Raw genomic sequence first — 121891 nt, 5'->3', positions numbered from 1 at the left:
AAACTCGAGATGCATGTGACAATTTGTGAATCTGGCTTTACATGGGTACTGGGGAATCAAACCCTGGTCCTTAGGCTTTGTAGGCAAGCACCTTAACCTCTGAGCCTTCTCTCTAGCTCCAAAATTAAAAAAAAAAAACAAAAACAAAAACAAAAAAAGTAACTAATTCCAAGCCAGGTGTGGTGGCGCATTCCTTTAATCCCAGCAAGCAGTTGGAGGCAGTGTAGGAGGATCATCATGAGTTCAAGGCCACCCTGAGACTACATAGTGAGTTCCAGGTCAGCCTGGGTTAGAGTGAGACCCCACCTCAAAAACCAAAACAAACAAAAATTAATTCAAGAGCCAGGAGTGGTGGTAGTACAGACCTATAATATCAGCAGTTGGGAGGAGGCAGGAGGATCTGAGTGTGGGGACAGCTGGGACTGCACAGTGAGACCTGTCTGAGGTGGCAGCATAGCACAGAGGTCATTTTCCAGCACTGATTATCCTGGCCGCACCAAGTGCCAGCAGGGTAAATCGGAAAACTTTCAATTTCTCTGTGCTTCTGTTTCCTTCTTTCTCAACAGAGCACAATTAATACTTATGAAGGCTTTAACAAGTGCCTGGCAACTAGTAAGTTCAGTATATGTTATCTCTTTTCCTCACTACCTGGGTCTGGGAGCCATGATGTATTTATACTACTCAATGAGGGCTGTCTTTTGCAAGCTCTGTAGCGCCTCCATGTGTTAGTTAATGAACTCTCCATGTGCTTAGGAAGCTTAAGTGCTAAGGAAAGTCATGGATGTGAGGGTGGCTGGGAAGGGAGTTGCTCATCAGGCCTAAAAAAAGGATGGTTAAAGAAGCCTAGAGGGCTGGAGAGATGGCTTAGTGGTTAAGCGCTTGCTTGTGAAGCCTAAGGACCCACGTTAGCCAGATGCACAAGGGGGCGCACGTCTGGAGCTCGTTTGCAGTGGCTGGAGGCCCTGGCACCCCCATTCTCTCTCTCTGCCTCTTTGTCTCTCTGTTACTTTCAAATAAATGAAAATAAACAAAAAAATTTAAAAAAAAAGAAGCCTAGAGGGGACAATTCCTTCCCTGAAGCTTCTCTTCTCATGCACACTGCACTGAACATGGCTGCTACTGAGTCCTTTAGACATGCCATTTTCGTTTGTTTGGAGACAGCTGAATGACTATATCATGATGTGCACTGCCACCCAGGAAAGAGCCTAACTTCTACCCTGTCATCAATGCCACAAGTAGGGACAGATGCATGGCTCACATGATATGTGATCATTTCTGTCAGCAAGGGAAGGGTTTGGAAGAGCCAAAACCAGCTGGGTGTGGTGGCACACACCTTTAATTCTGGCACTGTGGAGACAGATGGGGATTATTGTCATGAGTTCAAGGCCACCCTGAGACTACATAGTGAATTTCCAGGTCAGCCTGGACTACAGTGAGGCAGTGAGACTCTATCTAAAAAAAGGCTGTCTAGAGTGAGATCCTGCTTGAAAAAAAAAAAAAAAAAGGCAGAAGGGATTGCTTAGTGGTTAAGGCATTGGCCTACCAAGCCAAAGGACACAGGTCTGATTCCCCAGGACCCATGTTAGTCAGATGCACAAGGGGGTGCACACATCTGGAGCTCATTTGCAGTGGCTGAGGCTCTGGCATGCCCATTCTCTCACTCACTCTCTCTCTTTTTCTGTCAAATAAATAAATACGTGGGCTGGAAAGATGGCTCAGTGGTGAAAGGTGCCTGATTGAAAAGCCTGCTAGCCTGGATTCAATTCCCCAGTATCCATGTAAAGTCACATGCAAAATGTGGGACAAGCATCTGACATTTGTTTGCAGTAGCAAGAGACTCTGGTGCATTGACACACACATATGCATGCAATAATAAAAATAACAATTAGCCAGGCGTGGTGGCACAGGCCTGTAATCCCAGCACTCGGGAGGCAGAGGTAGGAGGATTGCTCTGAGTTTGAGGCCACCCTGAGAATACAGAGTGAATTCCAGGTCAGCCTGGGCTATAGTGAGACCCTACCTTGAAAAACAAAAAACAAAAGTTATGTTATTCCCTCTTCATTTCCCCACCAGTTTGGTGACATTTTCCCATTAGCACACCACTTGGTGGCAACTCTTACTAGTATGATCAATAGGAACTAGACACAAACCTATCCCATTTGTCACAACATTTAGTTAGGGTTACTGTTGACAGGACATGGACAGCAGGCTAAGGCCAGCTTGCACTACTGATCTCATCATGCCATCTAGGGTCCCAGGTTAGCAAACACATAAAGCACCAGACTTAGAGAGCCAGTTGGCTTTGTTCTTCAGTCACCATGGGCTGCTCCACTTGGCTTGAAGCATCAATCCAGGCACAACAGGCTATATTAGTAAAGAATGTATTTACCCTCAAAGAAGTCCAGGGAGATTCTATCAACCAACCACAACCCGAACTCAGTGAATGACCCCTTGGGAAAACCCTGTTGTTTCCTATCTCTCTGTAAGGCTGCATGGAATAACACTCATTCATAGAACCATCTAGAGGACAGAAGTTCTAAGAATAGCAATCAATCACAAACCCATCTAATAGAGAACAGTAGACACAGAAATCAGATAAATTCAATACAGGAAAGGTGAAGCAGGAGGTTTTCCTTAGTGATGAAGGCTCTAGCAAGAAGGGATTGAAGAGACCACCATCACTAATGTCTTAACCGCCCACAAATCCCCTCAAGTCCTAAGGGGTCTCTTTCCCATATGACAAGATGGTTCTCCCTCTCTCAAAAAATTCATGTATTACTGTCTTTTCCATATCTGTGTCCTTTTTAAAATTTATTTGAGAAGGGGAGAGTCAGATAGAGAAAGAGAATGGAAGCACCAGGGCCCTCAACCACAGCAAATGAACTCTGGATGCAGGCGCCACCTTGTGCATCTGGCTTTCCCCTTCCACTTTTCCCAGGACCCATGTAAGCCAGATGCATAAGGTGGCACATGCATGTGGAATTGATTTGCAGTGTTCTCTCTCAAATAAAGTAAAATAAATTTTTTAAAAAATTAAAAAGTTTAAAAGTTGGGCATGGTGGCACACACCTTTAATCCCAGCAATTGGGAGGGAGAGGTAGGGGGATCGCCGTGAGTTCAGAGCCACCCTGAGACTACATAGTGAACCCCAGGTCAGCCTGGGCTAGAGTGAGACCCTACCTTGAAAAAAAAAATAAAACAACAACAACAACAAAAAGTCATGACCAGTGAAAGAAAGTTGGCTATGAGATTGAGAGTTCATTTGTAGTCCTCTCTCTCTCTCTCTCTGCCTCTTTCTCCCTCTCTTAAATAAAATAAAATAAACTTTAAAAAATTTAAAAAGTTATGACCAGTGAAATGAAGTTGGGGGTGAAATTGAGGGGTTGGGACATCTAGTCCTAACTTCTTTTTTCATTCATTCTTTCTTTCCCCTCTCCTCCCCACCCCTCTCCTTTCCTTTCCTCTCATTTTTTTGTTTTTTTTTCCAAGGTAGGGTATTGCTGCTGCCCAGGCTGACCTGGAGTTCACTTTTTAGTCTCAGGGGCCCCTCAACTCACAGTGATACTCTTACCTTGGTCTCTCATCATGTGCTGGGATTAAAGATGTGCACAACCATGCCCAGCCCCTAGCTTTTCAAACACTGCCTAGGTTTACAGCCTGGCAACACTGATGCTTACATATATCTGGGGATGCCTGTCTGTCCCATCTGACTTTTCTTTTTCTTTTTCGGGGTAGGGTCTCTGTCTGGCTCAGGTTGACCTGGAATGTACTCTCGGTGGCCTTGAACTCACGACGATCCTCATACCTCTGCCTCTGGCGACTGCTGGAATTAAAGAGATGCGCCACCACGCCCTGCTCCATCTGACTTTTTTCAACATAATTAGATGAAAAGATTCATATGGAAAAAGAACATAGAAGAGAAAGAAATCATGAAGGTCAGTGTTCAAGGAGCATTGGTAATGTAATTTGCAATCCACCTAAGTCACAAGTATATGTCACACTAGAACTGCGCATGCCAAACATAGAGCTCTTCAGCTTTGGAGGGCTTAAACTACAAAACATGTCTGCTTAGGGCAGGCTCTGCATCAGGCCTAGTGTGTGTGTGTGTGGGGGGGGGGGAGGTGCTGGACAGAGGATGTGCAGCAGGGGGAGGAGTCATGAAAGAGGCTACTTAAGCCTGCCCCGTCCGAGTGCACTGAGGCCCGAGGCGGCTGCAAGCGCTCGCCCCGCAGCGTTAGTTGTTCTTCCTTCGGTTAGGGCCGGACCCACTGCCCCGCCTGCCTCTCACTCCACCTGCGCGGGAAGGAAACCAGGGCACGTGTAGATCTCTCAGACCAAGTGGTCCCTTCCATCCGTGACACGTCCTAGTCCAGCGACAAGAGCGGCATTACCATGGAGACGCCAGTCTTAAGTGCTCTTTCTTTCTTCTTCTTCTTTTTGTGTGTGTGTGGGGGGGGTTCGAGTCTCTCGCTAGCTCAGACTGACCTGGAATTCACTATGTAGTCTCAGGGTGGCCTGGAACTCACGGTGATCCTCCTACCTCTGCCTCCTGAATGCTGGGATTAAAGCAGTGCGCCACCACGCCGGGCTTTGGTCTACCTTGTTCTGACAGAAGCTCGTCCAGGACAGGGTTAAGTGTGCTGCGGACACGCCCCACTCCGGGCAGGGCGAAGTCTAAACATCACTTCCGCCCTCACCCCCTCCTGCCCGTACACGAGCGGTGAAGGCGCAGGGGGTTGTGCGTCACTTCCGGTGAGCCCTGCGGGTGACAACGGCAACATGGCCCTGAATGGCGCTGGTGAGGATTTGACTATCCCAGCCCCTGACCGCGGGACGTGGGAAGCATTTCTTTCCTACAAGACTCTGGTCCCTTGTGCCTTTCTTCCGCAGAGGTCGACGATTTCTCCTGGGAGCCCCCGACTGAAGCGGAGACGAAGGTGCTGCAGGCGCGACGGGAGCGCCAGGATCGCATCTCCCGGCTCATGGGCGACTACCTGCTCCGCGGGTACCGCATGCTGGGCGATACGTGCGCAGACTGCGGGGTGAGGAGGGACCCGGGATGCAACTACGGGCCTGGACGCACGGCCCCTCCGTAATTCTCCCCTTTTGGACCCAACTTCCCCGGTATCTCACCAGTGTTCCTTGTGCTTTCGGGTTCCCAGACGATCCTTCTCCAAGACAAACAGAGGAAAATCTACTGCGTGGCTTGTCAGGAGCTCGACTCAGACGTGGATAAAGATAATCCGGGTGAGAGGCCGGGTGTGCTCGGTGGGGAAACAACTTGATAGTAATTCTCCAGGAACAGGAGGCCTTGGAATTTGTGCCTGCTGTGGATTTAAGATAATTTCTCCTTTTAGCCCTAGAGAGAACCCTTCATTCTGGAAGAGCAGCAATCTCCCCCCTCCCATCAGGGTCCCATCCCAACCCAGGTTTACCTCCTGCACTAGCCTCCAGAGCGCAGAGTTTAAAGGCGTGTACCATCACGCCCACTGTTTAGCATTTTTTGTTTCCGACACTGGGATTGAGCCTGAACTAAATCAGGTGCCACCGCCCTCCACACTCACAGAGGAGATGCAACCTAGGGCCTCATGCGTGTCAGACAAGCGCTTTTCCGCTGAGCTACATCTTCAGCCCTTGGGCACAATCTTAAAAAAAATAGGGCTGGAGAGATGGCTTAGCGGTTAAGCTCTTGCCTCTGAAGCCTAAGGACCCCAGTTCGAGGCTCGGTTCCCCAGGGACCCACGTTAGCCAGATGCACAAAGGGGTGCATGCGTCTGGAGTTCATTTGCAGTGGCTGGAGGCCTTGGCGCGCCCATTCTCTCCCTCTCTTTCCCCCTCCCTCCCTCCCTCCCTCCCTCCCTCTCTCTCTCTCTCTCTCTCTCTCTCTATTTGCCTTTCTCTCTGTGTTTGTCGCTCTCAAATAAATACATTAAATAAAAAACAACAATATGTATATATGTATACATATATAAACATATATATATGTATGTGTATATATATATATTTTTTATTTGAATGTGAGTGTATGGACACACCAGGACCCCCTGCCGCTGCAAACAAACTCCAGACACATATGCTGTTTTATGAGTCTGGCTTTATGTGGGTACTCAAACCCAAGCCATCAGGCTTTGCAAATAAGCATACTTTTAAATATATTTATTTATTTTATTAGAAAGAGAGAGAAAATTGGTGCACCAAGGCCTTCAGCCTCTGCAAATGAACTCCAGACACCAGCACTACCTTGTGCATCTGGCTTATGTGGGTACTGGGTAATCAAATCTGGGTCCTTTGGATTTGCCGGCAAGCGCCTTAACAAGCTCTTTGACAATCTCTCTGAGCAATCTCTTTAGCCCCTCCTCGCTTCCACCATTTTTTGTTTTTGAGGCAGAGTCTTACTAGCCCAGGCTAACATGGAACTCAGCCATCCTCATACCTCAGCCTCTCGAGTGCTTCCATTAAAGGTGAATGCCACCACATCCAGCTTTCAGGCACTGTCTTGTTGGATCATGAAGTTACAGTGTGAATCACTGTCTTGAGACCGGTGTGGGGGTGTAAGCCCAGTGATACAGTGCTTGTCTAATGTGTGAGGAAAAGGAAGAGTAGGAAATGGATGAACTGTCATAGGACAGGGAAAACCATAGCACAGAAAGCAGAGTAGAAAAGAGCAAGTGGATCATGTATCTGACCTTTCCATCCACTTTCTTCTTGTAGCTCTGAATGCCCAGGCTGCCCTTTCCCAAGCTCGGGAACACCAGCTCGCCTCTGCCACAGAGATCCCCTCAGGCTCTCGACCCACCTCTCAGCCCCCAGTACCCCGTCCAGAACACTGTGAAGGAGCTGCTGCAGGGCTCAAGGCGGCAGCCCAGGGGCCACCCCCTCCCGCTGTGCCTCCAAATGCAGATGTGGTGTCTTGCACACAGACAGCCCTCCTGCAGAAGCTGACATGGGCCTCAGCTGAGCTGGGCTCCAGCACCTCACTGGAGACTAGTATCCAGCTGTGTGGCCTTATCCGGGCTTGTGCTGACGCCCTGTGCACCTTGAAGCAGCTGCAGCATTGAACCCCCCACCCCCCACCCCCGATCCCTTGAGAAAAACAGCTGTTCCCCTTTGTGGTTTATTTTAAATATATTATTATTTTAAATATTTCTATTTATTTGAAAGAGAGTGAGAGTTTGGGCATGCCAGGGCCTCCAGTCACTGCAAAGGAACTCCAGATGCATGTGCCACTTTGTGCATCTAGCTTTATGAACCTGAGCTGTTAGGCTTAGCAAGCAATTGCTCCAGCCCTATTCCTTAATTGATTCTGAATATGCATGCCAATCCCAGTTCTACTTAGTTGTTACTTTTGGCTTCTCATCGATCCATGGTCTTATTGTCCCTAAAAGATGAAATGAGTTTCTGCATTCAGGAAGAGGTAGATACCCTATTCCAAGGATGCCCTTAGCCTCTTCAGAGACAGGAACAAAAAAGGGCTGGGCCTTGTCTTTTGGTGGCACCTCTCCGCCCAACTTCCTGAGTCTGTCTTACACCTATGCTCAACTACCATGTATTAGCGGACACTGAAAGGTTGTGCCAACGCTAGTGTTGCTTTTTTAAGAGCCAGGCATGGACTTGCCCGTCTCTTGCCCTCCACTTTTAGATCCTTTCCCTATGATTTCTCGGCCTTTTAGTTATGATCAGGTGTAGATACTTTTCCATGAGAGGGTAGTTGAGCACGGTAGGAGTGGGTCAGCAGAAAGGGCTGCCTGTCCCCGCCCTCCCCCCCCCCCCGTGGGCCTTTCCTCATTTCCAGCGGGCCCCAGTCGTGGCCGTTTTAAGGGAGGCCCCGCCTTTGCGTAGGGGGTGGGGCATGGGCGGAGCCCAAGGAGTCTGGGAAGGAACAAAGCGCGGCCTGCGGGCGGCGGCTGAACTCGGGCGGCGGGGCCGCTGCATGCGGTACCCCGCGGACCCCGGCCCGGGTGGCATTGACGTCTGCGCAGGGCTGGGCCATGAACGGACTGCCCTCGGCTGAGGCGCCGGGCGGCGCGGGCTGTGCTCTGGCCGGGCTCCCGCCGCTGCCGCGCGGCCTCAGCGGCCTCCTCAACGCGAGCGGCGGCTCGTGGCGGGAGCTGGAGCGCGTCTACAGCCAACGCAGTCGCATCCATGACGAGCTGAGCCGCGCCGCCCGGGTCCCGGACGGTCCTCGCCACGCTGCTGGCGCCGCCAACTCGGGCCCTGCCACTGGTCAGCGCCGTCCGGTCAACCTGGACTCGGCACTAGCTGCGCTGCGCAAGGAGATGGTAAGTGGGTGGGAACCCGGCCAGTAGGAGGAGGGTGCGCCTTGGGGGTGGGACTCCTAGTGGGTGGCGTCCGGCCAGGCCAGTGCGGGGACTTGTCCTGAGGATCCCGCACGGGGCAGAGTGCAGGACAGGACTGGGTCTCTGACGTCCTGCAGACGGCATTTGAGTCACAGAACAGGGATTGGTAACAGTAGCCATGTGTTCATTTAAAAATATGTTTTCTTCACATGATCTAACCAACCCTACTGGTTACCTCAGCCAGTGACTTGCCAGCAAGTTTCACAGCTTGCATGTGCCATCTCCTGTCCCCAGAACTTTCACTTACCTGAAGAAAGCTTGGCTAGGGTTGTGGCCTGGGCTGGGAACCTGGGATCTCAGGAGGCGGGGGCTAGGGGTAGCCTGGATCCCCAACTCCAGCCCACTGTTAGTTGTCTGCAGGTGGGGCTGCGGCAGCTGGATATGTCTCTCCTGTGCCAGCTGTGGGGCCTGTACGAGTCGATCCAGGACTACAAGCATCTGTGCCAAGACCTGAGCTTATGCCAGGACCTGTCGTCGTCCTTGCACTCGGACAGCTCCTACCCACCTGATGCCGGCCTCTCTGATGATGAAGAGCCTCCTGATGCCAGCCTTCCCCCTGATCCCCCACCCCTAACTGTGCCCCAGACGCACAATGCCCGTGACCAGTGGCTGCAGGACGCCTTCCACATCAGCCTTTGAAGTGCTGGGGTGGGTGGGATTGCGCCAGAACAAAAGGCTCAAAACTTGCCCTTCAGCAAGTCCTCAGTCAATAGTGCCTGCTCTTCTACCGGTACCACCTCACTTCACGAGGGCCAAGGCATATGCCTTTGAGGCAAAATTGCCAAGCCCCCACCTGATTAGCTACTGGGCACCTAGGTTGCAGCCTTTGCCTATTGCACTGGGCCTTCACATATGTGCACCCCAGCTTGGCCAACCCTCAGCCTGGCTGTGGAGTCCAAAGCGTCTTGCACTCCCCTTGGCATCTCTGGGATTGGGACCTTTTTCATCTTTTGCTGCCACTAGCAGCTCCTGGCTCAGGGGCATCCTACCTGTTGTTATGGGGTTTCACTGCCCTGGACAAGGTCTCCAAGACCCATCCCTGAAACCACCCGTGGACAGGAAGGCTAAGGTTCCCTTGCTGGATATTTAAATTTAGAGGACAATTCCTGGGCGTGTAGATAATAAATATTCTTAGCGACTGCATTCTGGCTGGCTCACAAGGAATACAGCGGTTTCTGGCAAGTGTGGTCCCGCGCTCTACCAGCAGGTGGCGGCAGAGGACCCCCTCCCGTGAAAGGTTTAGCTGGGGCTGGGTGCGAATTCTCCATGGACAGGGTTGGGCGCTGTCCAAACTGGCAGAGCCTGGCTCCGCAGCTGTGTGTGTGCGGTCAAGTCACTTCCCGAGGCCTTGGAACCTTTCTCCCCTCTCCACTCGCTTTGGGCGGGGAAGGAAGAAGGAGCCGCCCGCCGGTCTTGAGGAGTGAAACTTTCCACCTCGAGTGGGGGCGGAGTTGGGGCGGCACAGGAAATGGGTGGGTCGGAGTCAGCGGGCTGGACCGAGGGGCCCCAGGGCTGGAGAGGGAAAGTTCCTCCAGGAAGGACGTGGGAGCTGGTGTTCCAGGGTGTGTGGAAGAGCTGTGGAAGCTGAGGCAGCGAGGTTGCGGCCTCCAGAGGCCAGACCAGCCCTGGGGAGGAGGTGGGAACGGGTCCAGCGCTTTAGGCACCCCCGTTGCAATTTCACAGCGACCACCCAGCTCTCCACTCCAACACCGGGGACCTTTAGAACTTCCTCCTGTAGAGGAAGCCCACCGGAAGCGGCCTGCGCATTTGTGAAACTGCACTCCTTAGGCACCTTATCCCTACTCATAGCAGACACGTACGAGTTGCAACCCACCTAGTATCCTGACGACCACATGTCCAGTTAAACGGAGTCCACCAAGCACCAAACGTCGGCCTTGACCAACCTCGCCGAGCGCTGGCGGGTAGAGCAAGCTGATGTGTTGCCTTAGGCTAGCTCTCTGAAGTGGCAAAGACACCTGCAAAAGCTCATTACCGTTCTGGGCGGGTAGATAGGCGATAAGGACTATAATCTAGGCGTTAACGCTGCAGCTAACACCCCAGCTGACTTCTCAGAAGCCAGTAAACATGCATACATTTTCTCCAGCTCTGATAACGGATTGCAGTTAGTGAGAGCTGGGAGAATCAGGCAGGCTCTGTCCTTTCCCAGGTTTCATCCTTTCAATGACCAAACGATGGGACTGTATCCCCATTTAACAGACGTCAAGACTGAGGATCAGAGTGTTATTGCTTTGCCCAACATCGCACACTTGAGAGTCATAATTTGAGCTCCAGCTGCTGTCACTGTCTTCCCTCTTGAGAGTTTAGTACTTTTTTTTTTTTTTTTAAGGTAGCTCGCTCTAGCCCAGGCTGATCTGGAATTCACTATAGAGTTTCAGGTGGCTTCGAACTGACGGCTACCTCTGCCTCCAGAGAGCTGAGAATAAAGACGTGTGCCACCATACCCGGCTATTAGGACAGGTTTTGAAAGACTAGGGGATGGGTGTTGCCCACAAATACATATATTTGCAAGGAGAGGTCTCTTATCTGACTCGCTCATAAATAAATATTTTAAAAAGCAAGGAGAGAGAATGGGAGCACCAGGGCCTAGACCGCCGCTGCAGAGTAACTCCAGATACATGTGCCATTTGGTGCATGTGGTTTTACGTGGGTACTGGGTAATTGAACCCGGGCTGTTAGGCTTTGGAGGCAAGCGCATTAACCGGTAAGCCAAATTTCCATAAGCCATATTTCGGCTTCCCACCTCTGCCTCCTAAGTGCTGGTTAAAGGCGTGCGGCACCACGCCCGTCCCCTCACTGCTTCTTCCTACTCTGGTTAAAACTTGGGTGGCTGACTTCCGCTGGCACCCCAGGGCTAAGGGCAGCTGGCTCTGGCCCAGATTCTCAAGACCCTAAGCAGGGCCCTTCCCTTTTCTGGGTCTCTGTTATACTAGTCTGGGAAATGGGGTACCAGTAAGGAAGGGAGGTGGCCCGGGCTGCTCTACGGAGGGCGGCACCAAGCTGCGGGTTTTCCCTCCGAGCGCTCCTGCACCCATCAAGGCAGCACTGTGGTCGGGCGTCGCCCCCATTCCCCCTCGTGTCCCGATCGCGACGCGGGACCCCGGAAGCCGGGTCGCCCCGCCCCCCCTCCCCGGCGCTCGGGTTCCCGCCCCGCGCTGGGCCCCGCCCGCTTGCCTTCGGACGGGGGGTGCGGCTCCAGGAAACAGCGCGCTCTCTCCTCTGCGCTCGGGCCAGCAGCTCGCGCCCGGGCCGTAGATCCAGACCACCCGGTGGAGTCCTGGCGGTAGCAGCGGAAAGCACTGCCCTGGGTACAAGCCTCGGACATCTCTGCCCAGACGGGGCGGACCGGATAGGCGACGCAGCAAGGAACTCCGGAGGAGGCCATGGGGAGCCGGGCAGGGTCAGTGGTGGGGGGTCAGCGGAAGACTTGGATCTGAAAAGCGGGCAATAGGAGCAGCGGGGACCATGACCTCGGTGTGGAAGCGCCTACAGCGAGTGGGCAAGAGGGCCGCCAAATTCCAGTTTGTGGCCTGTTACCACGAGCTGGTGTTGGAGTGCACCAAGAAATGGTGAGTGGAAGGGAACCTGAGGAACACCTCCCATGCCCCCCAACATCGACGTGGGACCCCATGGGTTTAGTCCATTTGAGTTGGAGGAAGCCCTCCCTGTCCCGCAGCTCAGGGTCCAAACTTGCTCCCATCCCAGGATGGGCTCTGATGTTCCAGGCACAGAGATTCAGAAGTGACTTGCAGTGTGGGGGATCCCAAGAGTTGAGGGACGTGGGGAGAGCCTTGGGAGGCATAACTCATCCGTCTGAAATGCCTACATTTTCTTTAGCTGTGGTCAGAATTGGGGGAGGGGGCATGGGAAAAAGCAAACAAGTTTTTGAGGTCTACAGGTGGCCAGGGCTGTGATGGAAACTTCATGGACCTTATAGTGCAGCTCAAAATGACGATCTGGCCTCCTTTTCCCTTGCCCTCCTGTGGAGCTAAAAGACACCCCTCCTTCAGCCAGAGTGGGCACTGGGAGGCTGGAAATGCCTCCACAATGTCCTTAAAAGGGGAAACTGAGCATGCAGGGATGAAGAAGGAGGCGGGGAACAGTTTAAAAGGGCCTGAGGGCCTAGGAGATGGTAGGTCCGGGAGGAAAGGATCTGCGCAGGGCAAGATAGTGAGGTGAGAGGCCTAGGCTGCCAAAGGGTGCTGGGGCATCTGGCTCACTTGCCCCACTCGCAGCTGCCCAGGCCCCTGCGTCACACCCTAAATATATGTGCTCACTGGTGTCAGCTTCCTTGGCTGGATTAGGGCACAGCTGTGGGGGCCTCACATGCCAGATAGTGCTAAATTTAGACTCTCAAGAGGAAGAGCTGGGGTACAAAGGGACCATGGGGTCCAAAGGGAGGGGGATGAGTAGAGAGGCTGGGGTCCTTGAGGACCAATCATTTGATCTTAACCAAAAGGCCCAGAAGCAATAACAGCCACCCATCAATCATATCTCTGGTCTTGCTCACACTGGGCCAGCTGCTGGCAGTCCCTTTATTTTACTTTTTAACTTTTAAAATTTATTTATTTGAGAAATAGGCAGATAGAGAGAGAGGGAGAGAAAATGGGTTTGCCAGGGCCTCCAGCCCCTGCAAACAAACTCCAGACACCTGTGCCACCTTGTGCATCTATCTGGTTTACATGGGTCCCAGAAAATCACACCTTAGTCCTGTGGTTTTGCAGGCAAGTGCCTTAACTGCTAAGCCATCTCTCCAGCCCAGGCAGTCCCTTTACTTGGCTGAGTCCAAGAGAGAACAGGAGCAGGTTGCAGTAACACAGCAGAACTGGCTCTTGAACTCTGATCTCTGGCCCCTGCCCCACCACCCTGGGTGAGGCTAGAGGGATGCTGGGCATGGCCACAGTGAGCAGGCCGAAGGTGCAGACAGTATCAACGAGCTGAGTCACAGACAACTGAGTCGCTAGCTAGGGCCTCCTGGGCTTCTTAGCCTAGAGCCTGGGACAGGAAGCTGCCTCTGCCCAGGTCATGGTTTCCCAGGAGGGTGTGCCTGGCCTGAGTCAAGCTGCCCAGCCAGGCCCCGCCTTCCCCAAGTCTTCCCCTTTCTGGGAAGGCCACCCTTGTTGGGCCATTGCCTACTGCCTGCTGGTTGGGGCTGAAGAAAGATGCTTAGCTCTGGGTCAGAGTGCAGGCTCAGCTATGTGACCTTACCTGACTCACCTCTCAGGGCCTCCATATCCATAAGGTTTAATGGTGGCAAGTCACTTATCTTGGCTAGTGAGTTGGTCAAACCTGAGCATCCTGGCATGGGGCTGGGTACAGGTAGTGGAGGCTCTTTTGCTGCCTTCATTTGATCCTTTCCTCAGCCAACCCCACCCTCCTGGACAGAGGTTAGACACAAATCCAAAGGGACCCTCTCCCTTGGGCCCAGCCATGTGGCAGCTCCTTGGCTGTTGTAGTGACACAGCAGAACTGGCTCTTGAACTCTGATCTCTGGCTCCTTGGCTGGCACTAGCCCTGTGCAGTTATTTCTGCCCTTGCTTGTCTCTGCCCCCGTACATGTCTGCCTGTCCTGAGTCTGCAAGGACTATGCTTGCTGTTCAGTTTAGATGTCACTGTTTGGAAGTCTTCCCTGACTTTCCTTAGGTTCCATTGTCATATGTCTGAGGAAATAGCAGTTCTACCTGACCCTCCTTGGGGTCACCAAGCCCAGCAAAGGACTGGCCATGGCAGGTCCATCCTCAATGTGATATCTTAACAAGCTAACCCTGGACCTCTCTGGCTTTACTCCCCACATTTGCCTCTTCCATTCCCCCAACCTCAGACTCTGCACTTGCCAGTCCCTCAACATGGAGCCCTCCTGCAGGTCCAGATTCACCCATGCCTATAAGGTGCCTCCTCCCATCTCGCCTCTCTCAGACACCCAATCTCAAGGAAACCCCAGCAGGTTCTTTTGTGCCCTGCTGAAGATAGCTTACTAATTTATTTTCTTTCTTGTCCTGCACTTTTCCTTCAACTCCCTTACCCTCAGAGGGTCTTCCCTTGTCTTTGCTCTGTTCCTAAAGCAGGGCTGGGTTTATAGGGAGCACCTATAGACCTTGTACACATATTTGAGAGTTGATGAACTTTTTTTTTTTTTTTTTTCCGAGGTAGGGTCTCACTCTAGCTCAGGCTGACCTGGAATTCACTGTGTAGTCTCAGGGTGGCCTTGCACTCACAGTGATCCTCCTACCTGTGCCTCCACGGTGCTGAGATTAAAGGCATGTGCCACCAGGCCCAGCTTTTTATTTTTGTTGTTCATTTTTCTTTATTTATTTGAGAGTGACAGAGAGAGAAAGAGGCAGACAGAGGGAGAGAATGGGTACGCCAGTGCTTCCAACCTCTGCCTACCAACACCAACGCGTGTGCCCCCTTCTGCATCTGGCTAACGTGGGTCCTGGGAAATCGAGCCTCAAACCAGGGTCCTTAGGCTTCACAGGCAAGCGCTTAACCGCTAAGCCATTTCTCCAGCCGCCCCCCCCCCTTTTTTTTTTAAATGAAACAGATAGAGAGAGAGAGGGAAGGAGAAAATTGGCATGCTAAGACCTCCAGCCACTACAATAGAACTCCAGATGCATGTGCCACCCTGTGCACTTGTGTCACCTGTGTCTCTGGTTTACATGGGTCCTGAAGAGTGGAACATGGGTCCTTAGGCCTTGCAGGCAAGCGCCTTAACCACTAATACATCTCTCCAGCCCTGATGAATTTCTTTCTGTCTGTGTGTGTGTGTACTCATGTCTGTCGGTTTGCCCATCTTTCTTCATCAGTTCTGCTGGCCCATGCAGTCCAGGCCTCTGCCCTTGTGCCTTGGCCCCACCCTGCCTAAGTGGCTCCTCCCTGCACCTGTAGCCTTAGATTAAAAAAGGCCATCCAAGTTCTCTCCAGTGGGGAGAGAGACTAGGGAAGAACCTTAGGGAGCTGGGGAAGAGAAGAAAAGGAGATGAGGAGCCTGGGGTGGCCTTAAGCTGCCCTCCCCTTCCTTCCAGGCAACCTGATAAACTGGTGGTGTTATGGACCCGGCGAAACCGGCGCATCTGTTCCAAGGTGAGGGACAATGGCAACTGGAGGTCCAATTTGGGGATGGAGCCAAACAGGGACCAAGGAAAAGGCTTAGTGAGAGAGATAGTGAGAGGGGGGTAGGGAAAGGCTGGTGGGGGCTGATGAGGGATGGAGTCAGGTTCAGGTTCATATCAGAATCTATGGAAGGAAAGGAAGATAAGGGCATGGGGGTGAAGGGAGAAGACTTAGGGGAGACTCAATCTGTCCCTGCAGCCTCACAGCTGGCAGCCTGGCATCCAGAATCCATACCGTGGCACCGTGGTGTGGATGGTCCCTGAGAACGTGGACATCTCTGTGACACTGTACAGGGTGAGTCTCCAGCCCTTAGACATAGACAGGAATGGGCAGGAGAAAGCAATGCTGGGTGGCCACAGGGCTAAATAGGAAAGAAGTGAGTGGTGGGACCAAGCATTTTGGGGAGAAGGGCAGCTCAGTACCAGTGCCTTAAGAGGTCTTCTTGGGAGCCGGGTGTGGTGGCGCATGCCTTTAATCCCAGCACTTGGGAGGCAGAGGTAGGAGGATTGCCGTGAGTTCAAGGCCACCCTGAGACTACATAGTTAATTCCAGGTCAGCCTGGACCAGAGTGAGACCCTACCTCAAAAAAAAAAAAAAAAAGAGGTCTTCTTGGAGGGAGCAGCATTTACCAACCTGTACAGGCCCTTATCACTGTACCACCCTCCCTAAAGCCCAGTACTCATCAGTGCTCCCCTCCTCAGGACCCTCATCTGGACCGGTACGAGGCCAAAGAATGGACACTTATTATTGAGAATGTGAGTGTCCTGCTGGGCTGGGGTCTGGGGTCTCAGTTGGCCTTAGGGCAGCACTGATGCTCCTTTTCCTGTTCCTCTACTCCTCACACCCACAGGAGTCCAAGGGGCAGCGGAAGGTGCTGGCCACCGCTGATGTGGACCTGGCCCGCCATGCAGGGCCTGTGCCTGCTCAGGTTCCGCTACGGCTACGGCTGAAGCCCAAGTCGGTGAAGGTGGTGCATGCAGAGCTGAGCCTCACCCTCTCTGGGGTGCTGCTGCGTGAGGGACGTGCCACGTGAGTATCTGCTTGCCCTCTTTGGCCCTGGCCTGTGTTCTGTGAATGCAGCCCTTATGTCTGACCTCCGACCCCCAGGGATGATGACATGCAGAGTCTGGCCAGCCTCATGAGTGTGAAGCCTAGTGATGTGGGCAACTTGGACGACTTTGCTGAGAGTGACGAGGATGAAGCTAATGGCCCTGTAGCCTCTGAGGCCCGGGCTCGAGGCTCCCAGCCAGGTGAGCTTATAGCCTCCTATGAGGTTGAGACTGCCGAGGCCCAGGACAGATGTGCGGTGCCCAGCCACAAGCACTGGTTATGCTGGGTAAGGCCAGCTTGTGCACACTCAGTAATGCAGGTTGGGTTGGGTTCTCAAAGCTTCCCCATGGCCCTTTCACCCGTGGGTAGATGCCAGTCTGGTCCCCACCTGACCTGAGAAACTGGTCATATGCAGAATGGGCCCTTACCTCCCTCTTCTTCCTCCCCTTGGTTCCTTTCAAGCTTTTGTGCTTCATCCTTATGCTTCTTTTTCTCTTACTCTTTCTCTGTGCATCTGTGGGCCTTTCTCTACTGGAAGGCAGGGGCAGTGCCCTGAGGCCAGGGCGTTTCCCAGGTAGGCCCTACACTCTAGTAGGGATGTGGAGGGGGAGGTCCAACCTTCAGGGTCCTGCTCTGGGCTGACTACTCCTCCAATGGCCTCCCTTCCAGATCCCTCTAGGGAGCTGAAGACACTCTGTGAGGAAGAGGATGAGAGCCAAGTACGGCCCCAGCAGGCAGGTAAAACCTGGGCTGGGGTTGAGGTAGAGGACTGGATCCTATGCCACATACCCATGCCTTAGTGTCCCCTCCCTTTCCCCCAGCTGCCAGCCCTTCTAGTGCTGAAGATACCAGCCCTGCCCCTGTGAGTGCCCCTGCGCCCCCAGCCAGGGCCTCCCGAGGCCAGGGGTCAGAACCAGCCGCTGTAGCCGGGGGCCAGGTGGGGCCTAAGGCCCCAAGGCCCCCAGGATCCCCACGGGAGACAAGGTGAGGAAACAGCTCCACCGCTGCTAGAGCCCCACCTCCACACCTATCCAGTGCTGTAGCCTTCTGAGGGGTGGAATAGGGCTAAAGTGGGGCCCACAGGAGTTCCCAACACTACCATTTCTTCTCTCTTCTCAGGTCCTCCAAGCAACCAAGCCAGGACATGGCGCCCACCCCAGCCCCTCGACTCCGGAAAGGCTCAGATGTCCCCCAGTCCCCAGATCCCCACAGGGGAGATGAGGTCCTTAGCACCTCAGAGGTTCCTCCAGCAAGAGTGGGTTCTTCTGGGGAGACCCAGGCTTGGCCCAGCCCACAGGATGGAACAGAGGAAACCAAGCCAGGCCCAGACATTGAGGATAGAGGCACCAGAGACACCTTGAGAGGGCAAAGAGCCAAGGTTGAAGAGGAGGGGGTGACTGGGGACAGTTCAGAGGCTAGTGGGGTGGACAATGAGCAAGGGTCAAGAGTCCAAGAGAACATTAAGAGGTCAGGCATCACAGCTGGGGAGGCTGAAGAGAGTTCAGAATGTAGTCAACAGGATGCTGAGCAGGGGTCAGAAGAAGCCAAGGAGAGACCCAAGGCAAGACTCAGGGCGACTCCAGAGGCTCCTCCTAGGAGCTCACAAGGAAGGATGGGGGTCAGGGCTCAGGAAGAGGCTACCACAGATCTGAGCTCACCTCTGGCTGAGCCTGCAGGGCATCCAGTGCACCTTGGTGTTGCCAGGGCTGCTGAAGGACAGGAGGGAGAGAGCACAGAGGTGAGCGGCACAGCCCCTGGAATTGGGAGGTCAGTTTTGGAGCAGGGCCCCTTGGCTAGAGCAGCAAGCACTGGGCACCACATGAGCAGGTTCCAGGAAGTGGTATCTGGGGATCTAAGGGCCCCGCAGGCAGAGGCAGAAGCTGAGGAGTCAAAGCTCCTGGGAACAGAGACTGAGCTGACATCACAGGAGGTATTAGGGACCCAGAAGACAGATGCTTGGGAACCAAGGTCCTCAGAAATAGAGACTGGGACAGCAGAAGCTGAAATATTGGGGTCCCAAGAGACAGAGGCAGCAAGATCAGAGGTCCTGGAGTCAGAGGCTGCTGGGACAGCAAAGTCTGAGGTACTGGTCCTGGGGACCCAGAAGGAAGAGGTGGGAGGTCCAGGGTTGCTGGGGATAGAGGCCAGGGTATCAGAGTCTGAGGATTTTGGGACCCAGGAAATACAGGCTGGGGGTTCTGAGATATTAGAGACTCAGGAGATTGCAGTGGGGAGGCCTAGGGTATGGAAGATGGAGGCTGAGATACTCAGGGCTCAGGAGACAGAGGCACAAATTTTGGAGACACAAAAGTTAGCAGCTGAAGGATCAGGGGTTCTAGGGACAGAAACAAAGATGGCAGAATCTGAGATATTGGTGGCCCAGAAGATAGAGGAGAGCAATGGGGGGATCCCAGGGACAGAAACTGAAACAGCAGAAGCTGAGATATTGGATACCCAGGAGATAGCATCTGGGGGTTCAGAGCCCCTAGGTATACAATCTGAGATAATAGAGGCCCAGGAGACAGAGGCAGGGGGTTCAGAAATTTCAGTAATAGAACCTGAGACGGCAGAAGCTGATATACTGGGGACCCAGGAGATAGCACAGGGTTCTGGAGTGCTTAGGATAGAAACAAAGATACCAGAATCTGAGATTATGGGGACCCTGCAGACAGAGGTAGGGGGCTCAGGGGCTCTGGATGTAGAACCTGGGGCAAGAGAAGCTAAGATATTGGGGACCCAGGAGATAAGAACTGGGGGTCCAGGAGTCCCAGGGGTAGGAGATGAGAGAGGAGAGATTGAGATATTAGAGATCCAAGAAATATCTGAGGGTTTGGGGCTTTTGAGGATAGAAGCTGAGAAATCAGAATCTAAGGTATTAGGGGTCCAGAAGACTGAGGTAGAAGGTTCTAGACTACAAGAGACAAAGGCTGAAATATTAGGGAGGCAGAAGGTGGCAGCTGAGGATTCAGGTGTTCCAAGGACGGAGACTGAAATAGCAGAGTCTGAGATATTAGGGGCTCAAAACAGAGAGGCTGGGGCTTGGAGGGTGCCAGGGATAGCTTCTGAAATAGCAGAAACTGAGATTTTGGGGACCCAGGAGTCAGAAACAGGGCATTCAGAGATTCTAGCAACAGAAGCTAAGACAGCAAAGTCTGAGATATCAGGAGCCCAGGAGACAGAGGTAGAGGATTTAGGAATCCTAGCGATAGAGAGTAAGATAGCTGAAGCTGGGCTGTTGGGGATCCAGAGGAAAGCAGCTAGGGGCTCAGGGACCTGTAGGATAGAAGCTGAAATAGCAGGGTCCTGGGAGGCAGAGGCCAGGGATTCTGAGGTCTTGGGGCCAGAGGCTAGAATGGCAGAAGCTGAGGCACTGAGGGCCCAGCGGACAGAAACTATAGTTTCAGAGAATGAAGAGGCAAAGACTGAGACTTTGGGGGTCCACGATCCTGGAGCCTGGAGAATTCTCAAATATGAGGCTTTAAACACCCCAGTCACTAAGCAAAGCATTTCAGGACCCCAGAAAGTAGAGGCAGAGGTTTTAGGTGTACAAACAGCAGAAATTAAAGTTTTAAGGTTCCAGGGGACAGAGACTAGAGTTTTGGGAACATCAGAGTCCAAATCTGGAGTTTGGGGGCCCCAGAAAGAAGAGGTGATGGGTTTAGAGTCCCCAGAGAATAAATCTGGTGTTTTTGAGGCCCAGGAAGCAGAGACTGGGGTCTTGGGAACCAAGAAGGGCAAAGAAGCCAAGGAGAGCCTTCCAGAGGCTAGCCTGATCGAGACACATGTGGCCAGTGGGTCAGGGGCTGGGGTGCCCAGGTCCTCAGGGGCCTCTTCCCCAGAGGAGCCGGAAGAGGACAGGAGGCTGCTGAGCAGCCAGGTAGGGATGGGGACCACCAAGGGCCCAGTCGGCTGCTTTCCACTAACCTGGGGCTGAATGAATGACAGCTCTGCATGGACCCACCAGGTGTACTGAGATGGGTGTGTTGTGGGGCTCAGCTTCAAGAAAGCCCCTTATCCCTCCCTCAGGATGCCCTGGCTCTTCTACCCTGCTGGGCTACCACCGCATGAAACTGGATACCCCTAAGCTGATTTTATGGGCTGATTTTGAATTGCAGCTGCTGGTGACTTCTGATTTTACCTGAGGGCAATTGACCTTTTAGGTGACCTTGGCAGATGACCCTCTTCCCCTAGCTGGAAACCCTTTTGCCTGGCTTGCGGCTATGACCAGAGGTCTCTGGTGATCCTTGCAAACTCAGCTGGGGCTGTTTCATGCCAATTCTGAGCTGCTCCCAAGGGGCAGAGAGCACAGCTCCCTAGAACACATTCCCTAAGTCCTCCCCTGTGTCCTCTTCAGGCACCACCTGCCCTGGTCAGCTCCAGCCAGTCCCTGCTTGAATGGTGCCAAGAGGTCACCACTGGCTACCGTGGTGTCTGTATCACCAACTTTACCACATCCTGGCGCAACGGCCTGGCTTTTTGCGCTATTTTACATCGATTCCACCCGGATAAGATGTGAGCAACCAGGGGGTGGGTGAGGATGAATGGGGACGCCTACAGGGATATCAGTGCCATCTACTTCTGACCAGCTCGCTCGCTCTCTCCTCCCTCCCTCTCTCTCTCTCTGCAGAGACTATGCCTCCCTGGACCCGCATAACATAAAACAGAACAACAAGCAGGTGAGATAGGGAAGGAACTAGGGCTGGAGAGGGTCGAAGATTCAGACTGCCTGCCTAACAATTGGAAAGTTTGTATTACCTTGACCCCAGCCTGGCTTTTAGAGACCTTTTACGTTTTCGGACATTAAATTGTTGCTTTCCTTAGTTTTGATTTTGGTGTGTTGAGTTTTAAATTTTTAAAGTATATTTTTTCTAGATTCCCTCTCCCCACCCCCACTCCCACCCTTTGGCAACGGAGGTGTGTGATGTGTAGTTGCTAGGTAACACAAGGGTGGGCCTTGTTGCTAGGTTTCCCTTCCCAGGACCGCAAAGGCATTGCTAAGCAAATCCCGGCTCCGGGCTCCGGAGTCACAGGGACTCCCGGCCCGTCTGGCGTGTTGCTGGGTGACATGAGTCGCCACAGTCACCGTTGCTGACCTGGAGCGCACTCTCCCTAGGCTTTCGATGGCTTCGCGGCCCTGGGCGTGTCACGACTGCTGGAGCCAGCTGACATGGTACTCCTGTCGGTGCCCGACAAGCTCATCGTCATGACCTACTTGTGCCAGATCCGCGCCTTCTGCACGGGGCAGGAGCTGCAGCTGGTGCAGCTGGAGGGCGGCGGCGGCGCGGGCACTTACCGCGTGGGGAGCGCCCAGCAGAGCCCGCCCGACGACCTGGACGCCGGCGGCCTGGCGCAGCGGCTGCGCGAGCGCGGGGCCGAAGCGCCCAGGGAGGTGGTGAACCGTGGGGCTGGGGCGGTGCCCAAGGCGGCCTCCAGAGACGTGGACCCGGGCTTCACCTCCAAGGACGGCGAAGCCGAGGCGTCCGCCGACGGCCTCGGAGCCCGGACGTCCTCGTACTCCGTGGCCCCCGCGGAGGGACTGGTGAACGGGGCGGCGGCGCCGGGCGGAGTGAAGTTGAGGCGGCCGTCGGTCAACGGAGAGGCGGGGCCGGTGCCCCCACCCCGGGCGCACGGCTCCTTCTCCCACGTGCGGGACGCCGACCTGCTGAAGAAGAGGCGCTCGCGGCTGCGGAACAGCAACTCCTTCTCTGTGGACGACGCAGACTCGGGGACGGGACCTGCGGGAGCTGGGTCTGCGGTGAGTATCCCCTCACCCTGCTGCAGCTCAGGACGGTGGGGAACCATCGGAGAGTGGCTCAGGGTGGACCCCCAAGACAGCCGCTAAGGGCGGCCGCTCCAGAGAGGCAACTTAGCTGCATGCTGCTAAGCACTTTTCTGACCGAGGGGAGACCCTTTGGCTGGCATGGTACTGAGCTCTCTCTCTATCAGAAGACATAGCCTAGGCAAAGCCCACTAGTTCCAGAACAGACGTGGACTGTGAGGCAAGACTGACATCTATACTAATGGCTTCCAACACTTGGTGGTACCCAGTTTGGGGAACCATGGACTGTAGAAGGAAGTTCCAGAAGGCTCCATGCTATCAGCACTCAGAGCTTTGTGGGCTCTAAAGTGAGTTTGGGTCTTTTTTTTTTTTTCTCTGTGAGTGGCCCTGGGGCCACCTAGCCTTTACCTTGACCCATTAGCTTGTGGCAAGGTTTCTGTTCTGCAAGGTACCTTTTTAATTGCCTTCACAATCTCTGACTTGGATACTTAATCCCAAAGACCAGTTTTCTCTCTCTCTTTTTTTAAAAATTCTTTTTTGTTTATTTGAGAGCGAAAGACGGAGAGAGAGGTTGAGAGAGAGAGAAAGAATGGGCGTGCCAGGGCCTCCAGCCACTGCAAACGAACTCCAGATGCATGTGCCCCCTTGTGCAGCTGGTTTACGTGGGTCCTGGGGAACCGAACCGAGGTCCTTTGGTTTTGCAGGCAAGAGCCTTCACCGCTAAGTCATCTCTCAAAAAAAAAAAAAAAAAAAAAAAGTTTTCTTTTTTCCTATGATAGAAGCGTGTGGACTTGGGACTCCCTTCAGGGGTAGTGTCTCCATCCCCATGCTTTGGAGGTCTCAGGCCAGCCTTCACTTGGGTGTCATGGCAGTGTGTTGAAGTAGAGATGGTCTTGTAGGGAGCAGGCACTCACTCAAGAACTCACAACTAGCCAGGTGTGGTGGTGCACACCTTTAATCCCATCACTCATGAGGCAGAGGTAGGAGGATTGCCATGAGTTTAAGGCCACCCTGAGACTATATAGTGAATTCCAGGTCAACCTGAGGCTAGAGTGAGACCCTACCTTGAAAAACCAAACGAAAACAACAACAACAAAAAAAACCCTCATAACTGATAAAGTCCAGGGCTGGGTGTTGTGGTGCACACCTTTAATCCCAGCACTCAGGAGGCAGAGGTAGGAAGACCCCTCTAAATTTGAGGCCAGCCTCAGACTACATAGTGAATTCCAGGTCAGTGTGGGTTAGAGCCTACCTCTGAAAAACCAAGAAAAGAACAACTGATGAAGTCCAGCCACAGGCTTTCAAACTGGGGGTGACACTGGGGGGGGGGGCGCCAGCTCCATCAGGACACTGCAAACCTTTCTGTATACAGCTGCCCAGCCATAGTTACCTTGAGTTCAGAGGGAATCGATTGGGAAAAGCTTTTCAGAGGAAGTACCTAGCCCTTGAGCTGGTTGATAAGATGCGCTGTTTTTCCCAGGTGCAAGATGGAAGGCTAGGGAATAGCTCAGTGGTGGAGTGTTTGGTTAGCATTCCAGCTCTGGATTCAACCGATACTACCCCCCCAAAAAAAAACCAAAATGCTGGGCATAGTGCCTATAATCTCAGTACTTGAAAGGTTAGAAACAGGATGATTAGGTGATTGAGGGAGAGAAGGAGGGAAGAAAGAAAAAAAGAAAGAAAGGAAGGAAGGAAGGGAGGAAGAAAGGAAGGGAGAAAAAAATGAAAAGAAAATTGGGGGCTTGTGGAGATGGATTAGTGGTTAAAGGTGCTTGCTTGCAAGGCTCCTGCCCTGAGTTTGAGTGCCCAATACCCACAGAAAACTAGATGCATGAAGTTGTATGTACATCTGGAGTTCCTTTACTGTGGCAAAAGGCCCTTATATGTGCCCATACACACTCTCTGTCCTTAATCAGAAATAAATACATAAAAATACTTAAAAAAAGAAAAGAAAAGAAAAGTGAGCCGGCCATGGTGGCGCACGCCTTTAATCCCAACACTTGGGAGGCAGAGGTAGGAGGATCGCCGTGAGTTCAAGGCCACCCTGAGATTCCATAGTGAATTCCAGGTCAGCCTGGGCCAGAGTGAGACCCTACCTCGAAAAACCAAAAAAAAAAAAAAAAAGAAACAAACAAAGAAAGAAAGAAAAGTGCAAGCCAGGTATAGTAGTGCACAGCTTTAATTCCAGCACTTGGGAGGCAGAGGTTGGAGGATCGCCATGAGTACGAGGCCACCCTGAGACTTCATATTGAATTCCAGGTCAGGACCTGAGTTAGAGTGAGGTACTACCTTGAAAAAAAAAAAAAAAACACCACCAAACAAACAAACAACAACAACAAAAAAAGTGGGTTGGGCATGGTGGCACAATGCCTTTAATCCCAGTATTTGGGAGACAGAGGTAGGAGAATCTCCAAGAGTTCTGAGAGTTTGAGGCCACCCTGAGACTACATAATAAATTCCAGGACAGCCTGAGGTAGATTGAGACCTTACCTTGAAAAAACCATAAAACAACAACCAAAAACTGGGAGTGGCTGATTCCCAAGTGGAGGGCCCCACACAAGCAAAACGGCAGCAGCAGGGACATACATTCAGGGCTTATTTAGGGAACTGCCAGTCATCTTCCTGGAAGTCCCCAGATGGCAGTGAGGCCAGTCTGAGAGCAGGAGCCCCGAGTGGAGACACATGACCTGGTAAGAGACAGAGGGTCCCTAAAGGTGTCTCTTAGGCAGTGTCAGTATGAGACAGCCACCTAATTTGCATCGGTGGCACTTTATTGTGAAGTGGAAGCTCCAATTTACACCCTTCTGGGCCTATGTCCCAGGGTCTGGTCTGGCCATCCTCTAGCCCTTGCCCCACTGGAGATATTTGACCTACGAAGCTAGAGGAGGCTCCTCATTGGCTGTCTCCATCCCCCATTTCCCAAGAGTGTTGTGGGAGGCTGTTCAGCCTGGCTCCACCCTTAGGAGCTCCCAGAGGCTTGGAGTAGGATGAGGTTAGACACCTTGAGGCTGGGGTGGAAAGGAAGTACTTTTTGAGGCAGCCCTGAAATGCTTCCTGGAGGAGGGGCCAAGCAAGGGTATAGAAAGAGGAATTTGGGTCAGACGTGAGGAAGAAGCTTTGGAATTCCCATCAGCGCTGCTGGTGTGAGTAAGCACAAGTGAGCCCAAGAGCTGCTGAGTTTGCCTTCTGCCTGCCTTCGCTGAGTGACTGGCCTACCCACACAACCCCCTTGGCTCCTCACACTGCCCCTTTCAGGAAGGAATAGCTCCCCACTCCCACCCTGTTTACAGGTGGTAACACTGAAGTTCAGGACAAAGGGTCTTGAGGGCTGCCATGAACCCAAGTTATGAGCCCTAGATCTTAAATAGTACCCTCTGCTTGTCTGCTGTTCCCTGGGCAAGCCCCTGCTTTTTCCCTGACGGCAAGAAGCAAAGATATAAAAGCCCTTTGCAAAGTGGAATGCAGGCACACTGCAGGGTGTGTCAAAAGGGGCAGCTGTATGTTTCTCCAGGTGCTTTAAATTTTTTTTTTGTTTATTATTTATTTATTTATTTGAGAGTGACAGACAGTGAGAGAAAGAGGCAGATAGAGAGAGACAGATTGGGTGCGTCCGGATGCCTTTTGGAGCCCTGCAGCATGTAGGTCACCCAGCTGGGATTGCTTCCATTTTGCATGCAAGGACACAAACAAGGCCAGTGGGAGTCTGAGCTTGGGAACAAATTTTGGGTTAGCCCTGGCCCTAGGACAGGCCATGTGAGTTTTGTATCTATCCAGCTTTCAGTTTCCTTCTTGGTAAAGTAGGGGTAGCTCCTGCCTTATGGGGTTGTTGGGAAATAAATATCAGTGAAATGTTTCACTGTGCTTGTGACATTTTTGCTTAGGAAACAGTAATTATTATTATTATTATTATTATTATTATTATTGAGAGAAAGAGGCATAGAGAGAAAGAAAGAATGGGTGTGTCAGGGCCTCCAGCTGTTGTAGAGGAACTCCAGATGCCAGCACCACTTTGTGCATCTGGCTTACGTGGGTCCTGGGGAATGGAACCTGGGTCCTTTGGTTTTGCAAGCAAGCACCTTAACTGCTAAGCTATCTCTCCAGCCCAGCAGACAGTAGTTCTTGTCATTAATCATTGTGCCCTGTGTGCTGGACCCTGGCCTATCTGAAGGGGCCACCTCCAGTCAAGGAGACTGCAATAATCAGTAGCATATTGAAGTAGGTGGGGCATGAGCCATTGTGAGGAGGCTGTGCCCTACCTGGGGATCAGGACAGGCTTTCAGAGGTCAGAAGATCAGGGAGGGAGGCAAAGGGAGGTGTGGAAGCCTGAGGAGCTCCTGCAAGAGGGGGGCTGAGCTGAGCCTGGGAAGGTTGAGTTGTTTGGGGCAGCTAAAGATGGAGGCTGATTCCAGGCTGAAGAAGCTTTTTAGGGAACTGAAAGTCCCTTGTGACTACAGGCTGACCCCGTGGTGAGGCTGAAGTTGTCCACAGGCCTCAGTGGCAAGGCTGAAAATGGGGTCTGAGGAGAGTTATACCAAGTGGTTTTGGGAAGACTTCTTAGCTGTGGCAAGAAGGTTGAATTGAAAGCAAGAACATGGTGACTAGTGAGTAGGCTACCACTGACCCAAGCCAGAGAGGATGGCACCTGAACCAGGGCTGCCTCTCAGACAGGTGCAAGTTGAGATGAACAGTTGGGTGGTTCAACTCCTGTGTCAGGACCCACCTGTGACCACGAAGGGTAGCCAGCAGTATTTGTCAAGGGAGCAGTCAAAAGTTGGGCCCCCGGGCTGGAGAGATGGCTTAGCGGTTAAGCGCTTGCCTGTGAAGCCTAAGGACCCCGGTTCGAGGCTCGGTTCCCCAGGTCCCACGTTAGCCAGATGCACAAGGGGGCGCACACATCTGGAGTTCGTTTGCACAGGCTGGAAGCCCTGGCGTGCCCATTCTCTCTCTCTCCCTCTATCTGTCTTTCTCTCTGTGTCTGTCGCTCTCAAATAAATTTTTTAAAAAAAATTTAAAAAAAGTTGGGCCCCCAGGAATGGGGAGTGGGACACCTTGGAGGGCAGCTGTGGCCCTTCCAGGTAACATTCTCAGGTTCCGCCTGCCGGTCTGGTTCTACGTGGTTTGTGACTAGCACAGCTGGCTCTAGGTGTGGGAACTGCTTAAGTGGGATGGCGCCCCCTTCTGGTCAGTAGGTGGAGGCACTGGCTCGGGATGGCCTACCTTGAGATGGGGTTTAACTGGGCTCCAGGTCACCTCCAGAGGTCCTAGCCGCCAAGTGACCTGAGGGGCTCACTGGAGGAAAGGGGGGCGGGAGTGCTTTCTGTTGAGCTCTCCTCAGCCTTTCAAAACTGTCAACCCTAGGCTTAGGAGGGAGGACTTGGGAATTCAGAGGTGGGTCAGTGAGACCAGGACTATAGGCTGGAGGCGAATGCCTAGTTTTTGTTTTGTTTTGTTTTTCCTAAGTAGGGTCTCACTCTAGCCCAGGCTGACCTGGAATTCACTATGTAGTCTCACGATGGCCTGAAACTCATGGTAACCTTCCTACCTCTGCCTCTCAAGTGCTGGGATTAAAGTTGTATGCCACCATGCCTGGCTTTAAATCCCTAGTTTTTGCTTGAGGAGGCCCTTACAGGACTGGAGAAGCAGCTGGGCAGGCAGGGTCTGGAACTGAAGATCCCACCTCCCCTACGTGTGAGAGGCTCTGGCTTATCTTGGTGTGGGGTATTCAGAAACCCTCCCAGCACTCATCAGCTGTTTCGCCCACAGGAAGGCTCTAACCCTGACACCAACCCTGACCCTGGACCACCCACAGCCACAGCCCTGCAGCAGCACCCTCCTGGTGAGTAGTTTTGGAGGGGTTGGGTGACCTAGCTCAGCTAGGCTGCTCACAGATCTTTTCTGTGGACTTCGGGGATCACATGCCGGCTGGGAGCACCTAAACTGGTCTCTGTCTGCAGGTGGGAGTCCTCCACCTGAGGAACCACCCCCAGGTCCAGGGGAAGAGCCTGGACTGGTAAGGAGGGCCTGGTGGGAGGAGCTGTTGTGGGCATTTCCTAGGTAGGGCCTGGGATGAGCTCACTTGTCTCTCGCCCCCTTTTCTGCCCCTAGCAACGGTTCCAGGACACAAGTCAGTATGTGTGTGCCGAGCTGCAGGCCCTGGAACAGGAGCAGAGACAGATAGATGGGAGGGCAGCTGAGGTGGAGACACAGCTGAGGAGCCTCATGGAATCAGGTATGGCGGACATTTGGAGTCTTCTCCTCAACGTCCATCCGCAGAGCTGCCCAGTCCAGCAGCAACTCCTGGTCTTGGGAGGAGACACGGCTGGAGTCTCGTCCCTTTTACAGCAGGGCATGCTGGAGGCACATAGCTCTGGCCACAGGAAGCAAGCCCTCTCCCCCAACCCTCAGCTGCTCTAACTAGGACCAGAGGCAGGTAGGTCTGCTGATTGTCTTGGCCTGATTCAGGTGCCAACAAACTGCAGGAGGAGATGCTGATCCAGGAGTGGTTCACCCTAGTTAACAAGAAAAACGCTCTCATCCGGAGGCAAGACCAGCTGCAGTTACTGTGAGTCTAGCTTTAGCCGCCTAGGCCCCGCCCCTCCCCCCGTCCAGCCCCGGCCAGGTCCTGCCCCTGACGCGTGGCAGCAGCTCAGATGAAATGAACGTTAGCCATGCTTCCTTTCTTTTTTTTCATCCTTCCTTTTTTTTTTTTTTTTTTCCCAGGGTAGGGTCTCACTCTAGCCCAGGCTGACCTGGAATTCACTATGTAGTTTCAGGGTGGCCTTGAACTCACAGCGATCTTCCTACTTCAGCCTCCCAAGTGCTGGGATTAAAGGTGTGTGCCACCACGCCCGGCCTCCATTTAAAAAAAAAAGAAAAATTTTTTTATATTTATTTGCGTGAGAAAGAGAGGAGGGCAGCAGATAGAGACTGTGTGCACCAGAGCCTTCAACTGCCGCAAACGAACTCCATCCAGATGCATGTGTCACTTTGTGCATCTGGCTTTCTTGGGTCTTGTAGAATCGAACCTGGGTCGTTTGGCTTTGCAGGCAAGCACTTTAACCGCTAAGCCATCCCTCCAGCCTCCTCCCGCCCCTTTTCTTTTGAGGTAGGATCTCGCTTCAGCACAGTCTGGCCTTGAATTCAGCGATTCTCTTACCTCTGCCTCCCAAGTGCTAGGATTAAAGGCGTGTACCACCACGCCCGGCTACCTTTGCATTTTGGAGTATTTTTTTTTTTTTAAATTTATTTGAGAGCGAAAGAGAGAAAGGCAGATAGAGGGAGAGAGAGAATGGGCGCGCCAGGGCTTCCAGCCTGTGCAAACGAACTCCCCTTGTGCATCTGGCTAACGTGGGACCTGGGGAACCGAGCCTCGAACCGGGGTCCTTAGGCTTCACAGGCAAGCGCTTAACCACTAAGCCATCTCTCCAGCCCCGCATTTTGGAGTATTTTTCAGAAAAACTTAGACCACTATTTCCATCCAAATAATCCTGGGTTACTTATTTGAAAAGAGGAAGGAGGGCCTGGCGGGGGCAACAAAAATACTTTGTAATTGAAGACTAGTTGGAAGGCCAGTGAACGTAAAGGCAACTGGGCCGTATTGCTGAGGTCCTGCCAGCCTTCTGTGGAAACGGAGGATCGAGGCTTTGGAGTGCTCACAGCCCAGGGCACTCCCGCCTCCTCTCTTCTCTGACTTGGCACCCCTGCCACTCAGCATTGAGGAGCAGGACTTGGAGCGGAGGTTCGAACTGCTGAGCCGGGAGCTGCGGGCCATACTGGCCATTGAAGGTGGGAGACGCGGCCCGAGGGGCTTGGAGGTAGGGTGGGCCCGGGGCGAGCACCTTCTCACGCCCGCCCTTCGGTTCCCAGAATGGCGGAAAACGGTCGCGCAGCAACACCGGGAACAGCTCCTCCTGGAGGAGCTGGTGTCCCTGGTGAACCAGAGGGACGAGCTGGTCCGGGACCTGGACCACAGGGAGCGGATGTGAGTCGGGGCGGGGAAGCAGGAGGGCGCTGGCAGCTGGGGAGGCCCCGGGGCGCACTGCCAGGAAGGCAGAGACGCTGGGGCTGACTTGCACCCTTCCTCCCAGCGCCCTGGAGGAGGACGAGCGCCTGGAACGCGGCCTGGAGCAGCGACGCCGCAAGCTGAGCCGGCAGCTGAGCCGGCGCGAGCGCTGCACGCTGAGCTGAGCGAGCTCCGGCGGCTCTGCGTGCCCCGCCCTCGGCTCTCACCGCCCCGGGCCTGCGCCCCGGAGGACCCTGCCTTCCCGACGGCTGCCCGCCAGCCGTCCCAGACGCCCCGTCAGCGGGCAGAGCAGGGCGGACCCCCGGACCGCATCTGCGAGACTGCGTCCCGGGCCAGACAGTATTTATTTGCTCGTCTTGAGTGTGCGTGCGTGCGTGCGTGTGTTCACGGTGGCGGGCTGTGCAGCATGCCTCCTTGGCCTGGCTGGAGAGCGTCGGCCTGGGGACTGCTGCCTCCTCTTCCCCTGCTTGTGACTCCTGAGCAATAAAATTGGACTGGGACACACCAGCGAAGGCCCTTTCTCAGAAGGACCCGAGCTTCAATAGGAGGAAGAGGATGGGGTTTGGGACGATAATGTTGTCCGTGGGACTCTAACCAGGACCAGGCCAGCTTGGGGGCTCCCAGATGCCCGCTGGGACTGGACCTTGGCCTTTCAAGGATGGTGCCCCGAGGGAAGACCCACTTGGAAAGAAAACACAGCGGAAACGTCAGTGTGTGACGAAGCATGCCTATAATCCCAGCACTTGAGATGTGGACGTAGGAGAATCAAGAGTTAAACCTGAGCTATATGAGAACTTGTCTTGAAAAATTAAAACACACACAGTGGAACTGTTTCCTATTTTATTTTATATATATTGTAGTGCTGAAAATTGAGCCCAACACCTCCTCTTGCATGCTAGGCAACCCATTTTATTTTATTTATCTTTGGTTTTTTTGAGGTGGGGTCTTGTCTAGCCCAGGCTGACCTGGAATTTACTGTGTAGTCTCAGGGTGGTCTCGAACTCACAGTGATCCTTCTCTTATGCCTCACGAGTACTGGGATTAAAGACATGTACCATCATGCCCAGCCCATTTTCATTTTTAAAATTTTTTTAATTTTTATTTATTTGACAGAGAAAGAGGGGGGGAGAGAAAGAACGGGCATGCCAAGGCCTCCAGCCACTGCAAATGAACTCCAGACATGTGTGCCCCCTTGTGCATCTGGCTAATGTGGGTCTTGAGGAATAGAGCCTGGGTCCTTTGACTTTGCAAGCAAATGCCTTAACTGCTAAGCCATCCCTCCAGCCCCTCATTTTTTTTTTTTTAATGAGCACATTTATTCCTTGACATACTCACACCCCTCCATCATGTCCAGACAGTTCACCAAGCATTTCTGATGGTCTCCTCAGGGTCCTCTAACTGAAGAGCTAAATAAAGTCTTGTCACTGACTCCTGTCAGCAAGCAGGGGTCTGTTCTGATGATGGATTAACCTGCTCTGGGACTGAGGCCTCAGGAGGCAAACTGCTCAGAGCCAGCTCATCCTGGTTTAGGATGCCATCCTGGTCCTCGGCTGTCAGAGGGCCACTGGACCCAAAGAATTTCACCATGGCATGGACCTGTGGCAGCTCCGAAAAGGTTTCCACAGTTACCAGCATGGCCAGGAGCCCTAGGAGCAAGTAACCTGGCAAGGAGAGGATAGGACAGCTGTTAGGGCACTCGTGACACTCCCTACCCACTTCCCACCCTGGCACCACTCCTCTCTCTCTTCCTCTCTCTTTCTCTCTCTCTCTCTCTCTCTCTCTCTCTCTCTCTTTTTTTTTGGAGGTAGGTTCTCATTCTATCTCAGGCTGACCTGGAATTCACTATGCAGTCTCAGGGTGGCCTCAAACTCATGGTGATCCTTCTACCTCTTGTCTCCTGAGTGCTGGACTTAAAAGCGTGTGCTACCACGCCCCAGCCACCACTCATATCTCAACATTGCCACCAGGGCTTTTTTTGTTTGTTTGTTTTTCGAGGTAGGGTTTCACTTGAGCCCAAGCTGACCTAGAAGTCACTATGTGATCCTACCTCAGCCTCCCTAGTGCTGGGGATTAAAGGCATGTACCACAATGCCCTGCCCACCAGGGTTCTTTTTCTTTTTGTTTTTTTTCAAGGTAGGATCTCACTCTAGTCCAGGGTGACCTGGAATTCACCATGTAGTCTCAGGCTGGCCTTGAACTCACGGTGATCCTCCTACTTCTGCCTCCCAAGTGCTGGGAATAAAGGCGTGTGCCACCATGCCCGATCCACCAGGGTTCTTTAGACTACAATGCCCACACCATGCTCTAGGAGAGTAGGCTCCCTCCACCAGTGCCAGCCTCCAGTCTCTGAGAGTTGCAGTCCAGGCTCCCTTACTCTTCTTGCTGGACTCACCAAGAAGTGCAAGTTGGCCAAGATGGTAAATCACTGGATGCAGGCCATGGCCACGACTGGGCAACAAGTCCCCCAAGCCAATAGTGCTGAGTGAGCCAAAGCAGAAGTAGATGGCCTCCAGCAGGCTGTAGTCACCTTGCAGACCCCACAGTACCAGTGCCGGAAGTAGCACAAAGATGCTGACCACCAGCAAGCCCAGTCCTGCTGCCTGTAGCACAGCACCTTGGGCTGGTGACAGCTGCCAGCGAACAGCTACCCAGGCAGTTGGACAGCTGAGCGTAGGCAACAGGCATCGGCGCAGGGTAGCCACAAGTGTTAGGGAGGCTGGCAGCCCGAGGGCTGCATAGACCACACAGAAGATCTTTCCACCTGCTGATAGTGGGGCCATATGGCCATAACCTGTAGAAGGGAGAGAGATGTCAGTTCTTGAGTGGGTTGTCTCCTAGGGTCCTCATTTTACTTCTCACAGAATGCTGCCCTCTGGTGGCCAAAATTACACAAACGCTTCAGGCTCCTATCTCACTGGGGAATCCTGGGCAAGTGTCTTAACCTCACTGGGCCAATTTTGCCTTTTCTGGGAAATGAACTGACTAAAGATAGTCCCTCAGAATAGATGGGCACTCCAGGGCCTCTAGCAACTGTAAACTTCAGATGCATGTGCCACCTTGTACATCTGGCTTTATGTGGGTACCAGAGAATCAAACTGGGGTCCTTAGGCTTTGCAGGCAATTGCCTTAACCACTGAGGAATCTCTCTGGTCCTCTCAGGACTTCTGTAGTTGCAGAAATTTAAGAATTGTTTTTCCCTTGAGAGATCTTATCTGGCTCCTATATCCCTTCCTTTATTTCCTGGTGCTAGGGATGGAACCCTCATGCATTTTAGGCAAGTGTTCTACCATTCAATTATAGCCCCAGCCTGATACTGGTGTTCTGAGAGCTACCTCAGCTCTTCTTCTTTTTCTTCTTCTTTTTTTTTGGGGGGGGGATAGGGTCTCACTCTAGCTCAGACTAACCTAGCATTCACTAAGTAGTCTCAGGGTGGCCTCAAACTCACAGCAATCCTCCTACCTCTGCCTCCCAAGTGCTGGGATTAAAGGCATGTGTGTCACCATGCCCAGATCTCAGCTCTTCTTTTTGAGACACACAGAGAGAGATGGAGACTGCGAATGGGCACACCAGGGCTTCTAGCCACTGCAAACAAACTCTAGCCACATGTGCCACCTTGGGCATCTGGCTTAGGACCTGGAGAATTGAACCTGGGTCCTTAGGCTTCGCAGGTGAGCACTTTAACCACTAAGCCATTTCTCCAGCCCTCAGCTCTATTCTTTTTTTTTTTTTTTTTTTTCCCCTTGGTTTTTCAAGGTAGGGTCTCACTCTAGCCCAGACTGACCTGGAATTCACTATGGAGTCTCAGGGTGGCCTCGAACTCACGGCAATCCTTCTACCTCTGCCTCCTGAGTGCTGGGATTAAAGGTGTGCGCCACCACACCTGGCTTCAGCTCTATCCTTAACCAATATTTCCAAGTCCACAGCTGGTGGAATGTCACCCACTCTCAGCCCCCAGTTGTGCATCACCTCTTCCTGTGTTGTCTGCTGGATGGAATCTGAGTCTGGCCAGGACGTGACTTACAGTGTAGGAGGCAGGCAGGGAGACATGAAGGACTGAAAAGGGAGGCCATTTAAGGCTAGAGAAGCAGGAACAAGGCGAGGAGAGAAAGGAGAGTGGGGAATTCTGGGAGAACAGCTGGTCCAGAGGTTGCAAACTCCAGTGCTGTCATGAGCCTGATGTGAGATAGAGTGATTGGGGCTGGGGTGGGCTGGAGAGCAAGTGTTCAGTCCAAAGTCAGACCCCCGCTGGACATGGTGGTGCACACCTTTAATCCCAACACTCTGCATGCAGAGGTAGGAGGATTGCCTTGAGTTCAAGGCCACCCTGAGACTACATAGTGAATTCCAGGTCTGCCTGGGCTAGAGTAAGAGCCTGCCTTGAAAAAAAACAAACAAAATAAAATAAAGTCAGGCTCCATACTGCCCAAGCCAATTGGAAGTACAAATTTTAAGAAGGAAGCTAGAGGCTGGGGAGTTGGCTCAGCGGGTAAAAGTGCTTGCTGTGCAAGTCTGATGATCTGAGTTAGGCTCCTGAGAACTGCATAAAGCCTGACACACTGGTGAGTGTCTGTAATCCTAGCTTTCCTACAGCAAGATGAGTGTTAGACCAGAGAGCCAGCTGGCCTGGTAGACAAAGCTGTGAACAAGAGGCTGCCTCAAACAAGGCAGGAGGTGAAAACCAACACCCAGAGCTGTCCTCTTGACTTTCACTTCTTCTTTGCCTGCACTCATGCAAACGCGTGCATGCATGCACGTGCACACATACACAGACAGAAAAAAATTGAGCTGGGCGTGGTGGTGCACGCCTTTAGTCCCAGCACTCAGAGGCAGAGGTAGGAAGATCACTGACTTCCAGGCCAGTCTGGGCTAGAGTGAGACCCTATCTCAGGGGAAAAAAAAAAAGAAGTTGGAAATACAGTTAGGAGTCTGGGAGTGGTGGCACACTCCTTTGATCATAGCTGTGGGAGGCAGAGGTAGGAGGATCTCTGTGAGTTCGAGGCCACTATGAGACTACATAGTAAATTCCAGGTCAGCTTTGGCTACAGTGAGAGCCAATCTCCCTACAAAAAAAAAAAAAAAAAAAGTTGGAAATACATATTTTGTTTGTTTGTTTTGTTTTTCGAGGTAGGGTCTCACTGTAGCCCAAGCTGACCTGGAATTCAGTATGTAGTCTCAGGGTGGCCTTGAAATCACAGTGATTCTCCTACCTCTGCCTCCTGAGTGCTGGGATTAAAGGTGTGTACCACCACACCCGGCTCAATTTTTTTCTTTGTGCGTGTGTACATCTCTTGCTACTGCAAAAGAACATAAGACACTGGCTAGCCTTTTTGTGTCCAGCTTTACACGGATGACTGGGGAATTGAACTTGGGCCAGCAAGCTTTGCAAACAAGTACTTTTAACCACTGAGCCATTCCCCACCCCTGCATTTTAGTCCAGGCTGACCTGGAACTCACTATGTAGTCTCAGGGTGGCCTTGAACTCAAGGTGATCCTCTTACCTTTGCCTCCCAAGTGCTGGGATTAAAGGCATAAGCCACCACGCCCAGCAGAAATAGATCTCAATTAGAAATATTTAGACTATTTGAGGGCTGGGGAGGTGGCTCAGAGGTTAAAGGCACTTGCTTGCAAAACCTGCTGACATAGAGTTTAATTCCCCAGTACCCACATGAAGCCAGATACACAAAGTGGCACATGCATCTGGAATTCATTTTCAATGGCAAGAGGCTCTGACATGCCAATTCTTTCTCTCCCTTTGCAAAATAAATAAATACAAAGTATTTCTTAAAATAAAAATATTTAGGCTGTTTGCAAGGCAACAAAACACTAGGGCTTTATTTTTCTTCACCTAAGCGCATGCCAGAAATTCCTTCCACCCATCTGTGCACCCTGCAATCTTGGTTCACAGCTCAACAGCACTTTCTCTCTCCAGTCTCCCTTAAATGAATGGTCCTAAGTTGTCCTTCCTCCAACATCCATCGAAGAATCCACCCCAGTGTGTTGCATTCCCTGCTTGCCTCAAGCCTATGGGATTTGGACACCTCTCTTGGATTTCAAAGAGTGCCTAGGGGTGGGGCTGGGGAGGCCACACCTGTCCTGGCAGCTGAAGTGGAGGCACCAGTTGGGGTGTGTTGTGTGGGGAGCCTCAGTTGTGATGTCAGGCCTGATAGAGCCTAGGCTTTGTCTGTGCTTTGGGCTGGGAAGGGCTGCACCCCCAGGGAGCCATGGCCTCAGAAGCCTTCTCCGACTAGGTTGCCTGGTGGTGGTGGAGGCGGCCTACCAGTGGTGGTGAGGATGCTGGCAGTGAAGAGCAGGGCTGAGGGCAGATCCCAGTTGCTCTCTTCTGAGTTGTTGCCAAAGCCGGAGATCCCGTGGGCCTGTGCTCTCCAAGCCACCCCCAGCAGCTCCTCCAGTGCCCCAGGTGGGAGGCAGGCTTTGTGCTCTGCCTGGAAGGTCGCCAGCTCAGCTTGGAGCTGGGTCTGGAGCTGAAGGGCTGGAGGGCCTTCCAGGGCCTGGAGCACCATAGCTCCAAGTCCCATGGCCAGCAGGTGGGCCACAACCAGGAGCAGGTATCCGACCCAGGGCCTCAGACCCCTCATGGCTGTGGCACCACTCTGAGACACTGTGGGAGTCCCAGACAGTCTGGCTGCTCTACCAGACACCTGGGAGGGGCTGGGCAGGGTGGGGCTGGGAGGAGGGGCTGCGTGGGTGGGTGGCTGGGGCAAGTGAATGGAGGTGAGCTGGAGCACTCCTCCCAGTTTCGGGGGCAAGATATGGCAGCTGGGGTGGTTAGGTGGGTGGAGGAAGGTGCTGTAGGAACAGTGAGGACATGGTGAGGAAGCAGATGCCTGGAGAGGGTTTCACATTTATACAGTCATGTTCACCTAGTTATAATCTTGCAGTTTACACTTTTATTTTTTTTATGGGGGGGGGGGTTAGGCAGATGGAGAGAATGGGCATGCCAGGGCTTCCAGCCACTGTGAACGAACTCCAGATGCATGCACCACCTTGTGCAACTGGCTTACGTGGGTCCTGGGGAATTGAACCTTGGTCCTTAGGCTTTGCAGGCAAATGCCTTAACTATTAAGTCATCCCCTTAGCCCCACCTCACTCAGTTGGACATTAGATAAGACTCAGGTCCCTTCTTGTCCAGTGCTCACACAAAAAAACCTGTAAGCAAAGAATTTTTTTTTTTTTTCTGAGGTAGGGTCTCACTCTGGCTCAGGCTGACCTGGAATTAACTATGTAGTCTCAGGGTGGCCTCGAACTCATGGCGATCCTCCTATCTCTGCCTCCAGAGTGCTGGGATTAAAGGTGTGCTGTGCCACCACGCCCGGCATGAGATCAGTTCTTATTAAGTTCTGTGGAGGAATTAAGTGCCCAAAAGGCAGTATTCTGGGGAGGCTAGCTCCCTGGAAAAGTGAAGTGACTCAAAGGACGTGACATTTGGCTAGAGAATGAGAAGCTAGTCATCATAGGCAAAAACCTGGGGTATGAGAGGAGCAGGGGGCTTGCATGGGAAGAGGACTAAGGACACAGTTTGGAGGACAAGTAGGCCCAGGGAGACCTGTAGGGGAATACTGGGGCATCCTGGGTAGAATGATTGTGGCCTCGGCAGAGAGGAATGTTGGGATTCGGGATGGAAGTGAGAGGCCTGAGGGAAGCCCAGAGCATTCTGGACAGATGATACTCTCGTCTTCCATCTCAGCTCTTCCCAAGGACCTCCTCCTGCTTCTCTGCCCCACTGGATTGCAGACCAGGCCTGGCTCCCATCAGCACTGGGGTAAACACACTTATAAGCCATGGAAGGACCCCAGCCCAGGGCACTGGGTGGGTGTGAGAGCACAGAATCCCAGGATAGGTAACCAGGCTAGCAGGTGGGTGGATTTATTCTGTACATGTCCAGTCCATGGGCTGGAGACAAACCCAGGGCAAACCCTCAAGATGCTGTCCATAGGCTACTGGGTGGAGATCCACCCAGGGTGGGGCAGCATGGTCAGGCAAGGCCTACCAGCAACAGTAGTTACTCAAATGGTAGAAATGACTTAAGCAAAGTGGAGTGACAGGGATGGAAGGGATGAGGAGGTCAATGAAGCCAGTGGTTTCAGTGTCAAGAGGGCTGAGGAGTTCTGAATGACTGACCCAGACTTGGGGGAGGAGCTTAGTACCAGAAGGGTGTGTTGCAAGGCATTCTGGCCCAGGCTATCAGTCAATGGACTGACTGAGCTAAGGGCATAAGGTCACTGTTACCTCCAAGAAGGGTGACAGGTTACATTTGGGGAGACAGCTTCCGAGTTTATTTGGCTTCATTGGATCTCCAGTCCAGGGTCCCAACCCTGGCTGGGGCAGCAGAAAGGCACCCAGAAATCCCTGACCCCTGACGACCCCCAGGGCAGGGGCTCAGGAACTAAGTCTTGGGGCAGGGGGCACAGTAACAGGACTTGAACAAAAGTGCTGGTGACAGCTAAGGCTAGCCCTTCCCCCCTGCACTTCCCCTCCTCCCTGTGCCACCTCTGGGGGCAATTCCCTGAGACAAGCTCTGGTCCTCCCAACCAGCTGGGTACAGTGTCAGGCCCCAGTGGGGCAGGTATGTCAGAAGGACCTACAAGTTGCAGGTGTGGGGGGTACAGCCCCCCCATCCAGTGTGAAGGCATCCTGTGCAGTGTAGTGTTCCTGATCCCCAAGGGGGGGGGAGAGTGGGATCCCTGGGGGAAACCAGGACAGCTACAGAGGACTGCCTGGCTCCCATTCCAGTGTACGCTGTAGTTCCTCTAAGGCAGCTGGAGCATGAGGGCATGGCCTGCGCCAGCCCATTCAAGGCCCTGCCTCTGGGGCCCATGGGGCCTGGGCACCCATGTCTTTGGTCTGTGCCCTGCAGTCCTGGGGGCCTGTCCGGAAAGGGTTGGCAGTTGGAGAGTCCCAGAACGGATCTGAGTCTGGGAACAAGGTCCAGGGTGCCCGACGGGGCGCAGGCTGTGGCGAGGGCAGGGGTGAAGGCCGTGGCCCAGCTGACACGAAGCTCCAGGGGTCTATGCGGCTGCGAAGGGGTGAGGGCCGAGGTCGGCTGATGAGGCCCAAAGGTGGTGAGCGAGGGGTGCCAGGGGTGCCAGGAGCAGAGCGTGATATTCCTGGTGGGGGTGAGACAGTTCTTCCTATGAGAATGCAGGAGGGGCACATAGTTAGGAGGCCATCAGTTCCTAGGTGTCAGTAGGAGGCACTGCTCTGGCTCTAGTCTTCAATTCCTATTTACCCGGGGAGCTCGACTTGACTCATTTCCAAGGCCCTTTATGTTCCACGATGCATCTGTACAATACGAAGTGGTTAAGAGCCAGGCTGTCCCAGATGGGTCTGGGCTTGACCACTCACTAGTTGTGGGAGCTTGAAGTCCCTGAGTCTATGAACTCTGTGTGCCTTAAATTTCCTCATCTAGCCTGGTGTGGTGGTACATGCCTATCATCTCAGCACTTGAGAGGCCAATGCAAGAAGACCAGGAATTGAAGCCAGTCTGAGTTATATAGATAGGCTACCTCAAAAAAAAAAAAAAAAAAAAAAAAAAAAGCAAGCCAGGCGTGGTAGCACACGCCTTTAATCCCAGCACTTGGGAGGCAGAGGTAGGAGGGTCGCCATGACTTTGAGGCCACCCTGAGACTACATAGTGAATTCAGCCTGAGCCAGAGTGAGACCCTACCTCAAAAAGAAAAACCAATGGGCTGGAGAGATGGCTTAGTGGTTAAGCGCTTGCCTGTGAAGCCTAAGGACCCCGGTTCGAGGCTCGGTTCCCCAGGTCCCACGTTAGCCAGATACACAAGGGGGCGCACGCGTCTGGAGTTCGTTTGCAGAGGTTGGAAGCCCTGGCACGCCCATTCTCTCTCTCTCCCTCTGTCTTTTTCTCTGTGTCTGTCACTCTCAAATAAATAAATTAAAAAAAGAAAAACCAAAAACAAAATAATAATAAAATAGAATAAAAATAATTAAATATGGCTGGAGAGATGGTTTAGTGGTTAAGGCACTTGCCTGGGAAGCCTAAGGACCCATGTTTGACTCACCAGGTCCCACATAAGCCAGACACGCAAGGTGATGCAAGCACACAAAGTAGCACACGTGGCTGGAGTTCAATTACGGTGGCTAGAGGCCCTGGCATGCCAATTCTCTCTCATAAAAAATAAGTAAATAAATACATCTTCATAGGTTATGGTAATTCAAGTGAGATAATCTCTACAGAACTGTTGCAGTACCTGGCCCAACTAGCCAATAGTTGTCTCCAGTAGCATTTCAAGCTAAACTTAGAACTCAGCTCTCTACAAAGCCCCAGTGCCCTGAGGACCCGGTTTTGGTACACAGCAGTTGTCTGCGGACCTATGAGTCCCGAGATGCCCATCCCTCACTGATGACCTCCATCTTCCCGCTTGCCCTAGGGATACTCACCACGTGTCTCCTCCCGCCGAGGGCTCTTGGCTGATGGTTGGCCGGAGGGTACACTCAGGTCCAGTAATAGGGGTGCAGGGGTGGGTGGACTACGGGCATCAGGTGTTGTGGGAGACAGTCGGATGAGTGGGGTGGAGGGTGGCTCCGTGGGGCTTGGCATGGACATTGGCATAGGGGGCGCTGGTGGGGGCTCCCCTCGCTCGCGGGCCAGACCTCCGGGCAGCTGTAGGTCCCGGCCAAGGCCCAGAGAGGCTAGCAGAGCAGTGCCACGCAGCAGTGCACGCTGGATCAGCTTGGGTGTCCCAGAACTGCTGCCGCGCTCTGCAGGGCTCGGCTTCCGTGGTTCCTCTGGCTCTGGGCTCGGCCGTGGGGGGTTACCTGCAAGCAGTGATACAGACGTTAGATTGAGGCTGCTAAGTCTTCCAGATGAGGGTGCCAGGGACCCCTCAGTGGCTCTGAAGAAGGACTGAGTTCTGTTTCCCACCATCTTCCTTGGCTTCCCTGTAGTCACACTTGTCCCCACCCATGAGAACGTTTCCATCACCCATGTTCTATCAGAAGGGTTTGCAGAAGGCTGAACCAGCAGGAGCAAAACCTGAGCTGCCCATAGCCCAGAGATGGCAGGGCAAGGACTCAAGAAGGGGCAGGTTGAGGTCAGTGGGCTCAAGGGCAACCTGTTACAAGGGCTGGCTCTGTGGACTGAGACCAGTGCCCCGTGGCCATTCCACTTATGGTTGGGTAGCCCTGACCCTCTGCGCATCTGCCTCCACCCCAGCAGTCACTTGCATGGAACATACAAGAGCTCTCCAATGTATGTAGCACACACCACTGTCCCCATCCCAGAATGAGGAAACTGAGAAGGGTCAGTGCCTGAGATGACAGCTGGTTTATACACCATGTGTTTGTGCCATGGCTGGGTTGGGTGATTCAAGGGAAGTATGTTGTCTGACTCTTATGTGCCAGACTTACAGGTCCAGAAGGGTCAAGGGCTTGCAGAAGGCTGCACGACCCATGTGCATGGGTGTATGTGACCCCAATCTAGCAGGGGCAGCAGAGCTTTTAGACCCCTACCAGACTCTACACTAGATGTGAATACATTAGTATCTTCCTGTCTTTGGGCTCAGGGCTGGCTTGATTCTGCTCTAGACTACCTGGAATGCACTGAGGAGTCCATCACTAAGGGGTATGAGATATCTAGCATGGCTGCCAAAAGTCTTTTACTTCCATTGTCACCAGAAGGCTTGACTTGTCAAAGTCTTCGCCTGCCTTGTCCCTTTTGCTCTTTTTCTTTGGCCAAGCGTGGAACTGGCCTACCTAGAATAGAGAGCTTAAGCTGGGCTGTCCAGAGGAAGAAATGTGACATTAGGAAGTGTGAGCTTCTCCTTAGTTTGGGCTTTTTTTGTTCCCCCTTAATTTTTTATTTTTTTGAGGTGGGGTCTCATTCTAGCTCGGTTTGAGATTAAAGGTGTGCACCACCACATCTGGCTGGTTTGGGGTTCTTGTTCACAGCCACATCCTTACCCAGTCTTTGTACCTCTTGCTTCCCACTATCCACTTTTAGTCACTGATACTCAAGGGCCCAGAGAGTCCTCAGCACCCCACTTTGGTGCTAGGCAAATGCTCTACCACTAAGCTGTAAGACCTTTTTCTCTTTGGTGCTTTTTTCTGTGCTTTAAAAAAAAATTTATTTATTTATTTGAAAAGAGAGAGCGTGCACCAGGGCATCCAGCAACTGCAAACGAACTCCAGATGCATGTGCCTCCTTGTGCATCTGGCCTATGTGGGTTCTGGGGTAACAAAACTGAGTCCTTTGGCTTTGCAAGCAAGTGCCTTGACTACTAGGCCATCTCTCCAGCCCTTTGGTGCTTAAAACATATATATGTATGTATGTATTTATTTAAGGACAGAAAGAGGCAGACATAGAAAGAGTGAGTATGGGCATGCCAGGGCCTCCTACCACTACAAACAAACTCCAGATGAACGTGCCACTTTGTGCAACTGGCTTTATGTGGATACTGGGGAATCAAACCCAGGCCATCAGGGCAAGTGCTGTTAACTGCAGAGCCATCTTTCCAGCTCCCTTTTGGTGCTTTTGAGACAGATTCTCTCTATGTGGCCCATGCTTAATCTTGAACTGGATGTGATTCTCCTGCTTCAGCATTCTGAGTGCTAGGATTACAAGCATGCACCACTGCACCCACTCTGTCAGCCCTTTGAAAAGTATTGAGTCAATCTTGCTCAGTTACTCAGGCTGGCTTTGAATTCACAATCCTCCTGGCATTTTCTACTAAAACATGAACATGCCAAATAAAATTCTCTTCTTTAAAAGTCCCCACCTGAGTCAGATGTGAGGGTATAGTACTATAATTCTAGCACTTGAGAGTAGAAGGGGAGGATCAGGAAGAATCCAAGATCATCCTTGCCTACACAGTGAGTCTAAGGCAGCTGGGCTGCATGAGACCCTGACTCAAAACAAACAACACAACAAAACAACAAGGGGATGAAGAGATGGCTCAGCAGTTAAGGTGCTTGCCTGCAAAGCCTAAGGACCCAGGTTCGATTCCACAGTACCCACGTATATCCAGATGCACAACGTGATGCATCAACTGGAGTTTGTTTGCAGTGACTGGAAGTCCTGTGTGTCCATTCTCTCTGTCTTTCTGTCTCCTATCTCTCTCTGCTTGCAAACAAACAAATAAAGACATTTTAAAAACGGACTGGGGCACACACTCCTGCTGCTGTTGTCCACCTGATGTTGGCCAGGAGATGATATCCGCCCTCTGCTCCCTGCCATCATGGAGCTTCCCCTTGAGTCTGTTCTCTGAAAATCTCCTAACCCACTGAAGATAGAATGCTTGTTGGATGAGCTTATGTGCCATCTTGGCTCCTGGTTACTCCTGGGTTATCAGTTCTTGCCTCTACATCTGCCCTTCTATGTCTCCCATCACCTCAGGTCCTGTGGTTTGGTAACTTGGACATCATTCAGGGCTGCTTTCCTTTAAAAAAAAAAGGGGGGGGGGCTGGAGAGATGGTGCTTGCCTGCAAAAGCCCAATGACCTGGGTTCAATTCTCCAGTACTCACGTAAAGCCAGCTGCACAAGGTAGCACATGCATCTGGAATTCATTTCTAGTAGCTAGCTAGAGGCCCTAGCCCACCCATTCTCTCTCTTCATCTGTCTCTTTCTCTCTTACAAATAAATAATATACTTAAAAACAAAACAAAATCAGGTGTGGTGGGGCATGCCTTTAATCCCAGCATTCTGGAGGCAGAGAGGTAGGAGGATCATCATGAGTTTAAGGCCAGCCTGAGACTACATAGTGAATTCCAGATCAGCGTGTGCTAAAAAAAAGAATAAAAGAATTCATTTTTGCTGGGTGGGGAGATGACTCTCTCTGGTTGAAGTTGCTTGCTTGCTGGACTGAGTTTGATTCCTCAGTACCCACATGAGGCCAGACACAAAGTGGCCCATGAGTTTGGAATTTGTTTACAGTGGCAAGAGGCCTTGGCACACCCATACTCACTCTCTTTTTTCTAATAAATAAAAAACAGAATATATCTTTAAAAAGATTTTTTTTTTTTTGAGGTAGTTTCTTGCTCTAGCCCAGGCTGACCTGGAATTTACTAGGTAGTCTCAGGGTAGCCTCAAACTCATAGCAATCTCCCAAGAATTCTTTTATATAATACTTGCATCAACCACATGGTTCCTAGAATTTAGTGACTTGTGTAATTCAGCTATGACTTTAATTTACCTTTAAGCTTCCTGGCAGTCAGAGCTGGTTTAGGAGAGAGCAGAGTGCCTCTCCTTGGCCAAGGGATGAAGGTAAAATTCTTTCCATGGGGACTTGGGGTGGTTAGTGACTCTAGGCAATAAGTTCCAGGCAGCTTCTGTCAGTGTAGGCTGACCATAGACTGCCAAAGTGCAACTCACTATAACCAGATCCCCAAGGCCAGAATATCCAGCTGGGGACAAGTGAGTGGTGTGGAGATCCCCAATAATGGTCTATGCACCAATACTCTGAGTGTGGAACCTGTATGAGGCCCAGTCTTTGATTCAGCTTCTGATTCTTTTGGTGGTTGGGAGGGTAAGGTCAGGGTTTTTTTTTTTTTTTTTTTAAGATTTATTTATTATTTATTAGAATCAGAGAGAAAGAATGGGTGCACTAGGGCCTCTAGCCATTATAAATGAATTCCAGATGCATGTGCCACTTTGTGCATCTGGCTTACATGGGTCCTGGAGAATCAAACCTGGATCCTTAGGCTTCACAGGCAAGCGCCTTAACTACTAAGACTCTCTCCAGCCTGTTGTTTTTTGAGGTAGAGTCTCACTCTAGCCCAGGCTGACTTAGAACTCTGTAGTCTCAGGCTGGCCTTGAACTCACAGTGATCCTCCTCCCTCTGCCTCCTAAATGCTGAGATCCAAGGCATGTACCACCATACCAGGCCTTCATATACTTTTCTTATAAGCCCAGGTGGAGACAGGAGTGTAGGACTGGGCTAGGAAACCATGTGCTTAGTCAGCAATAAGGCTTGACCAGTGGTGTCTTCTCTGGTAGAGCAGCCAGCTGGAGGGCATGGGATCCAGGCCTGTCTTGTGTCCCCTGGGAACTCAGGGGTGGTATGGTCAGGAAGCCTGGTAGAGCATGGTCAAAGTGCAACCCACACCTGGATTTACAGGATCTCAAATTCTCCCTTGGCTTCCCTGGCCTGGCATGCTCTAGAAGAGGTGAATCCAATCTCCCTAGCCTAGTTTACAGTTCAGTCTCCGCAGCAGAACGATGTAGCAGATGGAAGTTTAAGGGCCTGTCTCTGATGCCAGGCAGACCTTGGTTCAAATTCCTCTTTTATAGGATGCCCTATAACAACCACTTAACCTCCCTGTGCCTGTTTCCATCTCAGTAAAACACAGCCAATAATCATGTCTATCTGGCACATAAGAGACTGTCAATAAATATTAACTATTTTGGGCTGGTGGGATGGCTTAGTGGTTTAAGCCATTTGCCTGCAAAGCCAAAGGACCCAGGTTTGATTCCCCAGGATCCATGTTAACCAGCTGCACAAGGGGGCGCACGTGTCTGCAGTTTGTTTGCAGTGGCTGGAGGCCCTGACATACCCATTCTCTCTCTCTCCCCCTCTTTCTCTGTCAAATAAATAAATAAAATAAAATACTTAAAAAATATATCTTATAAGGGCCAGACAGGTGGCTTAGTAGTTAAGCACTTGCCTGTGAAGCCTAAGGACCCCGGTTTGAGGCTCAATTCCCCGGGACACACGTTAGCCAGATGCACAAGGGGTGCATGTGTCTGGAGTTCGTTTGCAGTGGCTGGAGACCCCTGGCACACCCATTCTTTCTCTCTCTCTCTTCCTCTTTGTCTGCCATTCTCAAATAAATAAATAAAAACAAAAAAAAAGAAACAAGGAAAAAGCTCTAATTAAAAGAGTCTTACAAAAAACATTAGCTATTTTATTTACTTATTGTTTTTGAGACAGGGTCTTTCTATGCATCTCTGGCTGATTTGGAACTCCCTATGTAGATCATGCTGGACTTGAACTTGTGAAAATCCTCCTGTGTCAGCCTCCTGACTGCTGGGATTATAGGCATACACTACACCACACCCAACTGCATTGTATAGCGTCTGGGGATGGTATAGGTGGCAACTAGGTAGATATGGATGGTGGGTGAAAGGGGCTATCTGTTGCTAACAGAAGACAGGGCTGGGGCTCTGGTGGACCTGGAATTCACAATGTAGTCTCAGAGTGGCCTCCAACTCATAGCAATCCTTCTACCTCTGCCTCCCAAGTGCTGGGATTAAAGATGTGTGCCACCATGCCTGGCTCCTTTTTTTTTTTCCCCCTCCTGAGGTAGGGTCTTGTTTTAGCCCAGGCTGACTTAGAATTCACTAAACAGTCTTAGGGTGTCTTCGAGCTCATAGAGATCCTCCTACCTCTGCCTCTGGAATGCTGGGACTAAAGGTGTGCACCAACATGGCCAGCAGAGGCCACACCTTTCTAGCCCCTGTAAAGCCTGAGCAGTGTTAAGCTGAGCCCTTGTGCTTCTGATGCTGGAGTCTTGTTGGAGCAGTAAGAAAGCTTCCCAGGAAGTTGGCTGTGAGTATGGGAGCCAGAGTCACTCTTGGCTTTACTTTTTAGCTGGGGATTTTAGGTAGGTTACCTCTCTTCTTGGTTATCTCTAAAATGGGAACTATAACAGCACCTTCCCTGCAGGATTGGACAGGATGCCTCCCACTTAGTAGGTGTTGTTATCTTTATTTAAGAAAAGCCATGAACTTTCCTGGAGGCAGGGACAATGGGCCCTACCTGTTCAGCCTTCTTTTCTTTTTCTATACCCACATGCTCCCCAGAAAGCACTCTGAAAAGCACAGAAAAGCATAGAAACCCCTTGTCTGGCTCCACCTCATATGGGCAGTTCCCTTCTGTTTCTATTTTTTTAAATTTTTTTTGTTTTATGTTTATTTATTTATTTGAAAGTGACAGACAGAGAAAGAGGCAGAGAGAGAGTGAAAGAGAATGGGCACGCCAGGGCCTCCAGCCACTGCAAATGAGCTCCAGATGCATGTGCCCCCTTGTGCATCTGGCTAGTGTGGGTCCTGGGGAATCGAGCCTTGAACAGGGGTCCTTAGGCTTCACAGGCAAGCGCTTAACCGCTAAGCCATCTCTCCAGTCCCCTTCTGTTTCTTTAGCACCAAATTCTGTACCATTCTCCCCTGAGTCTACTAAGGGTGCACTCTGCTGTAGGACCAAGAAAGAGCCCAAAGTGGGGGACTAGTCTCTAGGTTCCCTGAGGCCTGGGCAGTGTCGGCTTGCTGTAGTTCTGGAGGTCAGACTAGGGCTCTAGGACAGGCTGTGTTGTCTCAGCCTTGGTTTCCTGGTCTCTAGAGTGAGAGTTGTCAGGGCAGGATTCCAGCTCCGCTTCTCAAGGTCTACCTCAGTGTCCACAGGAAGGACTCAGTAAGATCCCGTTAGGGAGACAAGCCCACTCACCATTGAGTGTTGGGGGTGTGGAAGGAGATCCTAAGGGGGAGGAGTCATCTGAATCCAGGTACCACGTTGCTTCGTCCATGCGGGACCTTCTCCTAGAGGAGGGGCAAAAGTGGTGTGCTCTGTGTTTCAGGACTGAGAGGAGTACAACGCTGGGGTTTGGGGACACTCAGCCACTTACCTCCCATTCTGGGCTTCTCCAGGCTTGGGGGAACTAGGACCCCAGGCCCAGCATGCTCGCCGCTCTCCATTGCTTGAATCTTCCAGACGGCGCGGGGACTGGCGGCCCCAGGCTTGGCTGGGCTCTACAGGTTCCACTGTAAAAGCACATGAGGGGCCCGAGCTGATCCTTGTCTTCCACCATCCTGACAGCCAGGATAGGGGCAGTCTAGCCTTTGGTAGTATAGGTGGGTCTGGGCCCTGGGGTAGGTATAAGGTGGGGCATCTCCATTCATCTTTCAGCCGACATTCGCTGCTTAAAAGTGCAGTGGCTCCAGCTGCTTTGAGGGTGACTTTTGGCTCTGCCACTTACTAGGTTATGTGGCAAAATGCTTTTCTCATTTTCCTCATCTACATAATTTAGTGAGTGAGGATATCGACCTAATAAGATTGACTGAGTTAATATTGGCACAGCGTCCAGGAAAATAAAGAACACATAGTGTCACACAATTACTTCACTGAACGAAAAAAAAAAATTTCTTGGGGAACTCGGGCTAAGTACAGATGGAGAGGAGAGGGGGGCGTGGAAGTGGAGGCAGGAGTTAGTGGGTGGGGTCCACCTCCAGGGATAAGGTTTAAGAACACAGGGGTTAGAGGGAAGGTAAGACAGACCAAATTTCTTACACTGGATAGCTCGGAACCGAGGGAATGTGGGTGAGTCCCCAGCCCCAACCTCGAAGACGTTTCTCCTCCGATCAAGGCCAGGTGAAGCCTGCACGGTGATGCGGTGCTTGAAATCTGGGGTTAGGGGAGGGGGGGCAGGTGCAGGTTTGTGAAGAAGGGGCCGGCTCCCAGGCTACGTAGACACTGGCAAAGGTGGCTAAATGAGCAGCCCCATTGCCTTCCTGAGCTGTCAATAAGGAAAACTGAATGGCAGGACTGCACCATCCCACAAGCCGGTTGAAAAGGGAAGTTAGCTGGCGCCGGCCTGCCCCGCCCCTGGGCCTTCCCAGAACTTTCAAGAGCATCACTTTCAGTCCACTCCCAGTCGCAGCCACTCCTGAGCAGACCAGCGACTGTTTCCGCCAGAACCCGCCCACAGACACAAACAACCCTGGGGGGCGGGGGAAGGATCCACCCTTTCTAGCCTTCAATTCGGGGATCAACCCACTAAAAGCTCCCACCAATCTCAGTGAGGCTAGCAGACGGGATCCGCCCCCTGGCGCCCGTGGCCAATGGCGGAGAGCCGTCCCGGGGCACGCCTCTTACCCAGGGGCATGCTGATGCGCTCGCCGCCGTCGCGCGCCCGGAGCTTGCTGCGCTTGAAGGTGCCGCGGCGGCGGCGCACGTGCGGCCGTTCGCGGTCCACCTGCTGCAGCAGCAGCGTGAGCTCGCGCTCGAACACCTCCAGCTCCCACTGCGCCAGCAGGTGCTCGCGCCGTCGCAGCTGCTCGGCCTGAGACCGCTGCTCGCGGGCCGCGCGCGTCAGCTCCTCCTCGCGGCTCAGCAGTTCCTGCGCCCGCCCGCGACAGGGAAGGAAGGCGTCGTCGTCAGTCCAGCGCTCACCACAGACCCCACCCTATTCTCTACCCAATCTTGGGTCCCCCGACTCCTCGCACCTTTTCCTTGGCCCGCAGCTCGTCGAAGAGGCCCTGGATCTCGCGTTTCCAGCCTTCCTGCATAGAATGGAAGGAGTCCCGCGGCATTTCCCGCAGGACCTGCGCCTCTAGCGCCTCCAACTGTTGCAGGATGGAGGCAAAGTCGGGTCTGCGGTGGGGGTCCTGTGCCCAACAATCTAGGGGCACAGCAAGGAAGGGAGACACAAAAAGGGAGTCTGTGGGTGGCTAAGTCCAAGTCCAGGGAGTTCACCCCCTTCAGTCTGCCCAGTCCATCCGCTTACCGGCCATGAGCTGTGCGAAGGGTTCCGGGCAGGTGGATGGGATGGGCAATGTGAGCTTGTTAACAGCTACACCATAGGCCACAGCAAGGCAGTCGATACCACGGTAGGGCACCTCTCCAGTCAGCAGTTCCCACAGCAGTACCCCAAAGCTGTGGACAAGACAAAGGATTTATGTGACCTTTGTGTGTGTGAGACCCCTTCTGACCACTTTACAGCAAGAAGGAATTAAGTGGTTTAGTTCCGTTCTCCTGTGTTCAGACTGCCGGCCCACCCCTGTATTAGGCAACCACTTCTGCCCTTTACAGTCCGCACCTCCAGACATCGCTGCCCTTAGAGAAGGTAGAGGCTTTGATAACCTCTGGAGCCATCCAGGCGTAGGTGCCTGCAGCACTCATTTGTGTGGTTTTGTGCCACTCTCGGGCCAGGCCAAAGTCAGTAATCTTCAGGGTCTTATGCTCCATGTCATCACCCTCAATGGGCTGCAGCAGAAGAACTGGGGAAGAAGTGGAACAGAATTATGGGTGTTCTAGGATGAGGTGATGGGGCTAGGGGAAGAAGTGGGAGCAAACTCAATTGACAGGTACTGGGTGCTGAGAATTGACTGGTCTAGATCTTGCCCTGGAAAGCTCACAGCTGGGAATGGATGGAAAAGCAAAAAGTAACAATTATGACACACATTTGCCCAGGGTCCTTTTAGAAGCAAGATTTTAAAACTTAATTCTAGCTCTCAAAATCAGGCTAGAGAGATGGCTTAATAGGTTAAGGTGCTTGCCCACAAAGCCAAAGGACCCAGGTTCTATTCCCCAGGACCCATGTAAGCCAGATGCACTAGGTAGCTCATGTGTCTGGAGTTTGTTTGCAGTGGCTGAAGGCCCTGGCATGCCCATTCTCTATCTGCCTCTCGAAGATATAAGTGCTTGCTATGGTAAAATTGGAATAATACAGAGGAGATTAGCATGGCCCTGCAGAAGAATAACATGTAAGTTCATGAAGCATTCCATATATATATATATAGATAGATAGATAGATAGATAGATATTTAATTTTTCGAGGTAGGGTCTCACTCTAGCCCAGGCTGACCTGGAATTCACTATGGAGTCTCAGGGTGGCCTAGAACTCACGGCAATCCTCCTACCTCTGCCTCCCGAGTACTGGGATTAAAAGAGAATAAAAAAAGAAAAAGAAAATGAACAGGTATTATTAATTCTGCTTTACAGATGAGGAAATAGCAGGGAAACATACAAGATCATTTAAAAAACTAGGCAGCCAACAAACAAACAAAAAAATGCAAAACAAACCAAAAAAAAAAGAAAAAGAAAGAAAAAAGGGTTGAGCATGGTGGTGCATGCCTTTAATCCCAGCACTCCAGGAGGGCGAGGTAGGGGGACTGCAGTAAATTCAAGGCCACCCTGAGACTACATAGCGAATTCCAGGTCAGCCTGAGCTAGAGTGGGACCCTACTTTGGAAAACAAAACAAAACAAAATAAGGAAATTAGGCAGAAGTCAGGCATGGTGATGCATGCCTTTAATCCCAGCACTCGGGAGGCTGAGGTAGGAGAACCACTGTGAATTTCAGGCCAGCCTGGGCTAGAGTGAGATCCTACCTCGAAAAAACAAAGAAAGAAAATAAGGCAAAAATTTCATCTGATCTTGGCTCCAAAAATAATACTTTTTTTCCCCCCTAATGCATGAAATGAAAACTGCAGGAGGCTAGGTTCTTTCTTTCTTTCTTTCTTTTTTTTTTTGGTGTGGTCTCACTCTAGTGCAGGCTGACATGTAATCAATGTGTAGTCTCAGGGTGGCCTCGAATTTATGGCAATCCTCCTACTTCTGCCTCCTTAGTGCTGGGATTAAAGGTGTACACCACCATGCCCAGCTACATATATTGACACTTTGTGCATTTAGGTTTATGTGAATACTGGGGAATCAGACTCTGGTAGTTAGGCTCTGAAGGCAAGTTGCTTAACTGCTGAACCATCTCTCCAGCCCTCTTAGGTTAGGTTCTCTTTCAATAGAAATCTGTCTTATTTTGCTGAGGGAAGAATATGAACCACAACTCTAGAGTTGGGAAGCAGGAGGAAAGCAAGGAAGGCACCACAGGCCCCAGTGCCCAAGGCACAACATGGCTGGCACAGCCACAGCGGAAAGCCTCCAAAACATATCTACTGAGGGAGTTGGGTGTGAAGGGAAAAGGAGGGGTGATGACTCTTGGCCACAAAGGAGGAGCTTGCAGCAGTTGTAGGAGTGCATGGTTAGATTTGGCAGGGGCTCTGGCTTTGACCTAAACGGGGTCATCATACTCCGTACAGGGAGGAGAAACAGCAGCTTGCAGATCTCTTGCCAGGACAAAAACAGCTCAAATGAAAGAAGTTTTAGAAAAATAAAAGAGGACAAATGGGGCTGGGGAGATGGCTCATTGGTTAAAGGCACCTGCTTACGTGGCATGCCTGACTTCAATTCCCTAGTACCCATACTGTACAACAGTTGCACAAAATGGTGCATGTATTTAGAGTTCATTTGCAGTGGCAAGAGACCCTCCCTCTCAAAAAGAGGACCAAGTTACAGAGTCATTAGAGGTCTGAAGGGTCCACCAGTGGCTCAGCAGTGGTATCTGTTCCGCATAGGGTGTCAAGCTGTGATGGGGCAGCGTAGGTACTGGGGACAGGCAGACCAGGTGTTCATCTCTGAGGACCCGAACCCCTGACTTTACAGCTGTCCATGCACTAAGGCCTTGTGGGAGATTTGACGTTGCTGTCCAACTCCTCTTGGCCCTGTTTTCTTGGGGGCCTAATCCACTTTCAATTGCTTTAATTCTGGTGCTTCTGAGAGCCCAGTCTCTCCTTGGCCTCTGCACATTGTTGTCTCTTCCAGGTGCTAGCTACCACCCTGGCTGTCATCTTTCACACCAGACAGCAGTAACCTGCTCTGCCTGGCATCTGTGTACTCTACATAGCCTTTATTATGCCTCTAAGCATGGCAAACTTTCCTGTATTTTCAGAGAGAATGGTTTTGAAATCTCCACTCCTTTGAGCTGGACTGGTGGGGGGGAGTTGTGCTGAGAAGGACAACCAAACACCCTTCAGAGGAGTGTCTAATTAGAGTAGCTCACCCTGCTAAAGCCTTTACCTAGGCCCGACATCTGGCAGGAAGGCTCTCAATAGCAGCTGCCTTAGTGATTCTGCACTCACTTTGTTGGGCCACTCTCCACTCTCAGTCACTCCTAACTTCGATCCTCATGGCCTCTGACTGCTGAAGGCAGTATGGGAACAGTTGCTAGGCTTGTGCAAGCTCATCTGAGGATGAACCACAGCAGGCTGGGCAGGAGGGGGAAGAGGGCAGATTTTCTCTCTGGAGCCAGATTTCTCTGAAGACTAGCATGTACTGCTCTAGCCTGGGCTAAGCACTTTATGCACCAGTATCTCCGGCAGGGTAGCCAGTCTCCCCCACTTTTCAGTTGGGTCCCCCACTTTTCAGTTGGGGAATGTGAGGCCCAGAAAGGGACAGCAACTCACAGGACTTCTTGTGATCTTTCTGCCACTTTCCCTCTCTTTCCTCTGGCACCTGGCAAGCCTCCACTTCTCTATATCCTCTGCTTTTCCTCCAAGCTTTTTTGCTGCCTACCTGGGCCTTGAATTTGTTCCAACCTAAGTTACTGTTCTGAAGACTGACAGGGACTTCAGGCCCGGGAGATCAAAGACCACCCAGAGAACGGCTAGAGAGCTGGGGCAAACCTCATAGCTACTCCTTTACAGCTCCCTTGTCGCTGAAAGGGGACCTGGCCACCAGTACCACCTCCAGCTGGGCACTGTAAGAGGCTCTGGAGTAGCTTGGGTAGCTAACACCTCTTCCGCTTCCCTCCCATGGTCCCTACTTCTCCTTTCTGGGAGGCCTGGGTCAGGTCTCCAATTGGGAGGGGGGTCCTTTGGGAGCGAATTGGGGGAGGTCAGGCCCAGGCTGGGCTGGTAGGTCAGTCCTGTGACTCGTGGGCCTGGAGAATTCCCCCTTCTCTCCCAGCCAGGCTTCCTCACAAGGACCCCATTGTCCAGGAAAATCACGCCATTGTTTCCTGCCTGCCCCCCCCCCAGCCCAGGGACTCCCCCCACTCCAATCCCGCAGACAGCAACTCGGGCCTAGGACTGGGTCCATGAGGTTGGATGCCAGGCTCAGAGGCTGAGGGCACCTTGCCTGCCCTTCACCACCATAGCCCAGACTCTCATAGGGAAGCAGGGGAACTGGAGGGGAGGGGAATGGGGGAGCAATCCCTGGCTCCTTCCTCTCCAGCAACCCCTCCACCCCCAGCTCTTTCCTCCCCTGCAGGCAGCTGGGCTGGGGAGGGAGCAGGGGCTGGAGCAGGGGCAGGAAGCCAGCCCAGGGGCAGCAGGAAACACAGGAAGCCGTAGGGAGGGTGGGGAGCAGGGGCCCGGGCTATTGTTCCATTTTTTCTGGAAAGAGAAGGGAGGAAAAACAGAAGACAGGAGCCCCCACCCCCCCAGGCCTTCGGGGAATCCCCCTTAGAATAAGGGAGTGTGGGGTCCCTAGATGGTTAGGCTCAGAAGTAAGGCTGGGAGGTGCAAACTGCCCTCTCCTATGGATTGGGAGGGGCTCTCCTGCTCCCTCCAAGTCTGCTAAGAACTTGGATATTACTGGGTCCTGGTGCTAGGCCCCTCGTCCGTGGCTGCTAAGGCCAGGAGGCTTAAAATACCCGTGCTGATTCTTGTGCTTCTCCTCTCCAGTGATCCTGTTAGGCACTCTCCACCTGCATTTCTAATTGTGTGCCCTGGGCTCCAGCAGGCTCAGCCCCTGGTGTCCCCAGTGGAGCTGAGTTATGCCTCTGAACCTTGCCTCTGGTCAGACTTTGCCTGAACACCCTAACAAGTGCCTTACTAAATGTTGCCTGCCTTGAACTTGCTTAAAACTTGCCTACTTTAGGAAGCCCTCTGAACCTGTCACTAACCTGTCTTTGGCCCATGATAGGTAGCCACGTGGGAGCTGAGAGGGGGGAGATACAGTCTTCCACAGCCAGGCACTCCCACCCCAAACGCTGTTTCTTAAACTGGGCCTTCTGGGCAATCCTGCCCTGAAATGTCCACATCTGCCTGGTGGGTATTGTGCTCCAGGGCCTGCCCAGGACATTAAGCCATTTTGGCCTCCTGATCACTCCCTTTTTATGGAGGATGAAACTGGGTCTCTGAGTTGAAATAACCAGGTGGAGGTCATGCAGCCAGGGAAGGGTGGGGTGGACCAGCCTTATCTCCATGAGAGAGGAATTTTTTCCCCCCTGGGACCTGTCCTAGAGGAGATGCTCACCATGAGAAAAGAGGAGTGAGGGGAGGAAGAGGAAAGCACAGCAACATCATGAACATGGATTTCAGGGACGGGGAAGGCTAGAAGTACCAACATCCAAGGGTCTTCCCTGAGGTGTTGACTATGGTTTGGCACAATGTTGCTGGCCCACCTGAGACCTCAGTTTCTTAACTTGTACACACTGCAGCTGCAAGCTTGGGTCAGGGGCTCTTAGGTCAGAGGCAGGATGATTCTGCCAGGTGTCTGGGATTCTTGTTTTTGGGCCAGTGAGAGACCATGGGTACTCCTAGTCATCTGGAACTCCCCTTAGAAGGTGTGTGCACCTGGGCCAGGCCCTTCACCTCTCTGGGTCTCCCCCCATTTATGTCCATAGAAACTCACTGTTGTTGGACTTCAGGTCCCGGTGGATGACAGGCACCAAGGCTTCACAGTGCAAGTAGTGCATCCCACGAGCAATCTGCACTGCCCAGTTGACCAGTACGTGGGGGGGCACACGCCGTCCAGCCAGTGCACGACTGAGGGGCCCACCTGCTGCATACTCCATCACTAGGCATAGGTTTGGCTCTTCCAGGCACACAGCTTTGAGGGCAATGATGTTGGGATGTGCCAGCATGGCGAAAAGCCGGGCCTCCTGGCGAACACTCTCAGCTGTCACACTGATGTCCTCATCGGGGTCCTGGCGAGCTGCCTTCACAGCCACCAGCTCCCCTCTCCAGCTGCCACGGTAGACCTTGCCGAAGCCACCAATGCCAATCACCTCCTCCAGTCGCAGCTCCTGGAAGCTGGCTACCTCACAGGGGGGCGGGCCACTACCCCGAGACACATAGTTGGATGGAAAGATGCCTACCTGGCCGCCCACCTGGCCCGCCCACCAGCCCTCATCTCCTGAGATGGCTGCATCCCGGGACAGCACCTCCACACGGTCGCCCTTCCGCAGCGCCAACTCGTCCTGCCCATTGGGCTCATAGTCGAATAGGGCTGTCCACACAGGGTTGGCATAAGCTGCTGCCTTCGGGGTCCCCTCAGGCCGGCCTCCACCACCACTCCCACTGCCCCCACTGCTGTTCCATGACCCCAGAGGGCTCTTGAGGAAGAGGTTCTTCAAGGGCTCCATGGCCGGCAGCCGGCTCAGGAATGTGTGGGGAACCTTCTCCCGATGCCTGTGGTCTCCACCCCCGCTAGGTGTTGAGGCCCTAGTTCTGGCACCTGGGCATCCGGGCCCTGGTCCTCAGCCCCAGACCCACGCCTCTCTGGGGAGCCAGGAGTGCAGCCTCCCGGCCCCCCGCATCTCGGGCTTCGGGAGGAGGGCACCCAGGGCAGTGTGGTCAAGCTGGAGGGGTGGGGCCCTCGGGCCTCCGGCACCTCACCATGGCTGTCTTAGAGGGGTGGAACGTCCCCTGGTCCCGAAGTAGTCCTAGGAGCCGGGTTCCGACGCCCGCCAAGTATAAGGTGGGGCCTGCTAGGGGCAACGCCTGGACTCCGGTTGGGTCTTTAAGTACCGGGGGTGAAAGAAGTGTCCCCAGTTGGGTCGAAGCTGCCTCTTCCCGGCTCTTAATGCCTTTGGCCCCGACGGCTCCGACCCCGTTCCCTTCTTCCTCCTCCCTTTGTACTTTGGCCCCGGGGGCGGGAGGCAGAGGTGGAGGGTGGAGTTTCACTTTTTTCCGCTCTTCTCCGTCCTGCAGGAAACAGCATCAGATGACGCGGGCTGGTTGCACCGCTCCCCTCCCGGAGGCTCGGGGCGGCTAGGCTGGGGAGTTCCCGGGAAGGCTGGCCAAGAGAGGCAGAAGGCAGGCTAAGTAGCCTTAAACCTACATCACAGCAGGCTTTGGGATCCAAGAAGAAAAACCCCAGGTTAAGTGCACCGCTGCTCAGAGTCGAAGTTGATATCTTCACTGACGGGCCATCTTCTCTGCTGTGTGTGTCTGAATACACATGAGCAAGATGGGTTATAGAACCGCGCCTGGGAGTCCCGGAAGCTTGACTCTGGTTTTGTCTACGAAGCAGAATTCTCTGTTCGAGCTTCATTCTTTTCGCATATGAATTAGGGACCAGAAGCCCTGCTTTGCAGAACTAGTGGGATGGGGATAGGGAAGACTGGACCTTCGGAACTGGCTGTAAACTCGAATCCTGGAACCAGCTCAGGTTCCCCTTCCCCTCACCTGGATGACTATCTGCTTCTTTGTATCTCTTCCTCAATAGATGGAGACCTGAGACTGTGGTCCAAAACTTGCCCAGGATTGCATTCAAAATAGTCCTCACAATCTCTGGATAAGGTTGACTTCATTTACCTGTGCCTATCACTTTAAGAAAGAGGACGCTATCCTACTCGACTATTCAGGCCTGTTCTGGAAGACTGCGCTCTACACTCTAGGTCTGCGCTCTGACCCGGAAGTAGAGGAATCGTGAAGCGTGACGTAGGAGGTCTAAAAATCTAGGGGGCGGCACAAGGTGGGGGCGTGATCCGTTAACACCGAACTCCTAGAAGAAGCCCTGAGGCATCCACGCCTCCAGCTTTTCTCCGCCTCCTGTAGCTCACTGGAGGAACTTTGCGCCAATTAGTCTGCCGTTACCCAATGGCTGGTCACCTATCCCTTGGCTTCCACTCAATGGTCTCCTTCAGATTGCCCCCCCCCCCGCCTGAATGTGTGCGCATGCTCTGAAACGCTTCTACGGATTGCGCTTTAGAGATGGACTCTGCGCACGCCCAAAGGACACCTTTGCGTCCCGTCACTCCGCCACTTCCTTGCGCTTGCGCACTCATGCCGTTAGTTTTTTTTTCTTTCCCTTTCCGGGTCCCAACTGGGTCTACCGGGGCGCATGCGCCACTGCAGGCTGGCGGCTCGAGGATCCTTCTTCCGGCCTCCCCTTCGGGCCAACACGGGCAGGAGCGGGGTGGACGCAGAGCCCCAAGCGAGTGATCTGAGACCCCGGAAGTGTACCTTCAGGGTCCCTGTGGTTCCACCAGTCTGGAGTCCACGGAACCGGCGCCAGCACTCCAAGAGTACCCACCCCACGCCCACCTCTGGATGCCGCCGACGGGTGCCTGGCCTGTGCCCCGCGCCTGCCTACTGGCTCGGCCCTTCGGGGCAGTTCTTGGCCTCCGGTGGGGGCTCAGGCCCCGCCCCTGATGCAGCCCCACCCCCGTACCCGAGCCTCACACCGCTGACTGTCCCGGCCGGCCCCGCCCCCTACCCGCGCCTTTGCTCCGCCGATCCCCTCCCCCGCTGGGGGAGGCCATGGCGTGAGAGCTAGGCCGGGCCCCGGGGCCCTCGGGCGCCAGGCGGGGCATGGGCCGGGGGCCGCCCCCATGAGGGTCCCGGGAGGAGGGCGCGCGCAGCAGCGGCGGGGCCATGGGGTCTCAGGTGTTGCAGATCCTGCGCCAGGGGGTGTGGGCCTCGCTCACTGGCGGTTGGTTCTTCGACCCGCATCAGAGCACCTTCTCCAACTGCTTCCATCTCTATGTCTGGATCTTCCTGCTCACCTTTCCCTTTTTGCTGTACATGGTGAGATGCTGACGCCACCTGTAACTCCTGTCGAGAAAGGGAGGGCAGCTTGGGGGGAGGTCAGGCAGCCTGCAGGGATTGGGGAGGCACATCTTGACCTCTGGAGTACAGAGTGAGAGAAGTCACAGTACAGCTTGGATGTGTATGTAGAAAGGAAACTAAATTCCTCCTTTCTTGGGTTCAGTGACCTTGGATCCCTCATTTAATCTCTCTCCAGTTAAGCAGAAGGTTGAGCTTCCAGCAAGATCTTTGTTACTGGGTTGTATGGAGGGGTTGATGAAGTCATGTGAATTCCTGGCAGGTGCACCCCAAGGGAGTATGGCTATGTGATAAGATACCTGACTTATTGCCACCTCCAGGTCCTGCCCCCCAGTTTGATGGTGGCTGGTGTGTATTGCCTCGTGGTGGCTGTCATCTTCGCTACCATCAAGACTGTGAACTATCGGCTGCATGCCATGTTCGACCAGGGCGAGATTGTGGAGAAGCGCAACTCTACCATGGGGGAGCAAGAAGAAGAGGCTGCCCAGGGGGACAGCAGTCTCCCCAGGTGGGTGGGACAGCTGCTGTGTTGGAGATTGATAAGTTTCTGGGTCTGGGTCTGAGTCTGAGTGTTGGAAGGTGAGAGCTGAGGGAACATTGAACTGATGTAGTAGTGTCCTGCAGTCAGCACTAGAATTGTAGAAGGAAGCCTTGAAGAGGTAGGATTGGTGAGGATGACCAGAAATAGTTAAGAGGGAGACAGGCTCAAAACTGCTGCCCTTTCTGTTGCCAGGGATCCTGGAGTGGAGATGACAGTGTTCCGGAAAGTGAGTTCCACACCCCCTGTTCGCTGCAGTTCTCAGCATTCTGTGTTTGGCTTCAACCAGGTTTCGGTGAGTGGTCCCAGCCCTGGACTTCTCCCACTGCTGTCCTGAGAACCAGTCCCTGTTGTGGGCATGTTCCAAGCCTGCTTCTTGCCCTGTTTGTTCCTTTGTACCCCTCTCTGTCTGCTTAGGAATTGCTACCCCGGATGGAGGATTCTGGGCCCCTGAGAGGTAGGTGGGTGCTGCTTAGAGCTGGAATGTGGTGGTGTGAAATAGAATGGTATGAGGCTACCCAAGTACCCTGCTTTATAACTTTGGTGCTGCAATTACAGACATCAAGGAACTGGTACGGGAACAGGGCAGCAACAATGTGATTGTGACGTCTGCTGACCGGGAGATGCTGAAGCTGAGCTTACAAGAAAAACTGAGTAAGTGGTCACTGCAGGCAGGGGTCTGCTGGGAAGATATGCTTTCCTGTTCTTGCATATTCCCTACTTTGGCTACATTCTGGGATTCCCTCTGTACACCTGGATGGGACCTCAGTGTTCCAACCCTGTGCTGTCATGGAAAGTAGAGGTTATGAGACCCCTCTTACAGGAAAAAAAAAAATCTTTTTTTTTTGTTTATTTCTTGTTTTTTTGAGGTAGAGTCTCATTTCTAGCTCAGGCTGACCTGGAATTCACTATGTAGTCTCAGGGTGGCCTTGAACTCACAGTGATCCTCTCACTTCTGTCTTCCAAGTGCTAGGATTAAAGGCATGTGCCACCCTAGCTGTGAGACCCCTTTTAACCACTAGTTCTGTTGCAAGATTCTCTTCTCATCCTGTCTTTTTTTTTTTTTCCTGGCAGTGAGAGACCTCCCCCAGACACCCCCAGGGGCTGTCCCAGACCCCTCTCTTCCCAGCACAGACTCATCTGAGCCTTCTCCCCTGGCTGGAGATGGAGTTCCTTGGGGTGGAAGCAGTGTGGCTGACACTCCCATGAGCCCCTTATTGAAGGGGAGCCTCAGCCAGGAGCTGAGCAAGAGCTTCTTGACTCTGACCCGGCCTGACCGGACCTTAGTAAGGACGAGTAGTCGACGGGAACAACATCGGGGAGCTGGAGGCTATCAGCCCCTGGACCGGCGGGGCTCGGGTGAGCCCACACCCCAGAAAGCTGGCTCCTCGGATTCCTGTTTCAGTGGCACTGATAGGGAGACGCTGAGCAGCTTCAAAAGTGAGAAGACCAACTCCACGCACCTTGACAGCCCCCCTGGCGGGCATGCCCCTGAGGGCAGTGACACAGACCCCCCTTCTGAGGCTGAGCTGCCTGCCTCCCCAGATGCTGGGGTCCCCTCAGATGACACACTGCGTTCCTTTGACACAGTCATTGGATCAGGGACGCCACCAGGCCCGGCTGAGCCGCTCCTGGTTGTGCGGCCCAAGGACTTAGCTCTGCTGCGGCCTAGCAAACAGCGGCCACCTATGCGAAGACACTCCCCACCTGGTCGCACCCCAGGGCGGCCCCTGCTTGAGGGTGGGGGCTTCTTTGAGGATGAAGACACCAGCGAGGGCAGTGAGCTGAGCCCAGCCTCCAGTCTCCGATCACAGCGTCGCTATAGTACCGACAGTTCCTCATCTACTTCTTGCTACTCTCCTGAAAGCTCCCGGGGTGCAGCAGGTGGGGCTCGGAAACGGCGGGCCCCTCATGGAGCTGAAGAGGGGACTGCTGTACCTCCTAAACGGCCCTATGGGACCCAGCGGACACCCAGTACTGCCAGTGCCAAAACACATGCACGAGTGCTGAGCATGGATGGGGCAGGGGGCGATGTCTTAAGAGCTCCCCTGGCTGGGTCCAAGGCTGAGCTAGAGGCCCAGCCAGGAGCCGAGCTGGCTGCTGGGGAGCCTTCTGTGCTACCTGCTGAGGCCTGTAGGGGACTTGCTGCCAACCAGCCTGGCTGGAGGGGGGAGCTGCAAGAAGAAGGTGCCGTGGGAGGAGGTGAGTGTTGGTCCCATGGTGAGGGTTGTGGAGGGGAGCTGGAGCATTGGTTTGGGCCAGGAGCAGGCTGCAGCAGACCTGGTCAGCGTCAGCTCAGCCTGTCTCAGGCAGCAGATGGATGTGGATTCAGTGGTTAAGTGATGTGGGCCACTCCTCTTGAGTCAGCAGGGCCCAGCTGCCTGGCTCCAGGTCCTGTGGTTAGCCCCTGAGCCTCTGTTCCCTGAGGACTGTCATCGTCCACGTTCGTCCTCCTGGTCATCAGTGGGGCAGGGCAGATCACTATCATCCTTATTTCCAAATGAGGAAACCGAGGCATGAATGGCTAGATGCCCTGGCTGGCCTCCTGAGCCAGAGTGATGCTGCACTAGGTCTGATCTTTAGCTCCATGCTGGAGTACCTGTCCCCATCATCCCTCCCCCAAACCCCTCCCGCTTTGTCCAAACCTGTCACTTATGCCTGGGACCTCTCTCTGGGCAGCGCCCGAAGAGACAGGCCAGCGTGACCGTGCAAGCAGTGTGAGACGGACCCAGGCAATCCGGAGGCGACACAATGCAGGCAGCAACCCTACCCCTCCAGCCTCTGTCATGGGCTCACCACCTAGGTGAGCATCTGCCCCTAGGTTGCAGCACAGAGGGCCAGGTAGTTGGCTGAACCTCGTGCTAACCCAGGCGCTAACCCCTCTCCAGCAGCTTGCAGGAAGCTCAGCGGGGTCGGGCTGCTTCCCACTCTCGGGCACTGACTCTGCCCTCTGCCCTGCACTTCGCCTCTTCATTGCTGCTCACCCGAGCTGGCGCCAACGTGCATGAGGCCTGCACCTTTGATGACACCTCTGAGGGTGCTGTGCACTATTTCTACGACGAGAGTGGTGAGCCCTTCCTCAGCCCGCCTGGCATCTCCTCTTTGCCTCTGTCAGGTGGCTTCCACCCAATAGTTTGGTGATTGCTTGTTTTTATCTCAGCCCCGTAGCCGGTACTTTGCCCATGCTGCCTGATGTTATCCTTGCAGCATCTCTGGGATACAGTGTCCTCATCATCCCCACTCTACTGATGAGGACATTGAGGCCCACCTGAAGTCACAGGCTGAGCTAGCAGTAGAACAGAGAGCTATACACAGGGCAGACTGACTTCAGGGTCCAGGCTCTTGACCTGCAGATCCCTTCAAGTGCTTGGTCCCTAGGGGCTGGGCTGTCATGTCAGGGGACACATCACAGGTTCCTCAGTTGTTGGCGCTGATGCCTACTGAGATCAGGCCTTTGTGCTCACTGTCCTTGACGGTGCTGTTTCACGTGAACTCCCATACTTCTGGCCTAGGTGTGCGGCGTTCCTACACCTTTGGCCTGGCTGGAGGTGGCTACGAGAACCCTGTGAGTCAGCAAGGGGAGCAGGCAGCTAACGGAGCCTGGTGAGTCTTTAGACTGGGCCTTTCGTAGACTGTACTTCAGGGGAGCATCCTGAGCCTGACATTTACTCCTCTTTTGCTATGTAGTAGCAGCTCAGGCCCAGGAGGACAGGAAGATATATGGCTGTGCCATGCAGTCTTGGAGAGCCCCCTCCTACTTCCAAGAAACTGAGGGCTGGCTTTTCAGGGAGAGCAAGTAAGGGAGCATAGCTTGTACACGTGAGCTAGGACCTTCAAGGGAGGCACTTTTGCCACCTGTCTCCTCCTTACTCCAGTGCTCCTGGTTCCCCAGTCATGGGGTAAGGCAGCCCCACCTACCTGGTCTTAGCCTGGCCCACCCTCATGGATGCTGTACCCACAGGGACCGTCACTCACATTCCTCCAGCTTCCACTCAGCTGATGTCCCTGAGACAACTGGAGGCCTGAACCTGCTGCAGCCGAGGCCAGTGGTTCTTCAGGGCATGCAGGTGCGCCGGGTGCCCTTGGAGATCCCTGAGGTGAGGAGCAGCTTCAAAAGGGTTGCCTAGAAGGAAGAGACCAGGTGTGTGTGCACGTGCACACATCCTAGGAGGGTTAGGCTGCCTTGAGGAGGGAGCACTTGAGGTCATAACTTTACGATTGGTAGAATACATAGGCCTGAGCTGAGTTGCTAAGGAAGTCACAAATTTGCTTATCATGTAAATGCGTCTGGAGTACCTTACTAATACTAGAGGTTTAGAGGTGAAGATAGTGGGTGTTGAGTGGTAATACCACTAGAAGTTGTTCAGTTTGCCCTGTGCTTGGCACTACACAGGTGTGACTGCATGGATTCTGTTAATACTCATTGTCTCAGGATAGCTGTTGGTAGTGTCCTTTTCTCTTCCCAAGATGCCTCCATTTGGGCAGTAACTTACACAGTCATTCCATTAGTAACAGAAATACCATAAATGCATAAAAGATTACCTCAAGGCAGGCGTGGTGGCGCATGCCTTTAATCCCAGCACTGGAAGGCTGAGGTGGGAGGCTTGCTGTGAGTTCAAGGCCACCCAGTGAATTCCAGGTCAGCCTGGGCTACAGTGAGACCCTAACTGAAAACAACAACAACAAAAGATTACCTCAGCTATAGTCCCAATCACTCCAAAAGCAGGAATTGGAGACCAGCCTTGCAAGACTAAAATATACCAGAAAAGCCAGGCATGGTGGCTCAGGACTATAGTCTCAGAACTTGGAGGCTGAGGAGGTGGATCCCAGTGAGTTCGAGGTCAACTTGGGCTACAAAGCAAGTTCTAGGTCACGCTGGGCTAGAGGTTAGACCCTATTTTAAGAAAACAAAGGAGGCTGGGTGTGGTGGCGCACACCTTTAATCCCAGTGTTGGCAAGGCCTAAGTAGGAGGATCAATGTGAACTCAAGGCCAGCCTGATGTTAATGCCAGGTCATCCTGGGCTAGAGCAAGACCCTACCTTGAAAAACCAAAAGAAAAATAAAAGGGGGCGGGGGGAGAAAACATGCCCTCTGCAATCCAAATACATTCTCAGAGTTCACAGAAAATCCTAAAAGGAGGGTTCCTATGCAGCTAACACCTAAAGCTACAACATCATGAAGACCTTGAGCAGTGCTAGAATTCTCCATATGTGGGTGTTTTTAGTTTTCCAAGGGAGGTGCTCACTCTAGCCTAGGCTGACCTGGAATTTACTCTCTACTCTCAGGGTAGCCTCAAACTCACAACAATCCTCTTACTTCTGCCTCCCGAGAGCTGGGATTAAAGGTGTGCACCATCATGTCCAGCTGTATTTTTATGACCATTTATTTATTTATTTGCATAGCTGTGTATGTGTTTAGTGTATATGGGTACACCAGGACATGAAGGCTGCTTGCCACTGCAAATGAACATCAGATACTTGCGGCACTTTTTGCATCTGGTTTAAATGGGGGCTTGGGACACGGACCCTGGGCTGGCAGGCTTGGTGAGCAAGTGCTTTCAACTCCTGAGTCATCTCCCTAGCCCCCTCCATATACCCTTTTTCTCTTTTATTTTTTTGAGGGGTTAGGGGGTCTAGGGAAGGTTTTGTCCTAGCCCAGACTGACAGGGAATCAGCTATTTAGTCTCAGGCTGGCCTTGAACTCATGGTGATCCTTCTACCTTTGCCGCCCCGAGTGCTAGGATTAACAGCATGCACCACCATGCCCAGCTTTTCTAAAATATGTTATTTATTTATTTATTTTATTTATTTGAGAGCGAGAGAATGGCACAACAGGGCCTGTAGCCACTGCAAACAACCTCCAGACAAATACATTACCTTGTGCATCTAGTTTGTGTATGTACTGGAGAAATCGACCCTGGGTCCTTTGGCTTCACAGGCAAGCACCTTAACCACTTAACCATTTCTCCAGCCCTCTTTTCTTTCTTTCTTTCTTTTTTTGAAATAGAGTCTTTTGCAGCTCAGGCTGGTCTCAACATTAACTGTATAGCTGAGGATGGTCTTGAAGTCCTGATTCTCCTGCCTCCCCTTCCTAAGTATTAGGATTGTAGGAATGCAGTACGCGTGTGTGTGTGTGTGTGTGTGTGTGTGTCTTGATTGAACCTAAGGTTTCCTGCAAGTGCAAGCACTGTCACTAACTACACCCTCAATCCTGTTACTTTTTTATTTTGAGATAGGGTGTTACTAAGTAAACTAGGCAGTCTTTGAATTTGTGAACCTCCTGCTTCAGCTTTTCAAGTAGCTGGGATTACTGGCCTGGTTGTCATTTTTTTCTCTTTCTTTCTTTTGAGAGAGAAGAAAGAGACAGACAGACAGACAGAATGGGCATGCTGGAGCCTGTAGCCACTGCAAATAAACTCTAGATGCATGCGCCACTCTGTGCATCTAGCTTTACATGAATACTGGGGAATCAAACCTGGATCGTTAGACTTTGTAGGCAAGCACCTTAACATCTGAGCTGTTTCCTCAGTCCTTGTTTTTTGTGTGTGTGGGGTGGGGGTAAGGGTGGAGGAGCTGAGGTATGGTCTCTCTCTAGCTGAGGCTGATTTGGAATTCACTATTGAGTCTCAGGCTGGTCTTGGACTCAAGGCAACCCTTCTACCTCTGCTTGCTGAGTGCGAGGATTAAAGGTGTGTGCCACCACTCCTGGATCCTTGTTTTTTGTTTTTGTTTTTATTATTTATTTATTTAATTTTATTTTTTTGAGGTAGGGTTTCACTCTAGTCCAGGCTGACCTGGAATTCACTATGTAGTCTCAGGGTGGCCTCAAACTTACGGTGATCCTCTTGCCTCTGCCTCCTAATTGCTGGGATTGAAGGTGTGCACCATCATGCCTGGCTTCATTTTTATTTATGTATTTGAGAGAGGGAAAGAGGCTGAGAGAGAGAATGGGCATGCCAGAGCTTCCAGCCACTGCAAAAGAACTCCAGATGCGTGCACCGCCTTGTGCATCTGGCTTATGTGGGTCCTGGGGAATCAAACCAAGGTCCTTTGGCTTTGCAGGCAAGTGCCTTAATTGCTAAGCCATCTGTCCAGCCCTGTTATTTATTTATTTGTTTATTTATTTATTTATTTATTTTTGAGACAAGACTCTAACCCTGACTTACTAGCCTGGATCTCACTCTCTAACTCGTGCTTGCCTCAAACTCCATCCAATCTTCCTACCTCAGCCCTCTGAGTGCTGGGACTACAAGTATGTGCCATGATGCTCAGCTTTCATTTCTTCTTTTTAAAATTTTTTTCAAGGTAGGGTCTTGTCCTAGCCCAGGATGACCCCTAGCTGAAAGCAGTCCTCCTACCTCAGCCTCCTGAGTGCTGGGATTAAAGATGTGTGCCACCATGCCCAGCTTATTTATTTATTTTAAATGATTTTTATTTTATTTATTTGAGAGAGAAAGAGGGGAAAAAGAGGCAGGTAAGAGAGAATTGACACGCCAGGGCCTCTAGCCACTGCACATGAACTCCAGAGGCATGTGCCACCTTGTGCATCTGGTTTACGTGGGTACTGGGGAATTGAACCTGGGTCATTAGGCTTTGCAGGCAAGCACCTTAACCACTAAGCCATCTCTCCAGCCCTCCATTCTTTTAAACCATGACCTCTACAGTATCATATTCGTGTTTAGCTAATAGCTATCTGTAGAAGTAAGGCTATGCATCTCAGGCCCTCCACTGCATTCTCAGAGCCAGTATAGGCATGGCAGAGCCATTGAGTGCTTTTTGAACAAAGAACACAACAAGGCCAAAGAGATTGAGTACTTTGTGTAGGGACTCACAGCACTAGCCTTTCCTCAGGGCTGAATATTCTACTCCTTGATTGGATGGTCATGTGGCAGTGACCTTGGAGGGGACAGTATTTATGCTATGTCCTGAAGGACAAGGTAGACTTTGCAGAGGGTTCTGCCTTGAAGGGAAGATGGACATAGCATTTGGTGACTCTGGCACCTGGCAGCCCCCAGTATCCATCAAGACATGTCTTGAAAACTTGGGAAAAGGAGCAAGCCCTTGTGATGGAGAATCAAGGAAGGCCACAGGGCCACTAGATGGTGGGGACTTGGTGTTCTGAAGCAAATGGTAAACCAGGCCAGTGTGCTGGGGAAGGGGTGGTGATAGGCCATGGGGGTGGCGGGGCTGATAGCCGCGGCTGTGGGGACTGCAGTTTGACCTGCTGGACCAGGACTCCCTGCACGAATCCCAGGAGCAGACACTGATGGAGGAGGCGCCACCCCGTGCCCAGCACAGCTACAAGTACTGGCTTCTTCCTGGCCGCTGGACCTCTGTGCGATATGAGCGGCTTGCCCTGCTGGCCCTGCTAGACAGGTGAGTGCCCAAGGCCTTGGTTTCCAGTCTCCTGAAAGTACTAGGAATCTGGAATCCCATACTTCCTGACTCTGGTCCTGTGGAGACAGTTGTGGCATATGAGAACATGAATTGGATGGCTGGAGACTGTAGTTGGTTTCTTTCTTCCAATTTTTATTTATTTATTTTTGGGTTTTTCAAGGTAGGGTCTTGCTCTAGCTCAGGGTATCCTGGAGTTCACTATATAGACTCAGGGTGCCCTTGAGCTCACGGTGAGATCCTTCTGCCTCTTCTGAGTTCTGGGATTAAAGGCATGTACCACCATGCCCAGCTGTCTATTTTTTTTTTTTTTTTTTAATTTTGTTCATTTTTATTTAGTTGAGAGCAACAGAGAGAGAAAGAGGCAGATAGACAGAGAGAACGGGTGCGTCAGGTCTTCCAGCCACTGCAAACGAACTCCAGACACATGCGCCCACTTCTGCATCTGGCTAACATGGGTCCTGGGGAATCAAGCCTCGAACTGGGGTCTTTAGGCTTTACAGGCAAGAGTTTAACCGCTAAGCCATCTCTCCAGCCCTGTCTCTCTATTTTTGAGACAGGGTCTCATAGCCCATTGTGGCTTTGAATTCGTTTTGTAGCTGTGGCTAGCCTTAAACTCCTGATCTTGTTTCCATTTCTAGAGTGCTAAGATTATAGCTGTATACCACCACACCTAGATCTATTTTTTGTTTTTGTTTTTTTGAGGAAGGGTCTCACTCCAGCTCAGGCTGACCTGGAACTCATTCTGTAGTTTCAGGCTGGCCTTGAACTCACAGTGATCCTCTTACCTTTGTCTCCCAAGGGATAGGATTAAAGGGGTGCATCCCCATGCTAGATTTTTTTTTTTTTCTTCTTTGAGACAGAATTTCACTATATCCCAGATTGGCCTGGAACTGTGTAGTCCAGGCTTGTCTTGAACTTGTAGTGATCTTCCTACTTTAGCCTCCTCTGTGCTGGGATTATAGGTATGAGCCACCATGCCTGGCTGCAGTGGGTTCCTCAGGGGTGAAAAGGAAAGGTGAAATGGGAGTGCAGTGCCAATCCTTCTCCCAGAGCCTTGCCAACAGATGATTCCTGTGCATGGTTTCTTTCCTTCTGTGTGTCACATGATTTGAAAATTGAGTGCTGTAATCTAAATAAGTTGACACACTATTTTTCTCACCTTTCCTATTTCTTTTTCTTTTTTTTTTTTTTTTTCGAGGTAGGGTCTCACTCTAGCTCAGGCTGACCTGGAATTCACTATGTAGTCTTAGCATGACCTCAAACTCATGGTGATCCTCCTACTTCTGCCTCCCGAGTGCTGTGATTACGGGATTAAAGGCGTGTGTCACCATGCCTGGCTAACCTTTCCTATTTCTTTAGAGGAGAAATGGAGGCCTGGAAAGTCAGAAAAGAAGCCAGAAGAAGTTTGCTATAGTGGATTTGGGCCTCAGTCCCACATCTTACCTTCTTGTGTTGTCTGTCAGCCTTTCTCCTAGCACTGTGACCAGGTGCTAATGGCATACTACCCATGTGCACATCTTAGCACTTCAGATGTGGGCACACGTGAGCCACACGGGGCTAGAAGTGTGCAAGCCCAGGAATGATGGCCTCTTTACATTTAGATGTGGCAAAGATTGGAGTGCAGGGTAGCAATAGAATGGCTTTTCAGAGCAGTGTAACTTAACTTCTCCCCTGTGAGGTGATAGGTTTGTATCTTCAGAGGCTTGGAGAGGATTTTAGGACAGAATCCTGTCTCTCACTTCCTAGAAGATGGGGCAGGGGCTGGAGGGATGGCTTAGCAGTTAAGTCGCTGGCCTACAAAGCCTAAGGACCCAGGTTCAATTCCCCAGGACCCATGTAAGCCAAGTACACAAAGTGGTACATGCTTCTGGAGTTTGTTTGCAGTGGCTGGAGGCCCTAGTGTGTCCATTCTCTCTGTTTACAAATAAATATTTTTTTTTAAAGAAGATGGCCACACCCTGACTCACTTGTCTCCATAGGACACGGGGCGTTGTGGAGAATGTCTTCGGCGTTGGGCTGAGCAGCCTGGTTGCCTTCCTGGGGTACCTGTTGTTGCTCAAAGGCTTCTTCACCGACATCTGGGTCTTCCAGTTCTGCCTGGTCATTGCCTCCTGCCAGTATTCCTTGCTCAAGGTCAGGTCTGGCTCCCTGTATCTCCTTTTCCCGACTTCCTGGGCTGTAGGTCTGAGGGCTGAGAATTAGGAAGTAGGTAAGAGGCATAAGGTTCTCTGTAGACAGATAGCATATGACAAGTGAGGATGCCAGGGCTCAGGACAGTGCAAAGTCCTGCCCTGGTCACTCACTACTGCCCAGTGGTAGAGCTGAGCAGGTCTCAGGGTCTTTCCCTTTTGTGAGCACTGACTCTTGTTGCCAACATAGCCCTGTCTTTTCTAGAGTGTACAGCCTGATGCAGCATCTCCCATGCATGTGAGTATCTGTGGGGCAGTGCCCTGGCCAGGAGGCTGTGGGAGGGCCTGAGATACCGTATGGGAGGTTATGTTGGGAAAGGGGCAGGACTCCATCCTCACTACCATCATTGTCTGTACCCCGCCCAGCTCTCTATCTTTAGACTCACAGCTAGGTCTAGAGCATGTTCAAAATGTGTATTCATGCCTATGGGATGGTCAGTAAGGAATGCCTAACTCCTCACTGGCTCACTTTCCAGGGCCACAACTGGGTGATCGCATACAGCCGGCCTGTCTACTTCTGCATCTGCTGTCTACTCATCTGGCTGCTGGATGCGCTGGGCTCAGCTCAGCCCTTCCCACCTGTCTCGCTCTACGGCCTCACACTCTTCTCTGCCTCTTTCTTCTTCTGTGCCCGAGATGTGGCCACTGGTGAGGCAGGGCTGCAGAGGAGTGGCCCAAGGGAGCTAGACCTAGAGGGTGGGCCAAGGGGAGGCTGGCAGTCTGACGGGCTGAAATGAATGAAAATTCCCTCTTCTTGCCAGTGTTCACCCTTTGCTTCCCGTTTGTCTTCCTCCTGGGCCTCCTGCCCCAGGTCAACACCTGCCTCATGTACCTGCTGGAACAGATAGATATGCACGGCTTTGGGGGCACAGGTAGGATGCGTACAGGTAGCTCAGGACCTAGGGTTGGGGACTTGTGTAGCCTTTTCCTGCATCTGTTCTAAGGACACAAGGGCCTGTCACTTCCTTTCTCTCCCCATCGTTTGCCTCCCCTCCTTTCCCCAAGCATGTGGTTTCATCCCAGAATACTAGAAGCTCTAAAGACCCTTGGAGGAAGATGGTATTCTAGGAGTTTGGCTTGTGGAAGTTGAACAGTTAGGCAGGGTGAGGTGAGATGCCAGTAGGTAAGAGCTGGGCTTTACCTACCTCTTGCTGCTCACAGCTGCCACCAGCCCACTCACTGCAGTCTTCAGCCTCACCCGAAGCCTGCTGGCCGCCGCCCTGCTTTATGGGTTCTGCCTTGGGGCCATCAAGGTAGGAGTATCTGGGGGGTTTGGGGACAGGGCTGTGAATTAGGCTCACTACATGAGGGCAACTCTTGTGACCCACATTTACCCTCACATGACTGCTAACCAGCATGGGGTTTTTTCTCTAGACTCCTTGGCCGGAGCAGCATGTCCCTGTCCTCTTCTCAGTCTTCTGCGGTCTCCTGGTGGCTCTCTCCTACCACCTGAGCCGGCAGAGCAGTGACCCCACTGTGCTCTGGTGGGTACTTCATGTGTCTCTGTGTGTGTGTGCATACTAGGGGCTTTGGGGGGTCTGTGGGTCAGTTCAGGTGTCCAAGAGTATTGGACCCTTTATTGGCTTCTGACTTCCTTCTTCTAGGTCTTTAGTCCGGAGCAAGCTCTTCCCTGAGCTAGAGGAACGGAGTCTGGAGACAGCCCGGGCTGAGCCCCCAGATCCACTGCCAGAGAAGATGCGCCAGTCAGTGGTGAGGGGATGGGAATGTAGGGCCCTGGCAGGAAGGAGGTGACAGGACTGGGCCTGGGAGGAGTATGTGTCTCCAGGCAGCAAGCAGCAAGGTTGTCTCTCCCAATCCTGTAGCGTGAAGTCCTGCACTCAGACCTGGTGATGTGTGTGGTGATTGCTGTTCTCACCTTTGCCATCAGCGCCAGCACGGTCTTCATTGCCCTGAAGGTTTGTGCACCACCCTTGTTTCAGACAGAGCCTGCTGGACCTGGGAGCGCTCCATAACCCCTATTCAGCCTGGTGGGCTGAGCCATGGGTTGAGCATCTGGCTTCTCTCCCCTGTAGTCGGTGCTGGGTTTCGTGTTGTATGCACTGGCGGGGGCCGTGGGCTTCTTCACACACTACCTGCTGCCGCAGCTCCGCAAACAGCTTCCCTGGTTCTGCCTCTCCCAGCCTGTGCTGAAACCATTGGAGTACAGCCAGTATGAAGTGCGTGGTGAGTTCTGCCAGTCTCCTATCCCCACTGCCTGGTCTGGGTGTCTGTCAGGTTAGACTAGAGCACAGCCTGGTAGGAGGTATGTTCCTCTTGACTCTGGGTACCAGCAGGGGGCAGCCGCTGCCCATGCTCTCCTCTGAGTCCACTTTTCGTACTGTTCTGACTCAGGCACTACTCTACTTACTGTCCTTTTCCTGCCTTCCTGTTGTCTTTGGTAGAAGATGCAGAATTCCAAGGCTTTAGACATGGGTCTGTTGAAGCCAGGCATGGTGGCTCATGCCTTTAATCCCAGCACTCAGGAGGCAGAGAGGTAGGAGGATCACCGAGAGTTCGAAGCCAGCCTGAAACTACATAGTGAATTCCAGGTCAGCCTGGGCTAGAGTGAGACCCTACTCTGAAAACCCAAATAAAAGGGGTCTCTTGCATGAGTTCAAGGCCACCCTGAGATTACATAGTGAATTCCAGGTCAAACTGAGCTAGAGTGAGACCCTACCTTGAAAAACAAACAAACAAACAAAAAAAACAAAACCAAAAAAAAAAAAAAAAACCAGGAAAAAGAAAATAAAGGGTCTCTTGCCTGGTATGGTGGGGCACGCCTTTAATCCCAGCACTCTGGAGGCAGAGTAGGAGGATCACTGTGAGTTTGAGGCCAGCCTGAGACTACATACATAGTGAATTCCACATCAGCCTGAGCTAGAATGAGAGCTTTCCTTGCAATATTAAAAAAAAAAAGGGGGGGGGGAGAACAAAAAACAAAATAAAGGAAGAAAGAAGAAAGGAAGAGGGGGTCTCTTGTTCTGAACTGCCACCAGAAGATAATAGCCACCTTGGGCTTGTCGGTGGGCAATCTAAAAATATTCTCTAAAGGAAGGGAGGAGGGTACTTAATAGGTTGATATTGTATATATGTAAGTACAATGATTGAGATGGGGAGGTAATATGATGGAGAATGGAATTTCAAAGGGGAAAGTGTCAGGGGGGAGGGAGGGAATTACCATGGGATATTTTTTTATAATCATGGAAAATGTTAATAAAAATTAAAAAATTTTTAAAAATAAAAATAAAAATATTCTCTAGCTTGTATTTAAGCATCATGGTTTTGTGATACGAAAGTCTTATTTTTTATTTTCTTAAACAATGGGAGATTTTGCTCCCTCCCCCTACTCCCTGCATCCCCAGGTGCCCTCCACTGGGATCTTACCCCTCAAAATGATCTTTGGTATTACCCACATCTGCCCCCCTTAACTTGCTGTATATGACCTTTGCCCATTTCTGGTGGGCCTGAGAGAATTTTTCATTAGGTTTATTTCCACAGACTTACAGACCCTTCCCTGCTGGGTGTTTTATCTTTATTCTGAGCTGCCAAAGATCAGTCAGTCCCTCCTCATCTGCCAAAGTCTTTGGGGACCCAAGACTTCATGGTCCTTGGTTTGTCTACCATTCTATGTGCTGTTTCCCAGGGAAGGGAGCATGTGGCCGGCCAGGTGCTGGCTAATAACCTGCCTTCTTTGTCAGGTGCTGCCCAGGTGATGTGGTTTGAGAAGCTATATGCTGGCCTGCAGTGTGTCGAGAAGTACCTCATCTACCCCGCCGTGGTGCTCAATGCTCTCACCGTGGATGCCCACACTGTTGTCAGCCACCCAGACAAGTTCTGCCTCTAGTGAGGACCACTGGCTCCCCTTTATCCCATATTCCACATCCTCAATAGACTTCCATTTGAAGAATCTGAGACCCAGAGAGAGAGAATGGGTAGTACCTAAGCTCGGCCAGCAAGCCAAAGCGGGATCCCAGAATTTGACACATTATCACCTGAACCAAAGTGTCCCCTTTCATCCATTTCAAAGGAATTGGCTTAAAAGAACTGGGGCCATTCCAACATAGAGCTAAGGCCTGGGGTCACACTCAGGCGTGGTTGGTGAGGGAGGGGATGTCTGTGCCTGTCCCACCCACAGCTGCCGGGCGCTGTTGATGACCGTGGCTGGATTGAAGCTGCTACGCTCGGCCTTCTGTTGCCCACCCCAGCAGTACCTGACCCTGGCCTTCACCGTCCTGCTCTTCCACTTTGACTACCCACGTCTCTCCCAGGGCTTTCTGCTTGACTATTTCCTTATGTCCCTGCTCTGCAGCAAGGTAAGCTATTGGCTTCAGCCTAGACTACAGGCTGAGCAGTAGGCAGAACTCTTCTGCTTACTTGAGTGAGTAGGGAATGTGCCCTGGACCTGTAGCCCTGTCACCAGTTGCCCTGTCCGTACTAGCCTTGCTGCAGGCCTTTGCAGTGGCCTGAGGAAGGGGTTCTTCTACCCTCTCCCTACAAAGACCAGGCTAAGGGGTTTTTTTTTTTTTTGTTTGTTTGTTTTGTTTTTTAAATTTTTATCCATTTTGAGAGAGAAAGTGAGGAGGTTGCAGATAGAAAGAATGGGCATGCTAGGGCATCTAGCCATTGCAAATGAATGCCAGACACATGCACTGCCATGTGCATCTGGCTTACAAGGGTACTGAGGAATTTAACCTGGGTCCTTAGGCTCCACAGGCATGCACCTTAACATTAAGCCATCTCTCCAGCCCCAAGGCTGAGGTTTTGAGGGAAGAATTTGCCTCAGGTCCTCCTGAGAATTGGTGACCAGCCAGGATTAGGCTCCAGTTCTGGAGCCAACCACCTTCCTCAGAGTATTGATGTCAGGACCTGTCCTTGGCCTCTGGATGCTGTGGATCCTCTAAGCTCTAACCCTCTGCTAGCTACCATGCTGGAGCCCAGTGCAGAGCTTAGAGTACACACCCTTGGGCCTTGCTGTTGCCTGCTCTGCCAGGCTGTGGGATTCTCTGGTTAGGACTTGGGGGTCACTTGGAATGAAGGACCATTCCCTGTGTTGTCCTAGAGACCTACCATGGGGGCTGGGATCTACACATGCCTATTTTTCTCACATTTGATTATTTGCTGGCCTGGCCTAGTATGGAAAGTCTTTGGACTGTATACCCTTTCTTTTTCCTTTGGCACAGGGGTTTGAATTCAGGGTCCAACACATGCTGGTTAAGTACCACTGAGTTGTACCACCAGCTGTCTTTTTAAGTTTTTAAAAAAATGTATTTTATTCAATCATATTCACTCCACATTACAATCTCTTTGGTCCCACTTGTATTGAACCCCTTCTTTCAAGAATGTTTTTTTTTTTTTGTTTGTTTGTTTTTTGAGGTAGGGTCTTACTGTAGCCCAGGCTGATGTGGAATTCACTATGTAGTCTCAGGGTGACCTTAAACTCACAGCAATCCTCCTACCTCTGCCTCCTAAATGCTGGGATTAAAGTCCCACCATATACCACCATTCCTGGCCCTTTAATTTTAAAAATTACTTTATTACTCATTTGAGAGAGAGAAAGAGAAAGAGGCAGATAGAAAGAGAGGATGGGTGCAGCAGGACCTCCAGCCTACAAACAAACTGCAGATATATGCACCACCTTGTATATCTGGCATTGTAGGCAAGTGCAACGTGCTGAGCCATCTCTCCAGCCCCTCTTTTTAAAAAATTTTTACTTTTTTTTTTTTTTTTTTTGAGTTAGGGTCTTACTCTAGCCCTGGCTGGCCTGGAATTCACTGTAGTCTCAGGGTGGCCTCGAATTCACGGTGATCTTCCTATCTCTGCCTCTTTAGAGCCAGTCAGGAGTTGTCCATGGTATTAGATGCTGCAAACTAAGTCCAGATGGTCTTAGCTCCATGTTCACAGCTAGTATATGGATCCAAGTCTCTGAAGAAACCTAGTGTCTAGAGGCTTGGCAAACCCCACCACCATGATTAACCCAATGTATATTTTGTCACTTCCTGTCCTTGACCCTGACAGCTGTGGGACCTGCTGTACAAGCTACGCTTTGTGTTGACCTACATTGCACCCTGGCAGATCACCTGGGGCTCAGCCTTCCACGCCTTTGCCCAGCCCTTTGCTGTGCCACGTATCCAGCTGCTATTCCTTCATGGGTGGGATGTTGGGGGAGAACTATGGCCTAGAGCTGCAGAGGTAGGAGAGGTAGCCAGGAGGTCCCATGTGTCCACTGCCTCCTTGACTAACACCCAGACTCGGCCATGCTGTTCGTCCAGGCCCTGCTTTCAGGGCTCTTCTCCACACCACTCAATCCCCTGCTGGGAAGTGCTGTCTTCATCATGTCCTATGCAAGGCCCCTCAAGTTCTGGGAACGAGACTACAAGTAAGTCTCATGGGAGACAGGAACTAGTGACTGACAGTGGGGGTGGAGGGTCCTTGGACCTCTGGTCAGATAGCAGTCAGAATGGGGCTCTGGAGGCTTATAGGAAGTATATTGCTTGACCACAGTGGGGATGCTTGAAGTAAGGGGTCTGATGAGGTAAACCTGCTCCAGGCCAAGGCTTTGGGAGGTAGTATAGCATGAGTGAAAGCCCATTGCCTTCCACCTTTCCCCCACCATGTGGTCTTGGGTGAGTCTCTTCATGTTCCTGAGACCTCACCTCCTCATCAGTGATAGCTGTAGTGGTGTTGTCATAGGCCACGTCTGTTTGTAGCACAGAGAAGACCAGGGTAGAGTCCAGGCAGAGAGGATGTCCTGATGGCCAGGTAAAACCCGTCACTGGAATCAGCTTCGCTCTCACCAACACGTTGTTGCCTCTCTCTCTCTGTACAGCACTAAGCGTGTGGATCATTCCAATACCCGCCTGGTGACACAGCTGGACCGGAACCCTGGTGTGTAGCCAACTTTCCTGGACCTCCCCTGGAGGGAGCTTGCCTTATTTGTTACTTTGCTATTTATGTTTGTTTTGGGTTCTAGGCGCTGATGATAACAACCTCAACTCCATCTTTTATGAGCACTTGACGCGTTCACTGCAGCACACTCTGTGTGGGGACCTGGTGCTGGGCCGCTGGGGCAACTATGGTCCTGGCGACTGCTTTGTGCTGGCCTCTGACTACCTCAATGCGCTGGTGCACCTCATCGAGGTTGGCAATGGGCTCATCACTTTCCAGCTGCGTGGCCTTGAGTTCCGGGGTAAGCCACGGGGCTGTGCTGGGGAGGAAAGCCAGGTAGGGATGGCTAGGACCTAGGGCAGGACACTGCATTTGGTAGTGTGTGGGGCTGGATTACAGTCCAGCCTGGCGTGGCTTGCTGGGTGACCTCAGGCAAGGCAGTGTTTCTCCCTGGGCCTAGGTTTCCTAGTATGGCCCTGCCTTTGTGTACATAGTGATTCTACTGGTTGTTGGGTTGAAAGTTGAGACCTGTGCCCCTGGACTGTCAGCTGGGCCTCTGTTGGGTACCATATATAGCCATTGTGATTGAGCCAGCTCCTTGCTTTCAGGGGTTCACATATATTGGATGCCAGCTTCAATGGAAGCCCCTTTAAGGCTTTAAGCACAGCTCAAGAGCACCATGACTTTGAGCAAATCATTTCTTTTGGAGTTTCAGTCTTTTCCTCTTTTCACTGTGGGATCTGGGAACCAAGAGGAGAAAGCTTATTAATCTATTTGTTCATTCAGTGTCCCAGGGTAGAAGCTGAGTGGCAGTAGGTCTCTTAGTGCTGTGTTGAGCACTTGCTGGGGGAAGGCTGTTAGGGGTTTTCCTAGTAGTCCTGACTGGGCACCCCTTCCCTCCCAGGCACGTACTGCCAGCAGCGTGAGGTGGAGGCCATCACTGAAGGTGTGGAGGAGGACGAGGGCTGCTGCTGTTGTGAGCCTGGCCACTTGCCACGAGTCCTGTCTTTCAATGCTGCCTTTGGGCAGCGCTGGCTGGCCTGGGAAGTAACAGCCAGCAAATACGTGCTGGAAGGCTATAGCATTAGTGACAACAATGCAGCCTCCATGCTACAGGTGTTTGACCTCCGCAAGATCCTCATCACCTACTACGTCAAGGTATGGTGGCTGAGCAGCACAGCAGCTCCCCTGGCCGTGCTCGCCTCCTGTGAGCATCTTGAGTATCATTGTCTGTTTTCTGAAATTGGGAGACTGTTCTGGCCAAGGGAAACATAGGCATCCTTCCCAGTTCTACAACCAGATAGCAGGCCATGGAGGCTCTGATGATGATGGGTTGTTCAAAGTGGGGAGTTTCCTGTTGCTCCTGTTGGGCCCACAGGACTGTTGCTGAGGTAGGTCTTTAAGACCTTCAGCTTGCCCCACTTAGCACTTAGCAGGATTAGGAATTCAAGGCCAGCTAGGGCTACTTAGTATGTTCAAGGCTAGCCTGGATTTCAAGATTCTGAAGGAAAACAAACAAATCCATCTCACAGATGAAGTGAAGTGATTGGTTAGGGCTCCAGTTAGAATGTAACAGAGATAAACTTTGAATCCAGGCCTGGCAACTCAGCCACTAGTTTTATTTCCTTGGCTGGGGGCTCCAAGCCAGGGCAGAGGGTCTTGTGACCTGTTGAGGATGATGATACACAGTGTGAGGTACTGAAGGAGCTCTGGATTGGGAATTCCAGGGGTTCTAGACAGCCTAGAGTAATACTTTCTTTGCATTGCCTCAGTTTCCCCATTGAGAGGCAAGGGTTTTTCAGGTTTGTGGTGTGGCAGGAATAATGAGATTTTGTGGTGCTCAGAATAAGGGCACTATGGGAGTGGGATGGACTGGTGGTCAGCGTCCAGGCTCCATATGCACTCTTAGGATCTGTCTAAGACCTGTTGAGCCAGATGAGCCTGTCCATCTGAGGTTTCCTTTGGGGCAGGCTCATGCAGCCCCCAACTGCCCTTTTGGCCCAGCCTCTCACAGACATCCCATCAACATCACACTTCATTATAGCTGAGAATCCATGATTTCTGTCATTCCTTCTGCCTACCACTTCTAGGGAAGTTTGTGAGGCTGGCCTTTTAAGAAGCAGGCCATGGTTCAGAGAACATTTATCAAATCTTTTTTCTAACTGTGTTTTAAGTATTTATTTATTTATTTGAGAGACAGACAGACAGAGACAGAGGCAAATAGAGAATGGGTGCACCAGGGCCTCCAGCCACTGTAAACAAACTCCAGACACATGTACTACCTTGTGCATCTGGCTTATGTGGGTTTTGGGGAATCAAACCTAGGTCCTTTGGCTTTGTAGGTAAGCACCTTGACCACTAAGCCATTCCTCCAGCCTCCTATCCATCTTCTTAATACATCTTGAGCAGTGTCCTTGCCCAAGAATCCTACTGGCTCCCATGAGTCCCATTCAAAGCTACTCAAAGCACTCTGATTACATACTGTGTACCAGGTACCAGCCAGGCCTATACTATACTAGAAGGCTGAGGTGAACCAGCCCGGCCTGGTTTACTGTTCCATGGGGAAGCTGACTTGCCTCAGCTAAGTTGACTTGCCTGAGAAGCTGGGTTAGGTAGAGGGTCCTAGAGTATGTGCTAAAGGCATGTGGGGCCAAGCTTGTAAGAACAAGACAGGACTGGAGTCAGTGGGACCAGGCAGCGATGACAGAGGCCTAGGTTGTAGGCAGGGCTGGGGCTTGGAGGCAGGCCAGACTAGGTCCTACTTCTGTGTTGCTCTAGTTGTGCTACAGTGCTCTCTTGCACCTTGTCCTTTCCATCAGACATCTCTGAGTGCAGGGGCGAGACAGAGGAACAGCCCTGTGGCCACAGTGCCACTGGTTCCCACATCTCCCTGCAACCAAACCTCATACTTAAGATCCCTCAGCTTTTAAATTCCAGACATGCTCATGGCCCTGTTCTAGTCTCTAGTGATCTTTGGAATGGAGGTCCTGTGTAATGGCAGTGTTACAGCTAAAGAAATAGCCCGCAGACCTGCAGGGCATAGGCACAGGAAGGCAGTGTGATACTGAGGCCCAGACTTTGTCATTGTAATATACCCAGGCAGCATGTTGGGCACAACCAACACCAGAGAATGATCTCAGGCAGGAGCTCCTAAAAAGTCTTGGACCAGCTGGGCATGGTGACACACACCTTTAATCCTAGCACTTGGGAGGCAGAGGTAGGAGCATAGCCGGGAGTTCAAGGCCAGCCTGAGAATGCAGAGTGAATTCTAGCCTGGGCTAGAGTGAGACTGTATCTCAAAAAAACAAACAAAAAAGTCTTGGACCTTGGCTGGAGAGATGGCTTAGCAGTTAAGGCATTTGCCTGTGAAGCCAAATGACCCAGGTTCGAGTCCCCAGAACGCAGGTAAACCAGATGTACAAAGTGGTGCATGTGTCTGGAGTTCATGGCTGAAGGCCCTGGTGTGCCCATTCTCTCTCTCTCTCTCTCTCTCTCTCTGCCTCTATCTCTCTCAAATAAAATTAAATTTTTTTTTTTAAATTAAAAAAGTCTTGGACATCAGCCTGGTGTAGTGGCATACGCCTTTAATCCCAGCATTCGGGAGGCAGAGGTAGGAGTATCGCCATGAGTTTGAGGCCACTCTGAGACTACATAGTGAATTCCAGATCAGCCTGGGCTTGAGCAAGACCCTACCTTGATTTAAAAAAAAGAAAAAGTCTTGGACCTTAGTCTTGATGTTCTTGGGAATCACTCATAGGGAGTGTCATAGAACACAGTAACAGCATTACAAGTTTATGTGCACTAATGTTCTAGGCCAGCTCCTCCCCTGGCTCTATAGTAATGCTTCTCTGGGTCTTCTGGTGGCATGGGGCCTGGGGTGGAGGTTGGGTTGTGCTGGTACCTGGACCATAGAAACACTATCTAATAAGCAGGCTACCAGTCTGTAGCCCAAAGCGCTTATGCCTTAGACTTCTGTCCCTTCTTTTTGGTAAGGCAGTGGCCCTACCCTCCCCAGGCTGCCTTCCTATCTGCTTGTTCCAGGGTCGGCTTGCGTGTGAGGAACTGTTGAAATCCCTCTCCCCCACACCAAATGCAGCCATTGACTCCATGTGCCCCCAGGGAGTTGTTTGAGGCATTGGCTCTCCTTGGCTTGTATCCTGGCCATTTTGTCTAGGCTCTTAGCCTCACAGTGTCTCACCACAGCCAACCTGCTGGATTCCCTAACACCGAGGCACTCTGTCCATGGACAGCTGTACCTCCTCCTCAGCCTGGGCTTTCCCACCCCTCCCCCCAAGCAGAGGGCCAAACTCCTGGCTCCATTTCAGAGTGGCACATGGAATCTCACTCGCTTCCAGCTGTCAGCCTGCACTGCCTACCCATCCCAGTTGTGATAGCTCCTTCCCTGCCCCCTCCCTCCCCAAAGTTCTCCACTTGCCTTGCTCATGCTTAGACACCAACAGGGAGGGCCTTTACGGTTGCTAGAAGCTCTGAACTTTGACACAAGGTATGCATGTCTTGCTTTTTTAGAAGAGGCTTTATGGTTGTCACACTTCCGTTGCTTAAAGGGACCTGTGACCCAGGACACGTAGGCTTCTAGCCTATAGGCTACCTGCTCCCTCAGGCTGACCTTTCTGGCCCTAAGATGGAGATTACATAGCATCTTCAAATCCCAGCTCAGTCTGTCTTGTGCAAGCCTGTTACTCTTGTGAATGAGAGAAGGTTCTAGGGCAGGAAGAGGCAAGCAGATGTTATTTGCCAGCTGCTGCTACAGTACAGGACTCTCCAGGGTCATTCTGTTAACGGGAGTGCTTCCTGCTGGTTCTTTTAGTCTTTGTGGCCCAAGGAAAGGGGGAATTGCTGGTCCTTGAGTCTTCATTGAGTTGCAGAAGGTGTGTCCTAGGAAGCACTGTAGCTAAGGCTGGGGTGAAAGCTCTCACCTTGTGCTTTCTTCCTCAGTGCTAGGATTGGGGGTTGGGGCACCCCTTGACATCTGATCCCTCTTCTCTCAGAGTATCATCTACTATGTGAGCCGCTCCCCAAAGCTGGAGGCCTGGCTAAATCATGAGGGCATCGTAGCTGCCCTGCGGCCTGTGCGGGCCCCTGGCTACGCTGACTCAGATCCCACCTTCTCACTGAGTGTTGATGAAGACTATGATCTTCGCCTTTCTGGCCTCTCACTACCCTCCTTCTGTGCTGTGCACCTTGAATGGATCCAGTACTGTGCCTCTCGGCGCAGCCAGGTCAGGTACCCACTTCCTTGGGGCTGTACCACCCCAGGCTCTAAGATTTGGGCTTAACCTTTGTCCCCCCCACCCACCCTTTCATACTTGGAGATTTCCTTAGCTTGGTCCCCATTCCCCATCCCAAATTCCCAGGTCCAGGTCTAAGCTGGGCTCTGGGAATGGGTTACTTATGCTACAGCCCGTGGAACAGGATTGGAACTCACCGCTGGTCACACTGTGTTTTGGCTTGTGTGTGCTGGGTCGCCGAGCCCTGGGGACAGCTTCACACAGCATGTCAGCCAGGTGAGTACCCACATCCAACTAGGCCTATCCTTACCACACCCCCCCTCCCCCCCGTGAAGAGCTCCAGGATTCTGGAAACCTTGATTTTACCTGTTGTGTACTCATTCACATGGGCAAGGCACTTCCCGGTCATGACTTGTGAGGAATGTGGGCACACTGGGCTGTTTGGCAAGATGGGAAAACAGACCCCTCTTCTTCCTTCTCCATCTTTTTTCTCCCTGCCCAGTCTGGAGCCCTTCCTCTATGGCCTGCATGCCCTGTTCAAGGGAGATTTCCGTATCACCTCCCCACGTGACGAGTGGGTGTTTGCGGACATGGACCTGCTTCACCGCGTAGTGGCACCTGGGGTTCGCATGGCCCTCAAGCTACACCAGGTAGGGAAGGATTGTGCCCAAGCACTGCAGGCAGGTGGGAAATGAGGCCTCTTCCCAAGCCAGTGGCCCTTGACTCCTGTCTTCCCTACCAGGACCACTTCACATCCCCAGATGAATATGAGGAACCAGCAGCCCTGTATGATGCCATTGCAGCCAATGAGGAGCGGCTGGTCATCTCACATGAGGGTGACCCGGCATGGCGCAGTGCCATCCTCAGCAACACCCCTTCCCTGCTGGCATTGCGCCATGTCATGGATGATGCATCTGATGAGTACAAGATCATCATGCTTAACCGGCGCCACCTCAGCTTCCGAGTCATCAAGGTGGGGATGGCTTTACCTCATCCTGCAGCACAGATCCATCCCTCTGGTGCCAGTGCCTTGAACCTTTGTGTCACTGCCCATAGGTGAACCGAGAGTGTGTGCGTGGACTATGGGCTGGGCAGCAACAGGAGCTGGTGTTCCTGCGCAACCGCAATCCCGAGCGTGGCAGCATCCAAAATGCCAAGCAGGCACTTCGCAACATGATCAATTCCTCCTGTGACCAGCCACTAGGCTACCCCATCTACGTGTCCCCCCTCACCACCTCACTGGCTGGCAGCCACCCCCAACTGCGGGCTCTGTGGGGTGGTCCCATCAGCCTGGGTGCCATTGTTCGCTGGCTCCTGCGAAGCTGGGAGAGGTGAGCCCAGGCTGCCATCCCAGCCTGCAAAGCCTTTTGAGGAGATGGTGCTCTGGTCTTTCAGAGAAGGCCGGAGAGTAGGGAAGTGAAGAAACGCCAAGGAGTTGAAACAATCCCACCAAGGTCACAGAGTGAGGAAGTGCTAGAGCCAAAGGCTTGAACCCTGAGAGATGACCTCTACCCAGAAAATCCCCTTTTCCCTAGAGCTGATCCTGCCTGTAGTGTTTAGGTAAAAGACCTTGAAAGCTAGGCAATGAAATCTGGAGATGGGCTGGGCATGGTGGTGCAAGCCTTTAATCCCAACATTCAGGAGGCAGAGGTAGGAGGATTGCCATGAGTTCAAGGCCACCCTGAAGACTACATAGTGAATTCCAGGTCAGCCTGGGCTAGAGTGAGACCCTACTTTGCAGAGCAAACAAACAAAAAATCTGGAGATGAGGACCTTGGGATAAAAATGTTATATGACTTATTTAGGGGCTCAGAAGGCCTTTATCCTGGGCCACCTTGTAACCCCTTCTTCATGTCCCCTCCCAGGCTTCATAAAGGCTGTGGTGCTGGCTGCAATAGTGGTGGGAATGTGGATGACTCGGATTGTGGTGGGGGTGGTGGTGGCCTGACCTCCCTCAGCAATAATCCCACCTTGGTACACACCACGCCTGAGAATGCAGCAGGTGAGCAAATGAGGCCAGGGGTGAACCAGTGGGTGAGGCTGCAGTCCCACTGAGGTCTCTGCTCTTATCTGTGTTCTGCAGGCAGCAGTGAGCAGCACCTCCCACCAGGCCCTAGCTGGGGGCCACGGCCTTCACTCAGTGGTTCTGGTGATGGGCGCCCTCCTCCTCTGCTGCAATGGCCTCCCCCTCGGCTCCCTGGACCACCTCCTGCCTCACCTGCTCCCACTGAGGGTCCCCGGCCCTCAAGGCCCCCTGGCTCTGGTCTCCTCAGTTCTGAGGGGCCCAGTGGGAAGTGGAGCCTCGGGGGTCGGAAGGGACTTGGAGGATCTGATGGGGAGCCAGCCTCAGGAAGTCCCAAAGGAGGCACCCCCAAATCTCAGGTAAATGTTCTGTAGGAGGAGCAGATGATCTCAGGACATTCAAGTTGGCTTGTCTCCTAATTTGCTATCCCTCCTGCAGGCTCCTCTAGACCTCAGCCTCAGCCCTGATGTCAGCTCTGAGGCCTCGCCCCCCAGAGCATCCCAAGACATCCCTTGTTTGGACAGCAGTGCCCCTGAGAGTGGCACACCCACAGGGGCTCCCAGTGACTGGCCTGCCCCCACCGAGGAACGAGAGAGCCCAGCTGCCCAGCCCTTGCTGGAGCATCAGTACTGAGCAATCTGGCATCTATTGGATCTCATCCTGGACTCAGCAACTCGGCCTCTGCTGCCTCTGGCCCTTTCTGCTGGACCATGGAACCGAGTGGCTTTGGCTCCACACCTTGACCTTTGGCTGCCTCAGCCAGAGTATCAGAACTGAATGGCCTAGACCTCTAACCTTGACCCTCATCCATGGCCTGGATGCCCAAAACTGAGGCAGTGAGCCTCCCAGCCAGGCCCTAAGAGCCAAATCCATGGGCTGGTCCCTCTGTGAGCCCGTGGCCAGGACTGACTCTGTCCCTGGGCCTACTGCCTAAAAGGCTGGTTCCCTTGGCCTGGACCTAAGGCCCAACATGTGGCAAGGGTGGTTTCTCTTTTTTTGTCATTTTTTTTTCTGTGCTTCAGAGACTCCAGATTAATAACACTATTTTTGATTTTGGTTGGCAGTTTCTTCTTTCCTGGGAATGGGTGCAGAATGGTGGAGGTAGCCAAGTCAGGGTGGATGAACACAGAAGGGAATGGGGCTGAGAAATGACTCAGATAGAGGTCCAGCCAAGGTGGAGATTAGGAATGGGTCTCTATTCCCCATCAGCCTATTTCTTTTTCAGGCCTTAGCATGAAAGTCACTGTGCATTTTCTATTCCTGTTCAAAAGTTTTCATCCCGAGTGGCTCCTACATTTAGCAGCTTTGATTTTGGCTAAATCTTTTCCCTGAACCTTAGTTGTCCCAAACCTTACAGAGGATAACACCTGCATAAGGCGTTGTAAGAATAAAAGCGAATATAGAGCAGTTACCCAATACCTTAGTGCCCAATGAAATAGTTCCTGGGCACCTGCTATCGCGGGGACACAGCTGGACACTAGGTGGCCTCCAGCGCTCCCACTTGGTCTGGAATTCAGGTACACTTGTCCCCCTGTTTTCAGCGAGGACGCCGACTTGGGCCACCGGAGACCTAGATAGCTGGCCCGGCTTCGGGAGCCGCAGGTCCCTGCCCGTGGTGCTTCCCGCGGCACGCAGCTCCCGGGCGGCCCCGCCCCTCCGCCGAGGCCCCGCCCCGGCCTGGCCACGCCCCCAGGCAGAGCGGCGCCCGGAGCGGTAGCGAGAGGACAGGCAGCGGGACCCCGGCGCGGGAGGCTGCGGTGGCGGCCGGGTGAGAACCCAAGAGGTACCGGTGGGAGCAGGGGACGGGAGGCACCTCGGGCTGGACAGGGAGCAAGGTTGCCTGGCGGTGGCCCCGTGTGTGTAGGGAGGGACAGAGATCCTCGCTGCTTTCGCCGCCTGTACCCTTCCCACCTCCCTCAGGCTCCAGCCCAGTCCCGAGTCAGCACGTCCAGTCCTCTGCCTCCGGCCGGCAGCTCCCACTCGCTCCTCCGCGTGTCGGCCTAATCTGGCTGGTGAGCCGCTGAGTGGATTCATCGGCTCTGGACTCCTCTCAGCAGTGCTGGCAACTGCCCCTGCCGCCGAGTGTGTGTGGGGTTCCCTCTATTCTGGGGCTCCCCTTCTCTGTGGGTGACCTCCTTCCCAGCCTTTGCACACTGCTCCTCAGTCTCGGGTCTGGTCTGGGAGGAAACATCTGTCGCACCCCCCTGGCAGCAGAAAAAGGGTCATGACCTCCAGATGTGCTGGGAAGCGTCCAGCGCCTCCTCCTGGGGCAGCCAGGCCTTCCGGATCTGTGGGGGTGGGGCCGCCCCCCTTTCCCTTCAGTGACACAGGCTATGAGGAATGTCCTGGCCTCAATGGACCCTTGTGAAGCTGCAGGATGGGGGGCAGAGCCTAAGTACACCCCTTAAGGCAGGGCCAGAGCCAGGCACTGGGCCAGAGCAAGAGGCTGCTCATGGGCTTGGCTGCACACATCCACAGAACTCAGCCACCGGGAGCAGGGCCTGCGCAGACCCTTCCCTCATGCCCCTGCTCACCCCACTCCCACACTGGAGCCCAGGCCCCTGTCAGCACGTGCCCAGAACTTGGCACATGGAGTAGGGGCATACATGCCCCACACAGAGATGGCTACCTTCACTGCCTTCATTCTCCTTGGGAGGGAACAGGAATAGTGAATCCTTTCAGAGTCTCAAGATCAGCATCAGAGTATATCCTAGGAGAAGCCAACGTAGGAAACCCTTGAGAGGGAGGCCTACCATTGTTTGGTTCTGGAGGCCCAGATGGGGGGTACATGGAGCTCCTCCCCATTCTCTTCTGGTCCAGCCCCACTTGATGTCACTGGATGATGTATGAAGACTCACCAGCATGTGCCTGTACCCCAGTGAGGACCCCCAAGCCCCTGTCCCAGCTGTAGATTCCATGCACAGTTCACCTGGTGGGGGGCAGCTCTCCTGCATGTTCTCACACTACCTTGCACACCTTCCTTTGGCCTCACCACATTTCCGCACTTAGCAAGTCTCTGGGGCCCTGGGTGTCTCAGCCTTGCATCCTGTGAGACCTTGAGCTTGTGTCTAGCTTCCACCAGCCCCACACCGACACAACGGAGGCAGAGAGGGCGAGTTCAGCTCTGCTAAGGCCCTAGAGATTGACGGACCTAGGATCAAATTCTAGTTCTAACATGGAATTGCTTCAGGCAAGCGTATTGCCTTCATGGGACCTAACTTTGACTTTCTGTCCCAGTGGATTCAGACTTCTCTGTCCACATCACTCAGACCAGATAGACAGATGCCCACACGGGTCCCAGTTCCAGCTGAGTCCATCAGCATCAGCCTGTCTCTTAACTCCAGTGGTGGGCACAGTAACTTGCAAGACAGTAAGCTCGGGCCTATTCTTTAGGCTTGGGAGACTAGAGTCTCAAAACTAGCTAGTGTGACCCCAACACCTTCCTCAGGATGTGGAGGCCAAGGGGAGCTGGGCCCATTTCCTGTGTTAAAGGAAGTCCTCTTGTCACTGCTTCTGCCCTAAAGCTGCCCCCAGAAGCCCCTGTCCCTGAGATACTGAGGCTGCAGAAACCAGGACACTGAGAGCAGGTCTTGGGTGCTCAGCTCCTTAGGGACCTTGGAGGAAGTGGGAGGTGCAGGGAGGAAGGTCTCTGGAGACAGGACGTCCTCCCTTTGTCAAGGGGGCAGGACCCAGACACCAGTGGCCCCATGGGTTTCCCGTCCCAGTCGAAACTAGTTGTCTGCCCAGGACTTGGTGGGGACCCTCACCATAGGTCTAGGCCAAAGATAAATTCGTGAATCAGAACTGGGGAGCCCTGGCATCCTCATGGCTGCCCAGGCTGTAGGACCCAAAGAGGCAAGGAACCACAGCCTAGTCCCTGGACTTTCCTAGTGCTAAGCCCAGGAGGGCTCTGGAAACCTCAGCCCATGGCAGACAAGGAAGTAGCCAGGAAAGCGGAAGCAGCTTTGCTGGTCTAGGAGGGGGCCGGAAGCCAACTGGGGTGGTGGAAGACCGGGCTGGGGGCCTGGGTTCCTGTTTTCTCCCCAGGTCCCTCTGAACAGCCCCCTCCTCCTTCAGGGCAGGAACTACTGCAACCTAGGCCTGCTGGCTGGCCACCAAGCACTCTTGCCCGCCAATGTGGCCCAGCCTCCAGAGAGTCAGGCCCACAGAGCACGCCCATGTGGGCCGGCGGTGTTGGGAGCCCTCGGAGGGGCATGGGTCCCGCACCCACCGATGACCTCTTTGCCCGAAAGTTGCGCCAGCCAGCCCGGCCCCCACTGACACCACACACCTTTGATCCAAGGCCAGCCCGGGGTCTGCTCCTGCGCAGTGGTAGCGATGCAGGCGAGACCCGCCCCCAGACACCATCTAGCCCCCGGGCCCGGGCTCACAGCCATGAGGAAGCCAGCCGTCCTGCTGGGACTCCTACCCGGATCTTCACTGACCCACTGGTATTGCTCGGGTTGCCAGCTGAGGAGCCAGAGCCCACCTTCCCTCCAGTGCTGGAGCCCCGATGGTTTGCTCATTATGATGTACAAAGCTTGCTCTTTGACTGGGCCCCACGACCACGGGGACCAGGGGGCCATGTAGAGGCCAGTTCTGGGACCCTGCCCTCAGCCGAGGACCCACTCATCAGCTCGGACTTGCTGCTTGGGGCACCAGGCTTTGTGAGTGAGCTTGGGGGTGAGGGAGAGCTAGGCCTGGGTGGACCAGTGTCCCCACCTGTGCCGCCTGCACTGCCAAATGCGGCTGTGTCCGTCTTGGAAGAACCACAGAACCGGACTTCAGCCTATAGCCTGGAGCATGCGGACCTGGGTGCTGGCTACTATCGCAAGTACTTCTACGGTAAAGGTAAGGCTCAGGAGGGTCGGGGCAGAGGTCCCTGTGACTTGTAGCGCCTACAGTAGGGTTCGTGGGTTGTCCTTTCTGTAAGGTCCCTGGTTATAGGAAGGAGCAGAAGGTGACCTATGACTCTGCTGGCCCAACTCTAACCACCTCCTTAAGCCTGACCCCTGGGCCCACCCCCAGTCAGGGAGTTGTCCCATCTGGTTCATTCTCATAACCTTCCAGTGAGGAAGAGATTCCCTATACATTTCTGTAAGGTGAACACTTGGGCCTGAAAGCCCTGTACTCAGAAACCTTATTCTCATCATTCCTGTGAAAAGAGGACTGAGACTTTGAAAGGGAATACATGGGAGGACCAGGGCAGCACCAAAGCTAGAACAGTCAGGCAAGGACTGGGACAAGGTGTGATGTGGGTGGAGCTGCAGAGGGGGCCGTACTTAACCTAGGGTGGGATTTTTGTGGTGGGCATAGTCAAGGATCAAGATCTGCTGGGGGTGGGGCAATTCATGCATGCATGGCCTGGCCCCTCTAGAACACCAGAATTTCTTCGGGCTGGACGAGGTGCTGGGCCCAGTGGCAGTGAGCCTGCGACGGGAAGAGAAGGAGGGCAGCGGAGGGGGTACCGTACACAGCTACCGTGTCATTGTGCGGACCACACAGGTGGGCTGGGAAAACTGGATCAAGGCGTGGGCTTCCTCCTCCACATCCCGTACGGAATCTGAGCACTCTTACATCTCTTCTTCAGCTTCGAACCCTCCGTGGCACCATCTCAGAGGATGCACTTCCACCTGGACCCCCAAGGGGTCTATCCCCGAAGAAGCTTCTGGAGCACGTGGCACCGAGGCTGAGTCCTACCTGCTTGCGCCTGGGCTCAGCTTCCCCCAAGGTGCCACGCACCCTGCTTACACTGGACGAGCAAGTGGTGAGTGGCTAGAAGGGAAGGAGAACTCAGCCTCACAGGTACACAGGGTCTGAACCTAGCCGGCTAGTTTCCAGTCCTTCAGTCCTGACCCTGGGCTGGGCACTGACCCCCAGGAAAGCTGGTCTATCGCCAGCATTTCAGAGAGAAGGATCAGAGGTCATCTGGAACCTTTCTTGTCCAAGGACAGTCTATAGAGCAATAGCAACCACAGCATGTGAGGCCTGTGAGATACGAGATTCTCAGGCCACAGCCCAGGCTTACTGAACAGACTAATTATTATCTTGGTTTTTTGAGGTAGGGTCTCACTCTAGCCCAGGCTGACCTGGAATTCACTATGTAGTCTCAGGGTGGCCTTGAACTCACAGTGATCCTCCTACCTCTGCCTCCTGAGTGCTGGGATTAAAGGTATGAGCCACTATGCCTGGCAATTATTTTGTTCTTATTTTTTGAGGTAGGGTTTTGCTCTAGCCCAGGCTGACCTGGAATTAGTCTCAGGGTGGCCTTGAACTCATGGCAATCCTCCTAGCTCTGCCTCTCAAGTGTTGGGATTAAAGGTGTGCATCACCACACCTGGCTTGTAGTTGTTTTTTTTTTTTTTTTTTTTTTTTTTTTTTGGTTTTTTGAGGTAGGGTCTCACTCTAGCCCAGGATGACCTGGAATTCACTATGTAGTCTCAGGGTGGCCTCGAACTCACGGCGATCCTCCTACCTCTGCCTCCCAAGTGCTGGGATTAAAGGCGTGCGCCACCACGCCCGGCTCGTAGTTGTTTTTTTTAATATTTTATTTGGGCTAGAGCTGGGCATGGTGGCACACACCTTTAATCCCAGCACTTGGGAGGCAGAGTTAGGAGGAGTTTGAGGCCACGCTGAGACTACATGGTGAATTCCAGGTCAGCCTGGGCTAGAGTGAAACCCTACCTTGAAAAACAAAACAAAAAAATATTTGGGCTGGAGAGATGGCTGAGCTGTTAAAATATTTTATTTATTTATTTGAGGTGGGATATAAAGAAAGAATGGGTACACCAGGGCCTCTAGTCACTTGAAAGGAATTCCAGATGCATGCACTACCTTCTCATCTGGCTTTACATGGGTACTTGGGAACTAAATCTGGATCCTTTGGCTTTGTAAATAAATGTGTTAACCACTGAGCTATCTCTCCAGCCCCAGACTGTATTTTATCTTATGTTTTGGTTTTTCAAGGTAGGGTCTCACTCTAGCCCAGGCTGACCTGGAATTCACTCTGTAGTCTCAGGGTGGCCTTGAACTCATGGTAGTCCTCCTACCTCTGCTTCCCAAGTGCTGGGATTAAATGCATGAGCCATGACTTCCAGCCAGACTGTATTCTTAAAAAGACCCCAAGGTGATACATATGTACTTTACAGCCCTAGAAGGATCCCTGGTCTGACTGACCATGCAATTTCCTCATTCAGTTTGTCTTGCAGTCCCCTTCCCCACTGGTTCTCTCAATATGGGAGGCTTACCCTTTCTCAGCTTTGCTCTGTGAAGGCCAGTCAGACCAATTGGAGCACTTTTCTATCTGGTGCTGAGCTACCCACTGGCCCTGACTCTCCTCCGTTGTTCAGCCCAACAGTTTTCTTTTTTTTCTTTAAATTTTTTTTGGTTTATTTTTATTTATTTATTTACTTGAAAGTGACAGACAAAGAAAGAAAGAGGCAGATATAGAGAGAGAACAGGTGTGCCAGGGCCTCCACTGCAAACGAACTCCAGATGCATGCACCCCCTTGTGCATCTGGCTAAAGTGGGTCCTGGGGAATCAAGCCTCGAACCGGGATCCTTAGGCTTCACAGGTAAGCGCTTAACCGCTAAGCCATTTCTCCAGCCCCAGTCCAACAGTTTTCAGCACACACAGTTCTTCCTGGTGTCAGGGTCCAGATTAGATGCTGGGACAGTTACACAGCAGGTGCTTTCCTTGAGTAACTTACAGCTGGGGGTGGGAAAGAGACCCCTCCCCCCAGAAACTGTTGAAATGTAAGAGCAAAATTTGGTGAAAAGGAAATGTGGAAAGGGGAAAGTGGGGGGGGGGGGAGGGTATTACCATGGTTTTTTTTTTATAATCATGGAAAATGTTAATCAAAATTAAATTTAAAAAAAAAAGGGAATGTGGGGCTCTATAGGACACAAAAGTGGTACAGCCCTTCCTTAGCCAAGGTTTCACATTGTGGAAATTTAAGTGGTTGGGCCAGCATGAGTACAGACAGGGTTGAGCAAGGCTTTCTGAGCAGAAGCAACTCGTATGATGTTTTAGAGAGCTGAAGCAGGTCACATGAAGCTTAGTGTGGGTGGAGGGCTTGTGGAAAGGGCATGGGAGAGGCTTTCTTGTGGTCCTTGGACAGTGGAAAACCGTGGAGGGATTCATAGCAGATCTGGTGGCCCTCTAGCTGCAGCATGCGCCTTAGTCTGGACGGGGACCAGATTAAACATGGTGGACACAATAATTCAGGTGACAGTGCAGGAGTGGAGTGGGTAGCCCTTGTGACTGAAAGGTGGGGGGGGGGTGAGATTCTCCAGCTTCTTGGCTCCTGGGAATGGCGTTTTTGTGGAACCAGGAACTATGGAAGAGGGGCAGAAGACAGAGGGACTCATAGCAAGGAGGTGAGGTGCTGAGGTTTTGAAAGACATCAGGCAGATAGGGTTATGGGTCTGAAGTGTGGGGACAGGGTCTAGGCTGGAGGTAGAAGTGCTCCTGTCATGGAGGTAGTGGCTGTAAACCACTGAGGAGAGAGCACAACTGGATAAGAGTCCAAGTAAGGTGAAGTTCTACGTGCCCTGAGTGCCAACTGTGGCCAAGAGGGTGGCAGGTTGAGCCACGTCTATGAGTTATAGGATGGGGATACTTAAAATTTTTTGGTTGAACTGGGGATTGAACCCAGGGCTCTGTGTGTCCTACTCAAGTGCTCTATATTGGGCTATATTACCAGTGTTTATTTCAATTTATGCATGTACATACGTATGTATGTATTGTGTGGTGCTGGGTATGGAATTTAGGGTGTCATGCCTTCTAGGCAAGCACTCAGTCACTTAGTTTATTGATGACGAAGGGAGTTGAAAACTGAAGGGAGGCAGGAGAGGTCCAAGGTTACTTTAATGGGGTCAGAGTGCCTCAAGCTGGATTTAACTATTCACACATTTACGTACACAAACTGGGAGTATAAAGGATATAGAAAATTGTAAGCAAGTGTGTTGCATGCTTGTGATCATAATACTCAGGAGCTGAGGCAGGAAGATTGTCATCAGTTCAAGGCCAACCTGTGCTACCTATCAAGGCCTAGTCTCAAAAGAGTAAGGGAACAGGAGCAGGGCAGAGATAGTTTAAGACTTCAAATGGATGGGCTGGGGGTGCCCCAGATTTGAAGGAGGGGAGGAGCATGGTCTAGCTTTGAGTTAAGGAGGATGACAGTGTGGACATTTTGGGGGAGTTCAGTGCATTGTGTGCAGGGTCCTTTCTGTGACTTCTCCGCCTTCCTGAATACACGGAATAGGGCAGATTGCACCCACTTGGTGGGTGAAGACACAGTGGCTCAGAGAGGGCTAGAGCTCAGAACCACATGCTAAATCAGCCCAGGCCCTGTCTTTACATATCTCACAACATGGTACAGGTCCTGCTGGCAGGAGACTAAGGCCTACCTCTTCTGTTGTTCTCCCTCCTCAGCTAAGCTTCCAGCGAAAGGTGGGCATTCTGTACTGCCGGGCAGGCCAAGCCTCCGAGGAGGAGATGTACAACAATGAAGAGGCAGGGGCAGCATTCATGCAGTTTCTCACCTTGCTGGGCGACGTGGTGCGACTTAAAGGCTTTGACAGTTACCGGGCTCAGCTGGACACCAAAAGTGAGGTCCAAGGGGCTTGGAGGGATAGGGGGCAGAACCTCCTTACCACTCTTTAATCTGTTGGCCTGGGGCTGAGGACTGGGACTAAACCCTACCATTCTAGAATCCTGCTTTCCAAGCTGGGCCCCTGGGTGTTTTGAGGTTAATAACCCCTTCTACTTAAGGCATACCAGGAGGAGCATCCCATGCCTCCCTGGGTGTAAGGGTTCCAGGGCCCTTGTTTTTATATGATGCCTGTCTATCTTCCACTCTCCCAGCATGCCTTTCAGGCTCTGACCGACATCTGTTCTCTCCTAAAACACCCTGTCCTCTGCTTCCCTCTGAGATCATTTCTAATTTCTCTGTTCATTCTAATCTCAGTACTCTGGCATAGGTGTGTGTGGGAGGGGAGACAGACTTACCATGATTGAGGCCCTTGTGGTCTGTGCACTGGCTGGTAGCATGAAGGGGTTGTTAACTGGTTGGGACATGGAGCTAGTGCTAAGTCACTCACCCTCTTCTTGCTCTCCTTCTGTGTCCAACTGTCTGTCACAGCGGATTCCACAGGCACGCACTCCCTCTACACCACCTACCAGGACCACGAGATCATGTTCCATGTGTCCACGATGCTGCCTTACACCCCCAATAATCAGCAGCAGGTGTGAGGGGAGCAGGAGTGGAGACCTGGCAGGGACTTTTGTGGAGACTGTGTAGAGTGGGTGGCACCATCTCAACTTTGGCATGAGCTCTGCTGACCAGCAACCAGCCTTCCCCTCTGGTGGCACCTTCCCAAATAGAACACCTCGATAGCTGGGGGGGATGGCTCAATGGTTAAGGGCAATTGGTTCCAAATAGAACACCTCGGGGTTGTAGGGAACTATGGGTGCCCGGGTTTTGGTATGACTTAAAGAGGGGATTGGAGGCACAGCTCACCTCTCATTTCCTACTGTGTATCTCCCAGCTCCTAAGGAAGCGCCACATCGGCAACGACATTGTGACCATCGTGTTCCAGGAGCCAGGCAGCAAGCCCTTCTGCCCCACCACTATTCGCTCGCACTTCCAGCACGTGTTCTTGGTGGTGCGCGCGCATGCGCCCTGCACGCCGCACACCTCGTACAGGTTGGTTCCTTGGGCTATCTCAGGTCATCGGTGGACTCTTAATTCCTATACACCGCCCCTCTCACTACAGCCTTGCTCCTCGCAGGGTGGCAGTCAGCCGCACCCAGGACACTCCGGCCTTCGGACCAGCTCTGCCCCCTGGCGGAGGCCCCTTCGCAGCGAACGCTGACTTTCGGGCCTTCCTGCTGGCCAAGGCACTCAACGGTGAGCAGGCGGCCGGTCACGCACGCCAGTTCCACGCCATGGCCACGCGCACGCGCCAGCAGTATTTGCAAGACCTGGCCACTAACGAAGTGACCACTACATCGCTTGACTCGGCTTCGCGCTTCGGCCTGCCGTCCCTGGGCGGCAGGCGCCGGACGACCCCTCGGGGCTCGGGCGCAGAGCTGCAGGCTGCGGGCGCACTCATGTGGGGCGTGCGCGCAGCTCCGGGAGCGCGGGTCGCGGCCGGGGGGGAAGCGAGCGGCCCCGACGGGGCGGAGGTGCCCTGCCTATTGGGCATCTCCGCGGAGACGCTGGTGCTGGTGGCGCCGCGCGACGGCCGCGTCGTCTTCAACTGTGCCTGTCGCGACGTGCTGGCTTGGACCTTCTCGGAACAGCAGCTCGACCTGTACCACGGCCGCGGAGAGGCGATCACACTGCGGCTGGACGGGGCCCCCGGGCAAGCCGTGGGCGAGGTCGTGGCGCGCCTGCAGGTGAGCCGGGCTGGGAAACTGAGGCCGGGTGTGTGGAGGGATGGATAGATTTCGGGTGTGGGGCGCACCGCCGGGGTGTCCAGTGTGCGTCCGGGGGCGGAGCCTGGTTTGAAGTCTACCCCTCACCCGCTCCGGAGAAAGAACTGGTAAAACCGCCTGGGTCTCAGAGGCACGGGGATTCATTTGTGGGGTGGCTGGCGAGTGCCCACGTGCTCGTGTGAGTAAATTGTGTGAGGCCTGCCTGTAAGCTCTCCATCACCCCATCCTTCCCGCAGCTGGTGAGCCGGGGCTGCGAGACCCGCGAGCTAGCGCTGCCCCGCGACGGCCAAGGTCGCCTGGGCTTCGAGGTGGATGCGGAAGGCTTTATCACCCACGTGGAGCGTTTCACGTTTGCCGAGACCACGGGGCTTCGGCCCGGGGCGCGCCTGCTGCGCGTGTGCGGCCGGACTCTGCCCAGCTTGGGTCCGGATGCTGCTGCCCAGCTGCTACGCTCGGCGCCCAAGGTCTGCGTCACCGTCCTGCCCCCAGATGAGAGCGGCCGGCCCCGCAGGTCAGGGCACTAGGGACGCGGGGAGGTGGGAGGAGCAGGCAGCAGCCTTTGCCATCCATCAGCATGCTCTCAAGATTCGCTTTTCTTCCGTGCCTTGGGGGGGGGGGTATCCTGTGTCCTTTGATCTTTCTGGATGGCACTTTACTCATAATGTAGACTGCAACCAATTAAGCATGTGCTTTCAGCTGCTCAAAAGATTATAGAGACTACATAAGAATTCCAAGTCAGCCTGAGCTAGAGCTAGACTACCTCAAAAAAATAGACAAACAAAAAGAGATTATAGACCCCTTTATCTTATTATTATTATTATTTTTTCTGCGTGGAATTAGGCTCAGGCTGGCCTCAAACTCACAGCAATCCTCCTACCACAGTCTCTCTAGTGCTATGATTTAATGGTGTGAACCACCACACCTGGCTTTTTTCTTTTTCATTTTTTATTTTTCGAAGTAGGGTCTCACTCTGGTCCAGGCTGACCTGGAATTGTAGTCACAGGGTAGCCTCTAACTCACAGCGATCCTCCTACCTCTGCCTCCCGAGTGTTGGGATTAAAGGCGTACACCCCCATGCCCGGCTCTATTTATCTTTTTAAGGTATTAACTTCTCCACACACTAATTATTGTCCTAAGCCAGGTATAGGCAAACTTTCTTTTATAAATCACCAGGTAAATATTGTAGGCTGTCTGGGTTAGCTGGTCTTTGCTGCAGTTACTCAGCTCCGTTGTAGGGACATGAATGTGTGGCTGAATTCCACTTGGACACCAGATTCTTTGGACTTTCTATAGTTGCTCATTGTCTTATGAAGGGTAACTGCTTCAAACCTCATCCTAAGGTCAGAAAATTGCAAGTGGAACCATGTTAAGTCCAGACTATAATTTTCACTTGTCACGAAGTATCCTATAATTTCTTTCAACTATTTAAACATGTAAAAGCCATTCTTAGCTGGTAGGAGTTACAAAAGCATACACATGTGCTTTTTTTTTTTTTTTTTTTTTTTTTTAAAGAAGAAGGAAAAGCCAGGCCTTTAATCTCATAACTCTGGAGGCAGAGGTAGGAGGATCACTGTGAGTTGGAGGCCAGCCTGAGACTACATAGTGAATTCCAGGTGAGCCGGGGCTAGAGTGAGACCCTAAAAAAAGTAAAAATAAAAATAAAAAAAAAAGAAGGAAAGGAAAAGCAGGGACTGGATTTGGGTCCATATAGTGTGCTTTCGATGCTAATCTATTTACATAGTCTCACAGCACACTACAAGGACAATGTTATTCCTATTTCAGATAGAGAAATTGACAGTGATTTGCCAAGGACACATGGGGCAGTACTGGGATTTTTTTTTTTTTTTTTTTTGAGGTAGGGTCTCACTTCAGCCCAGGCTTACCTGGAATTCACTATGAAGTCTCAGGCTGGCCTTGAACTCACAGCAATCCCCATATCTCTGTACCCCAAGTGCTGAGATTAAAGGCATGCACCACCACACCCAGCAGTACTGGGATTTTTTTTAATTGACATTTTCCATAATTGTAGACAATAACCCATGGTAATTCACTCCCTCCCCCCATTTGCCCCTTTGAAACTCCATTCTCCATCATATCCCCTCCCCCTCTCAATCAGTCTCTCTTTTATTTTGATGTCATGGTCTTTTCCTCCTCTTATGATGGTCTTGTGTAGGTAGTGCCAGGCAATGTGAGGGCATGGATATCCAGGCCATTTTGTGTCTGGAGGAACACGTTGTAAGTAGTTCTACCCTTCCTTTGGCTCTCACATTCTTTTTTTTTTTTTTTTAAATATATTTTTTTAAATTTATTTATTTGAGAGTGACAGACACAGAGAGAAAGGCAGATAGAGGGAGAGAGAGAGAGTGGGCACGCCAGGGCTTCCAGCCTCTGCAAATGAACTCCAGACGCGTGCGCCCCCTTGTGCATCTGGCTAACGTGGGACCCGGGGAACTGAGCCTCGAACCGGGGTCCTTAGGCTTCACAGGCAAGCGCTTAACCGCTAAGCCCTCTCTCCAGCCCATCACATTCTTTCTGCCACCTCTTCCACAATGGACCCTGAGCCTTGGAGGATGTGATAGAGATATTTCAGTGCTGAGCACTCTTCTGTCACTTCTTCTTAGCATCATGGTGCCTTCCCAAGGCCAATGCCATCTGAAAAGAGGAGCTCTTCTAACCAAAAGTGAGAGTAGCATTAATTAATGAACATTAAATGCTTACTGGGCAGTTTGGTGAGCATAGTATGTATACATTTAGCGAAACGTCAGCAGATGTTACACGCCTAGGGCTCATGACTACCCTTGTTAGAGATTTTCAGTATCAGGGATGTATTCCCTCTCATGGAGTAGGCCTCCAGTCAAATTAGAGAGCAATTGTTTTCCACCATAACAGACATGCCACTATTGCACCTATTGGTTTATCTGGCCTGGCTGGCCAAATTTAAGGCTTGCAATGTCCACTGTTGAGTATCCACTGGTTATTTCTCTCTCTCCCATTGAACTGCATGCAGCTTAGCTTTTTCCAGCTTTCTGTCAGCTGGTCTACATGGAGGAGGTTTTCAGCTCAGCTCCAGCAGGATTTCTCAGTCACCTTGCAGTCCAAGTATGTGGAGTCTTCAGCAATAGGGTCTTACCATCTATTCCTGGTGGGAAACCAAGAGCTTTGGCAATGGCCTGTAATGTTTTGGTGGGTATCAGTGAGCTTCCTGGCCAACAACTCACTGGAAAACATCAGTACTGGGATTTTTTTTTTAATTTATTTATTTGAGAGCGACAGACACAGAGAGAAAGACAGATAGAGGGAGAGAGAGAATGGGCGCGCCAGGGTTTCCAGCCTCTGCAAACGAACTCCAGACACGTGCACCCCCTTGTGCATCTGGCTAACGTGGGACCTGGGGAACCGAGCCTCGAACCGGGGTCCTTAGGCTTCACAGGCAAGCGCTTAACCGCTAAGCCATCTCTCCAGCCCAGTACTGGGATTTTTAACCCAATCTGGAAGGTGGTCAGTAGCCAGGTACACATTTTCATCTTTTTTGTTGTTGTTTGTTTTTTGAGGTAGGGTCTCACTCTAGCCCAGGCTGACCTGGAATTCACTGTGGAGTCTCAGGGTGGCCTCGAACTCACAGCAATCCTCCTACCTCTGCCTCCCAGTGCTGGGATTAAAGGCATGCGCCACCACGCCCGGCCACATTTTCATCATTAAGGAATTTTAAGAACTCTCTTTCTCCTGGAAGTGGTCTCCAGAAGCAGCAGGGTTGGGGGTGGTGATAAAGGGGTACTGGAGAGTCCTGTCTGACACTGCCCTCCTTACTGCCTCCCCCCCCCCCCCCAGGAGCTTTTCGGAGCTGTACACGCTGTCTCTGCAGGAGCCTAGCCGGAGGGGGACCCTAGAGCCCATGCAAGATGAAATCCTGGAAGTGGTCCAGCTCCCCACAAAGCAGCTGCTGCGTTTCTGCCTGAAAGATGACAGTGGCCCTTCAGGGCCCAGGGAATTGACAGAGGAGAGGACGGAGTTCCTACACAGCCAGAATTCACAGTCACCCCGCAGGTGTGTCCTCTGGGTTCTTCCTTCTGGCCATTCTGGCAGGATCTAGAAAGACACAGCTGTAGGAAAACAGTTCTAGGCTCTGAGTCCCCTTCCTCTCCCCAGCTCCCTGTCGGATGAGGCCCCAGTCCTGCCCAACACCACACCAGACCTCCTTCTTGCCACCACAACCAACCCATCAACACCTGGTACTGGCAGGGAAACACCTCCCTCACAGGTGAGCAGGAATAAGGCTCTGGAGGTCAGTGGCACAGAGGTGACAGTGTCACTGTATTGAAATTCACTTCTTCCCCCAAGGACCAACCAGGCAGCTCCATTGACCATGAGGAGAAGGGTGACCCAGTCCCAGAGTTGAGGGCCTCCTTCTTGCCACGAACTTTGTCTCTGCGGAACTCCATCAGTAAGAGTGAGTCTGGAGCCGAGCACACAGGCGGGGAAAAGGAAGACAGCTCTGGGGCTCCCCCACCCCTTAAGCCTGCCTTCTCATGCCTGTAGTCATGTCGGAGGCTGGCAGTGAGACCCTGGAGGATGAATGGCAGTCCATCTCGGAGATCGCCTCCACTTGTAACACCATTCTGGAGTCACTGTCCCGGGAAGGTGAGGCCACAGGGTACAGTGGGGAGGAACCAAGATGAGGCTCTCTTTCCCTTTCAGATCTGCCCACATTGTCTTTTTGTCTCTTAGGACAGCCCATTCCAGACAGCGGAGACCCCAAGGGACCTCCAAAGTGTGACACTGAGTAAGGCCTCCTCATGTAACCTCTTCTTATACATGTGTCCACCCTCCATACCCATCCACTGGAGTTGAGTGTTATCTGAGCTCTGCTTTTACAGATAACTAAGTCTGAGAAGTCAGGGGTTGGGGTTGCTCTCATTCATGAATGTGTGGAAGCCAGGCCATGGCACCGTGCCTGCATTGTCTGCTGAGTTCTGACCCTGTATCCATAGGCCAGAACCTGGGAGTCTATCAGAGAAGGTCTCACACCTAGAGTCCATGCTTAGGAAGCTACAAGAGGACCTGCAGAAGGTGAGGAGGTGGCCTGGGGTAGGTAAGAAGGCACAGGGCCTCTTCAGGAAAGGACTCATGACTCCTGTCCCCCACACCAGGAGAAGGCAGACAGGGCGGCCCTGGAGGAGGAGGTGCGGAGCCTCAGACACAACAACCAGAGGCTGCTGGCCGAATCAGAGAATGCTGCCACCCGGCTGCTCATGGCCTCCAAGCAGCTGGGCTCACCCACCACTGACCTGGCCTGAGGCTGTCCCATTGAACCCCAGCCTGACTCTGGACCTACTTGGAATTGCCAGGGCCTTCAGGACCCCTGGATCACACCAGTGACCCTCCTCAGGACTTCTTCAATGCGCTGAGGCGCGTCTTAGCACTGTCCCCAGTCCCCAGCCCATTTAGTGGCAAAGGTGCACCTACCTGTCCCTGTTTGTAAATATTCTGTAGAGAAAAGGGAACATCAGGGAGTAAAGAAGCCACTCTGTGTCCGTGTGTATTACCTGTGTTCAAGACATTTATGTTGGGTGTTACTGTTCCTCCCCAACATGCATGGAGGCCACACCAAACTTTTAGGACCAGTTAGAATGATGACAGGCCCCAGAAAGAGCTCAGGGGTGGCTTAGCACTAGTGTGTGTGTGGGGGGGGTGCGGGGGGAGGCACTAAGAGTAGACTACCCCTTGGCTTCTCACCCACATTTATTTGGTTCTCTTAGGAAGCAGGTGGTCCTATTCTACACCTGCCTCGCTTAGATTTCCCAGCCCTGGAACCAAACTTGCTCAGGGGTAGGAAACGGGATAGACCTGAAAGTCGGAGGAGGGATGAATCTATGAGAGTGTGGTCTATCCTGTCTCCTAAGACATGTGCTACTGTCTTCTGTAGTCACTAAGTTCTCATCTTCAAGCATTTAAAAAAACATTAAAAAATATTTATATGGGGCCGGGCATGGTGGCGCACGCCTTTAATCCCAGCACTCAGGAGGCAGAGGTAGGAGGATCGCCGTGAGTTCAAGGCCACCCTGAGACTCCATAGTGAATTCCAGGTCAGCCTGAGCCAGAGTGAGACCCTACCTCGGAAAAAAAAAAATTATGTGGGGCTGGAGAGATGGCTTAGCAGTTAAGGCATTTGCCTGCAAAGCCAAAGGATCCTGGTTTGGTTCTCCAGGACCCATGTAACCCATGTAAGCCAGATGCATAAAGGGGCACATGCATCTCTCTCACTCTCTCTGTCTCTTTCTCCCTCTCAAATAAATGAGTAAAATATATTTTAAAAAATATTTTGGGCCGGGTGTGGTGGCGCACGCCTTTAATCCCAGCACTCGGGAGGCAGAGGTAGGAGGATTGCCATGAGTTCAAGGCCACCCTGAGACTACATAGTGAATTCCAGGTCAGCCTGGGCCAGAGTGAGACCCTACCTTGAAAAACCAAAAAAATAAATAAATAAAAAAATATTTTGGGGCTGGAGAGATGGCTTAGCGGTTAAGCACTTGCCTGTGAAGCCTAAGGACCCCGGTTCAAGGCTCGGTTCCCCAGGTCCCATGTTAGCCAGATGCACAAGGGGGCGCACATGTCTGGAGTTCGTTTGCAGAGGCTGGAAGCCCTGGCGCACCCATTCTCTCTCTCTCCTCTATCTGTCTTTCTCTCTGTGTCTGTCGCTCTCAAATAAATAAATTAAAAAATATATTTGGGCTGGAGAGATGGCATAGTGGTTAAGCACTTGCCTGTGAAGCCTAAGGACCCGGGTTCAAGGCTTGATTCCCCAGGACCCACGTTAGCCAGATGCACAAGGGGCCGCATGCGCCTGAAGTTTGTTTGCAGTGGCTGAAGTCCCTGGCGTGCCCATTCTTCCTCTCTCTCTTTCTCTCTCTCTCTCTATGCCTTTCTCTCTGTCATTCTCAAATAAATAAATAATTGAATAATAAAATTTTTTTTAAAAAAATATTTGAGCCAGGCGTGATGGTACACGCCTTTAATCCCAGCACTTAGGAGGATTGCAGTGAGTTCAAGGCTACCCTAAGACTACATAGTGAATTCCAGGTCAGCCTGAGCTAGAGTGAGACCCTGCCTGGAAAAACCAAAAACCAAAAACCAAAAAAAAAAAAAAAAAAAATTGAAAGAAAGGAAGAGAGAAACTGGGTGTGGTAGCACACACCTTTAATCCAGGAATTTAATTCAGGAAGCAGAGGTAGGAGGATTTCCATGAATTCAAGGCCATCCTGAGAGTACATAATGAATTCTAGGTCAACCTGGGCTAAAAAAAAAAGGAGAGAGAGAAAGAATTGGTGGGTGTTCTTGGCCTCTTGTTCCTGAAAACAGACTCCAGACCCATGTACCACTTTGTATATCTGACTTTATGTGGGTACTGGGGCCATTAGGCTTTGCAAGCAAGTGCCTTTAACTGCTGAGCCATTTCTCCAGCCCTCAGGCACTAATACATACATACATACATACATATATACACACACACATACATGCACATACACTTATATTTCTGAGAGAGGGAGAGGGCGAGAGCTCCAGCACTTCTTGGTGCTACAAATGAACTCCAGATGCATGTCCCACTTTGCATCTTGATTTACATGGGCACTGGGGAATTGAATCTGGGTTGTCAGGCTTTGAAACCAAGTGCTTTTAACCACTGAGTCATCTCTCTAGCCCCCAACCAATTCCGGGGGTGACAGCTTCTCTATTCCATGCCCCAGGGCACTCAACCCATTCACTGGCCCATGATCTCTGTTCCACACCAGGTGGGTCCTTTCCTATGAAGTGGTTTCAGCAGGTCGAAATTAGGACTTTATCTAAATTCTTGGTTTTCTGACCTGAGGTCCAGCCAGGGTACATGTCTTATCTAGCCCCTGCCCCAAGCCAAAGGAGGCTTACTCTGCTGAGACCCTAAGTCTGTTAACTGGGGCTCTGGCAGAATAAATGAGGCTGAGTAATGAGGGCAGACATGAGGAAGGCTTCACAGAGGATTTAACATGAGGACTAGTTTTGAAGGTTGAGGAGCCTGCTGGGGACTGTTGGGGAGATGGCTCAGTGGTTAAATGTGCTTGCTTGAAGGTTGAGTCTACCAAGCAGAGATGCCAGAGTATTCCAGTAGGACCAGTCTGAGATGCACTGGACTGGAGACAGGGCATAAGGAGTCTAGGATCAGAGGCTTGAGGTAGATCAGAACCAGTCATGATGGGGGTACACTAGGGAGCCTGATCAGCAGTTCCTATGTGTGGGCCAGTTTTCCCTAGTTACGGACTATGCCACTTTTCTCATTGCTTTAACAAAGTGCCTGGCAAAAGCAGTTTAAGGATGGGTTTATTTCAGTTCACAGTTGTAGTGGGCACAGTTCATCACAGTAGAAATATCATGGTCACACTGTCCAGTCAGGAAATAGATATGAATGTTGGCACTCAACTTGCTTCCTCCTCCTTTTTTTGTTTCTTGTTTTTTTGTTTTCTTCCAGGTAGTCACTCTAGCCCAGGCTGACCTGGAATTCACTCTGTAGTCTCTGGGTGCCCTTGAACTCATAGCGACCCTCCTACCTCTGCCTCCCGAGTGCTGGAGTTAAAGCCATGTGCTACCACACCTGGCTGTCTTTTCCTTTCTTAAAAATATGCTTTCATCATTATTTATTTATTTATTTTTAGAGAAGAGAGATAGAGAATTAGTGCACCAGGCCCTCAGCCACCGAAATTGAACTCCAGACACTTACACTGCCTAGTGGGCATATGCAGCCTTGCACTTGCCTCACCTTTGTGCATCTGGTTAACGTGGGATCTGGACAATCAAACATGGGTTGCTAGGTTTGGCAGGCAAGTGCCTTAACTGCTAAGTCATCTCTCCAGCCCCCTTTTCCTTTTTATTCAGTCCAAGACTCAGCCCACAGAATGGTGCCACCCACACTCAGAAGGTCTCCTCAGTTAAATCTCGCTGGAAAATGCCCTCAGAGACTCACCTATAGGTGTGTCTTCTAGGTGTTTCTAGATCCACTCAAGTTGACACTGAACCTTAACCATCATTGAATATTAACTCTCTCAATGAGCAGGGTGGAAGGCTTTGGTCACCCTGGGAGTCTGCCAAGACCTGAGATCTGATCATGTGGTTGATAGATATTTAAAGAGATAGTGATGGGCTAGAGAGATGGTTTAGCAGTTAAGGTGCTTACCTGCAAAGCCTAATGACCCAGGTTCAATTCCCCAGCACTCACATAAAACCAAACACAAAGTGGCGCATGCATCTGGAGTTCGTTTGCAGCAGATAGAGGCCCTGGCAAGCCCATTCTCTCTCTATCTCTCTCTCCTTGCAAATAAGTAAATAATATTAAAAAAAAGAAAATAGGGCCAGGTGTGTTGACACACACCTTTAATCCCAGTACTAGGGAGGCACAGGTAGGAGGGCTGCCTTGAGTTCAAGGCCACCTTGAGATGACATAGTGAATTCCAGGTCAGCTTGAGCTACAGTGAGACCCTACCTCCAAGAAAATAAATAAATAAATAAAAGAAAAGAAAATAGCCAGGTGTGGTGGCACATGCCTTTGACCTCACCACTCGGTAGGCAGAGGTAGAAAGATCACTGTGAGTTGGAAACCACCCTAAGACTACATAGTGAATTCCAAGTCAGCCTGTGTTACAGCGAGACCCAACCTCAAAAAATAAAAAATAAATCAATAAATAAAAATAAAAAATTAAAGATAGTGACAAGTGAAATCTGAATATCAAGAGCCCTGTGGCTGCAAGGAGTCCAGTGAGGATGGCGGCTGTAGCAGTGGTCCTGGGGGGAGGAGGCAGTGGTGAAAATAGGGGGAAGCGGGCAGATTTTCCAGAACCTCCGAAGGGACGGGTTGCACGTTGGTAAGGGAGAGAAGAGGTGGCATTCACAGTAGTGGCCAGATTTCTGGCTGGAGTTCCTGAACGGTGAGCGAGACAAAGGAAGAAAGAGGGGCAGGCTGGGATGGCTTAGGTCACTTGGAACAGGGTGTTTGAGAGACGTCGGAGTAGAAGTCTCCAGTGGTTAGTTCCCAAGGGACAGAAGGCTGTGCTAGAAACAAGGATTTGGGACTGATGAGATATTAGCATGGTGAGGTCACACAAGGAGTGTGGGAATGACTGACAAGGCTTCACCGCAGAACACTGAGAAAACCAAAAAGTGCAAGGTGCAGCCTGACCCCGAGGTCCTGGGCTCAGCGTTCTCCCTCCACCGCTCAACCTTATGAGATTACGCTCCGCTGCAGGCCACCTTCTGGTTACAAGCCTTTTCACCCACAAGATCCTGCGCCTTTTGCTTCGGCTCCAACCAGCCCAGCCTGTCCGGAGCTCCCTAGTAAGTTCGCTAGGGGCTTGACCCCATGACTTGGCCTCTGCTTGCGCGGGCTCCGCCCCGGCCTGGAAGTTCAGCTTAGCCAGATCCCTGAAGAGGCCTCCTCTGCTTCAAGCCCTGCCCCTGGGCACGGCACGCCCCCTAAGCAAGAGTTCCTAGTGTTTGGCTCCCCTGTATTCTTGTCTTTTCCCAACTTTGGCCGCCGGTCTGGTCCGCGTCGTCTTCCCAGGGGCCAACTATCCCGCTGTACATCTAAGCTCAGTTCCCAGGGGACTCACTGCCCCCACTTGACCCTGTGGCATCATCCTTCCGCAATCGTGCACAGCCCAGAACATCAGATGTCAGACATTTCAGCCCAGGGGTTTCCCCAAACGTTTTTCCTCACCTCCCTGGCACTGATTGCTCCCAGTGCACCGGCACGCCCCTAACGTCAGGCCTACTGGCAAGTGTCATTCGTGGATGCGCATGCGCAGGACAAACCAGGAAGTATGTCCAATTACAAATCATATGCTGTCTCCTGGCCTTTGTTTAGATCTAAGGCTGTGGATTAAGGTTTTATCTTTCCTCCCAGAACAGAGTATCAAAAGCATTAATGAGTTTGCATAGATCTTTAATTGGCATCACCCTTTTTCCTGCAGAAGCAACCCCTCCCTTCCCTTGGTCACCCAAGAGATGAGGCACAGGGTTTTTGTTTGGTTGTTTGAGAGCGGGACCAAAAGAATGGGCACACCAGGGCCTCTAGCCTCTGCAAACGAATTCCAGATGCATGTGCCACCATATGCATCTGGCTTGAGTGGGTACTGGGGAACTGAACCTGGGTCCTTAGGCTTCGCAGGCAAGCACCTTAATCGCTAAGCCAGCTCCCCAACCCCTGGTGGTGGTTTTGAGTCTCCCACGCTGTCATCTTATTCACTATGTAGCTGAAGATGCTCTTGAACTCATAACCCTCTACACTCGTCTCCCAAGAGCGGGAATAGGAATGCACATTTCCTTTTCTTCTTTTTTAAGACCCCATAATTTTTCTTCATTAGATATGGACTTTTTTTGGTTTCTCAAGGTAGGGTTTCACTCTAGCCCAGGCTGACCTAAAATTCACTGTGTAGTCTCAAGGTGGCCCCCAACTCATGGTGATCCTACCACCTCTGCCTCGCAAGTGCTGTGATTAAAGGCGTGCACTACCACACCTGGCTGTTTTTAAGTTTTTTTTTTATTATTTATTTATTTGAGAGCGACAGACACAGAGAGAAGACAGATAGAGGGAGAGAGAGAATGGGCGCGCCAGGGCTTCCAGCCTCTGCAAACGAACTCCAGACGCGTGCGCCCCCTTGTGCATCTGGCTAACGTGGGACCTAGGGAACCGAGCCTTGAACCGGGGTCCTTAGGCTTCACAGGCAAGCGCTTAACAGCTAAGCCATCTCTCCAGCCCTTGTTTTGTTTTTTTAAGACAGGGTCTCATGTAGCCTAAGCTGGCCTTAAACTGTTCCTCCTGCCTCAGCCTACCTAGTGCTGGTATTAGACATTTGCCACACCTTGGCACCTATTCAGGGTTCTTGATTATCTCCAGGATGGTCCCACCCTCATCTCACTTGGTTGGGCTCTCAATGCTGGCTAGATCTCCTGTGAGACCCATTCTCTACTACCTAAAACCTGGAGCAAATGAGGCCTTCATGTAATGCTTCCATTCCCATAGCTAATGGGTCCTGCTGGGATGTCTGCAATGGGAACCTTGCTTCAGCTGCCTGTGCCTGATGGTAACCAGTTTTCTGAGGCAACCTCAGATCAGAGCCTCAAATGACAGTGCATATTAATGACCAACTCAACATGACCAGCAGTGTGCTCAGTGTTTGCTAAAAGAAGGCAAATTTCTCATCAATGCGGTAACACATTTATTAGTTAAGAGTAGAAAGAGCAAAAGTCCAACTGCTTTAATTTCTCAGCAAAAACTGCCTTTTGGCTGCAGAACTTCCAGGGTGCCCTCCTCCACTCTCAAATAACTTGCCCTGTTTGTAAGGCACTTGAGAAAAGGGAGAGCCAACTCCCTCAGAACCATAAAGAGGGCCAGTTTTGTCCCACCAGTTCCTGTCAAGCCACAACTCAGCATTGGTAAGAGTTGGCTCTTCAGGGCAGGAAGGCAGGCCCTCAAGTGCTGGTTTGTCAGGCAGCAAATACATAGGGACTGCTAATAGGAGCATTATTATGGATGAAGATGTAGATAAATCCACAATATGAGAAGACACTTGATAGTAAGGCCTTATAGCCTTAAAGGCCACAGCTCCAGACTGCCCCTCTGTCTTGGAAAGTGCAGAAAACTGGAGGATATGAAGGGCCCCCCAGAGTTTCCTACAGGGAAGGGAGCTGACCATCTACAGAAGGGAAGGGTCTGAGTCCTCCCAGTGCCATTTCCAGAGAAGTTAATGCTTCTGCTTAAGCACCTCCAGAAAGAGAGAGAGATACTGCCAATAACAGGATAAATGTGCCACCCAGAAGACATCGCCCAAAGAAGCTGGAGCACACTCCCCAGGATCCATAGTGCTTTGGAGAGTACTTCACTCCCCTGCAAGCTGGTGCTTTGGGCAGGGCCAGGCCCAGCCCCTTAGGAGCTGATCTGGCTCAGAAGAGCTGAGAAGTCCATGTCCGCAATGGAGGAGAAATCTTCATCTCCTGAGAGACCATTGGGGAGCCCCGAGGTCCCCAGGGGTGTGGGGGCTGGGTCAGGGGGCCTCTGGGACCCTGTTACCAGGCGAGTTATAGCTTCAGGGTACTCCATAAGCATGGGTTCAGCTGTGGGGTGGGACATGGATATACCCTGGTTCAGCAGCTGCTGAAACTCCGAGTTGTCGACAGATGCCAGGTCCGTGAACCCACCTGGGTCTGTGCTGTTGCCAAGCAAGGCCCCCAGGTCTTCATCAGCATCAAACTGCAGTTGCAGCAGGGCCTCTGACAGTATGCCTTCCCCAGCCTGGGTAGTCTTTGGGACAGGTGGAGGCATGGCTTGGGTCTGGGGAGGGCTGGGAGCTAGAACTGAGACAGATGCTTGGGGCTGGGCCAGAGCTGATACCATAGCTTGGGAAGAGACCAAGGTTTGGGTGAGGACTGGAGCAGGGGCTGGTGCCAAGGCTGAGGGTTGGTTTGAGATCTGCCCAGAAGGCAGCACCATGGGAGGAAACTCATCAAAGTTGATGGTGCTGAGGGATGGTGCAAAGGCATAGGACTGGGGGGCTGAAGGAAAGAGACAAAGAAGCAGGGGTCAGAAAAAGTACTAAAGACAGACCTCCCTCTTGAGAGTGCTTGCTATCAGTCCTTCCCTATGGTGCCACAAACAACTGTTCCCTCACTACTTAAGCCCACAAAGTTCTCTCACTTCTGACCTTCTTAAGCTCCCCTCATTTTACAGCTGAACACCCGAGAGGATAGGCCTGTGAAGCACTAGGGAATAGTGGCCTAGTGTGCACATGACTACTTTTGAGCCACATGCAAGCACTCAATCTGTTACATTAGCTGGGTGTGGTGGCGCAAGCCTTTAATCCCAGCACTTGGGAGGCAGAGGTAGGAGGAGCACTGTGAGTTCAAGGCCACCCTGAGATTACATAGTGAATTCTAGGTCAGACTGGGCTAGAGTGAGACCCTACGTTGGGGAAAAAAAAAAAAAAATCTACATTAGAGCTTCCTCCCCCCCTTCCTTTAATTCCATCAAAAGCTGGAGGCAGAGACTGCCCATTTTCAACACCTATATCTCAAGATACTCAACTCAGGGTTTTGTTTTGTTTTTGTTTTGACTGGTCCTGTGGGTTGAACCTAGGGCTTGTACGTGACAGCAAGAGCTCTGTCACTGAGCTACTTCCTCTGCCCTCTTTTTTACTTTTTCTCTTGAGAAGCTGTTCAGGCTGGCCTTGAGCTTGTGATCCTCCTACTTTACCCTCCTGAGTAGCTAGGATTACAGGACTGTAACAGCAGACCCAAGCCCACTTCAGGATTTAAATGGAGAGCGCTCCTCAGACTTCGGTGTCCATTAGCATCCTCAGGAAATTGCTGGTTCCTGCACTACACTTCCAAAGCCTCCAGTTCACCAGCCTATGATGAGGCCCAGGGCTCTTCCATACCTGCACTGCTTCCCAGGTGATCCTGACATAGGTCTCAGGCCTCATCCCTCAGCAGTATGGGGCCCATAGACAGCAGAATTCAGACTGCTGGTGAGGGAGGCTGCTGCCTCTGCTCATTCCCTTCTAGAAAATATGACTTTACTCTGAAAAAATTTGAATGTGGCATTCCAGTAGGACAAAAGGAATCCTTACCTGGCTTGGGGACAGAAGCTGAACTTCGGGAAGGCACAGCAATGCGCCGGGGTGGAGGCCGGGGGTCAGTAGGTCCTACAGGGCAAAGGCTAGGTCAGCTCTCAGTTCCCAAGGTGTCCCCTTCCTGATTGTGGGCTCTCCCCATTCCATATCTCACCATTGAAAGGACTCTTCTTCATGATGCTCTTGAAGGTCTCATATGTCCTTTTGCGTTTCTCCTCAATCCGGTGGCGATCATCTAGAAAAACAATGGGGAAAGTGGGGCTTGTTATCCTTAGCTGACTCCAGTGCTCTTGGAGGCTCCTCAGGAGGGTGAGGGACCACACTTTCCCAAGATCCATTCACCCAACCAGTAAGATGTCATGTGCCAGGTGTGGTGGGTCACGCCTTTAATCCCAGCACTCAGGAAACTGAGGAAGGAGGATTGCTTGTGAGTTTGAGGCTACCCTGAGACTGTATAGTGAATTCCAAGCCAGTTTGGGCTGGATCCTACCTCGCAAAATCAAACCAAATCAAACAAAAAAAGAAGTGATATGTGACACCAACAACTTTCTTTCTTTCCTTTTTTTTTTTTTGGTTTTTCAAGGTAAAGTTTCACTCTAGTCCAGGCTGACCTGGAATTCACTCTGTAGTCTAAGGGTGCCCTCAAACTCATGGTGATCCTCCTACCCCTTCCTCCCAAGTGCTGGGATTAAAGGTGTGCGCCACCACGCCTGGCTACAGCAACAGCTTTCTAAAAAGAATCTGTTGACTGAATCTGACTCATGGGTAAAGGGCTCTGCTCTGGGGAACAAGAACCTCCTGCCCCTACCTAAGCCTGAAGAGAAGCACCTCAGACAGTAAGCCTGCCTAGTACTTCCACACACTCATCCTACCTACTGGCTTTAGTCTGCAGCTTTCAGATCTAGCACCTCAATTCCATTTGGCCAAAGGTAATAACTTCATTCTCTCTCCTCAAAAATCTGGGCTGGAGAGATGGCTTAGAGGTTAAGGCGCTTGCCTACAAAGCCAAAGGACTTCGGTCAATTCCCCAGGACCCACATAAGCCAGATGCACAAGGTGGTGCATTCATCTGGAGGTTGTTTGCAGTGGCTTGAAGCCCTGGCGTGCCCATTCTTTCTTCTCTCTCTCTGCCTTTCTCTCTCAAATAAATAAATAAAAATAAAATATAAAAAAAAAAAATCTGGGTTTTCCAGTGCACTTCATCCTAGCCCCAGCTGAAACCACAGAGGAACTGGGGAAATGGTCAAGGGTTCTGCTTTCTTGGTGAACCTGATATCAGCACAAGGGTGAAGGAGACATTGAGGACACTCAACACCTACCAAAGCAGAGATCCAGAGGCTCCTAAGAGCCCATCACTGAAGCAGATTTAAAATGCACCCAACATGACTTAGAATTTTGCGGAAGAGGGAGCAGAAAGACTGTTAGAGCCACAAGTTGGGACATTGGGCACAAAGACATTGCCTCTCCCCCATAACTGACTGCTGCCCCCACAGACCCACAATCCCCATGGGGTTGACCTGCATCCCCAAGGAGGAGGGTCTCTTCGGAAAAGGGGCAGGGATGAGAGAAAGGATGGTACCAACATGTGTTGTTTATATAGTAAGTATGTCCATTGCTAATAAAAATAAATTTTAAAAACTCTGGGTTCTGGGCTCAGCAGTTAAGGTGTTTGCCTGTAAAGCCTAAGGACCAGAGTTCAATTCCCCAGTACCCGTGTAAAACCAGATGCACATATGTGGCATATGTATCTGGAGTTCGTTTGCAGTGGGCGGAGGCTCTGGCATATCCATTCTCTCCCTCTTAAATAAATAATAATAATATATTATAAATAAATAATAAAATATAATAATATATGTAAATAAATTTATATATGGGAACCTGCTCCTTTCTCCTATGTCTCCTCACCATCTGCCTGTCCTGTCATCAAAGCCAGACATCTTGAAGATGTCTTTAACATCTTTTCTCTCTCACTTTCCACCATTCACTAATTCCACACCTATTTGCCAAGCACCTACCATGGAGATATGGCCATGAGTAAGCACACAAGGAACTTACTCCCTCCCAAAAGGCAATCCTCAAAAAGGAGGTGGCTTTAGAGATGGCTTAATGGTTAAGGCACTGGACTGCAAAGCCAGAGGGTACTGGTTTGACTCTCCAGGACCCACGTAAGCCAGATACAAAAGGGGATGCATGAGTCTGGAGTTTGTTTGCAGTGGCTGGAGGCCTTGGTATGCCCATTCTCTCAAATAAATAAATAAAATATATTTTCAACATAGTATCAGGAGCTCCACGGAAACACATGCACATGAACAAGGTAAGGGAAACAGTAAGATGGGGGAGTCTGATCTAAAGGTGGTCAGGAAAGGATTGGTGTGAGCCAGTCACACAAATGCATTCCAAGCAGAAGCGACAGCAAAATACAGGTCCTGAGGACAGGTTGAGCTTTATTAAAATCACAAGCAAAAAGGTCATGGGGCTGAAGAGTAATGAAGATGGGATACGAGGTGTGGCCTTTTCGTTCTGCCATTCTCCTGCAAGGCTCACACTTTATCTTCTCTTCTGTATCTGAGGATGACCTTGAACTTCTCATCCTCTTGTGTCCAAGTAGGAAACCCAGGGCTTCCTACAGGCTAAGCAAGCACTCTGCTAACTAAGCTCTATCTCCAGCCCCTGTCTCTCCCTAATTCTCTGTTCACAGCAGCTAGACTGAGTTTCCAGATCTGCTCAACAAGTCTCTGCCTGGAGACCTTCGATGCTTCCCTGCTTTCAGAATGAAACCCTGGGTGCAGTGTGGAGCCTCCTTTGTCTGGGCCTGTACAATGCTTAATGATAGCTTCCACCATAGATACCCTTGAACAGGCTGTGCACTTACCAATATACCCCTACCCTTCCAGGACCAGGTCATTTGTCTGGAGAATGCACCTTTGGGTGTCTCCAAGATAAATGCCACCTCCTCTACCCATTTCCAGCTCCCTGTACTTGCATTCCCATGATACTCCACACACCTCACCTCCACATGGCATGTCATTCTGTGATGTAAGATGATTTGCATGTGTGTCTTCCTTGTGGCTGAGCTTGTGAAGGGAAGGGAATCTCTCATTTATCTTTGTATTTACAACAACTGGCACAGGCCCTGCTTGAGCATAAAGCTTTGAACAAAATGTACCTGAGCTGTATGTAGTGACAAGAAACACTGTGGAGGGCTGGAGAGATGGCTTAGTGGTTAAGTGCTTGCCTGTGAAGCTTAAGGACCCTGGTTCGAGGCTCGATTCCCCAGGACCCACGTAAGCCAGATGCACAAGGGGGCATACGCGTCTGGAGTTTGTTTGCAGTGGCTGGAGGCCCTGGTGCGCCCATTCTCTCTCTCTCTCTCTCTCTGCCTCTTACTCTCTCTGTCACTTTCAAATAAATAAATAAACATAAAACAAACAAAAAGAATTAAAAAAAAAAAAAAGAAACACTGTGGCAATAAGTCTACTATGGCCTGGGTTCAGATGCTGACTCAGCCTCTCACAGCTGTGTGAGCTCAGGAAAGTCTCTACCTTCAAAAGCCAGAGATTAGCTGGGTGTGGTGGTGCATGCCTAATCCCAGCACTTGGGAGGCAGAGGTAGGAGGATTGCTGAGTTCGAGGCCACCTTGAGACAACATAGTGAATTCCAGGTCAGCCTGAGCTAGAGCGAGACCTTACCTCAAAAAAACAAAAACATAAAAACAGGGCTGGAGAGATGGCTTAGTGGTTAAGCGCTTGCCTGTGAAGCCTAAGGACCCCGGTTTGAGGCTCGGTTCCCCAGGTCCCACGTTAGCCAGATGCACAAGGGGGCGCACGCGTCTGGAGTTCGTTTGCAGAGGCTGGAAGCCCTGGCGCGCCCATTCTCTCTCTCTCCCTCTATCTGTCTTTCTCTCTGTGTCTGTCGCTCTCAAATAAATAAATAAATAATTTAAAAAAAAAACCAACAAAAAAGGTGAGAGATTTAATACCTTTAAAAACCAAAACAAACAAACAAAAAAAAAGTGAGAGATTGAAATCTGGTAAGTTACTGAAATGCTCACAACAGGGGCTGATGTAGAAGATGTTTTGGGTGTGATTGTTGAATGAAGCAAGAAATGGATTGTCATTACAGTCATGTGTTGCTTAACAATGGGGACACATGCTAAGAAATGTGTTATTAGGCAAATCTGTTATGGTATCAATATCTTAGAGTATACTTACACAAACTAAGGTGTCCACAATGTCATCAAGCCCACTATAGTCCCTGACCAAAACATTCTGTGGCAATCACTATATGGTATGTATAAATCCCAAGTGCTGCCCCAGATGCTCAGCCCTGGCCTTTCTTCCAGTTGGAGCACACCAACCCTGGCGCCACCCTCCCCAGCCACATACCTGTGTCTGGTAGGTACTGGAACTCCATGGGCTCACTGAGCTCCCGATCAGAAGGCCTCCGCAGCTGCATGGAGACCCTCACTGGAGCCTGCAGGCTGGGGTCTGCATAAGGAGGAGTCCGGAACACAATGGCAACTTGCCGGTGCACATCAGCTTGAGAAAAGGAACCTCGGGCCTCCCAGCCCGGGCCCGTGAAATACACCTCGATGTCCTCTGCAGGAGATGGGTGGCAGTATAGGTCAATCTGTCCAACCTCCCCACAGCCTGCTCTCCCCAAATCCTGATGCTTCCCCCCCCCCCCCCCCCCCCCCCCGCTGTCCTGAACTGCTCCTGAGGCCAATGAAGTCCCAAGGCACTAGAGTACCTGGCACTTAGCACCTCTGCTCAGCCTTGCCCCTCATTTCTTAGTCCACTGAGTTCAGCCTTGTCCCTAGTGTGTACCTTTCTGCACCTTGTCACACAGCAGGAAAATCTCATCACCACCCAGGCAGCTCCCAGAGTTTCGGTTCACTCTGCAGATCTTGAGCTCAGCAGTATTGGGGGCACCTGAGGGTGTGACAAGAAGGAAGGAAGGAAGCTCTAAACCATCAGAGGTCCACAGGATAGCCTGCAGGAGATGTAACAGCCCAGCCCAGCCCAGCCCAGTGTACTCTTATGGGGATCACTTATGTGAAGATCACCCAGAACTTGCCAACTACAGCTCTGCAGCTATTTCACTTGGCTCCTTGCTCCAGCCAACTCAAGAACTCTTTCCCTGATGTGTGTGCAACACATTTCTAGGGAACACAGCAACGCACAAACAAGAACATTTCTGCTCTCACAGGGCTTACAGTTTAACAGAACTAATCTGATCACTCTGCCTTTGTCCACCTAATCCAAGCATATCTTCAGGGTCTGGTTCACTTCTACCTTGGCAATGAGACTTCCTTCCTCACTCCCAGTTTATACTGGTTTTCTGTCCTTGGGCTCCAGAACCGTTTTATCTTCATCCATCCTGCTGGTCACTTATAAAGATTGTGACGGATCAATGTCAGAGCCCAGTTCATCAGAGTTTCCTGTGAGCTGCGACTTTAGAATTATCACTGCCTCGCATTGTCTGGTTCCTGGGAGTTCATTTCCTAGAGTCATGAGCACAGTTCCTGGTGTGCCACCATGTGATGACATGATACACAAGACACCTGTTTCCCATCCAGACTATTGGCCAGCCTAGAAGCTACACTTTGATGGCTGCTCTGAGTCTTCTCTGCTCTGTTCCCAGCCAGCACAGTTGAGCAAAGAAGAGATGACTACAGGAAGTCAGGCTACACCCACACCAGCCCCTTCTCTCACCAGGTGCCCACCCTCTCCCCTTATTACAGCTCCCTGGCCACTCACGGTTATCAAAGATAGGATGAGAGAGGACAGGTGGCAGGCGGAGGGGCCTGCCTGATGGGTCACGTATTGTCACCTGGAAGCAGAGCCGCACTGCATTCAGGTCATAGTCCCCACGCTGCTCTTCTATGGGAACTGTTAGAAAGATAGGAGAGTCAGGGCTGAGAAGGGACAGTGAAGGGTGGATAAGGGGGGACATGCAGGGAGTTCTGGGTGGCTTATGAGAGTTATTTGAGGACATGTAAAACACAAGTCCTAGAGGAGGAAAACAGGTGGTAGACTGACTACACTGTGACCTGGAATATATGTCCCCTTCTCTGGGCCTCATTCTCAGTGGTAAAATGGGAGTGTGTATTGAATGATTCCATCTGCATTGTTTGTTTATTTATTTTTGCATTGTTTATTTTTAAATTTTTTTTTGGCTTTTCAAGGTAGAGTTTCACTCTAGTTTAGGCTGACCTGAAACTGATTATGTAGTCACAGGCTAGCTTTGAACTCACAGCAATCCTCCAACCTTTGTCTCCCAAGTGCTGGGATTAAAGGCGTGCACCACTACACCTGGCTTCCATCTGCACTGTAATCATGGCTACTGAGGGACTTGCAGGAAAGAGGGCCTGAGGAGGATGACAGAGGTATGTGTACTGCAGGCAGCCCTCGTGTGTGTCCCTCACCCACCTTGAAAGGGGTTGTTGTTGGTCTGGATGCGCTGGCTGATGGCTTGTTCCAGGTCCCGCTTCTTCACACACTGGATCCCCAGGTTCTGGAAGCTGAGGTGTTCCAGGCATCAGCGCCATGTCTCCAGCAGAGCCTGGTACCTTCTTTCCCTGCCCAGTCTGCCCTTTTCTCTCTTCCCACTGCCCAGGTCACTGTTCTGTGCTTCGGCCCCGTCAATGGCTTCCCACTATGTTGCACTGAAACCCACTCCTTCCTTAATGAACGAGCCCCTGTGAGACCCAGCCCATGCAAGTCTCCAGGCCAGCTTCCTATCCTCAACCACAGAGGCTTCTTTTCCCATCCTTAAACACACTCAACTCACTCCCACTTCAAGAGCAATATGCTGGTTTCTTCTGGGAATCCTCTTTTGTGTCTTTTAGTTTTTTCTCAATCCTCAAGTATTGGCAGAGAGGCCTTCCCCAACCTTTGAACTTAAAGTAATGAGTCTATCCCTTCTCCTTCCAACCTATTACTGTTTCCTTTCCATCACTAAAATTATTCTCTTCCTGTATCTTGTCCATTTCAATAATTATCTATCACCTATGTTTGCCAACTGCTATTAAAACTCCAGTAGAGTCCGTCAGTTCAGTGGTTATCTTTCTTATACAACAGACATCAAAGAACTGGCCCTTCCAGCCACAAGGGTCAGCAGCTCCAAGGTGATTAGGGACAGAACCTTATAAAGATTCTATCTGCTAGAGAAAGTAGACCCATCAACAGTTCACTTCAAGACAGAGGTCTGCTTTCTGGACACAGCACACAGCAAGGAGTGAGGAATTCTGCCACGTGTCCAGAAAAGAGTAATACTGTAACAGCTATGGGCTGCCCTGCCTCCTATTCCTTGACCACTCATGCCACCCCTGGCCTGCAGCTCACCTGTGGATGCAGCGGTCTGGGCAGAGGTCAGCCTCATAGAAGCCATCCCTGCAGTCCTTCCCTACAAGCTCATGGGGGTGTGGCCGGTGAGGTGGGTCCTTGGTGACCAGGGAGATGCGAACTGTTCCTGGTCCTGTGTAGCCATTGATCTGTCCAAAGTACAGAGAGGACTCTAGAAGCCAGCAATCCCAAACCTGGCTCCCAGGCACAGGGCAGTGGTCAGGACGCAAGTCGGCTGGGCTCCATAGTTCCTTCCACCACTCCTTCCCCTCCCCATTCCTGGTGGCTGGTCCCCACCTTGATGGTGGGGTGCGTCTTGGTAGTATCTGTGCTCCTCTCGCCTGGAATACTGCCTGCTGAGCGACCCTCACACTTGTAGCGGAAGCGCATGCCCCGCTGCTTGGGCTGCTCAATGATCTCCACGTAGGGGCCAGAAGCCTGGGCTGGCTCTGTAGACAGGATAGCCAGCCATCAAGGGGTGCACTCATGGTCCCTTAACCCCCTGACAATGCCTTCCCACCTACTAAGGAAGGATACCCCACTTACTTACCAGAGGGGAAGATGAGGGGGAACAGGTCTGAAAGGGGAGGAGACATTGTCAGCGCAAGCCGGCTGCTCATCCGCACCAGGGAGGACCTGATGGAACCAAGCTCCCTCCCAAGGAGATGGAGTCAAAACCCAACAACCTTCCCAGCAGTGAATGGGCAGGGGTCAAGGAGGCAGCAGTATGACTCCAGAAGTAAATGGGGGGTATGGGAACCTCTGCTCAGGAAAACTCAGCCAGGACCCTATTTTACTTTCATAAAGAAAACTAAGGGAAGGCACGACTAGAGGAACGGGGAGAAACTCTCTCCTAACCAGAAAAGGAAGCCAGAACCAACCCCATCGACCCTGGGGAGGGGGCGTGCAACTGAGTCAAGACTCACCAGCACTCCACCCCAGAGAGGACACTGAGTCAAGACCTCCTTCCACTGAGAGGGGAAACTGAGTCAGAATCCTCGCTGCCCGCCCCGCCCCGTGCCACTTTCCGGCCTGCCGCTCCCTGCGCAGCACCCCACGGCGCAGAAAGGGGCGGAAGGCGGCGCGGGAGGGAGGAGGAGGAGGAGGAGGAGGAGGAGGGGGTTGGAGGCTCCCGCTACGGCCCCCCGAGGCCCGAGCGCAGCCGCCCCGCGGGGGTCAAGGGGCGCCCTCACCGTCCATGGCCAGGGTCCCGGGGGCGGGGCCGGGGTCGCAGCTGAGCCCACGGCGCGCTACAGCAGAGCCATTCGCCAGAGGCGGAAATGCGCCGCGCGCGCCCGCCGTCGCGTCACTGCCCGGAATTCGGCTGCGCCTGCGCGCTGCGTCCCCGCCGCCGCCGCCGCCGCCGCCGCGCGTGGGGGGCCCGAGAGCAGGTGCGCGCCGCCGTCGGCGGTAGCCCGGAGCCGTGCGCGCCGCGTGGACGAGAACGAGACGGCGTGTGCCGGAGCAGCCTAGCTGGAGGCCGCTCCCGGGGCTGGCGCGACTCGGCTCCGCTCGGCTCGGCTCGGCTCGCGGGACTCCTGGGTCTCCGCCCCGCCTGGAGGGCGGGCCCAGGATTACTCACTCTGTTTTTAGGGGATTTCGGGTCCCCTCCCCCGCCCCTTGCGAACGCAGGAGCCTGGTGACGTCAGCCTGGGCCGGGTCTGGAACCGAGCCGGAGTCTCCGCGCTGAGGCTGCTCGCCCGGCGCGCGGAAAGGCGCGGGGCCTGCAGAGCCCGCAAAGGCCGTGTGGCCCAGTGGGAGTTGCTGCAGTTCAAAATCCCTGACCACCCGCCCGCAGTCTGGATGCAGCTGCGGGAAAGTGCTAGAGCCGCCGTGTTTGGCGAAGCCTGCTGCATGGATGGTGCGGTCGAGGACGGGAAGGGGTGGAGGCGTCCCCTATCATCCGGGCAGGTCGGCGTCTGTCCCTCTTAAGCGGGGACTTTAAGATGCCTTTCGAACCACGAGCCTTCAGAGAAGTCTGGGGGCCGGGCAACGGATGCTGGAAGACGCTCAGAAGCAAACCCTGCGGCTTCGTCCCCGCCGCCGGTCCAGGAAGGTTCCCCAGACCCAGCGGGAACCTTCCGAGCCAGCAGAGGTCACGCCCCGTGCGCATCTCCTCGGGGCCTCGCGCCTGAGCTCAGGCTTTGATGGTGAAAGTATTTCCAGTCCTGTGACCCCAGGGTGCGGGTATTGCTACCAGTGCCAAGGCACATGTCCGGGTCGAGGGAGGGGACCTGGGCTGGAGTATTCTCCAACCTCCATGCCTCCTTCTCATGCCAAAATGAGGATGCTTTACAGCGGACGGTGGGAGTCTTCTCCAGATGCAGAAAGACTTATTTTTGCTGAAATCGTTCTAAATTAGGAAATCATGTGGGAATTGGAAAAGATTGGAAATTCTGACTTGCTTTCCCAGGCTTTGAAAAAACAGGAAGAGAAAAGTGAAAATAGTCACCACCCCTCCCACTCATTTCAGTTTCTCCCCTGGTCCAGATTAGAAAAGTCAGTTTAACTGTTCTGCAACAGCAGATTTAAGGGCAACAGAAAAGAGTATGCTCTATGATTAATGGCATACAATAACCACTGATCCTTTCAGGATCATCTTTTTTATTCATTCATTCATTTATTATGGAGAGAGAGAGAGAATGGGCACACTGGGGCCTCTACCCACTGCAAATAAACTCCAGATGCATGTGCTACAATATACATCTGGCTTGCATGAGTACTGGGGAATTGAACCTCGGTCCTTAAGCTTCACAGGCAAGCGCCTTAACCGCTAAGCCATCTTTTCAGGCCCATGATTGTCTTTGAAGTTGACATATAGGTACAATTTAATAGAAGAAAAAAGTCAGTGGTGGCGCATGCAATTAATCCCAGCATTTAGGAGACAGAGGTAGGTGGATCACTGTGAGTTTGATGCCACCCTGAGACTACATAGTGAACTCCAGATCAGTCTGCGCTACCTCGAAAACTCCCCCAAAAAAGGAAAAACAATCTGAGTTTTAAGATGGGTGTGGTGGTGCATGCCTTTAATCCTAGCACTCAGGAGACAGAGGTAGGAGGATTACTGTGAGTTCAAGGCCACCCTGAAACTACATAGTGAATTCCAGGTCAGCCTGAGCTAGAGCAAGACACTGCCTTGAGAAACCAAATCTGAGTTTTGGGGGACTGGGAAGATGGCTTAGTGGTTAAAAGCAATTGCTGACAAAGCTTGCTGGTGCAGGTTCCATTCTTTTTTTTTTTTTTTTTTTCAGGTTCAATTATTGAGCCAGTTATTTAAGCCAGATACAAAACGTGGCGCAAGTGCTAGGCATGGTGGCGCATGCTTTTAATCCAAGCATTTGGGAGGCAGAGATAGGAGGACTGTCATGACTTTGAGGCCACCCTGAGACTACATAGTGAATTCCAGGTCAGCCTGGGCTACAGTGAGACCCTACCTTGAAACACCAAAAATAAATAAATAAATATAAAAAGGACACCTGATGCTCTCCTCTGGCCTCATAAACACACATGGGGCACACATCTGCACACACATCACATCACACCACACATGTAATCAATCAGTCAATCAGATCAGTCAGTCTGGGTTTTCAGCCAGACCTGGTGGTTGCAGGCCTATTATCCCAGCTGAGGAAGGAGGATAGAAAGTTCAAGGCCTAGTTGGAGAGATGGCTTAGAAGCTAAGGTGCTTACCTGTGAAGCCCAAGGACCCATGTTCCACTTTCTAGATCACTCATAAGCCACACAAAGTTGAGGCAAATGCAAGGCGGCACATGCCCACTAGGTGGCACAAGCATCTGGAGTTTGATTTCAGTGGCTGAGGCCCTGGCATGCCAATTCTCTCTCTCTCTCTCTCTCTAAAAATTAAGAAAAATTAAAAAAAAAACCCACAAAGCCTATTTGGGGCTATAGAGTAAGTTCAAGGCCAGCCTAATGAATATAGTTGACTTAGACTTTGTCTTACAAAAAAATAAGTTAAAGAGGGCTAGAAATGTCTAGTAGAAGGGCACTTGACTAACATATGCTATGTCTCAGTATTAATCTCTACATACACGCAAAAGGATTTTCTTTTGAAGACATAAAAAAAAATTCCAGACTGGAAGCATCGCATGTTCTCTCTGTGTGGATCCTAGCTACACATGATTGGACTTCTCTGTGAGTAGGAAGAAAACTCAGTAGCTCAGTAAGCTAGAAAAGGAATATAAAGGGAAGAGAAAGGATAGTATTGTATATATGTAAGTAGAAGAATAGATTAATGGGGGTGAAAAGCGAGGTCAGAGGAAGAAATTGAGTAGAGGAAAGGTGGAGGGAGGGCTAATCAAAATATCAGAGGATATAAATAAATCATATGGAATCCTACTTTTTTGGACAATGGAACGCTCGGGAGCCATAGATTATTGCTAGAAAATTTTCAGTGCCAGGGATGAGATACTTTCCAGTGAGATGGTGGCCAGGAAGGTCACTGATGCCCCCAAAACATTATAGGTTATTGCTGAGACTCTTTGGTTTCTCACCAG

General features: G+C 51.9%; 8 protein-coding genes and 1 pseudogene across 23 annotated transcripts; 6 read left to right on the top strand and 3 right to left on the bottom strand.

Annotated features, from left to right (window-relative positions):
- Positions 1 to 4514: 4514 nt before the first annotated feature.
- Positions 4515 to 7141, top strand: Znrd2 (zinc ribbon domain containing 2). Its single transcript, XM_004656671.3, has 4 exons — positions 4515 to 4798; positions 4891 to 5042; positions 5163 to 5247; positions 6712 to 7141. The coding sequence occupies exons 1-4, from the start codon at positions 4780 to 4782 to the stop codon at positions 7056 to 7058; spliced, it is 603 nt and encodes a 200-aa protein (XP_004656728.1). The 5' UTR covers positions 4515 to 4779; the 3' UTR covers positions 7059 to 7141.
- A 775-nt stretch (positions 7142 to 7916) lies between these two features.
- Positions 7917 to 9500, top strand: Fam89b (family with sequence similarity 89 member B). Of its 2 annotated transcripts, none has more exons than XM_004656673.2 (2): positions 7917 to 8279; positions 8757 to 9500. In XM_004656673.2, the coding sequence occupies exons 1-2, from the start codon at positions 7989 to 7991 to the stop codon at positions 8994 to 8996; spliced, it is 531 nt and encodes a 176-aa protein (XP_004656730.1). In that variant the 5' UTR covers positions 7917 to 7988; the 3' UTR covers positions 8997 to 9500. The 2 variants fall into 2 exon arrangements, with proteins under 2 accessions (XP_004656730.1, XP_004656729.1); XM_004656672.2 differs by having other exon boundaries at positions 7925 to 8279; positions 8718 to 9500.
- Positions 9501 to 11563: 2063 nt separating this feature from the next.
- On the top strand, positions 11564 to 30526 carry Ehbp1l1 (EH domain binding protein 1 like 1). Of its 7 annotated transcripts, XM_045151704.1 has the most exons (21): positions 11564 to 11944; positions 15398 to 15455; positions 15684 to 15779; positions 16187 to 16240; positions 16336 to 16514; positions 16593 to 16735; positions 17074 to 17109; positions 17205 to 17273; positions 17336 to 17519; positions 17655 to 18273; positions 20230 to 20412; positions 20890 to 21047; positions 21163 to 21211; positions 21649 to 22290; positions 28078 to 28150; positions 28269 to 28324; positions 28420 to 28543; positions 28777 to 28876; positions 30026 to 30099; positions 30181 to 30295; positions 30402 to 30526. In XM_045151704.1, exons 1-21 carry the CDS (start codon positions 11841 to 11843, stop codon positions 30499 to 30501), a joined length of 3216 nt encoding a protein of 1071 aa, XP_045007639.1. In that variant the 5' UTR covers positions 11564 to 11840; the 3' UTR covers positions 30502 to 30526. The 7 variants fall into 7 exon arrangements, with proteins under 7 accessions (XP_045007639.1, XP_045007643.1, XP_045007628.1 ...); XM_045151708.1 differs by lacking the exon at positions 17655 to 18273 and having other exon boundaries at positions 17357 to 17397; XM_045151693.1 differs by having other exon boundaries at positions 17357 to 17519; positions 17655 to 20412.
- A 1155-nt stretch (positions 30527 to 31681) lies between these two features.
- On the bottom strand, positions 31682 to 36933 carry Kcnk7 (potassium two pore domain channel subfamily K member 7). The gene is made up of 3 exons (XM_045142104.1): positions 36615 to 36933; positions 32730 to 33128; positions 31682 to 31998 (listed from the first exon to the last, which is right to left on the bottom strand). The coding sequence occupies exons 1-3, from the start codon at positions 36931 to 36933 to the stop codon at positions 31772 to 31774; spliced, it is 945 nt and encodes a 314-aa protein (XP_044998039.1). The 3' UTR covers positions 31682 to 31771.
- A 1675-nt stretch (positions 36934 to 38608) lies between these two features.
- Map3k11 (mitogen-activated protein kinase kinase kinase 11) lies at positions 38609 to 56727 on the bottom strand. 2 transcript variants are annotated; one of them, XM_045157995.1, is made up of 10 exons: positions 55502 to 56727; positions 50128 to 50308; positions 49816 to 49964; positions 49535 to 49710; positions 49185 to 49428; positions 48600 to 48713; positions 47938 to 48073; positions 47760 to 47851; positions 40760 to 41137; positions 38609 to 39462 (listed from the first exon to the last, which is right to left on the bottom strand). In XM_045157995.1, the coding sequence occupies exons 1-10, from the start codon at positions 56232 to 56234 to the stop codon at positions 39149 to 39151; spliced, it is 2517 nt and encodes an 838-aa protein (XP_045013930.1). In that variant the 5' UTR covers positions 56235 to 56727; the 3' UTR covers positions 38609 to 39148. The 2 variants fall into 2 exon arrangements, with proteins under 2 accessions (XP_045013930.1, XP_004656734.2); XM_004656677.2 differs by having other exon boundaries at positions 38609 to 39486; positions 55502 to 56723.
- Positions 50726 to 50822, top strand: LOC123458309 (annotated as a pseudogene).
- A 1681-nt stretch (positions 56728 to 58408) lies between the features above and the next one.
- Pcnx3 (pecanex 3) lies at positions 58409 to 84999 on the top strand. Of its 6 annotated transcripts, none has more exons than XM_045147877.1 (35): positions 58409 to 58623; positions 58983 to 59170; positions 59396 to 59495; positions 59618 to 59657; positions 59759 to 59854; positions 60275 to 61402; positions 61880 to 62003; positions 62092 to 62267; positions 62713 to 62803; positions 63162 to 63297; positions 67416 to 67576; positions 69577 to 69730; positions 69992 to 70024; positions 70263 to 70434; positions 70548 to 70658; positions 70948 to 71039; positions 71161 to 71270; positions 71391 to 71496; positions 71610 to 71702; positions 71820 to 71970; positions 73485 to 73629; positions 73922 to 74099; positions 75802 to 75910; positions 76033 to 76162; positions 76613 to 76671; positions 76757 to 76972; positions 77576 to 77829; positions 81681 to 81911; positions 82093 to 82196; positions 82423 to 82570; positions 82663 to 82893; positions 82977 to 83251; positions 83786 to 83922; positions 84004 to 84302; positions 84382 to 84999. In XM_045147877.1, exons 1-35 carry the CDS (start codon positions 58471 to 58473, stop codon positions 84574 to 84576), a joined length of 6126 nt encoding a protein of 2041 aa, XP_045003812.1. In that variant the 5' UTR covers positions 58409 to 58470; the 3' UTR covers positions 84577 to 84999. The 6 variants fall into 6 exon arrangements, with proteins under 6 accessions (XP_045003812.1, XP_045003822.1, XP_045003817.1 ...); XM_045147887.1 differs by having other exon boundaries at positions 62089 to 62267; positions 63162 to 63267; XM_045147882.1 differs by having other exon boundaries at positions 62089 to 62267; positions 67434 to 67576.
- Positions 85000 to 85654: 655 nt separating this feature from the next.
- Sipa1 (signal-induced proliferation-associated 1) lies at positions 85655 to 100925 on the top strand. Of its 3 annotated transcripts, none has more exons than XM_004656680.3 (16): positions 85655 to 85726; positions 88021 to 88794; positions 89321 to 89448; positions 89534 to 89710; positions 93380 to 93554; positions 94089 to 94192; positions 94495 to 94652; positions 94738 to 95347; positions 95623 to 95897; positions 99215 to 99430; positions 99533 to 99644; positions 99725 to 99833; positions 99923 to 100024; positions 100112 to 100166; positions 100375 to 100453; positions 100534 to 100925. In XM_004656680.3, exons 2-16 carry the CDS (start codon positions 88122 to 88124, stop codon positions 100678 to 100680), a joined length of 3120 nt encoding a protein of 1039 aa, XP_004656737.2. In that variant the 5' UTR covers positions 85655 to 85726; positions 88021 to 88121; the 3' UTR covers positions 100681 to 100925. The 3 variants fall into 3 exon arrangements, with proteins under 3 accessions (XP_004656737.2, XP_044988949.1, XP_044988940.1); XM_045133014.1 differs by having other exon boundaries at positions 85656 to 85711; XM_045133005.1 differs by lacking the exon at positions 85655 to 85726 and adding an exon at positions 85879 to 86027.
- Positions 100926 to 107609: 6684 nt separating this feature from the next.
- Positions 107610 to 118864, bottom strand: Rela (RELA proto-oncogene, NF-kB subunit). The gene is made up of 11 exons (XM_004656681.2): positions 118571 to 118864; positions 117928 to 117954; positions 117675 to 117826; positions 117378 to 117526; positions 116463 to 116554; positions 115791 to 115922; positions 114858 to 114962; positions 114417 to 114629; positions 110186 to 110266; positions 110029 to 110103; positions 107610 to 108955 (listed from the first exon to the last, which is right to left on the bottom strand). Exons 1-11 carry the CDS (start codon positions 118575 to 118577, stop codon positions 108330 to 108332), a joined length of 1659 nt encoding a protein of 552 aa, XP_004656738.2. The 5' UTR covers positions 118578 to 118864; the 3' UTR covers positions 107610 to 108329.
- Positions 118865 to 121891: the final 3027 nt, after the last annotated feature.

Source organism: Jaculus jaculus, chromosome 1 (genome assembly GCF_020740685.1).
Source record: "Jaculus jaculus isolate mJacJac1 chromosome 1, mJacJac1.mat.Y.cur, whole genome shotgun sequence".
NCBI classification, from domain to species: domain Eukaryota; kingdom Metazoa; phylum Chordata; class Mammalia; order Rodentia; family Dipodidae; genus Jaculus; species Jaculus jaculus.
This window is presented reverse-complemented; position numbering and strand designations above follow the sequence as displayed.

Coding starts and splice junctions, on each gene's coding strand:
- Rela (XM_004656681.2), bottom strand. Junction 117,827..117,927: donor CCCCCTCATCTTCCCCTCTG/GTAAGTAAGTGG, acceptor TCCTGTCTACAG/AGCCAGCCCAGGCTTCTGGC. Junction 116,555..117,377: donor CCAGACCGCTGCATCCACAG/GTGAGCTGCAGG, acceptor GGAACACCTCAG/CTTCCAGAACCTGGGGATCC.
- Znrd2 (XM_004656671.3), top strand. Junction 5,043..5,162: donor ATACGTGCGCAGACTGCGGG/GTGAGGAGGGAC, acceptor TCGGGTTCCCAG/ACGATCCTTCTCCAAGACAA. Junction 5,248..6,711: donor CGTGGATAAAGATAATCCGG/GTGAGAGGCCGG, acceptor TTCTTCTTGTAG/CTCTGAATGCCCAGGCTGCC.
- Pcnx3 (XM_045147870.1), top strand. CDS start 58,471: ATGGGGTCTCAGGTGTTGCAGATCCTGCGCCAGGGGGTGTGGGCCTCG. Junction 58,624..58,982: donor TTCCCTTTTTGCTGTACATG/GTGAGATGCTGA, acceptor TGCCACCTCCAG/GTCCTGCCCCCCAGTTTGAT. Junction 61,403..61,879: donor AGAAGGTGCCGTGGGAGGAG/GTGAGTGTTGGT, acceptor CTCTCTGGGCAG/CGCCCGAAGAGACAGGCCAG.
- Ehbp1l1 (XM_045151693.1), top strand. CDS start 11,841: ATGACCTCGGTGTGGAAGCGCCTACAGCGAGTGGGCAAGAGGGCCGCC. Junction 17,520..17,654: donor GGATCCCCACGGGAGACAAG/GTGAGGAAACAG, acceptor CTCTCTTCTCAG/GTCCTCCAAGCAACCAAGCC. Junction 30,100..30,180: donor GGCCATACTGGCCATTGAAG/GTGGGAGACGCG, acceptor TTCGGTTCCCAG/AATGGCGGAAAACGGTCGCG.
- Sipa1 (XM_004656680.3), top strand. CDS start 88,122: ATGTGGGCCGGCGGTGTTGGGAGCCCTCGGAGGGGCATGGGTCCCGCA. Junction 94,193..94,494: donor CCCCCAATAATCAGCAGCAG/GTGTGAGGGGAG, acceptor TGTATCTCCCAG/CTCCTAAGGAAGCGCCACAT. Junction 99,834..99,922: donor GCGGAACTCCATCAGTAAGA/GTGAGTCTGGAG, acceptor TCATGCCTGTAG/TCATGTCGGAGGCTGGCAGT.
- Map3k11 (XM_004656677.2), bottom strand. CDS start 56,234: ATGGAGCCCTTGAAGAACCTCTTCCTCAAGAGCCCTCTGGGGTCATGG. Junction 48,714..49,184: donor GCGCATCAGCATGCCCCTGG/GTAAGAGGCGTG, acceptor CCCTAACCCCAG/ATTTCAAGCACCGCATCACC. Junction 39,487..40,759: donor TCGGCGGGAGGAGACACGTG/GTGAGTATCCCT, acceptor GCATTCTCATAG/GAAGAACTGTCTCACCCCCA.
- Fam89b (XM_004656672.2), top strand. CDS start 7,989: ATGAACGGACTGCCCTCGGCTGAGGCGCCGGGCGGCGCGGGCTGTGCT. Junction 8,280..8,717: donor CTGCGCTGCGCAAGGAGATG/GTAAGTGGGTGG, acceptor AGTTGTCTGCAG/GTGGGGCTGCGGCAGCTGGA.
- Kcnk7 (XM_045142104.1), bottom strand. CDS start 36,933: ATGAGGGGTCTGAGGCCCTGGGTCGGATACCTGCTCCTGGTTGTGGCC. Junction 33,129..36,614: donor CAGCATCCTCACCACCACTG/GTAGGCCGCCTC, acceptor TCCCTTCTACAG/GTTATGGCCATATGGCCCCA. Junction 31,999..32,729: donor TGGCCAACTTGCACTTCTTG/GTGAGTCCAGCA, acceptor TCTCCTTGCCAG/GTTACTTGCTCCTAGGGCTC.